This window comes from Falco peregrinus, chromosome Z (assembly GCF_023634155.1).
Source record: "Falco peregrinus isolate bFalPer1 chromosome Z, bFalPer1.pri, whole genome shotgun sequence".
NCBI classification, from domain to species: Eukaryota; Metazoa; Chordata; class Aves; order Falconiformes; family Falconidae; genus Falco; species Falco peregrinus.
Genome location: NC_073739.1, coordinates 33,413,944 through 33,558,122, shown reverse-complemented (window position 1 = coordinate 33,558,122; position 144,179 = coordinate 33,413,944). Strand labels below are relative to the sequence as shown.

General features: G+C 42.1%; 1 protein-coding gene across 6 annotated transcripts; it reads right to left on the bottom strand.

Moving 5' to 3' along the window:
* Window positions 1–40,157: 40,157 nt before the first annotated feature.
* Window positions 40,158–134,168, bottom strand: ZNF462 (zinc finger protein 462). 6 transcript variants are annotated; one of them, XM_055790497.1, is made up of 14 exons: window positions 133,341–134,167; window positions 93,872–94,123; window positions 87,796–93,281; window positions 86,750–86,914; window positions 84,835–84,938; window positions 81,575–81,693; window positions 77,237–77,428; window positions 61,713–61,977; window positions 59,471–59,599; window positions 57,425–57,561; window positions 51,791–52,014; window positions 49,256–49,385; window positions 44,096–44,210; window positions 40,158–42,855 (listed from the first exon to the last, which is right to left on the bottom strand). In XM_055790497.1, the coding sequence occupies exons 2-14, from the start codon at window positions 94,089–94,091 to the stop codon at window positions 42,654–42,656; spliced, it is 7,488 nt and encodes a 2,495-aa protein (XP_055646472.1). In that variant the 5' UTR covers window positions 94,092–94,123; window positions 133,341–134,167; the 3' UTR covers window positions 40,158–42,653. The 6 variants fall into 6 exon arrangements, with proteins under 6 accessions (XP_055646472.1, XP_055646470.1, XP_055646471.1 ...); XM_055790495.1 differs by lacking the exon at window positions 133,341–134,167 and adding an exon at window positions 110,975–111,145 and having other exon boundaries at window positions 84,835–85,109; XM_055790496.1 differs by lacking the exon at window positions 59,471–59,599 and having other exon boundaries at window positions 84,835–85,109.
* Window positions 134,169–144,179: the final 10,011 nt, after the last annotated feature.

Below are 144,179 nucleotides of genomic sequence, written 5' to 3'. Positions count from 1 at the left end.
CAGATGTAGCACCTAACCCGTACCTGTATTACCTGTATAGGTTTACACTTCTCCAGCTATGTGCTGTATTACATTGGGAACTGAGAGCACAGTGGAAAGCATCTTTCTGTCGGCCCGTGGAGGTCCGTGCTGTGAAGAAACCTGCAAAACCAGTAAGTGACTGTAATGTAACACACACTGTGTTAACAGGACTGAGAAATCCCGCTTTACATTAAAAGCTTTTCAGGGTAGCACATTTCTCTTTGCTTAGGGGTGTAAAGGGCTCATCCCACTGATCCTGTGGTACTGTTTGGGACCTTCAGGTGATACTGCCATAAAGATAACAGGTGATTTTCATTCTAGGTCTGTCTTGTTCAAACAAACAGCTAGGAAATGGGATGGGGGGTTGGGGGTGTGGATAACTGGAAAAAAAAAGAAAACTGAAAACCCATGTAAATCTGGGCAGCTGTGCTGAAGTAAGGCAAGGATGAAACAGCTCTGTCAGAGCAGAAGCAAGTTCAACTGACATGCTTCTTTTGAGGGTCCCAGAGCTAACCACATGTCCCTTTCCAACTACTGCATGGGCAGACCTTCCCAACCACACAGCTAGGAGAAAGTATGAGACAATCGGCTCTGCCTCTGCTGGATGAGAAAAGCCTGCACACAGAGCAACTTTCCTGCAGAGCAGAGAGGTGGACAGGGTCCAGTATTTCTGGCCACAAATATACGTAAGTTTAACAGCAGATGGAAATCTCTTAGCACAAACATGGAAAGCTTCAGCCTCAGCATCTTTCTTGAGGGTTACCTTCCCTAAAACTCCGTGGAGGTTTTGCATGGACACTTTCAATGACCTTCAGCACAGGCCAATCCTTTAAAATCCAATGCAATATAACACTCCCTGTGTCTTGATTGTCCTTGAATGTACTTCCTTTCTGCTCACTTCTATTTCAATATTTTGTTGCTAATTTATATTCAGTTACAGCATAAGAAGTGGCACTTGGAACGCGCCATGAAAAAAAACAAACAAGATCCTTAAAATGGCAAACCCAACATCAGCATTAAAAATCTCTGTGGATAGAGGTTCTTACTTTTTTTTTTTAATGCAGATTTAATTCAAATTTAATTCAAAAATACTTTAAACACATTTACGTTTAAAAACATAAACCTTTTGCTACTCAAGAAACCAAACTTTGTCTCCTATTATGTACAGATCAGATTTTCTTCCTCTGATATTTGAAGTTACCGTTGTCTCATAACCATCCTGATTAATGCAGTAGCCTACTAGCAGAGTTGTATCAGCCATAATCAAAGCACTTTGAATATCTGTCCTCTCAGCATTTTCACAAAAGACATGGTTAAATTTCAGTTCTTCTTTTTTCTCCTCTTGGCTGAGCCTGTGGTGTGGGTAACCTCTCCTGACTTTTTTGGGTAGAAACATCAGAGGACCAACAGCACAGCCAGTTCCTGTTAAATGTTGCCGTGCTTGAGAGAAGGCAGGCTGAGAGGAAAACAGTGGCATGTAAGTCTGTGATCTGAATACACCTGAAAGTCTGCTGGGGCATCCATTTGACACATGAAGGGCACTGAGTGTGCTGGTCCCTGTTCCCAGCTGACCTTCCCACAGCCTGTGAGGGAGGGTTAAAAGACCTGTGCTTGTTCAATGTGCACACCAGGAGCCCAAAGAGAGCTGGAGAGTAAGTCTTCAGATATTCAGGGGTCTGCTGTGTGTGCAAAGGAATGAACCACTCCCCATGGTCCACCAAAATATAAACAGAAAATGGGTGGGAATTCCAGCAACAGCTTTGGGTATCACAGGATGGGAAGCAAAGGGAGAGAAAGGGCATAAAGCATGGGAACTGATTTTTTTTTAAAAAAAGAATTATGTTAAGTGTGGAGAAGCAGTACGGGGAGATGTGTACTGGGAGCGGTTCTGATCTATTGAATCTGCTGTGGGACAGGGGACCAGAAGGTACCTGCCAGTTCTCCATGGGCCTGTTTTTAGATTTATACAAGCCAATGGAGAGGCTTGTGTTTGTCAGTGCCTATCTGATCTGTATGGCTATGGTAGGGTTACTGCTACCCTAAAAAAGCACCTCAAGACGCCTGGCAAAACAGGAGCACTTCACCTCCCACTGAAGCTAGTTTGAGTCTCAATAGGCTGCTTTGGATGCCTATGTCCTAAAGGAGCGATTGTATATCAGCGTTATAGGGCAGGATTATCGCTTCTGCGCACACATAGTCGGAAGCATGCCTGTAAAAAACACAGAGAGGAACATTTCTGAGCACTGTAGAAGGGAAGCAAGAAAACTCAAATATAGGAATGGCTGTGCACCACAATGCTGTAATGAGTCATCTGTCCCATGAGCAAATGACATGAGGAAACAGTGAAGGCACAGCCAGGCACCAGTCTCCGTCATGACCTCAGCTCTGCAGGCACGTGGGAGTGAGAAGCCGGCAACAGACCTCATGCCAAAGCTTGAATGCAGGAGCTTTGTGGCCAGGGAGGGGAAGTGGCTGAGGTCATACAAATGCTCCAAAAGGGTCATGTAAACATTTTGTTCAAGGTGGCATGCACCTTGCCTGAACCAGAAGGGCTGGGCTTGGCAGGCAGTAACAGCTTCCTACTGTGTCTCTCTCTCTGCAACGATCTAACGTGGTGGGACAGTGGGGAGGCACCATACCTCTGCATCAAGCAATGCAGGAGACACAACAGCCATCCACCAGCAGCATCCAGAGCTCTGTTACTAGTCTGTTCCAAGCCCCATCTCAAAAGAAGCAGGAAAGCAGAAGTTTCTCATGCTGTCCAAGTTGGTCTCTGCACCCTCATCACCACAACTACCTGCTGTGAGACAAAGAATTATGGGGAAGGGCAGGGCAGGGCAGGGCAGGGAGAAGGGCAGGGCAGGGAGAAGGGCAGGGAGAAGGGCAGGGCAGGGAGAAGGGCAGGGAGAAGGGCAGGGAAGGGCAGGGCAGGGCAGGGAGAAGGGCAGGGCAGGGAGAAGGGCAGGGAGAAGGGCAGGGAAGGGCAGGGCAGGGCAGGGCAGGGCAGGGAAGGGCAGGGAAGGGCAGGGCAGGGCAGGGAGAAGGGCAGGGCAGGGCAGGGAAGGGCAGGGAAGGGCAGGGCAGGGAGAAGGGCAGGGAGAAGGGCAGGGAAGGGCAGGGCAGGGCAGGGAAGGGAGAAGGGCGGGGAGAAGGGCAGGGAGAAGGGCAGGGAAGGGCAGGGAAGGGCAGGGAGAAGGGCAGGGAAGGGCAGGGCAGGGCAGGGCAGGGAGAAGGGCGGGGAGAAGGGCAGGGCAGGGAAGGGCAGGGCAGGGCAGGGCAGGGCAGGGCAGGGCAGGGCAGGGCAGGGCAGGGAAGGGCAGGGAAGGGCAGGGAAGGGCAGGGCAGGGAAGGGAAGGGAAGGGAAGGGAAGGGAAGGGAAGGGAAGGGAAGGGAAGGGAAGGGAAGGGAAGGGAAGGGAAGGGAAGGGAAGGGAAGGGAAGGGAAGGGAAGGGAAGGGAAGGGAAGGGAAGGGAAGGGAAGGGAAGGGAAGACTGTGTGCAGTGACAGAGGATATGTAAGACAGCCCCAGTGCTCACCAGCATTTGACCAGGAATCTCGACTTATATCTTGAGAACCACCAGTTGCCAGGGATGGTTCATCTACACCTTCTTGTGTGTAAGAACAGTCTCTCCACAGTGTAAATGCCTGATAAACAAGAGGCCTTTGTGCACAGCACTGAGCCTCCCCTGCTGCAAACTCTGCCATTTTTACTGTGAATTATGAGAACACTGACCCTGAGGTGATGTGCCTAAGGTGATGTGCCTACTTGTGATCAGCTTCATTACCAATCTTTATTGGTAGAGGAAAAGGAAACTTGGAAATTCCTTTGGAAAATGTCCACAAGTCATTAACTGATCCATTCAAAGGGATGTTTTGATCAATCGGTCCAATGATTAGGATGGGAATACATAAGTGGGTACTTAAATGGTTAAAATTCCTGAGATTCACTTACTTGGGAGGCAGCTTAGATAAAAGTGAGTTTGCTCTCCAAACAGTTTTTGCAAGCTTTTATGGCCCACAGGACAAAAAAGGAGTGAGTAGGCTAGGGGGAGTAATGTAGCCTGAGCAGGGTGGAATAAAGAGGTGGAGGCTGGGACACTGCTGCTGAACCACCCCCAGCATCTTCTTCCAGACGTCAAGAGACTTCAGGGGTGGGGACTGGGAAATGTGGCATAACTAACTCTCGGTGTTGGGCCGTCTGGAGCAGCATGGGCTGACCTGAGGGTTTTTAGTCTGAAGCTGAGCAATTGCTCAATTCCCAAAGAGGAAACTCCTGCACAGATGCCAAGTGTACAAGGCTCCTGGTGACACATCACATGAAAAAATCAGAGAAGTGAAGAGAGCAGGGAGTAAACCCAAGCAAGACATTCTCAGTGTCTGAATCACAAGTTTAACATCCAGATCTGCATTAATATTTTGTAAATCTCAGGCAGCAAGCCTTGGCCCAGATGGTGTTCCTCCTCCCAGTCCCATTTGTACACTAAGAGTGAGAGGCTCAGAGAGCAGGGCTGTCCTACTCTCCTCTAGTCTCTGGGACACTGTTCCTACAGCCTCTGGACTGTGTGAGGAGGCCGGGTGACAGACCTGAGGACGTGGTGCATGGAGCCGAGCCAGGGTGAGTCGTGCATGGAGCGGAGCCAGGGTGAGTCTAGGGAAGACAGAGGCGCAGGTGTGGGGCCAGTGCGGAGTGAGAAGGCATGCTGGACAATGGCTCTGGGGACAAATGTGAGAGCCAGCCCTGTGCTTTTGGCACTTCTCCGTTCCAGAACGAGGCAGGGAAACTGCTTCAGGGAAGTGTCTCTCCCATGTGAGATTTCCTCCTACTACTTCTTCTGAGGTGGGATATGATCCTATCCTGTGCTATGATCATCTACACAGATTGAAGAAGAAAGGATGGGCAGGATAGCTTTCAAACAACCACAGAAAATAGTGGTTGAGTTCAGTAAGTGCCCTCTAATTTTGATTCTTTAGAAAAATGGATCTAAAGGATGTAAAGAGCAGATTTTCAAAGGCAATGAGTTTCAGCCTAACTTTGGTCTCACTGAAGTCACCAGGGATTTTGTTCCCGATTAACAATAGGAACAGAAAAACACTGGGGCTGAACAAACCCCACTTTTACTAGGCAGTATTGCTCTTTCCCTCCAGAGCTGAGCAGAGGCATGTTTTCAATAATCAGCAATAAAGCCTGCATTTAATGTCGGCTGAAGGGAGGAAAGTGTTAGAAACCTCATAGGAACCCTGGGATGTACCACCAAAACAGGAGGCTGCACTGAGTGAGGGATGAAAAGATGAATCGGGCAAAGACCGAGTTCACACAGACCCTGACAAAGAAAGATGGAAGGAGGGAGAGATGGAGTAGAAAAGCTTGGGGAACAGAAGGACCCACTCTGTTCTTACCTGAGCTCAAAAAAATCCTGCTGAAGTCTGTGATAACTGAGTGTGTCTGCCAGGGAGCAAATCTGAGGAGAAGGGGAACACATGCCTTTTTTTTTAATCACAGGGGAATGTATACACCTATCAGGTGTTGTAGCTGGACCGCAAAGATCTAGGTGCAGCAAAAAACTGCTCTGTTTCAAAAGGAATACAAAATGAAACCCAAGAATTGCTCTTTACCAAACCGAAAGGATGACATTAGGAACACCAGATTGTATACACCCTAAAAAAAAAGTGACACTTTCTAACTTAACATCTATTACTATGTGTCCACAGCCATGTTACTTTAGATTGTTACTCCAACCCTAACACTGAACAGTAATTAAAAGAAATAAAATCCAGAGAAGAAACTGCATTTCTTGCCTCTTTCTTTTATATTTGTAGTGGTGAATAGACCTCTAGTGGCAACAGTAAAAATATCCTACCAAGAATAACTAAGTCCTTGGGTAAGAAAATACGGTGTAGATAGAAAACATCTGAACAAAGGTGAAAGTGAGGAACAGGTACCTTAAGTAATCAAACAAAAGAGTTTTGCTTGTGAATAGCAACTTCATGAGTATCACTGTGTGCTATTAATTGTCCAGTAGTCTTTACTGGTTTTGTCAGAGCAAATAATAGTGTTAGCTGTGAAAAACAGTGGAAAATTTCCTCCCAATAGCTGTGATTCATTTTGGGCCTCTTAAAATGATTTGGCTTTGGTTTTGTGTGATTTTTTTTTTTTTTGCAATTGCATTGAGATTAGCTGTTGTTCTTGAAGCTGAAATTTATACCTTTGAAATGTGAAAGAGTCTGAAACAGTGCAGAAGATCAGTAAAGATTCAATCCATATTCAAAGCAGTGCGACAGCATTGTAGAATTGCCCACCTGAAAGATTTTGCATATTTTACAAACATGAAGCGGGGAAAGGTTAAGATAGAAATCTAGGTGAAAAAACTTCTACCTCCAACCACTTCTTTTTGCCTATCATTGCAGTAACACATGAGTTTCTCATTAGGAACAGGATTGGCCCATGAATTCATCTCATTTATGGCACTTTGAAGATAGGCAGTTTATGTGTTCTTTCCAAAAGAGAATCAGAGATGTAAAATCCTAAGTCCTTTCATTTTCAGTAAGGCATTAGGTTCCCGGGAGGTTAAGTTAGCTTTGAAAATGACAGTGAAGCACCTAAGATTTTCTATTTAAACCTCCAATTGCCAAAAGTCCCTGTTTTGAAAATAAAGAAGAAACACAAGCGTTAGAAGAGCACTGTTACTGCAAGGACATGTGTGGACTAGGAAGGGGATGAAAATGAAAAGCAAATAGCAAGGAAGGATGGCAAAACACTGACAGAAATTTAAATTCAACTATACATATGTATAAGTGTACTCTAAATAAAGTGTCCTTTTGTGCCCATTTGGCTATACGCCAAAGGATATTGTCTATCATTAATATGCATCACACACCTCTGTTTTGCTTAAAAACAACATTTTAGGGTGGGATTACAAAGTGCCTCACACATAGTCCTGAGGAAAAGCTTATGCACAGGGCGCTCTGACCTGTGGTAGGCTGGTGTCTTCAGAAGTGACTTTAACTGGTCTCCCCACTCTGCTTGTCAATGCTACTGGAGCAGGGTGGAGTAGGGGGGAGCCAGGTCATCGGGGTTTTGTGGACAACAGTGCAGAGGGTTTTGAACCATAGGACAGCCCTCATCAGTGTTCCTCCAGCTTCTTCTCCTCAAGGTCCATAGCTGGGTTTCTGGCGTCTTCTGTTTGGTTACAAAATCTTTGACTGTCAGAGGTTTTATCTCTGGTATTGACCTCAAAAAACAGATCCCCACCTGAAACAATGCTCCTTTGTGCTATCAAAGCAGCAAAAAGCAGACACTGAATAACGTAAAAATAGGCCCAGGTTGTCTTCCTTAGGTTAATAACTGAGATGCTGTGAGGGGTCTTACTGCAGCACGAACAAGTCTTAAAGAAACTGTAATGAGCCCAGCTCTGCATAATACTGCTGTGCCTCCACGGCAGGATATGAATACCTCATGCCTTCAATTTTCCTTTCATTTTCTTTGGGATGGGGTAGTGGTAATATTCTGGTTTTTTTCAGGTGGGGAACTGCTGCACCAAAGGACCAAACAGTGTCATGTGAAACACCCACAGGTGGAGCAGAGAGCTGAGCTGAGGTGTGGAGTTTGCCCCCCATCCTCCAGTGCCAACCACCCTCCTCGACATGCACCCCAGCAGAAGGCAGAGATGCATCAGCCACCTGTGGTGTTTATGCAAGCACCCACAGCTCCTCAAGCCAGTGGATGGCTATTTGACAAACTATTTGCATGCTTCATTTGCAGATATAGGCCTGCACAGTATCCTTTCACAGGAATAGAGCTTTTGTGGTGGTATCTCTGTCCATGCCCAACAAAAGTGCATGAGCTGGATCTCTTCTGACATGGGAACTACCACTGAAAAAGGACAAGCGTCTGCCTTCCTGAGCGCTACTAAATTAGTTCATCTGGCTGTAGACACAAGGAGTCAGTCTACACTTTCTTTCTAGAGAGGCTAGGGTGTCTTTGCAGCTAGAAAGAGCTAGAAGTCTCTCTCCTTAGTTTCTTCCTCACAGGAATATAAACCTAGACAATGTAACCTTAACCTTTAAAATTTCCTCTTTTTTTGTCTTTTCTGCTGGAAGTTAATATTGCACTTGTCATGCTCATTGGTGTCTTCTACCAGGCAATATTTTGGTGGCAGAGCTAGCACTACTGAACAGCACACACCACAGCTCAGCTCCAGTGAGTGATGCAACATGTGCAATGACAGGCTGCCCTTCCTTAGGCATGGTTTTCCGTTTTGTGGCCCCTTTGTGCTACTCACATGGCTCCAAGAGGTGGCAGTGGAGCATGGCTGCCTGGTTAGTGACTCCTGCGGGACAGTGAGGTGTGAGATCACCTGTGTGCCAGGCCCCACGTGTCCCTCCTCCTTGCTGAGGGGTGAGTCAGGGAGGAGGGGGTCTACAATCGTGGGGTAGCCAGAGTTGGCCAGGGCTCTGCTGGCACTTTGACCCCTTTGCATCTCCATCCACCTTTGTACCTCCGCCCAGCCAGGGCAGCTTGCAGCACCTGTTCAGCTGTGCGTCACGTGTATGGAGACTGGCATTTAGCTTAACCCCAGTCCAGTTCTTGAGTCTGGATACTTGTGTTTTATTGTTAGTCTCCAGTCTTGCTTTCCTGCTCAAGTTATGGACCAACAATAGGTCTCCTGTGGAGTGGCTGGAAGAAAACGGGCATATTATGAGCAATCCAGACCAAAAAACTTGGTTGTAATAACAGGCCACAGCTCTAACAAGCTACAGGTGTTGTGAAGAACATATGCAAGGCCAAGGGAGACAAAGAAACTGTATTCACAGAGATGTAAGAGAGTTGGACAGAAAGATGAAAAAAAGAGGATGCCTGCACAAGTTGGGAGCAGCGTGTGGGCACCACACCAGGACCAGTCATAGGGGAGGTGGAAGCGTGTGAACGAGTAGTTTTAACCTGTCACCTTTTACATAACAAAGCATGCGTAGCGTGTGTATTTTTAGCTGTAGAGTACAAATTGCTGTGTATCTCTTAATAAAGTGGCACTAACTTGATCACATTGGTCATATCAGTTGTGTCCAAGCCTTCTGCGTCAACAGTCTCCCTCTGTTCTCATGCCACATTTACTTTATTATCTCCTAGTGAATTACTGAAAGAGAAATAATAGTATATTTAGGCTTAACTTTAGATAAAAGTTCATTCTTTAACTCTGAGGGAGCCACATCACGTGCACAGCTATGCTAGCCAGGCAGCTGCCACACTCTGAAGGCTGCTGTTCTTTGTCTTATTTCTAACTGCATCACTGTTGATTAGAGTGAAGTAGCCTAGATGGTCCTTAAACCAAGAATATGGCCTCACCACACTAGGCCCCACGCAAAGTCCTCTCATTTCCTGAATGATGAGGAATTGAGTTTGGAGCCCAAACCTCAGTATCCTAGTACAGAGCTGACAGCCGCCAGCCTCTCCTTCTAGAAAATAAAGAGAACAGACCAGCTTGGTTGAAAAAGCAGGAGAACAAGCACCTCCCAACATCTTTCAGTAAGTTTCTTCATGCATGGAATAATATTTCAGGAACTAATTCTCTCTACTCTCACCCTGATGCAAATGGGAATGCCATAATGCTGTGGGAGGCAGCGGGGGCACACTGGGAGTGCCCAGATCCAGGTTATGATTAAATGATTCCCATCCATGAATATTTTCAGGATCTTCCTAACATGCATTAAGTGTTGTAAACCTGCTGTCACAGTGGTCATCACCCAAACTCAGCAAAGACTTTGAAGGGGAGGGGCTGAGGGGGGTTATCCACCCAGCCCCAGAAAAGGCTCTTTCTCAGATGGGTTGAGAAACCTGTCTGGGCAGGTTTGAGGAAGCTCACACTACTCCTGCTCTTGCTTTGTGGAGGGGATGGTTTTGGCTAGTTTGAAGGATGTGGTGCAGATTGAATGCTCATTTCTCAGCATCACAATGTGCTCTGGCTGGGTGGAGCTCATCTCTCCCACCCCATCACTGAAAATGCAAAACCTAGTCAACCAAAGCTTTTAGGTTTGCAGCACAGAGCAGCTTAAGATGTAACTTACTAGGAAGGGAATATTTAAGGAGGAGGAGAGTGAGATCAAGCGAAATGAAGCCTATTTTTGATCTACTACTGCCTAAACATCACATTTTGATTTCTTATGTTAAAATGACATCTGTTACCAAAAGTCTTTCTGCTTATTTATTTGCTTTCAAAACACAGCTCTCAGTTGAAAAATGTTTTTGTTCAAGCTTAAAGATCTGGTTGTCTCTAAATGAGTTTTTCCCATTGCTTTTTGTTTTATAAGAGAACAGTCAAATAAAAGAGTTTTAAAAATTGTCACATGCCCAGTAAAACTAAAATAAGCATAAAGATCTATTTTTCACAAAGTTCCAGGCTTGCCAAACTCTAATATAGATAAGACACTGCAAGTTTCAGCATCTCTTGTCCTCTCCCTATCTTTAACCACAAAACTTATTGGCATATGCTAAAATACACGCAGAAGAACTGCAGATTCAACAGTACCAAAGTGATGTAGAAGGATAAAGCCTCATTCAGTGTCAATGGGAGCTCAGAACACCAAAGCCTTCTTCCTCAATTTAAATCTTCAGCTACCTGGCTAAATGCTATTTCTAAACATTATGTGCAGCTCTACACTTCAGAAATGTAGTTGTAACAACATGAGAAAATAATTCCTCCTTTTCACTACATGCTGTCTGTCTTTACAGTATACCTATTATGTGCGTATATAGTCCACATCAAACATCAGTGTAGGGTTGGTGGTGTAAGATACATCACCAGATGTATCTTCAATACCCAAATCAAGCTTCTGAGACCTATTCAGGTTTCCAGCTTCTTCAGAAATGTTATAAAGAAATAAGCAAAGAGGTTACCAACCTTCTCACAGGAAACACCCAGTCTGGTATTTGCTGATAAAAGTTTATTAAAGCCTCTAGTGTTCATAAGCTATTGAAGTCCACGGTTGCACTGTAACCTGAATCTGGCCATGTGTGAACAAATCCTTGTGCAATAATTAATATAGTAGTGACGTTTGCTCCTAGAAACAATTAAGATATACTTGGATGAGTTGATTTAGAAAACGTATGGTTTATTTATAAGGAGGTGGAGGGGGAAGAAGCTGCTACTTTCAACATGGCACAAATTAGAGCATGAGAACAGACTATATTATTGCACTCTAACCGAACAGTTTAACATCTATTTTTAATTTAGTTTTTGTCACAGGGATAAAAATCTCCTAATCATATGATTTCACAGCCTCATTTTTACCTCCACATCTCCTTGTGTGACCAGATGATGCCAACCTCAAATAGATAACAAAGCAAGCCTTGGTTTGTTGCATGCAACATTACCAGCACTACCTTCCTTCTCTTTGTGGCTTCATTTGCATGGGTTGGCTTCTCCTACCACTGAAAGAAATTAATGCAAACTAGAAGTCATCACATGGTCACAGGAGTACACAAACACAAGAGGACTAGAGCTGTTGGAGGTAACTCAAAAGATGCCCTGGGGGCAGCCAGTTACTGGATTACACACTAAGCCTTCTTCCTCTCTGCCCAGCCAATACCTATCTCCAAAATGCTAATGGAAAGAACAGCCTGGGGATTAACCCGCTGTTGTGGGAGACACCCCAGTTCATCTCCTTTGCTATGCTACAGCCATTCCTCCTGACAGAGGGCTGGATTCACTGTTTACATTCTGCAGTGTCTGTTGACTGTAAAGATGACCATGTTAGACTATTAGAAATCCAAAGTTAGGCTAAGATCTGTTTCATCTAGATCCATAATGTGATCTTCTTATTTACAAAATAGAAGGCAAAGTATTTTCCTCTTCCCAGCAGTTTCTGAGATTAAAAAATTGACAGAAAGCTCATAATGTACACAAACTCTAATAGGGGCTGTGAAGACACAAGCAAGAAAAAGGTAGGTAAGGTCTTCAAGATGCCTTAGATAATTTGCTTGAGGATTGCATATATCCTGAAAGGATGAGGAGGTCCAATGAAAACACCTGTCGTTCCAGTACTGGGAGGTGACTGTCACTGTGCAGATACAGTACTAAAACATAGCTGTAGTGTGGAAAGTGCTGGTCTAAATGACCTCCTAGACCTCCTCCCACATATGCTTGGACCTCTTGAACTTAAGCACAGTCTTTTATTTTGGGCTCGGTGGTTACCCAAAATAGGGCAACACCATTAATGCTGTCAGAACAAGTATTTGCAAGAGAACAAACAATCAAACAACATCCCAAATGACACAGTAAGTAATGGTCTAAAAGTTAAAGGTAGCATTCACTGAGAAGAACAAGATGAGTTCAAAACACCTGGAAGAATCTTTATGTTCATGATGGGCGGAAAATAACAGCAATCAAAGAAATTCTCTGCTCTTTGATGTCCTCTCCCCAGTAAGAAAATAAACCAGTACCATAGAAAGTTAAGTTCACACTACTGCTATGGATCAGGTCTGCTGAAACCTGATGGTCTCCACCCCAGTCACTATTGACTGGTTTTTGTCAACAGTGCACAGGGCTGGAAACTACTGGAAGGGGCAAGCTACATTCACACTGTGGCAATTTTGGCTGATTGCTGTCTTCTGATACTGGACTCAGTATCAAAAGACCACCTCTGGTGTGAACAGCAGTGATTTTGCCGTCGAGCACTTCAGCTACTGCTTACTGAATCTAAGGCACCTTTCCCATTGAAAGTAGCACATACTGTCTCAGTCCTTAGTAGAACCTAAACAAGGCTTTGGATTACTGCAAACAAAACATATAGACAGAGCTATTTGTTCTTCACATATTTCTAACCACTTCTGCATGCTGCACTGGGTATGATGCAAGGAGGTTATGAAGAGGTAGAGATTCTGGCACCAAATACTTTTCCCAGGCAACATGAGTTATAGTGCAGTTTTCCAGCCCAGCCCAGATCATTTTAAAGGACAGACATCTTGCCTACACGCTTTCCAAAGGTGGCTATTTACAAGCCCATAGTAGAGAAATTCCAATATACTTAAAAATGGGACTCTTGAAACACTTCTGGATGTTTGCAAGATGCACTTAATTGTGTTACTACCCCACTGGAAATCAGGACTTAATTACTATTGCATCAGGAAAAAAAGCCGTGTTTTTCTGTAATGAAATACATACTTCAGAGCTGAATCAACAACACAATTTCAGACTGCCAAGGCAAAACATCTACAACTTCAGCAATTCTGTTAAAAAAGTGAGATAAACCATAGATACCGCTGCTTAAAGAAGTTCTGAACTTGAGCAAACTAGTTCAAGTCCTGAAAAAATTAGAGGTTTCTTATATAACAAACCATCAGCTAAAAGAATAGGCAATAAATAGGTGTCTTAGGCCATGTCTTTGGCTGGCAGAACAGGCAGACACATCCATTATCACCTTTCCTCTTTTTATATGAGCCCTTCCACCTCTGGCTGTTGCAGTAAGAATGGATTCAAGAATCAAAGGAATTCATAGGAGCAGTGGGGAACATAAAGCCCTGTATTATGCATATGAAATACCTGTAGTAATGGATAGTCTTGGGCAGTCTGTATAATTATTGGTGGATATTATAGGAAGTTTTGGATCACTGTCAAGTAGTTAAAGATAGTGAAGGAATGACACTTCTAAAGTTTTGTCCCTTTTCAATGCTAAGTGAGTCACCGTACTCTGGCAGTCTGTGAAAGTCACATTCCTGGTTGTATTGCTTGGTGAGAAAGAGATTTCTAATGTCTTTAGCGAGTTTGGTAAGACCGAAAGCCAGGGTGAAACTTCAGCTGTAAACCAGGTCTGTGTCTAAACTCTGCCTCCTTTTCTTAAACAAATCTCTGTTCCTATGATGCCTATCTGAAATTGACATTTTCCTCTATGAGGCAAAACTGAGATATCTTTGTGTGCTTCCTTTTAGGGAGATGTTATTCAGTGAAATAGAGATTATCCTGGCATAATAAAAAGTCAATTTGCAACAATGTTCAGATAAAGGCTGTGTTCAGCATTTTACTATTCAATATTTTTATTGATTAGAGGACTTGAAAGTACGTTCATCAGTTTGTAGATGGTAAATGAGAGGTCCTTTGGGCTTTGAAAATAGGCTGAGAATTCCAACCGATCTTGACAAAATAGAAAAGTAATCTGGAAAAGGATTTAAAAAACAACTTAATTGTCTTTTAAAATAATAAATAAAATAATGTAAAAATAATCAGTAGTGCAAATGTAGGATAAAAATTCCTGGGGATTATATCTGGTCACAAACTAAGTGTAACCCAAGAATGATACAGACAATACATGCCTGGAATATGGTTGTGATGTCTAAGGCATCTGAAGCCATCCCTCCCCCTCTTCACAGTGGTAAGGCTTTACATGTATTTACTCATTTGGGCATTCTGGGGTACCAAATGTCAAGAAAAATGTGAATCTATTGCAGTAAGTGCAGAGGAGAGTGACAGGTGACTGAAAGGCACAAAAGGAAATTAAGACTGCAAAGACAGACTGAAAGCATTGGTGGTTGTTCAGCTAGAGGAAAGCGAAAGGAGGTATGAGAGCAATCCTCAGCTATGTCCCAGGCTGCTCTGAGGGAAGAGTGGAATAACTTGCTTTCCATTTCCATTGCAGATGGGATACAAAATTATGATGTGAATTGCAAGGAAAGGCCTTTAGCTCCAGCTTCTGAGAACATTCAAAGAGCAGGACTAGGTGAGTCCTAGGGTATACATATCACACCTCCACCACTGGAAAGACAGAAAAAGAGGTTAGACAAGCATCCATCTTGGATAACCTGGGCAAGGCTGAACCAGCCTCGAGGCACAGCGACGGAGTAGATACCTTGTCCAGGCTTCTATTCTGTGTTTTCCTGTTTACAAATTGACTTCTTAAATAAATCGCCCTCATCAGAAGATTATTTTACTCTTTTCTGTATGAATGGGTCACCGATGCTTAGATTCACTTCCTTTGTTTTTCTCAGGCTTGTTTGTGGATTTCACATCGCAGACAACCTGACAGCAGACTTTCGTGTTTGAAGACTGATACAGCCGAAGATGGTAGCTTCAGAGCACCAGAGACAAGATATGCAGGGTGGAGGAATCCTGAAGTTTCCAAGATCAATCACATAGTGATATTACTTCTGCTTAATGAGTTCCTTAGTGTCAGCCTAGTCCACAACAAAACCAAAAGTGAAGGAAGAGATCTGCTGTGAGGAGTCTGAGATGGGCAGCCTGACCCCTCTGCTGGAACAAGCCAAGTGTTCTCAGCCATGAATGACCACAGCTCAGCTGGTACAAGGCATCTCCACAAGCCATGGTTGGTCAAGTGCTTGAGTTCCAGCTATCCTGACATTACCTCCCCAACTCTATTTACTCATGAAGAGCTTGAAAACCTTGGAGCAGCTGTGTTTGGAAAGATCATACCCCTCCCGACACTTTGGTGCCAGAGGTCTAAGTGGAGGTAACTCTAAATTTCACTTATATTTGCTAGAGATTAATTTCTAATTAATGAACCTTTACTCCCCTCCCTAAATATCCTCACATAACTCAACTCCTACTCCCAGCTCTTGTGAGTCTAGTAACTGGGAGTGCCCAACATGGAAATTACATGCTTGCTTGCCAACTGCAGGGAAATCAGTGTGAAATCAACAGTTTGAAGCCCTGTGGATTGTGTTCTGCAACAGATCATTTCCCCTGTGCTGGATGTTCAGATACAAGATCACACACACTAATTTAGATAAGAAGGAACTTTGCAGCAGGGCTGTGTGATCAGAGAATCCAGAAACCAGTGCTGAGGGGATGAGAACAGTCAGAAGAAGGAAGGGGTAGGAGGAATTTCCTGTTGAGCACACACACACACACACACAGAGAAGAAACAGAGTGGCAGCCAGAAACCCACAAAACATATGGCTTACCCCAAAGCTGATATTCACTTTCATAATTCCTTAAACGACAGGAGAGAGGGATGCATACATTGTATGGAAGGATGGCAGACCATCACCCTATCCAAAGCCATTGCTGTTAATGGAAAAACATCTATCTGCATCAGTAGTCATAGTGTTTTTAAGGGCTTTATCTGATTTGTGGCAATTGTTGGATAGGAAAACTTCTGTTCCATCCATCAGTCTGGGTGGATAAGGGCCCACATCCTTAGTTGTCCAAAAGCAGAACAGCTCATGATCGTCTGTACAGATATGCTTTCCCAACACAAAGCTTAGCTGCCTGCCAGTGAAGTCCCCTCACTCTAATTTTGGACTAGAGATAGGAGAAACGTTCCCAGCAGTGTTGCTGCAGCACTTGGATCAAAATGAGTGTTATCAGGGGAAGGTGGAGGAGGAATTGGACAGCTTTTTTCCTAACATCTCTTCTTTACCTTCATCTTTTTGTCTCACAGCCTGAAAAGTTGTAGCTAGAATATGGTTTGGGCTTTTTTTTAAAGGAAAAAATAAGCAGCAGACAAAAACTCCAAAACACTAGCTCAGAAAGCACAGAAAACTTTCTGTGTTGGGATTTTCTTCAGAAAAATGTCTGGAGGAAATCACCTTTTTCAGTCCAAAAAAGCATCCAGCAACCCCTCTCTCCCTCCAAATACAGCATTTCTCATGGTCGATTCTTGTCATGTTTAAAGCAACTTGATAAATACAGCAACTATCAAGAACTACCCCAACAGTGTTATTTCTTAAGAATTTCAAAGCTTTGAAGTTCTTCTTACACCGCATTTGATACTTTATTTCTTCTTAAGAATTCCAAAGCTTTGAAGTTCTTCTTACACCACATTTGATACTATCACTATTATTCATTTCTCTGGCAATAGCACCTAGCAACCTCAATCATTTTGGCAGATGTTATGCAAACATATAGGTCCATTTACACTTTTCTGCATGTCAGCCACTGAGCTCCTCTTTTATTGTGGGGAGTTATTTGCATAGCTGGTTAGTGTTACTATGCTACCTGCTCTTCAGACACCCTTGTCTCAGTCAGATGTCTTGGAGAGCTTCTCTAAGTATAAGCAAGCCAAGACTTAGTTGAATCTCTCTTATAACTGTATCTTTTATATATATATATATATATATATATATATATATATATATATATATATATATATGAATGTCTCTTATAACTATAAACTGTCATATTCTCTGAGACAGGGTTTTTCTGCCTTTGGGCTGCCTTTTTTTCAAAATGGATGCATCCGTGCAGATAGAAGAGCCCAATGCTTTTTAAGTGCTTGCTGGGTAGTATGTCATTTATATTCCCCTCTCTTTTAGAAACCCTTCTCAGGGCTTTGTTTGCTTTTCAACTGCTGCCAAACATTGTCCAGATGGTCATAATGTCACATCACTGTAGGTCTTTTATTTTCTAGTCTGTGCTCTGTTTTGTCCTTCCTTCTAAGCTAATGTCTCTAGGACTATTTTTGGCCCCTTACTTCATTTCCTCTCCCTTCTGTACATCAAGCTGGGTGAGTCACACTCATCCATCCAGGAAACCTCATCTATTACCCCAATTGTTTAGGACTAAAAGGAGGAGAAGAGCAGTCATCTTCAGACAACATAGTCTGTGCCACCCCGAAGTGTCTCACCAAGGGCTTAGATACTTTACACCAACTAGTTACTCTTCACACACACAAGGCTGACCTGGCGTGTGTAACAGCACTGACCGCACCTCCAGGAATGTGCTTTGGAAAGGGAGTATCTTGCCAGGACCCTGTGATTATCACATGCTGCTTCATTTTTTCATAGTATCAGGAGATCCAATTCTCACCTGTACGTGCATGCAGAAGGTACCCTTGTATGCCAACAGAAGACAGTATACAAATGTTCAAGTGCAAGTTCAGCTGAGATTGCTCCACATGCAAAGTAGGTAAAGAAACATGCACACAGTCCTTGGATCCTGAATTCAGTCAAGTAGGCACTTCAGCATTTTCCTTATCAACATGATCATTAGAAACCTTAATTTCCCTCCTTCTTGGTTTCTCTCCTGTATTACAATGAACTATCCACTTTAGAAGAAAATGTTTATGTCTTCTATCACTTCCTTCCATATTCTGAGATACCATTTTTCCAAGCCTATTGCTTTCATCATTGTCTTTAGTTTTGATGCTGTCCTGCCTGCTCAGTTTTAAAACCAAACGCTATCTAAATATCACATTCCTCCAGAACAGACATCTCATTCTCTGGGATGTTACCATTAATATCGGCAAACAAGAAGGGAAAGAAATTAAATAACAAGACTCAAGGAACAGCTACTCCCACTCTTCAATGGTGGAGCAGAGGAGACTTGTGGGCTTTGGAAACAAGGCTGTGCATGATGGCAGCCTGAAGTTGTATACCCATTTGCAACCCTTGGTTTAACGACCCTGATTCATGAGGGCAGTGGGAAAGATTTCTGATTTTGAAAAAAATGTCTGTGTTCTGCCTCTCTGTTGAGGAAGGACAAGGTCAGGTAGGTCTCTCACCTGTTTGCTATCAGGTTCTGAGTAAACAGTGCCACAGCCTACCACAGCCTCTAGTATTTGAAGTGTCAGGTGCAATGACTGGTGCTCATCATATGGACTTGTTGCGACTCCATAAATCCATTTATTGAGACAAAATGGCAGAAGGCTGATGCAGCACTTCATTCAGTACAATACAATAATTCAATTTAGTGTGAAACAACATCAGCACCTCAAGCTGTGAATGCCTTGTTGTATTTCGATAGATGGGGTGAACCGGTGTACCTTGGTGGAAATCTAACGCTCTGCAAATTTAACCACTGGGAAGATGGAGCCCATTGTGCAACTGGGTCCAAACCTGTCATTCCTCTTGCTGTTAGCTGGCCTATTGCACTGTAACCGGTTGTGTGAGAGATAACAGGTTTACTGAATTGCACATTTGGGTTTCATTCAGAGATTAACCGAACATTCAGAGGTGTTCAAACCAGTGCCAGCCAGTCTCACTCTGGCATTGGAATAACCCCATCAGTGTCATACCCCAGCTAACACAATTAAGGGAGACAAAAACATTTTGTACATAAAAGAGCTGACTGATAGCACTTCAGGAATCTCCTTCTCGTGTTCACAATTGCCATCAGGCCTCATAAGACACAGAGCCAAATTCTCACGTTGCTCACCTACCATTGTAGATAAAATCCCCTCTAATGCCAGAGAAATTACTTTGGGGCCACATATTGCCATGCTAGACAGTTCCCAAGACGAGAACTCGGTGGTTTTTCCCTCACCCAGTTCCAGAATTAAAAAAAAAAAACCAGCTCAACAGGCTGCAAAACTTTCAGTGGGGAAACTGCCTTTGTGTGCTTACCAACTTAAAACATGGCAGCAAAAGCTTCTGGAGCAGGCAAGGTAACAAAGTAGCAAGATGCTGAGAATCTCAAACCCTGCATACAGATTAATTCTGTTAAGGAAGTTTTATCCTTCCAATCAAAAAAACCCAAAGTGAAATCTACTTCACTGGAAACCCAGGCTGAACTGATTTTTCTGAACTCACCAGTTCCCATAAATCAAAGGCACCTGTAGTCATTCAACACCTCTGTGAAATCAGGACAAATCTTGGGCTTTTCTGATTTCCAGGAGTAATATAAAACACTAAATACAAACCAAAAGATCCATCCCAACCTGCCTAGTAATCTCCTGACACCCATCCCATACATCCAAACACAATGCTGTCAGTTGGCTGATGGGATCAAATAGCATCCAGGTTGAAACCAGTGCAATCCAGAGAACAATGGTTTCAGACTCAGTGGGCTGGTAAATGGAAGGTATGGTGTTGTGGTTTTTTGGTTTGGTTTGGTTTTGTACCTACACAATGTGACCATAAAGCATATTTTTCATGTTGAGAAAATGAGAATGAAACTCTAAAAGGTCATGCAGCACCCTGTCCGCCCACCAAGATGAAGATTTAGGATCTAAAATCCTGAACCACAGAGATGGCCACAGGAGTTCATCAAAGCTATATTTAAAGCAGAGATATATTTTACAAAATTGAAATTAAATGCAAAAATATATACAATTATTTATTATTTTTTAAAAAAATCTTTCTAATCCCACCCCCATTTCTCAACAGGTTGTGAGTGTTGGGTGAATACAGTGATATAGGCTTGGAACTGCAGAAACCAAAATCCTCAGGCACAAAAACTGGCTTTGGACTTACCACTCCCTCTCTCTGTAACACAGCTTTTATTTCTAGAAAGCAGACACTATGATCCTGACAACTTGGTAAAATCCTTAAACTCTAGAAATTGTACTGTGTTGTATTGTTTGGCAAGTGAAGCCTGGTTCAGGGTCCTGGATCCAACCATCCTGGTTTCTGTGCCAAGGTTGCAGACAGCCTCTCCTGCTGAAAGCATCAGTATCAGTGCAGGTATTCAACATGAAAAAGGCACATATAGATGGGGAAGAGCACGGAGAAAATAAAGCCATTGGTCAGCATAAGTCAGCCAGTGATCTTAGCGTAACAGAAACCCGAGCATTCTGAAGGGGGTTTTAGAGGACTCTGTGGCAAAAGAGTCTTAAGGAAAGATTTGGAGGAGGAGAGAGAGCAGCTTTGCAGGCAATACAGCAAGTGGGGAAGGTATGGGAGAAGGCATCAAGGTGGCTGTTTAGAAGCCTCCCAAGCAGGAGCATGGGCTGAATGGGATGTTCTGCAGAACCTGAGAGCCATGGGAAGCAGCAGGCTTGTATCTAATGCTGGGAAGAAAAAGCAGCTAATGAAAAGGTGCAAAGACAGTTAAACAGCTGAACAGTTGCTGCCACAATGGTCTAGAAAGAAATGAGTATGGTGAAGTAGTGTTTGTTAAGGTCAGATAAATGTTTTGGTAGTAACTGACATGCAAGAGATTTATTTGCATGGGTGGGTACAAAAGGCTGATTTTTGAGGTGTTACGCAGACTGAATAGGCAAAGTCAGAGCATGGCTGAACACACAAATCTGATAAGAATCCCAAATCAAAAATACTTATGAGTGGTTTTCCCCTACCTTTATTATTATTACTGTTATTGTTGTTGTTGTTATTGTTTCATCAGTTCTGATGGTTACATTTATTCTCCATCTGTCAGGCAGTTGCTGCAGAGTAGAGGTCCTCTGTATATATACAGCTACTTTGGTGCCCCAAGTAATTATAGAAGTACTTCATAGCTTTTTTTCTTCCATAGGCACCACACAGATGACATCGCTGAGACAGCAGGATACAGGTTTGGTTTGTGACTGGATAGTCACTAAATTGTTTCCTGAGTTCCTTGAATGGGAAGCAGTTTTCTTCTCAGATCTGTTGCTTACAGAGGAGGATGAACACATATCACGTGGTCTTAGCACTTGAGGTAGAGCACACAAGCCTGGCAGGTGAGAAATAAGGGGCATGTCATTGCATGTTGAGGCCTGGAGGATGGGGAGGTCACCAGCAAACTGAGCAGACAACTCCACAGCACACTTCTCCAGGCAATTCTGAGACCAGAGCTGTACTTTGACATGGCAAGGCTGAGGACATCACTTTGTAAGGTCGGGGACATCACTTTGTAAAGAAGTACGCATTTCTCGTTTTCATATCAGCTAGAAGCAGAACAATGCAAGTGCTACCATTGTCCTACCATGCATTGAATCCTGTGTGTCAAGTTGCACTCAACCTCAGAAGGCAATGCTCAGACATATTTGAGCCCACACTACTCATTCCGCTTCACATACAGATGCTTAGCACTATGACTTGGGGCCACTTAGCATAGCAGAAGCTCCAGCAGTACTCTGTGCTTTTGAAACTATGTATGCAGCAAGCTCCTTAAAGATCCTTAGTTTTTTGCACTCCAGGTACTAGGAGCAACGACTCACAGACCTTCGCAGATTCATGAGCCATAATTCCCTTCACTGCAATTACTGTTAGAGACATTAAAGAGCTAGACCTATCTAAGTATTTATAAAGCAACATCTGAGCACCTTCTGAATCACTGAAAAAGCTACAGACTGACTCATTTTGTCACTGGAACCAAAGGATGGAATTTTAAAGTACCTGACCATGCAAATCTGCACTTCTGCATACCTGACAGGGCAGCAAAGAGTGGTGCATGCTTCTGGTCAGATTCTTGGGGAACACAAAGGGAAGTAAGCGCCTCAGAGTCAACAGAGAGGTGCTGATTTATGCCAGTGAAAGAATCAATGCCTTGGGGGAACTTAAATGCTTTAGTCACACATTCCAGTTAATCAGGAAATTTCTCCTGCAGAGACACTGCAAGATGCATGTGTGTTCATGTGTGAAGCTAATAAAGCCTTTTTTTTTTTTTTTTTCTCCACTCTGCCTCTAGGTTGGAATAGCTTTACCCAGACTGCTTATGGACTCAATGACAGCTATTCAAACACTAGGTCTTCTTCCACCTTCTAATTGCATTCTATGGAGTCCCCACCTTTCCACATTCATGACCCTACTAAGCCTGTACTTGCTGGGACCTCACCTTTCTCATTTTTCCCTGCCCAATACATCTTCTTAATGTTGTGTCCTGCACTACCTACATGCCACACCTGTCATGCAGCACTTGTCCTAGTCATGCCTCAGGCACCGCAGAACACAATGTGTAACAAAAATGTAGTGCCACAGTTTCTCACATCAGAGATCACCAGCTATACTGTCACAGGTTGGGAAATGCCTTCAGGTGTCCTCCCACTGCATTATTTTCTTTCTTTTTGCAAAACCCTTTTAATAGTGCTTAAGATTTTATTGTATTTGTTCAGTCTTCACAGAGATAATTTGACAGAATTCAACATCCCTCGTTTTCTTCACCAGCACGAAGTGTTAGAGATGCAAAAGCTGACCATTGTGGGTGAGGAAGGAGATGCTGAAAAAAACTTCTGGGTATTTTAGTGGTCTCCTTCACTGAGAGAAGGCCACAGCCATGCAGTTGAGCAAGGTAGGTGTCATTGTAAGGGAGTATTACTGGTCTAGGTATTACGTGATCTTCAGCCTTCCCTGAACTAAGGAAAACTCTGTGTAACAAGAAAGAATATTGAAGAAGAGCAAGGTCATTGACAGTTGAAAACTGTTTATTGCCCTTGGTTGTATCTCTGGCAAGACATAGAGAGAGGAAAAGGCTCCAGTTTTCAGGTAGCAGCTGGTGGTAGGAGGCAATAGGGAAAGGATACAGCTATTGTGGGATGCTTGCATGTCTCACAGCATGCTCCAGCTCCCTAGACACATTGGTATGTTTCAGCAGGATAATGTGAAGTGTATGCATTTCTTCAGGATCCACAGTTCCTGTGAATCGCTGGTATGCCTCCTGGGCTTCAGAAGGTGAGGAAACAAGCCTAGTGAGGTCATGGAAAAACACCAGGGAAACATTGCCTGGCATGCTCTGTCTTTCCTCAGCCTGTGCTGTTTCTGTAATCCTGACCTCATCCTTTTCCCTGGTGTCCAGCCTGGATCCAGAGATGGTAACGGAAGCTTGTTATCTCAGTTGCCTGCCACTTTACCAAGCTTCAGTCGGTATGAAGGCACTGATGCCTCGCCTCTGCTGCTGCTGTGGCTGAGATGAGATCAACCTTTAAAGCCCACTTCTCCCTGCACCTCCACTCCAGGTCCACAGGGATGAGATAACACAGCTTTAATCCCTCCTGTCTGCTCTACTCCCATTAGATACCCCTGCCCCCTGCACTACCTTTAATAGAAATTGGAGAACATGGATTCCTACCACCGAGTATCCGTTTCACTTTAATTAAGTCTGCAGTTGTTAAAGGGTATTGAGTGTCCCCTGCACCAAGACAGGCAGATTTGTAGGACCCGATGAAACAGGAATGCACAAAACCAAACTGGCCTGTTTGGTTGGGGGTAGGTAAGAGTATCACCACCAAGCAGGGACAGTGAGGGGACCTGCTCAGATGAGGCTGCCTGCTCCCCTGGACAGGACACACCTGCAGGGCAGCTTCAATGAGAGGAGGCACAGACTTTTGTGTCACATTTATCACAGGTACAGGACCAGACCCTGCCAGCCCATGGTGACCCTTCCCAGTGCTCCCCAAGGAGGGTACTGGAGGCTTCTGGCATGACCCACAGCAGGCAGTGGGAAGGAGAAACTGGGGTCCCCAGCCAAGCTGAGAGCAAGTGCCAAGTCCCAGGAAAAAAGCAGCACCAGCTCTGTAACAGGTCTGAGCAGCTGGCTCTTTCCAGCCAAGGACCCTGCCAATGGCTGCACACATGGCCGGTGTGCAGGCAGGGGTGACATGCCACACATCCACAGAGTGAATCTTTGGAACCACTCTTTATCCTCTGCCACCTTGAGATGAAGCCTCAGCTCCTCACATGTGCTGATGAACAGCTGCAGCCAGGGAAAAGGTGATGGGGTCCCTTCCAAACAGGAGAAAGGAAACAGAGTGTTTTAATCAAAATTAAAATCTTCCATTTCAAGTTGAACTTTTAGCAGCATATTGCCTCTAACCATAGGCCATCCCTTTCAGGACTTCAAACAATTGAAACCAATTGTTTTGATTCTCAAGGAGATTCCAGCCAAAGCAATGCTCTTGCATGGCAGGTTTTGCATTCGTTGAATCAGCACCTCCCAACAGAAAGCCTGGCAGCTGGAAAGTTTCCAACCACTTCTGCTTTGGAAACAGTGCTTAGGGCAAATCACACTGCCACATCAACACTGAATCATAATTCAGATGGAGATAGAAATCTAGAGGATTTCCAGAGCACGTTGTTAAACCACACCCTTCATAAAAATATTTTTTCCACTTCCAGTTCTTGCAAAGGGCAATGAGCACTGTTACAAGTATTTGTATTGTTGCTTTCTGCCAAATTAACATGACCACCCTCACCACTATAGGAGCTTCCAGGTAAGGTTAATTACTTGCAAGAAACAATTTTAGAAGCACTAAAAGCAGACAGGATAAATGGTTATATTTAGCTATAACCCCAATGAAAAACTTTAACCAACAAGCTGAAATTGTAAATTTTGTGAAAATGCCAGAATATCAGGTGCTTCCTAGTTTTGTAAAAGCAAATTGCTTTGAGCACATACTTTGTTGCTCTTCACCCTTTCACACATTGTTCCACAGTCACTGTTTTACCAGAAGGTAGGTAGCAAGAAGTAAGAAAAGAACCACATAAAATACCAGTCCACTTTGTGAACCAAGTTTACACAGACCGATTGATGTTACATGCTTTTCAAAAGTTACCCTTTGCCTGCCTTGAATCTTCTAAGGAATTTTCTTCCACCGTATTTCTATTATAGGATAGTATTGTCCCCACTGACTAACAAATCATGATGTGGTGCAGAAGACGGAACACAGTTCATCTGAGCCTTACATAGAATGGTTTGGGTTGGAAGGTACATTAAATGTCATCTAGTTCCCTGCCATGGGCAGGGACACCTTCCACTAGACCAGGTTGCTCAAAGCCCCATCCAGCCTGGCCTTGAACACTCCCAGGGATGGGGCATCCACAGCTTCTCTGGGCAACCTGTTCCGGTGTTTCACCACGCTCAGAGTGAAGAATTTCTTCCTTGTATCTAATCTAAATCTACCTTCTTCCAGTTTAAAGCCATTAACTCTTGTCCTATCACTACAAGCCCTTGTAAAAAGTCCTTCTCCTGCTACCCTGTAGCCCCCCTTTAGGTACTAGAAAGCTGGTGTAAGGTCTCCCTGGAGCCTTCTCTTATCCAGGCTGAACAACCCCAACTCTCTTAGCCTCTCCTCACAGAGGAGGTGCTCCAGCACCCTGATCATCTTCGTGGCCCTTCTCTGGACCCGCTCCAACAGGTCCATGTCCTTGTTGTGTTGGGGGCCCCAGAGCTGAATGCAGTGCTCCAGGTGGGGTCTCACCAGAGTCGAATAGAGAGGGAGGATCACCTCCTTCAGCCTGCTGGTCACACTTCTTTTGATGCAGCCCAGGATACGGTTGGCATTCTGGGCTGCAAGTGCACATTGCTGGGTCATGTTGAGATTCTCATCCATTAACACCCCCAGGTCTTTCTCCTCAGGCTGCTCTCAATCCATTCCCTGTGCAGCCTCTGCTTGTGCTTGGACTTGCCCTGACCCACAGGCAGCACCTTGCACTTGGCCTTGTTGAACTTCATGGTGTTCACACAGGCCCACCTCTCAAGCCTATCCAGATCCCTGTGGATGGCACCCCTTCCCTCCAGCATGTCAACTGCACGCGCAGCTTGGTGTTGTCGGCAGACGTGCTGAGGTTGCCCTCAATGCCACTGTCCATGTCACCAACAAAGATGTTAAACAGTGCCAGTCCCAGTACTGAGCCCTGAGGAAGGCCACTGATCACCTGGACATTGAGCCTTGACCCCCAAGGATTTACCCCCAAGCCTGACCTTTAAGACTATTTTCTGTCTTTCAGTTGTATGAGGCAAGTCTCTGTACTTCATCATCAGTGGGAAATATGTAACTGCATCAAAGGAGGAAAATAAATGGGAGACATGTAATAACAGACAATGCAGAACTGCCAGAACCATGGCAGCTGCTGAGGGCAACTTCTTACGGTTTGACATTATGTACACCCAGACAAATTATCATTTTTATCTGCGTCTTCCTTTGGGTGCAAGAACTAGCACAAACATACAAGAAAATTTTATTATTATTATCACTTGGTGGAGAAAGTATTGAAAACTCCATTTCGCCAGTGACTCTTTGTGGAAGGGGAAGAAAACTGGTGGAGTCCCTCCCAGACTCTCTAAAGTGGGTTAAATGAAGACAATCCTTCAAAACTTTTACATCTGTGATGATAATACAGGGAATTACACAACCCCTTAGCCTGCCAGAACGTCTATTAAATTAGCTTTTCCAAACTTTTCTGAAAGCTTCTATTGGCTTTCAACAACAACAGAAGCCTAAATGCTGTAAACAAAGTATTTTTTCCATGCTGAACAGTTTAAGGGAAAAAAAAGCAACAAAAAAGAGACAGAATGGGAAAAGCAGTAGAGCACCAAGGCTCTCCTCATTTCTGTGGTGGCAGCTTCTAACACTTGTTCTGAGTGCCACATGGCTTCAGCAAAACTTCGGATCAAGCCCTGAACTTTGTCAGACAGGTTCTTGGCCGGTCTCAGCCCATGCTTCTTCATTAAGTCTTCAGCACCCTGTAGGTGAAAACACTTTCCCTACTACTGTGTGCTGACTTCCTACAGCTTAGCCCCAAGACTCTGCTGAAGTACGCAGTGTTGCCCAAAGGACCAAGCTTCCCAAGTCTCATTAAGATCAATGTCTCAATATCTTCCAGGCAGCCTGGAAAGTTTTGGCTAAGCTTCATCAGCAAGATAGGATGAAATATGTTATCTTGTAGTGGAAATATTGATTAGTTACTGTTTCCGAAGTGTATTGAACATGAAAATCTTTCATGTTGTTGTATGCCTGTCTTTTCTTATCAGCAATACGGGCTTTCTGGCTCCCCTGTCTGCTCCAACCAACATCTTACATAAACCTGGAGTGCAAAGCCTGCACTGGCAGAGGATGAACCAAATGATGATCATTCAAATATTTATTTCATAAGAAGTTAGAACATCTTGCACTTTCTTCCACAAGTTTTTCAAAAGCAGCTCATTTCTTCTTGATGGAAGAGTGCCCATTGTTCATTTAACATTAAAGACAGGGCTTTGCTGTTTTCTTTTAAGTCAGTGATTGGAGGGTGGAGAGCGAAGAGGGAGTTAAGCTTTATTATGCTGCCTTGTCAAACAGATACAACATTATTCAAAAGGAGTGATGTGGAATAAAAAATTGCTTTCTTTCCCATGCACTCTCCTTCACTGCCATACAGATTTCAAACTATATACTTCCTTTGCTTTGCCTGGCAGATTGGATTTCAGATGGCTGTCAATTAAATGGCAGGCACTTTGCAGACCTTGTTGCTTCAGCCATTTCTGAAGCAGCAGTTTTCTGCTGCCCTCAGAATTTCCAAATTAATGGGGCAGGAGGGTGGTGCTGTTTGCCTGATTTTAAATCTATCCTAAATATGCATTTGATCTCCTTATTGTTGGAGCCTGTAGTCTGGAATGAACAATATTCCCTCAGAGTAAAGATAGGCAGTGTTACTTACATCCACAGAAGGGTAAGTGGGGCACAGAGGCTCTAAGTGATTTGCCTGAGGTCACACTGAGATTGCATGGAGAAGCAGGGACTCAGGCTTACAGCTTCCTATCTTTGAACTGGAAGCAAACAGAGAGGGACTGTGTGATCTACCAAGAGAAAAGAGGACAGCCAGTTGCTTTCTTCTGTGGCTTCACAGGATAAACCAGAAAACAGCGAATGATGCCCCTCCTGATTTGTTTTTCTAACAGTGTGTCCCTGCCTCCTAGCTGTTCACCTCACTGCAGCATGCTGTGCAGTGGAGGGTCTAGAGAACAAGTGTGATGAGGACCGGCTGGGGGAACTGGGGTTGTTTAGGCTGGGGAAAAGGAAGGACAAGGTGGGTGTCAGTCTCTTCTCCCAAGTAACAAGTGGTAAGACAAGCTGAAACATCCTGAAGTTGCGCCAGAGGAGGTTTAGATTAGATATTAGGGAAAATGTCTTCACTGAAAGGGTGGTCAAGCATTGGAAGAGGTTGCCCAGGAAAATGGTTGAGTCACCATCCCCGGAGGTATTTTAAAAGATGTGTAGATGTGGCACTTAGGGACATAGTTTAGTGGTGGATTGAAAGTGCTATGTTGATGGTTGGATTTGATGATCTTAAAAGTCTTTTCCAACTGAAATGATTGATTCTATGATAGCCAATGAAGTGTTTCTTCATGCGTGTTCATCATACTTGAAAGTGGAATCCCTCATGGCTGAATGTAGCTCACACAGTGGGGAACACATGGCAGACTCCCAGCAAATTCCAGTGTTGAACGTGATTAGCTTCCCTGTACCTCTGAGGAATAGTACCAGGAAATTGCTAACGCTGTAAATTGTCTCAAATATGCACTTACTAAAGTCTTTAAAGAGCAATTACTGTGTGTTAACCGAACACCCATCAACTGTAAAAACAGCAGTTATGTGGGTTTAATAGGTATATAAAGGAGAAAATCTCACCACCCTGAAATTAATTTTAAATCACATAAAAGTTGTAACTTGTACACTTATTGCTTATTAATACATAAAACATGTACAGCATGTTAAAACATTTAATTAGCATTTACATAACAGGCTAAAAGTTAAGTATCAAATTATCACTAAAATACTGTTGAGCTCTTCATTAACCATGTGAAACAACCCTCTAACCTGCAGCGCTCAGGTCGTTCTAGCCATTAGGTCCTTTCAGCTACTGTTCAGTGATTTTGTATTAGCTGTGTCCCATGCTCTGTTGGGAGCTATGGTATATTGTCCAGTGTCAATGTCTCCAGAATCACCTTTTTTACAATGCAGGATGTTCCCAAGAAAGCCAGAAGGCAAAGAAGGGACAGCAGGAAGAGGCACTCCTGAGCAAGGTCTTTAGCTCTCACCTCCACGAAGCTGTGTTTAAAAACCCGGCCAGTAAAAGGTATGTTAACAGTGATTCACAACATGGAGAACTTCATCAGTAGCTATAAGCACATCAGGAGAGACAGGTGAGTAAATATGTAGTGAAGGTCTGCACATGGAAGAGGAGAAGATTAGTGGTAAGTGACACCAGCAGGCGGGTTTGTGGCAGAGCCCAGGGGAGAGGGGAGCTGAAACCAGAGAGCTGGAGACCTCCAGCATTGCCAGAAGGAAAATGAGTGGCTAGATATCACAACAGGAGTTTGAAAGAGTAGAAAAAGGAAGGGGGGAGGGGCACCTCAGACTTGACTTGCAGTCAAGATGAATGCTTACTAGGGATCCCAGAGGGAAGGAAAATAATAGCCAATATATGCCATTGGGAACTTCATCCAATCATGCAGTCTGTTGACAGAAGGAAACCACAACGTAGAATTACCCTTTGTTTAGTCTAAATCAGCTGCCAGTATGCACATACACCACATGAAAGGCGAAACCTGAACACGTTCCCAGAATGTCTTCCTGAAAAAGCCATCTGCTGCCCAAGCTAATGTTACTATCCTCCCCATCACAATGAGTTTTGAAAAGATGAATTCCATTTTCCAGGCAAGATAACATCTCATTTCATACTTACAGCCTAAGAATGCCAAATCAAGTCAAGAAACTGGTTTCTTCACAGAGGCTCTCAGCTACTGCATGCAGACTTACCGAAGAGGCACAGGTCTAGAAGGGGTTTGCACACAGCCAGCACAGCCCATCACTCTTGTGGGCTTGTGAAGGACAGTGGACTTGCACCACCACTTCAGAGAAAAGGAGGGATTGCTAAACAGTCAGCACAGAGGAAGGCAGAGCTTCTGACAAGCTGGATGGGTTATTGGAGGGACACTTGTACTGTGTTTCTCCGCTTGCAGAAGGAGGTAGTAGAGCAAAGACATCCAACCAGGCCCCTGATTTTTGTAGGGCAGGTGTGAAAGTGCCTGGTCAAGGTGAAGGTCCAAAAAGAGAGGGCCATCTTTGGCCCCAGACACACAGATGCATGGTTGCTTCTCACCCGAGTGGGTAGAAAAGCCTCCCTTTCCTCAGAAGCATCATTTAACAGACCCCAAAGAGATCAGCGGATCTGTTCCCCCTCAGAAGAAGAGCATCCACTCACTAATTTTGCCTAAATTCTTTGATTATATTTGATTGCATTTTTTCTCATCTTGATAGCAAATCTGAAATTATGGTATGCCACCAGCTTTAAAGATATGTCATACAAAAAATAATTGTGTGCCTTTCATGTACAAAGGTTAAATTTAAAGCATATATTTAACTTAAAGCATTTTCTCTTTTGAGGTAACTATATCAGTGCATCTACCAAGAGGACAGGTTTAAATATGAGCAGTTGTGGGACCAAGAGATGGATAGCTCCTTGTGGTAGGTTGACCTTGGCTGGCTGCCAGGTGCTGACCAAGTGGCTCCATCACCCCCTCTTCTCAACAGGACAGGGAAACAAAATATATCAAAAAGCTCGTAGGTCGAGATGAGGACAGGCAGATCACTTACCACTTACCATCATGGGCAGGACAGACTCAGCTTGGGAAAATTAATTTAATTTATTACCATTCAGACAGAGTAGGGTAATGAGAAACAAGAACAAAACTAAAACCATCTGCCCCTGACCCCTCCCTTCTTTCAGGCTCCACTTCACCCCCACTTTCTCTACCTCCTCCCCACAAGCAGTGCAGGGGGACAGGGAATGGGGATTGTGGTCAGTTCATCATGCATTACTTCTGCTGCTCCTTCCTCCTCACACTCTTCCCCTGCTCCAGTGTGGGGTCCCATCCATGGGAGACAGACATCCATGAACTTCTCCAGTGTGCGTCCTTCCCATGGGGTGCAGTCCTTCAGGAACAAACTGCTCCAGCACGCGTCCCCCACAAGGTCACAGGTCCTGCCAGAAAAACTCTTTCCGTGGGCCTCAGTTCCTGCCAGGATCTTGCTCCAGCATGGGCTTTCCATGGGCTGAAGCTTCCTTCAAGGCATATCCCTCTGACTCAGCAAGGCCTTTTCCACAAGCCGCAGCAGGACAGCCTGCATCATCATGGCCTTCTCCGTGGGCTGCAGGGGAATCTCTGCTCTGGTGCCTGGAACACCTCCTATCCCTCCTGCACTGGCCTGGGTGTCTGCAGGGCTGCTTCTCTCTCATTTTCTCACTCCTCTCTTACAGCTGCTGTTGTGCAGTGTTTCTTACCCTGTCTGATACATGTTATCACAGAGGCACTACCACCATCACTGACGGGCTCAGCTTGAGCTAGTTCTGTCTGACATGGCGGCAGCTACTGGTGTCTTCTCACAAAAGCTAGCCCTGTAGCCCCCCACCACTACCAAAACCTTGCCACATAAACCAAAGACAGTCCCAATCCCTGGAAACGGATCCCTATCTTCAATAATCATCAGCACAGCAACCGTACCAGCAATCCTGATATCATCTAACCTGTAAAGTAACTAATTTGGACAACATGAAGCTGCTCAAAAGAAACAAATAGTTTGTGAAAAAAACATACTTCTCCTCTCTCCTGGACCTGAACATGTATTGGAAATCATTGGAGAAAAGTGAATCTTTTTACTCTATGACACAGCATGTCAGGTCTGTGTTCTTTGTTCAGGGGTGTTTATTCTTGGCCTGGTATTTGTTGCCTGGTTCTGAGGTGTGTTTAAGTGTCCCATGAACAGGAGCAGATGTTCAGTGGATTTTTCAGGGCTGAACAGTTTTATGGTTAGCTTAGTTTGGCAGGATCCACCTCTGTGGTGCAGACAGTCCCTTCAGGTACTACATTTTTATTCTGGTAAAAGAGAAGGGAAGGTCTTCAGGCCAAGGCCATGGACAAGGACCCAACATACCGGAATTTATTCTGTGGTTATGACAGACTTCCCCAAGACAACATCATTTCCTCTACTTCCTACACCAGTTCTCCATCTAGCAAATGGAGATATTAAAAACTCCTTCTGCTCCAACAGTAAGCCGTGACTTGTTTGTCCTTTAGATGGTAAGATTTTTTGGTGAAGGGTTTGTGCCTTGGTCATACTACAGCAAGCACTACAAAAATACTTGTGTCCCATGACTTCTCTATGTATTGTCATGTACAAAAAGATGAGTGCCTTGTTCAATTTTTTATTCCATCTTCTAACTATAAATTACTCTCTTTGAGAGAGCATTAGTGAGAAAGGATAACAGCATGGAATACTAACAGGCTTTTGCTCAAATGATGACTACCTTAGTGGAAAGGAACATGAGAATTAATCAAAATACTTCATTAATAACAGAAGGCTCCCCAGCGCTATGGATCCTCCATGAGGGGGACCTTGAAATGGTGATAGGAGATACTGATAAATATTTTTAAGCCTTTGCCTGTCACTGGAATATAAACAGGAATTAAGGTTTAGGAATTTTGAATGCAAGTTTGTATAATTCTTCCCGCTTTGCAAGGGCTCAAAGTCTAAATATTACAGATTTAGTGAATGCTACACATGACACAGGGAAGTTAGTCAAGAGAGGTCTATCAGTACCTTTAAAAGAAAGAAATCCCAGCCTGAAATAGGACACAATCTGGACTAACTAACTAAGTAAAGTTAGTTTCTGCTGGAAACCTGCTGTTGAATAAGAAGACAAGATTCCTTACTTCTCACAGACAACTAAAGATGTCTGGGAGACCTTGTGTGGAGCAAAGCAATGCAGCAATGAAACACCTGCACAGAGAGGTTATTTAGGAACCATCAATTCAGATGTTTGGATTACAGATGAATCTAAGCCATGAAGTTTTGATCAGGATTCATATCTGCTGTAAGTAAGTTTTCAGTCTGACCTATCATGGGGACTGGGCAGTATTCAGCTCCCAACTCCTCCAAAGCTTGTGCACAGTTTGGATCTGAGAGGATAGCTTGTACCCAGCTCCAGCTCCAAGACATCGAACACCTCAGTGCTGAAAAGAAGTAGTACTTGCCTTGTACCTCACTTCATCCCCTGCTTTGACATCTGTGAAGAAAAGCACCATGTCAACATGGATGGTAGTTACAGCTAACCCCATGGACAGAAAAAAAATTAGGAAGCGAGCTTGTATGATGACTCTCTGGTTTTGCATTTTCCCTTTTCTATCATTAGCTTTTAGATGACATTAGACATCTGGAAAATATAAGCATAATGGTCAGGTTTGAGATACATCTTGTTAAAAAAGCAAACCAGCTATATTTGCATAAGAACCAACCATGAAATGAAGTTTTTATTATTTGCAGGAAGTATGACTAAAACACTGAATCAGTCAGCAAACTCTCAGAGAGCAGAAACTCACCTGAGTGTTGGAGAAGCACTCATCTATATGACACTCACATTATTTCATCTACAGCCTCTGCTAGTTTCATATCAGGATGGGGCTCTCTGAAATCAAATCTGAACATTTTAACTGAGAAATCGTGGAGAGTCATCTTATTCAAGGTTTCCCTTTTGTGTGAAAATGAGAATGATCACTTCTTCCCTGTAGAGATTAACCATCTATGAGCAGAGCACTTTTCCAGTGCTAACTGATGGTGGTACCTGATCATGCTTCTACTTGAATGCAGAGTGTGTCATCAGAGAGTTTGCTCTCAAGGATGACACTGAGGGTAAGGTCTACTTTTTTTCCCCAAGGCAAAGACCAAAATTGCTGCAGCAGGTAACTGAAGTCCTCTGCTCCAGGTGAATGGAGACTCCCCACGAAAGTGACTTTTCCATGTCTGCACTCAGGAAGAAGTGCCAGGAGATCCTGTTGGTCACCTATAATACAAACGCCAGCACTAAGTCCTTAACTCACACCTCCTGCATTGGAAAATATGATTTTCAAATATTTTCAAAACCATTCAGATGTCAAAGGATGCCAACAGGCCCCCCAAGACTTCTGAAAATCTCATTCTGCCATTACGAATGTTGAAAGGCAAGGAGGCTGCCAAGGAAGAAATACATTTGCTTACTATTTCCACCATGTGTGTAACCAGCATATTGGTTTGGAGATCTTTATCCTTTGTTCCTCTTTTCCAGCTCACTCTGAGCTCCCTTAGACTGAACAGTGTCCCTGAGAACAGCCCACTCATGCAGGGACATCATCCATTTGACACAAATTAATGGGAAAACATCTCCTTGTCAGCTTTCCAATTAGATTACATGGAAAGAAATCTAAGTTACAGCATGAATCCCTGCAGAATGAGGTCCTAATTGCTTAACATGTATGTTAAATGGATTAAATAACAACATACATTTAATCTGATAACAAGAATATAATTATGCTTTGTTGCTGCTGTTAGTTAATTACAATGGGTATGATATCTACATCTGATCACCTGTTCCTCCTGCTTTTGATGAATAAGACAGAAGACCAACCAGTTCCTCAGAGAAAGTTCAGGCACATCTATATTCATTCACCCCAAGAAAGCTTTTTTCTGTGACTGAGCCAAAAAAGCACATATCCTGTTTGCACCTGCCCTCCAGAACAGATCATAAGGACTGATGAAGGCAGGCACAAAGACACTTGTTTGATCACCAGATGGATTATGTCTGGCTCTAACTGACAGACAGCTTTGTTATCTTGCCTTGCTCTCTGTATAGTCTCATTCTTGCATGCACAGGAGCCCGGGGTGCCTCTAGCACCAACAACCACAATAGTGTTCTCAGTATCCTAAATACAATAGCCTGACTCCTACCAGCTCCAGCATGGCCAGAGTTTGTTGTCTGGTTACTAGGAGAAATCCTGCAAAAGAAGGTGGAAGAGGTGATTACAGGAGCAGCTGAGGAATGGGGGAAGCAAACATCATTTTCTAACCCAGGGGTCCTCACACTTTTTAACCAGGGGCCGGCACGGATGCAGTGGCAGGCAGCCATCTGCGGCTGCTTGGTTCCCCCCCCAGCCACCGGCGGGGGGGGGGGGGGGGGGGGGGGGGGGGCGGCGGGGGTGCGGGGTGTGTCTGTAAATACCGGGGGCCGGATTGAGGACCCTGGGGGGCCGTATCCAGCCCGCGGGCCGTAGTTTGAGGACCCCTGTTCTAACCTGTTTTCCAGGAGGAGACTCCTATAGTAATGGCAAAAAATACCATGCAGCTGCAGCAAGATGGCTCAAAACCCTCACTTCTTTCTGCAGGCAACAAGCTTTTAGTGCTGCATATTACGATGAACCAATTCTTTTCTATTTCTGAATGACTACTTTACTTGAATCATGTGGTTTCAACAATCACATACCTGAGGTCCTGAAGAGTCTAAGCAGAGGAAAACATTTTATCTGGAAATAACACATCCAAGACTCATTGCTTTATGGATCTTGCTTTCTAATTATCTACTGGTTATCTAACTACCTACATGAAGACCAAAACTACCACTCCTTCTACTGCAACATGACTGCTAGAAATCTTGAGTGACTTTAGCATAAATGACTCCACAAAAACTTGAATCATTTGGCCCAGCAGTTTAATACGATTTCCTTCAGTTACAGGAGAAAAGTCAAAGTTTCAGTTCAACACAAGCTAAATTAATTTGAGGCATAGCTGGTTAATATATTTCTTTCTTTAAACACTACTGAGAGCACAACAGAACAGCTGCAAAGAGACACATTTCACTTAGATTTGGAAGTCATGCATATACAGTTGGCTAGACTGAGCTAAGCTCCTCATTAATAGAAGTGTAAACTCAATAGATAATTCAAGAATCAAGCTGAGGCATATTTGCTTTTACAGCAACTATTCAAAGAGGCAAATTATTTGAGGAGAAGTGTGTCTCTTCTCATTCCAGCAGCTGACTTCATTTTTTCCTAAGCATCTTAGCTGAAATGAATCAGTTGGAATTCTTGACAGATTATTTTATGTACACGAGGAATACATTTTGTGAACTACATAAGAATAACGGAGATCTCACAGCTAACTTTAGGAAACCTTTTATTTTAGGATAATAAAATACATTAACACAAAAAATTTTTACCTGTCAGTTCTCATCAGAGAAACCAAGAGTTCAGTAAAACTTAAAATGGAATTGGTAGCAAAAGTACTTGAACTTCTGTATACTATAACATAAAATGAAAGTGAAAGAGGTAGGACTCCTTCTGTTTCTGTGCACAAAGCTATTATCAAAACAGATTAAGATGAGACTTTCATTAGGGACAGATTATTCCCTTCCTGCTCACCCTCATTGGATTTCTTGCTTTTTTCCTTCAGGAGTCAAGACGCTGAATTAGACAGGGAACAGAACTGATCTGATCAATTCTCACATTCTGCTACGAAAAAATAGAACTCAAATGCAGAGAGAAAAGTCAATAGTGCTACCTGACACTTAGCTGCACATTCCAACTGTTGCTACACAATGGAGTGCACTGCATGAGAAGTTATTATCTTTTGCTTATTTTTCGTGCTGTTTTCCTCCTTTTTTTCCAAGTTGACAGAACTTTGGATTGGATTCCTCCAGCTGTAACAAGCAAGAATACTGGATCAACCACAAAAGCAAAGGAGAAAGAACCCCACCACACTGACACTATTTTATTGGGTATTTTACTTGATTTGTGGTATATGGTGGGAATGCTGGAGAAAAGGAACTGTAGGATTCAAGTCAGAACTAATTAAATAGTTTGGGCCAAGGTGAAATACAGAAATACAAATCAATAACTTCTCCTACATGATGGCCATTTTCTATGTCTAAGAGCTGTGTGGTGCTGTTCCCTGCTAATGATGCATATAAACCCACAGAGAAAATCTGATAAAATTTGCTTTGATTCTGCTATGAGATCATTTCCTTAGGTACATTATATGTCACTGAGCATACATTTAGATGGAAGGCATGCCTTTTTGTCAAAAATTATTGGACATAGGACAGGCAGAAATGCTGAATAGAGAAAAGTCCATGAGTCAGTGAGCACATCCTTGAAGTAGTTCACACTTCACCAAAAACATGGGCTTACAAAAAGTCAAGAGACAAGCTAGAGAAATCAAAGGTTAACAGAACACTGAAGAAATACGAAAATGTGAAATTGAAGTGGAAAACAGAGCTGGGAGGGAGTTTTGGAGGCCATTGGCTCAACCTCTTGCCAAAAGCACGTTTATTGCTGACATTTGACCACGTCAGTCATGGCTTTGTAGGAGTCCAAAACCAGCACCAACAGTGAAGATACCACATGCTTATGGGTTGACCTGCCCCAGCGCTGCCCCACTGTCCCAAAGGAAAAAATAATCCTGTTTTCCTGCCTAAATGTCTTCTTCCTTTATAGCCAGACACACATAGGACCTGCATGTCTGATGAATCAGGCTTCCTTCTTACCGTCTACCATTGCAAAATGCACACTGTATTTCCACACACAGGTAAGTAACTGCAAATGCAGCAGGAAAGACTATGCCTTCAGCTAAGCTCTCCAAACATCAGTTGACCCAGAGGCAGCATCAACCTTCTCTGCCAAGGCTTTGGCCAGGATGCTTGTGCTTTGACTTAAGCCACCCAGCCCCACCTGTTGTTCACATCATGTTTGCACCTACCCATTTATCTGAGGACAGTTTCCTACATAATGAGAAGACAATGAAAAGTTTACAAGCTGCATCCTGGAAGGACTGCAGGCTGCAAGGCTAAACTTTGTACTCCAGACTGCCCAAACTGAAATCACCTTCTCCAGCAGTGGCTGGTGTGGGGGATGTGGAATTAACTATGCTGTAAACAAAGAAAGGTTATTCCAACATCTTAAGCCTATCTTGGACTAAAACTTTCCCTTTTCCATAATCTTACCCAGAATCATTTCCTGTTCAGTAATCTTGCTGCTTTGGAGACAGACAGCTGGCTTTAATGGTGGAAAAGCCCTGTGTTATCAGAAAAATACTGAAGAAAGACTTCAGTGTGAGGAAGGGTGGAGAAACTTGGGGCAGTTTTCATTGAAATGTACTGAACCTCTGCAATTGTATTTAGATACTTTCTTGGAGCCTGGAGACTGACTTGTGCTGTTTAAGTTCACATGAAGTCTTCTGTGCAACACCAGTTTCCAAGATAACTGTGCCACAAGTATCAATGACCCTATCACTTCACAAAGAGCGACTTTCCACTGGAAACCCTACATTTCCAGACCTACAATCCTTACTTAGAATGGGCCTGCCAATCCTCTGTGTTGGTCCCTGAATCACAGGGTAACCTCAACTGCTCAACTCCGCTCCAGGGAGGCTGCGTGTTTGCAAGGGGGGGAGATAGCAGTCTGTCTTCCCATAGCAACTCCTGCAAAGCCTTTGCACTGGTGTGAATACAAAGGCAAGATCTTTGCACGGAGGCCATTCAGGCACTGTACCTCTAGACCAAAAGAAAATGCCAGCAGTCAGCTAGCAATAACATGGCAAACATTTACCCAGACTCCTTAAGAAAAGGAAGAACAATGAGCCTGGGAATGCAGTGTGCACCAAACACCAGTTATCCTGTGGCACTAATGCTCCTTATGAAGCCCAGGGCTCCCAGTTATAAGTCAGTGAATTGACTGGCAAGGCAGAGAAGTAACATCAGTCAAGGATCAAGTTAGTAACTATTTCATTTGCCTTCTTCCTCCCACCCCCTTGTTGTATTTCAGTGCAGCACAGGAATCTCAAGGAAGGTGATCCAGTCATGTTCAGCCAGAAACCTAACGCTGGGGAGATTGAGGGCTTTGTTTCAAACTCACACAATCCTGCTGCTGAGGTGAACGGGATAATGCAACAATAATACTCTAGAAATCATCCCAAGGTCATTGGCTATGCAGTTCTTATTAGTGGTGTAACATTGAGCAACCCTTTTTCTTTTTAAATTTGTGGAAGTGCAGATTAGCTCTGGGCTAGAGCACACAACATGCAAATTACTGGTAGGTGTCCCTCATGAGCAAACGTCTCCAGAGACCACTGCAAAAAGGCAGTCTAAGGCCTAAAAGGCATCCATATTTTTTTTCTCCTTTTCCTCTGTAAACATAGGATAAGGACGTAAGTATTTCAAGAGAATTATTTTGACTCCTAGGGAGAAAGGCGGAAGCATGTAAAGCTATCAGGTGATCAAAGCTTTCATAGTGTTTAACATCATACACATTCAGTTGAGATCCAGTTCCAGTGCAATCAAAAAGCAACTTAAAACTGGAAACAGGACCCAATTAAAACACACTCAGAAAAAAAACCCTGACATCTTCTGAGTGTGCATTTAAAAGTCTTTATTTAGCAAAGAAAGATTCCACGACACTACCACAAGCATCATTTTAAGTTTCCAGTGGTGAAAGGGGAAAAACTAATGGCTCTTGCTCCATCTTACTGGGTGTATATTCAACTCCAGTTAAGCACAGCCTCAATGCTGGAACCGGCAGGTCATCAGAGGCTGGAGCATACAGTATTCTGTAGTTGATAAAAAGACTGAGTTGCTAATCCAGATACCAGCCCATCTCCATCTACTTTGATCTTTCAAGACAGCCTGCAAAATTCCTTCATTTCTATGTTTGGGTTCAGGAGTCAGCAGACCTTGGCAGTGTGCCCTTGACCTCTAATGTATGTTGGGCTGGTGGATATTCAAGGCATTCTTCAGGGATGTGGTAGACCCTAGACCTGTGTGAGCAAGGAGTAGTCACTCCTCCTGCCTGTAGGTCCAAAATTCTCTGTGAAACAGGGAAGGAAAGGGTAGAGAGGGGAAAATGGTGCTCCCTCCCACAGCTGCCAATGGCAGAACCAGTCACTTGTGCAGACCTATCATCAGAGTAGCCAATAAAAAAGTACACACACACACAAGCAGACACTCTTAAAAAGTTTTTATTAATTTTCATTGTTTTTTTTTTTAAAAAAAAACAAACCCGTCAGTGCAACAGTTCAGTATCCCCTTCCTATCCCCCATCAGTAAGCAGTAATTTTAAAATCAGGAAATACCGAGTGCTGAAGCCAATGGGTTAGCATTTTGCTATTATTTCCTTCTGTCAAACTCTGAAAAAGTCCTCTGTATAAATTAAACAATGAAAAAAATGTTATTTTCAATTCTATGTCATTACAGTCAACAGAACCATAATAATGCATCTAAAATGTGTGTCCACAATATATCAGGTATACATTTTTGGGAAAAGAAAAAAAAGGAAAAAAAATATGACATTCTAGGCTTGTTAAAAGGATAATGGTCCCATATTTTTTATTAACAGGTTAGCAAAACAAAATCCAATGGATTACAATATTTACATGTTATTTGAAAAATTAAGTAGTGATAAAAGCATGTCACAATCATTTTTTTTTTTTCTTTTTCATTTTTGGTAACCATTACAAACACCCAATCCAGGTATGGAACTGTTTAAATACATTTGAAATGAGGCCAATTAAAAAACAAATACAGACACAAAATGTGTATTTATACTTGTCCCTCCAATGTGTTTTTCCATGTTCCCTCCCTACTTCAAAAAACAAAACAAAAAATCCCCAACAAAAAAAATCATAAGAATCGCCCTAACACACAATTGATGAATCCCCAAAAGCAAAACACCATGCTTCTCAAGTAGCACTTATTCCACAAATGCAACATTTTTGCCATCAATTTCATGTGAAGCTCTCTAGAACACCGTTTCCTCAGCAGCTTCCTATTTTCCCCCCTCCCCCTCCCACAGATCCCCCCCAAAACAAAAAAAACAAACGAAGACACATGCATTTCTAAAACTAGGTTTCAGTCAAGTACTTTCTACTTTTTGGAAAGAAACTCTTTTTTTTTTGTTCACAATCAGAACATACCATGGGCACCAGATCCTGTATTCATTGCTCAGGCAAAACTCCTGTTCAGTTTGGTAGGCTTTCCACCCAAGAAGTAGTGCAGGATCAGCCACTTAGGTACGCAGGTTTCCTATTCATTCTACACTGCTCCCCTCATGCTAAAAGCTAAGGAGGAGGGGAAAAACTTAGCAACTCCACCTTGAATCGAGTAAAAGTAGTTCTCCAGGCTCAATGTCGTATGTAACTATTTCACCTCCGCTTGCAAAAAGATGTGTTAACAGACACCCCTCCCTCCCACCACACCAAAACAAAAAGAAAACATGCACACCACAGACGGAAGAAAAAAAGGCAGCCAATCTTAACAAAAAGTTACTGGTGTGAGACTGATAGATGTTAATATGACAAGCAACAGAACGGTTATGAGGACCTATGTGTTTGGCCCGCGAGCTGCATAGCTGTGCCGTAAGTTTGGTTCTTTAGTTTTTTAAAAAAAAGTTAAAACTTCTTTGTTATTTCCATATGTTTAAAATTAACAACAACAACAAAAAGTTCTATTCACAAGTTCTAGTCTCCTTTCCCTGTCCCCCCCTCGAAAAGAAATACTCATCTTACATGAGAAACTTAATTGTGCTGTATTTGTAACACCTCAAGCTGATAGAAAATAAACATGTGGCAAACAAAACCGCACAATCAGTCACATGAAATCTACCAAATCCTAAAATTATAACTGAATACTAACAAACAGCTTACCTGGAATAAAGGATGACAATTCACAAACAGTTATCTAGGAATTAAAGTCTCTCTCTCTTTTTTTTGTTTTTTTTTTTACTAAAATAATTAAAAAAATCACAGTATTTTAAGAAATAAAACCCACACTGGGATTTTAAGCACAATTTGTTTTCCTTTCTTTAAAACTTTTTTTCTTCCTCCATTCACCACCTTGCTCAGCAGTCTCTCTACATTTAACCACAACAACAACAGGTAGTACTGACAAATGCAGAGATCTCCCTTGGTTAATTCTGAGGTACTAGGAAACAGGTGACTGTTTTAAGCAAAGCAGTTTCTGTTTTGTTTTTGTTTTCCTTTTTTTTTTTTTTTCTCTTTTTTTTTCTTTTCTAAAGCAGTTGCATTCAGTCTGGAAAAGCATTACGTATTAAAACTAGAAAAACGCACACAAATTTGTGCGTTGAAAAGTTGTCCCCCCCACTTCTTCCATGCTCACGACGCTTCCATTCACAGACAATCGAAGTCTCCACTGCAAAGCACGATGTGTAATGTAGGAATACCGGGAGTTGTTTCATTAGTCCAAGATGAACGTAACTTCCCATTGTCAAGATCCAGAAGAAAAGATGCAGTGATGTAATGGAGCCACTTATTCCATCACTTAAATAACTTTAATATACACACACTCACACAGGTACCAGTGCTTTGAAAATAGATCATTCAGTCCTAAAAGCAGCTTTATTTCTTCCTTCTGCCCACCCCACCCACCCACCCCACCCCGTTCATCACTGTTCAAGTACGTTGACTAGAATCACATCAAATGCTTATTCGGTTTTGGCCTCCGAGTTGTCTTGGAGAGGTTTGTCAGCAACTACCACGCTGACTGCTGTTTCACTGTTGTGGGAATAGTCCACCACCATTTTCTCAATGCCTTCTTTTTCTTCTGGCAGTGTGCTAACAGTTTCTTCTATGTCCTCCTTTGGCTGGCTGTCCTCACTGCTCCTGTGCTTGCTTTCATTCAGTGCCCTGGGAAAGCCAAGCAGCAGAAAGCAGAAACACTTACAGTCGATACAGAGAACAGCAAAGCCAATCTGTGCATGTGACACGACGGAGAAACAAACAGATCACTTTCTAAAAAGGTGGACCTAAACAGCCACACCATTGCCACCTCATGTGCAAAAGGAGAGGCAGTGGAATGAAACTACCAGTGGGACCCATAATATTCTAGCTTTGAAACCAAATTTTTATTTGCTCTACACGGGGACAGATATGGGAGAAGAGGGAAGAACCCCAACTGTGAGCTTGAAATTTTATTCCCATTTTCCCAGTACCTGGTAAACAAGACTTTGAGGCACCAAACAAAGGCACAGGAAAAGAGTACTTTTCCCAAAGTTATTGAACCAATAAAACTTTTTATAGCTTGCAGCTTTTTGAGTACTCATATTTAGGCAGACAAGATTAAGAGCAACAGAACTAATATTTCTCTTCCCATCACAGCTAATCTACAATATTGTATTCAAATGTCTTCTGCACGTCAGCAACCTTGAATGAAATCGACGACTCTGGTCACCAAAGACATCTCTACTACCACTAAGATCTTAATCAAAATAAGTGAAATTATTGTTCAAGAGACGCCTATCTTATCTGTGACGCGTATCAACTCACAGTGTGCAAACAGCTAATGAAAGGCAAGGATCTTCACTGTGAACTAGTGAACTTCACTGTACACATTTTAGGAGAAGTTCATTCAAATTGATTTTACTTCCCTTGAAGGTCTTGACATTTTTCTGTACATAATTCTTTGCACTGCTATGCAAGTTTAGCTGTAACCATGTGAAAGAGATATAACAATGAAGGGGGGGAAACCCCAGCAGTTCCTTCCCTGAACATTCTGTAGTAATTTTCTCCCATTTTTATGCTTCTCTGCTGGCAGGCAAAATCAACAGTACAGTCAGGTAACGTTAATCCTGGCCAAGTGGTATTCACCTTGGGACAATCTCAAGTTTTAGAATCACAGTTAAACTTTACAGTCTACAGCCACTCTGTGCAGCAGAGTCAAAAAGGATGAACAGGAACTTCACATGCAGAGACATTGCATGACTTATTATCCACACTTATGATAGACAGAATTATTCTTCAGAGAACTGCAGTTGCCTTCATCACAGGGTTTTTCAGGAGCTGAGGAATGGGATGGGGGTGGGCGATGGATGAATAGAAATCTACTGTTACCTGTGGCTGTTTGGCAAAGTAATGTAAACCAACTTACATGCCATGTCTCAGCACGTGTCGCTCCCACTCAGAGCCTTCTGTAAATGATCGGCCACAGAACTCACACGGGAAGCGTTTCTCTGGAGCGCCGCTGTCAGGAAACATCATGGGAACTGGGAAAAGACAGCACAGCCCATGAATTCAGAAGTACCAGGGCAAGAAAGGCCCGCTGTGATCCCACTCTGATCCCCTCTGTTGCACCTTCTAATCCCTGAGAAGCAAAAGGACTTACCAATCAAATAACTGTTTGTGAAAATTTAACTCCCCCAAAGCAAAGTGGCACTGTAAGCCACAAACGTCAACCCAAGTCTTAAAGCTCCTCTGCAAATAAGGGTAATGAGTTACTACTCCCTGTTCCTGTATTCCAATAAATGAAGAGACTGTGTAGTTTAAGTCAAAACCAAAACCAAGAAGTTTAGGGCTGAAAGGGCTTGAAAGCAAAATCAAAAACCCACTGAAGCCCACCTAGATTTCTTGTATTGGTAGTACAGATTTCAGGAAACAAAGACTTGGTATATTTAACATGTGATCCTCATAATAAATGGATATCCCTTCATCATGAAGTCTCATGGGTTAAGTTCTGCATCTTAGGTGTTTCATCCCATCCTGATCTTTTATACAAAGTGCTAGGGGCCTATTTTGCAGAAGTGTCAAGCACCTAGTAATACGAATGAAGCCACTGGCAGCTCAGGGAGCTGTATTTCTGAAAGCCAAGCTCCATGTGAACACAGCAAGCTTTAACAAAAGATGAAACATTTTCTCACAAATTAAGATGATCACCACACAAGCCATTAAAAACAATTGCATGGACTATCTCACTTGATTCTTTTGCTGGAAATGAGACAGCACCATCTGCTCAGAGCATTAATTCCTTAGCAGGGATTATCTTAAGCAAGAAATCAACAGAATGTCTTTCTGACTCCTCCCAAAAGACATAATAAAAGAAAAGGGATTTTGTTTCATTCTGGTTCTGATCCCTGCTCACTTGGATTTCTTCACTCTCAGATTTCTCTGTTCAAGATCAGCCTATGAACTTAAAATTGCCCACACATTCCCTACTATCTGTATGTAAGTCCTGTAAATGTATTTTTGTGACACATTTCTCACTAGTTAGCCTTTACTAAAGTTCTACACGAATGGCTCTTAACATCATTTTTTGCTTTATGTCCCTGAAAGAAAAAAACCCACTCTGTATTTCTTACTGTCAGTGATTTATTAAGTGGTTAAATATCACAAAGCAAGGTGCTGTGTCAAGAAGAACACCAGAAAGTCAATCAATGCCATTAGTTGAGTTTACATCTGGATTTTAGTACCTTATGTGTGGTCCAAATTTATGAACACACCATAACACACAGCCTAGTCACAGTACAGGGAAGGTAAAAGTTTTAGAGGCAAATGCTGCTGTTCTGTGCGAGAACTTACCTAGCATATAATACACAATAGGAAGTTTATTCTTGGCCTCCGCAGAGAGGAGATAATGCAACACAGAGGCCGTTTTGCTCAAATAGAGAGGACTTGGGGTTGTTCAGCCTGGAGAACAGAAGCCTCTGGGGAGACCTTGTTGTGGCCTTTCAATTCTTAAAGGGGTCTTATAAGAAAGATGGACAGAGATATTTTACTAAGGCAGTAGTGGCAGGACAAGGGTAATGGTTTTAAACAGGAAAAGCATAAGTTTAGGTTGAACATAAGGAAGAAATTTTTTAAGATGAGGGTGTTGAGACACTGGAACAGGTTACCCAGAGAAGGTGTGGTGCCATCATTAGAAGTGTTCAAGGCCAGGCTGGATAGGGCTTTAAGCAACCTGATCTAGTGGAAGATGTCCCTGCCCGTGGCTGGGGTGCTGGACTATAATCTTTAAAGGTCCCTTCCAACCCAAACCAGTCCATGATTTACACTTGCAACTTCCACTAAGATTAGCAAGTGCTACTCCAGTAAATCCATCACTTCTTCAGGAAACACTGTCTTGTTCACCCTACTTCCTGATGAGTTTTGCTTCTAGGGCTGTGAATTTGGGCTGCTTTCTTGGATGAGTATCAGAAGGTTCTCTTCTTTGGGCCTGAAGAAGAGAGGGAACAGACTGCACAGACACCCAACATCTCTGCAGTTTCCTGCATCACATGTACAGCTACTCATGGACATTTATTTTAATCTACTGTGGAAAAATACCTCTCAATTCCAGTTTCTGCTAAGACCAAGACATAAAGGTCAGTAAAGACAAACAGTCCTTCTGGGATGCAGTCCCTACCAGGGGGAGGCTGTTCTTTCCATGGTGTACGCCACACACCTTCTTTTTCTCTGCCTCACCTTCTTTGTCCCAGGTCAATATATTTTCTACTATCTTTCACAAGCAGCTGACGACTACCCTTTCTTTCATGTCCAAGACAGCAGTTTAGTTCTGCTGAGCTCTGCTGCCCAGCTTGGTCTGTTCAAATGGGCAGCATCTCTTCTTTGGTCCACTGTCCAACAGCTCATTTGGAGAAGAAACCCACGTTTCTTTGCACCTTCAGTACTGCACACACCAGCCTGAAGGCAAAGTGGTAAATCTAGCAGCTGTTTGACTCATGGGAAGAAATCCTCGTTCTGCCAAAGCCACAGATTTCAGAAGTTCAGACAGCATTTGCTTCCAGATACTCTGAGCACACAGAGGCACTCTCAGCAAATCCCACTTCCTGCTAATGCCACAAAGGCTAGAATTGTCAAAAGCAGCCAACTGGCATACTGGATTACGCAGGCTGATGTGGTTTGAAAGCTGTGACAGCATCAGCCACTGTGACAGTTGATATTTAAAATCATAGATCTGGTCCTCTGGTAACAGGGCAAACCATTTCTGTGTTAGACCTATCTTCTGTAAATCACAGGGAGATGTCAGCATGCAACTCTGCTTCCAACCATGCCTTCAGTTCCTGTCTCACTGGGACATTTCCTGAAAGTGTACCTTGCATCTTGTACCTTATAGTGGTAATTCACAACTTGTCTAGAAAAATATAGTTGATACAACTGGATCTTTTCTAAATACCCTTGCTGTGGTAGCCATACGGTTCTGCTGAATTTTCTACCTATTTTAGTATAATGTATTACAAATAATAATAGATTAAAAAGGAATAAAAATAACAATGGTGAAACATTGACCCTACAGACCAGTCAGGACACAATAGCTGCAAAACTTGGAAATATGCACAATTTTTTTAGACTGGTCATCTGGAAAAGCATGAAGAAATCATTTTAGTCTGTAAGAGATTAAAAATCCATAGATATATGTGAAAAAAGTACAAAATAAAAATTGTAAGTATTAAGACGCTATCCCTTACTTAACCATTGATTGAGTGATGCATGGGGATAACATTTATTACTCCTGCAAATTTAAATCTCCGGCACAGAAGGTGATACTTTTGCATTTTCACAGTGGAACCTAAAGCCAGTTTAAACAATGAACTTCACCTTAGTCTGTTCCCCTTCCAAATGTGCATTTACAGGGTTTTGTAAGGTTTGGCAGATAGCACCTTCTTATCCTTGGTCCAGATACCATGGCTTCAAAGGTCACTTCAGCACCTGTGCTTGTATGTAATATTAATGTAATCCTCACAAGGACAGCATGACTCTCTTCATCCCCTGCTAGCTGTGGGTCTATACAAAACATTAATCAGCCTGCTACATCTGCAGCTACGGTGAGCTGGTCCTTCAGTCAAATCATTACAAAATCGTTGCTCCAGCCATGAGGCGCCGAGGGTCGAAGACGTCCCTGAACGGACACCCAAGGATGTTTCCACCATGCGTTACTAATGTTGAACTTCAAAACATATATAGAACAAATACTCCTTTAAGTCCTCCTCTGAGTTTTCTTCTGCTCTGAGATACTGTGTTGAATATTTTTCATTAAAAACATAAATGGTTTCCTATCCAACTCACTTCATTTCTCATCTAAATAAAAGCTATCACTAAACCACTTGAAGTGAAGTGCTGGTGAAAAGCACAGACTTAATTTATGCTGCGGGGACACTAGATAAAAGCCAAGACACTGAGATCTTTCTACTAAAAGGTAAGAAGCATGATATGAACCCCTCCTGTTTCATAAACAACCTATGAATCCAGAAACTGGAATTTTTCAGCATCTGAAAAGGTGTAGGAAGACACATTTTCTTTTGTGAACAACTGCAGAGTGAGTTTGAAAGCTGAAAATGTAAAGAAAAAGGTAAACATGGTGCAGTGCCTTTAGTTAAAGTACATGGAACTTGGCTAACTGTGGTCGTCAGCATCAAGAAGATGACTGACCCCAGGACCCTGACATTCAGACATCACAGGGCTAAAGATGTTCAAGAGTTGCGAACATAATGCATTGGACTGATGAACTGTGCACCACAGCAGACTAGACAACACACCGTTTACAACAGATACTGCCATAACCTGGTTTTCATGGGGGAAGGTTGTTGAAAAGGAACAACAAGAAACCCTTAGTTCAATTTGTAGAGAACTTTTTCTCTGCTGATCTAACTTTGACCAACCCAAAAGCATTAGCAAGCATGTAGCCTAGCCTTGCTGAAGTTGGTGGGATTAGTCTCAAATATGAATGTAGGTACATATTTAAATATACAATGGTACAGGTGGAGCATGGTACCTACCCTGGCTCCAGAGCTGCCAACTGCAGATTGCCAATTGCAACAGGACTGACCCACTCTGTCAAGGAATGCTGGGCACAGTTAATAACAGCCCGTAAAAAAGTTTGGCCAAACCCCTTCATCCCTCACTTGAGCAATGCCAAGTGAAAAGTTGAAAGCTGGTTGCCAAAACTGAAAATCTGACAGACCACTAAACCACTCCACGTACTCACACAGTCTGCCAAGCCCTTATCTGTTAAGGGCAGATATCTGTTCTGGGCAGATAAGTCACAGATGTTATCTGTGTTTTCTCATAGTATGTATTTTATTAACAGACAGAAAACTTGCAACAAGGATTAGAAACACAAGATTCCTCCTGGAGCAGTGTCTTCACAAAAGCCCTGTTCTGCTCCTGCTGCCATGCCAGCCTGGCTTTATAGGAATGTGTTGTAGAGTCAACAGCTAACCTTGCTTGGTGGGACTGGTGGGGTATGTTGCAGTGCCAAAGAGTAAAATAAATAAATAAAATAAATAAATAAATAAAATGAAAAGAGTGCTGCACTAACCTCCGTCTTCAGTCTTGGGGCTTAACTCTTCTTTTTCTTCTTCATCACTGCTGGAGCTCTCTGTTTTCCCCTTCATTTGTTCCAACTGGTCCAAGTTAACCCGTCCAACCAGCTCAAAATTACGACTCACCTTTGAAAGAAACACTTTGTCAGCAATCAGCACAATCATCAGCTCATCAGAAAAATTGTCACTTATGCAAAACAAAATCCAGTGCACCCCAAAGCCTGCTCAGCTAGAGGTGATATGCAGTTACCTAATTAAATTAACATAGATTTCTTTTCAATTATGATTCTTCTTTTGCTGTTTATTCTGCATTTCTCATTTTTGCTTTTCAAAAAATAATGACATCCAGTAAACCCCTCTCATTTCTGCCTGGTTTTGATGTATCAAAAAAGAAAAAAACAAACTTCCAAGAAATGCAAAACACTTTAAGTTGTATCCTCCTCTTACAGCACCATTCAACTGCTGTGATCAAATACTGCTATTGCACATCCACACTGCAGAAAAATTCTTTGTGACTGGTTCATTCAGCTTCATTCATGAAAGTATGGGTCTTTTACTATGCACATGGCTGCTGTGTGCCACATACACTTTCACGCACTAATAACAGATTAATTTCCATTATGAAGGGCTGCAAAGTGCTTTGCAAACTGATACACAGACTATAATGGGAACACTTCACCCAGCAGCCAAATTCAGCTAACCCCAGGGTGAAACGCACTAGCTACTTCACAGCTCACAGCAGCAGAAAGGAGCAGCTTAGGGCACAGAAGTCAGGAACTCCACCACATCCAACAGAAACAGCAGAGGAAAAGTCCAGATTTACACTAGAGGCAGAAAGTGTGAAGCATGACCAGGACACTAGGGCTAATACTTGTTGGATGACAAACGCCCTCTGAGCTCATTGATCACTGCTGGGAAGGATTTTGGATTAATCTTTCATGCAAAGAGACAGCCCTCCAGCAGCACAGGCACTGAGCCACAGAGGCAGACAGAGTGGAGATGGGGGAATGAGCACAGTACACCACCTCCTGCAAGATGCTGAATGAAATATCAACAACCACTATTTTTATTTTTCATCCCTCCGTGGGAAAGGGAATGTGAATGAACCTAAGGAGCATGTGAATTAGACTGTAGTATATCTCCAAGCAGCAAACTATCCTAAATGCAGTGGTGTGCAGACTCCTAGCGCTACTCCATACAGACAGCTGTGATGAGGTCCTCTGACTTAACACATTATCTACTGAGATTTAAACAAACAAGATCACATGCAGGGCACTTAATTCAACTCAGCTCATGCACAGGAACTCATTAAGGAGCAACATATGACTTGGGTATCTAAGCCCAGAACTTGGACACAAATTAGCAAGATATAAGCTACCAAGGAGAAATGGCGAAAAGATACCCTAAACTACCGGCACCATCACTGCAGGTCCAGATTGGAAAGGTAAGTAAGAAGGGAAGGTAGAGGGGATAATCTTCCAAACCTGATGCACTGTGTCAAAAGAATGAGGAGTAATGCCTCCTGGATACACCAAGGACTTTGCTGGGGTGACTAGGAGGTGTGGAGCATCTCACATACTATTTGAACTGCAGAAGACTCCCCAGGAGTAACAGAGAAGAGGGCAGATAAGTATAGCAGACCAACTTAATTTTACAGTTTGTTTTTTGTAAGACAGCCAAATACTTGTTAATCATGGAAAGTTCTGTTGGGACTTTTCTGCTGCATAAATGTTTATGACTGTAAGGAAAGTGTCATTCAGTCAATGAAGTAAGAGTTTTTAGTGAGGACCTGGGCAGCTCAGCTCCAACAGGTGGAGGCATACAGCTGCCTCCCCTGGAAACACGACAAGGAAGGACTCTAACAAAATACTCCAAAACACATCTCAGTCCTACAACTAAAGTGTCTCTCAGCTACACACTTAATGGTTACAGAAATTCAAAGCTAACAGTCCGTGGAAAGCCTCTAATGACTGCTCAAAGATTGAATCAGGTCTGCACTGCATAAAAACTCCACAGTAGTCTTAACTTAGGACCTGGTTATACTTGCTATTTATCTTTGCCTTGTTAAATGTAAACAGGGATGTATTACCCTCTTTGTTATTAAAATATGCATGGCATGTCACACTGCTAAAGTTGCCAGAGCAATCTTATGTTTGGAATCTCCCGCCTTTTAGAAAGGCTGAATCACATCGCCATAATATTGTTTCACAACCCTTTTTTCCCCCTCCTTTTTAAATAAACCTAGCATACACAAGAGCCTTTTCCAGATAATCATGTCTGCATACAACAGTCTACCAATTCTTATCAATATGAACAGCTTTAGAAACCCTTGATTATGAGTTCCTAAAGAAAAAACAGAAGTGAGAGAAAATGGAGGAAGTTAAGAACAGCATGGGATTAGATTCCAGATTTGGGGAGGGAGGGATAAAAACCCCAATGGCAAGTTGGCTACTCAGAGTTGACATGCAAGTAAACTAATAAAGCATTTGCAAAGAGTAGATTGCTACAACTTAAAACTATTAGGATGTTACCTTGTGCTCATCTCGAAGGTGAGCGTCCAGCTCCTCTGTGTGTTTGGTCTCATAGTAGCAGAGTTGGCATTTGTAAGGTTTCAGTTCATTGTGCTTCTCTATGTGCTGCTGCAAGCTCTCATCACTGGAGCATGTAAAGGTACACTTATCACAGCGGAAAACAACTCCCTGCAAGTACTTTGACAGTTTGGAACGGCAGACTTCAATGGGAACGACCCGCTCTTCTGTAGGGACAGGACAACATTCACTTAACAAATTTTATGAAATACCAGGCCCACGTGTCAACAGTTTGGGCACTACCACCCACACAAGGAATAGGAATGCTACATGGGTAGGCAGTCCACCTATAAAGGAATGGGAGCTAAGCTGGGCTGACAAAAAAAGCACAAGACCAAGTCTATAAATGCAGGTGCCCTCATGAACTGCTTGTTGGGTGAAGAGGATGGGAATGGAGGTTTTGGGGCAAATGAGACCCCCATCTCTGAGTCAGAGTAGCAGAGCCTGGGAATACAAACCCAGCCATAAATCAGCCAGTGCAAAAGTCCACTTTGGTTCAGTACTTGAGAGCAGCCAGGAACAGCTGCTAGAAATGTAATAAACAGGGAAGCTGCAGGGCGCTTCCCAATGCATCATGCTGCTGGCTTTATAAAAATTGGAGCTGGTATCCTCATGACCACATTTAATAGCTACTCTCTGGGGACTGAGAGGATAAGCAAGGCAGCACCTTTTCCTGGAAGAGGCTGTGCAGTTCAGCCAGGGGCAGAAACTTCCCAATATACCCACAGCTTTCAGAAAGCTCAGATTCAAAATCCACAAGCATGATTCTTGCTGTTCTTGCTGAGTTTTTAAACCCTCCACTTCTCAAACAAAGCACTGACATTTAATAGAGCGGCAATTAATTTCAATCATTTGACAGACCCAGAATCCAAGGTGCGTAACATTCATCCACTGTGGTTCCCTGACCTGTACACACGAGAGAAACCCCAACTTTGACCTTTCAGCTGAGGGTCAGCAGCAGATCCTCATTATGGGCTTTTGTTACTCAACTGGCCTTTTGAACTAGAACACTGAAATTTAGTACTGTTACTCCTTATGGACTGCAGATTAAAGGAGGAGTTTGATCCTCTTCATGCAGGTTCATCCCTAACAACAGATTAAAACAAGCGAACAAAAAAACCAGGCCTGAATCTCAGATGGTAGACATGAAGGCCAGGAGAATGTGAGATGTGGCAATCCACATTCAGATCTGAGCCAATGGGCCCTTTTCTCTAGTGAGGAGGGTAACATCGCATCCAAAGACAACTACAGATATACCAGCTCCCTTAGGGTTTTTCACTGACTTTTGGCCAACCCATATGCCACTGTGCTCACAAGGTATTTTCTAGAACCCAACAAAATACTCCATCCTGTTCAGCTTCTCCCTGAACACAAGTGTTATTTTATCTCATAACTTCCTCTCTGGCCACTTCAAAAAGTGGAAGTTTTCCCCTAAACTATACCTTAAACAAAACCCCTGTGGACATGTAATTCTTTTCTACACCGAAAATACCTTCTGTAGCTATGAAGACAGTGAGTTGTGGCCATTCAGGGTGGGAAACAAGAGAGGGATAAATAGGGTCTAGGAGACAACAGAATTTAAAGCTGTGGTTCTGGGGTCATAAGATGACTTTTTACAAGGTTGTTGCAACTGTGTGCTTTTGAACGCACTGAAGCAAGTCATGCAGCTGGTTTCAAAAGTGAAAAAGTGAAGTTTTAAAAAAGAGAAATACTAATTACAATATTTGAAAATTCACTTTTCCTCTAGCACCTGGCACAGATTTAAAAAGCTAAAATATGGGACGATATAAAACTTTTTATCTACCAGTCTGGAGTAATGCAGCATTCCCTAATTCACATTAGCAAAACGTATTATCTCACAATCACACACATGCTCCCCAAATCACAGGCAGCACAATAACAAGAGAAAAGTAAAATAAACATGTCAATTCTAGTCTGAAGGATTTCACTTTCAGGGGATGATTTAAAAATTTTACATGATGTATTCATGTCAGTGAGCTTCCTACAATCAACGATTTTAGAACTTACAGGGTTATTTCGATCCAGAACCTCACATTTTGCAAGGTGATGCACTCATCTCCAGCTTGCTCCTAGAAAGCCCTGTTTATTTAATTACTCATTTAGAATGCTTATCATATCTGTGCAACTGACAAAATGACAGCAAACCGTAAAGTTCAATACATCAGTTGAAAAAGGCTGCTTCTTTATGCATGTGTAGACTTCTTCAAAGTTCAGCAGTTGTCTAAACGAAGAGTACTGTATATGCCTGACAAACAGGTGTCCTGAATTGTTGAACAATGTAGCAAGAGGTGTAATTAAAAAACAACAACAAAACAAACACCTACAAAGCATCATCTTGGTTTAAGAAATCCAACTCTTCCATTAGACTGAAGTATTTAGGCTAACTGTAATGCAGATCAGATATTAAATTGAAAGGCCGTTAACATACTAGGTATTGGCAGTACAGCAACTCAAAGCAGATAATACATTTTTTTTGCCGAAGGCATAAAAGAACCCATGAGTCTACCAGTCCTTATTTTGTAAGGAAAAGTCTTTACTCAGCAAAACACCACAGCATATACAAGTTATTTCCTTCCCTTAAAGGTAAACCAAGTACAAACAAAACAGTCCTACTACCTTGACACACACCAATTATTTGGTCATGCCGGGTTTTTGAAAACATGCATTTTTGCCTGCAAATCCAAGCTACAGTCACAGAACATTTAGCATTTGCATTCCAGTAGCCAAAAGCAAGCACAGCACAAGGATTCTGCATGTATCAACAAAGCTGTGTGCACAAGGAATAATGCCAGTAACAACCACATGCAAGGGATCAGGCTATGTAGCAATGAAGCCTTTGGGAAGGTAGATGAATTTGAAAATTCGACTTTTTTATCTTGAAGTTACCATTCAAGAGAAACAGGTGTGTTTTCTAATAAATGGAACAATGAAATCACTATTTGTACCAGAAGAGAATAAAATGATCACTAAAAGAAGAAAAAATTATGCCCCAAGAATTTTAAAGTAGACCCAATAGTATTCTTGGTAAGTTGCATTCAGCCCTGGAAAATACCAACATGTTTCAAAACGTGTGACAGGAATGCTACCGGAAGGGATAATGAAAACTAATTGCATTGTCTGGACTAAATTAAAGGCCAGCACCTCTGCTGGACACAGAACAAGAGTTCACTGTCCCCTCTGTGCTTCCTCTCACCAGGCTTGCCTGCCACAAAGGCCAGGAAGAACGTGAGAGCCAAACCTCTTCATCTACCTGCGTACTAGCCTCTAGCTGCGAAAGTCCCCTGCTACAGGCCACCCATAATGAGTCTGTGGTTCATCTGTACCCACAGAAGGGATGGTGAACCACTTTTATACTGATGAGGAATAAGTGATAAATGGAAGAAGGCTCTTGGAAGATTCCTGTTTGCCCTCACTCTTAATAGGAAGCAAATTCCTTGCCTGATTTTTTCTCACTAGGCATTCAGCCCTATAAAATGCAGCTTCCATAGCCACTCATTAAGCGGCAAATACACTCTCCATTTCAAGCACATGCTGTTTCACCAAGGATTAGGGGTGAAGCAACTTGGAAGTAATGTAATAGTCACATATCTGTAAACATGTCTTTTTACACAGAAGGAACATTAACTATGAATGGATCAAATCCTTCTCACCCTTGATTTTACACACTGCACTACTCCATCTACCTCAAAACTAATTTTCCTGGACCACAGCTCAGGGCTATGCCCTTGTTTTATAAATGCAATCATTATAAAAAGGAAAGTCATCTCAGGCTACATTCACCAACCCTCAGTCTTTCACTGCATATTAAAAGTTGTCAAAATTGTCTGCTTCAGCTGCCACACAAATAAACACAATGGTAGAGGGTTTTTTAGCTGGATATGTGCACCAGAAAGCACTTTAAGGAAGGACCCTACTTTATTACCTGGATGCTTGATGCTAGGAGACTCTTGCCCCTCCCTCAGTGGCCTCTGAGATTCTCTATCAGCTATAATCCCATTTACATTAAAACTTCTTTTACTTTGTTTTACCTCTCCCAGTGCTCTAGTAGGTATACCGTGACGTCCTTTGCTATCAGCTTTGTTTCAGCAGCACAAAGGCTCGAGGCTGGTTTGTGCAACTGAAGCAACAGCTCTACAAATATGTTTCCATTACCCAGGAGGTAACCACCTCCTTGCAACTGGCCAGAAATAGCTCTGTACAGGTAGTGCAGCTGCTTCAGCTCATTAAGTACTCATCCAATTCTGCAGCTGGACGTTCCCAGTGTCAATTCTATGCATGATGAAAAGTACCCTAACTAAGCCCTAACAGTTATCCCTGTTTATCTGTATTTTAAAGGGTTGGCAGTGTTCACTGGAGCCCTGGCACAGCCACAAAACAGAACACAACTCGGCAGCACTTGGAAAAACATGGTCTCCTGCAAGGGGTTAACTAAACCCTCCTCTCCTCTAAAGTGAGCTAATTCTGGAGTATACCCTGAAGCTGGGCAAAATCCAACACAGCAACACCTTCAAAGACAGGAAGTAAAACCTAAAGCATCTGCCAAACTCTTACAACCAAATAAGGCAGCTTTGTAATGTGCTTTCTGAATCACTGACAGGTCATTTTCCCCAGATGTTCCCTCGGAACAGCCCTGCTACCAGACAGAAATTTGTATGAACTCTGCCAACCTCACTGCTTTGGTATAAGAAGGACTTCAAGCTACTAACACTTAAAAGTGGTATGTTACAAGGAATTATGATAGCGCTTGTCACACCAGGATCTCCTCCAGGAAAAAGATGGCATGCAAAACTTGTGTTTGCTCACCACCAATACCCTACTGTGAAACTCTGCCCAACCTGCAAGCAGGCAGAGTGCCATCCCAACACATGGGTTTGGATTTCGGCAGCCAACAGACCATCTACAAGCACCAAGTGTGATAGCTATGGGCAGGAATCCCAGCCCAGAGAGCCCAAACAGCTGTCTCTTCTGAGCTAGTAAGCCCGCAGTTAATAGAATATAGAAATCCCTAATCCTGCTTTTAGCTATTTTTAAAAAAGAAGGGAGAGGTGGAAATAGGAGTCTTAAAGAAAAACAAAAATACGATAATTCTTGTTTTGATCCTAAGAACAGTAAAGAGAAAAAAAATCAAGAAAGTAATCAAGGGCTATTTTGGAGCCTCTATGGTTAGTTGATATACCTTGTCACAGATTTTATGACAGTAGGGCTTTTATTATAACAAGGACATAAGCAGGAAACAAATCTGGCCTAAATGAGATCTGTAAATTATGCAACTCTTGCTAAACAGGTGTTTGATGACTGATAACCCCTCTACAGGAAAAGCTTAAAAAACATTATATATCTACCCTGTTTCAGGACTGGCTAACTTTGAATTTTACAGGAAATAAATAAGATGCATAATTTAGAAATGAAACAAAAGATATTCAAAGGCTGATGACTAATTCAACATGCTTGCCCTCATGTACAGAAATAGGAAAATGTATTGAAACCAGTCTGAAAGGTAAGGGCATGGCTCAGCATTCTCCTCATAGATACAGACACATATAGGGATATTGTTACCTCTGTGAAGAACTATATGGTCAATCATGTTGCGTTTATATTTGGTGTGATATAGGCAAAGAGGACAGCGAAGGTCTTTGGGTCCTTCCTCAGGAACTGCTGAATGCCCAGCTTCCACGTGCATAGTAAAAGCAGATCTGTGAAACGGGAGGGAGAGATGGAAGCAGTCAGAAGAGGTGTGCAGGGAATGGTGAAGTGTCACAGCTCTATAAGGGATGTGTCATGTAAAATAGTACAGAAACCACTCAGCCTTGTCTTCACAGTACCACATGGCATTTCAGTGGGGCTACTCACATGAGTAACACATGAGCAGAGGTATTTGCAGGCTTGTACCCTCAAGTAACAAACACTCATTCTAACTCTTTTGCATGGGTTGCTCTAAAGTCACATTGCTATAGTTAAGATAGCAAAAGAATTCCCATCTTTCATGCTTGTTGTCTTCAGGCTGAAACATTCAGTGTACTTTCTCTGGCAAAGATTAAATTTTTAGCAAGTTGAACAAAATCTATCAACCATTCTGGACTTGCAGAGGTGAGGACAGAATTATTTCTGCAGGCAAATAACATCCTTAACCATCTCTGTATTTGTAGTATAAGCCCAAAACCAGCTAAAAAGTTTAGATTCAGGATACAAAACAGCCTTCTGTTCACAGTGAGTTTGGCACCAAGCAGTTAAGTTTTAAAGTGTCAGCTATCAAGATCTGAAAACCCATGCCTAAGAATACTCTATTTATTAATGTGGAGGAATAAGCGAATACTCCACAGTACTTTTCAACAAAAAAAAATCATGCTGGCATTACATTGGCTACATACTCAAACATTGCAAGAGACATGCATACAGAGGAAATAAACTGTACACCTATGAAACCACAAGCTCAGCTACTGAAATGAGAAATGTCTCTAAACTTGGGGCATTTGGTTATTTTCTTCCTAAAGCAGTGGTAAAGCTAAGGAGCTTGCCACATTGACCTAAACTCAGAAGCCTCTGAAGTCTTCAAGACTGTTAGCTTGAACACAAAGCAACTTACTAACACAACTGGATACAGGCCCAATCCAGTGATCACTGAATTCTACAGGTGTATTTCTGTCAACTTCAGTGAGAGTTTTCACAGGTTTAAGTTTCTGAATTGAAGGGGGGATTGGTATGGGGGTTTTTGCCCCCCTCCCTCTGCCCTCCTTTTTCTTTTAAAGACAGAAAACATGCTGTGCTTCTAAAAGAAGCAAGACTTAATCCCTGAATGAGACACCACATGAAAGAACACTACTCCCTTATGCAACTATGAATGTGTTTAAATGCTGCTTGATTTAAGATGATTTCATTTCATCCAGGTGGAAGAAAATGGCACTTGCAAGATATGAACATATTGAACGGACCTGGCAATTTCTGGTAATCTTACAGACAGATAGCAATCAGGATATAAAGCAAAAGCAGCAAATTTTACCACAGAGGCAGCTAGGGGCTCAAGCAAGAGGTTAGACACCTGTAACTAGAAGTTGCTTTTTTGTGGATTCTCTCAGGTTTGTACTCCACATTTTTCTTCAACAAAACTCTCCTTTATCCAGTCATACTGTTTACAGTCATCAGTCTCCTAAGAACTTAAGTCTGAGACATCAAATGTCAGATGAGGGAGTTATGCTTGAGGGGCCAGCATATCAGGAAGAAATGATGAATAGCACAGGTGCACAGGCTCTTTTTTTCCTTATGGAACAGTAGCTAAAAGCACACATACACACAAACAAACAAACACAGCACCAAATTTTTAAATTTTGCACATCTAATTGGATTTTCTGAGGTGCCTCTATATGTTATCAGGGATGCTAAAGAATACTTTCAATTTCAGCTAGATAGACGGTGGGAGAAATAAAATTACATGAGAGAGGTTTCCTACAGCAAGGTGATAGAGATTCTCCTGTCACCCTAGGACACTTGATTGTCCCATGCTTCATGCTGGTTATACCAAGAAATTACCTTATTTTTGTAGAGAACATTTTCAGACTTGGCGATAAGGAGAACCCTCTAATTGCCTATGCTGAGGAAAGCTACTACCTGTACTGTTTCCTCTGGCAAGTAAACTGACGTCCCGTCCTGCTGGACCTATTGTTCTTGGCAAACACAGAAGGAGTTGGGGGTGATGTGATGGCTGGAACCTGGCTGAGCAGGGAGCTTTGGCTGGAACTCAGGGGAAAAAAGGAGAGACTATGAGCTTTGGAAGAAGGGGGCAGGCCACTCAGGAGGACTACAAGGGTGTCATGAGGTTATGCAGGGAGAAAATTAGAAGGGCCAAAGCCCAACTTAATCTGGCTGCTGCTGCAAAACACAATAAAGAACATTTCTATAAATGCATCAGCAACAAAAGTAGAACTAAGAAGAATCTCCATCCTTCGCTGGATGAAACATGGAAAAACATAGTGACAAAGGATGAGGAAAAGGCTGGGGTATCTAATGCTTTCTTTGTTTCAGTCTTCAATAGTAAGACCATTTGTTGCTGGGGTACCCAGCCCCCTGAGCTGGAGGACAAGGACAAGGAGCAGAATGAAGCCCCCATAATGCAAGGGGAAACAGTCATGACCTTTGGACACAGACACCAGTCTATGGGGCCACATGGGATCCACCCAGGTGTGCAGTCTGGCAGAAGTGCTCATCATGCCACTTTCCACCATTTATCAGCAGTCATGGCTAACTGGGGAGGTCCCAAAGAAGAAGGGGAGGTTAGCAAATGTGACACCCATCTACAAAAAGGGCAGGAAAGAGGATCTGGGGAACTGCAAGCTTGTCACAGCCTGACGTTGGTGCTGGGGAAGGTTATGGAGCAGATCATCCTGAGTGCCAACACAGATCACATACAGTACAACCAGGTGATCAGGCCCAGTCAGCATGACTTTATGAAGATAGGTCCTACTTGACTAACCCACTTAGTGGCTGAGGGAAAGGCTGTGGATGTTGTGTACCTGGACTTTAGTAAAGCCTTTCACACCATTTCCCACGCATTCTCCTGGAGAAACTGGCTGCTCATGGCTCAGATGGGTGTACTCTCTGCTGGGTAAAAAACTGGCTCGATGGCCAAGCCCAACAAGTGGTGGTGAATGGAGTTAAATCCGGTTGGTTGTTGGTTCTGTTGGTACCTTTATCAATGATCTAGACGAGGGGATTGAGTGTACCATCATTAAGTTTGCAGATGACAACAAATTGGGTGGCAGTGCTGATCTGCCTGAGGCTAGGAAGGATCTGCAGAGGGATCTGTACAGGCTGGATCAATGGGTCAAGACCAATTTTATGAGGTTCAACAAGGCTTAAATGCTGGGTCCTGCACTTGGGTCACAACAACCCACGCAATACTACAGGCTCGGGGAACAGTGGCTGGAAAGTGCCCGGTGGGAAAGGACCTGGGGGTGCTGGCTAACACCCAGCTGAACATGAGCCAGCAGTGTGCCCAGGTGGCCAAGAAGGCCAATAGCATCCTGGCTTGTACCAGAAACAGTGTGGCCAATAAGGCTGGCAAAATTATTGTCCCCCTATAGTCAGCACTGGTGAGGCTGCACCTCAAATACTGTTCACTTTTGGGCCCCTCACTACAAGACAGACATTGAGGTGCTGGAGTGTGTCTAGAGAAGGGCAACAAAGCTGGTGAAGGGTCTAGAGAACAAGTCTTATGAGAAGCTGCTGAAGGATCTGGGGTTGTTTAGCCTGGAGAAAAGGAGGCTCAGGGGAGACCTTATTCCTCTATACAACTACCTGAAAGGAGGCTGTAGCAAGGTGGGTGTCAGTCTTTTCTCCCAAGTTACAAGCAATGGCACAAGAGGAAATGGCCTCAACTTGTGCCAAGGGAGGTTTAGATTGGGTATTAGGAAAAAGGTCTTCACCAAAACGCTTGTCAAGCATTGGAAGAGGTTGCCCAGGGAAGTGGTTGAGCCACCATCCCTAGAGGTATTTAAAAGATGTGTGGATGTGGCACTTAGTGACATGGTTTAATGGTGGTGCTAGATTAACAGTTGGACTCTATGATCTTAAAGGTCTTTCCTAACCTAAACAATTCTATGATTCTAAAACCTGCTGCAAGGACTTATGGTGCTTTCGTCTGCAGCAGATGGTACCGGCTGTTGTGGGAGAGAGGAAAATGGATTACATGGATGCTGCTGTGATCTGGCATGGCATTTCCTAGGTTCCACTCCCTGGTCAGCAGTGGCCATGTTTCTGTTAGCTACAGCCAGCTCTCAAAGATCTCAGAAGTCTTTTCAAGTGCTAAAAATCCCCTTATGAGTTCAGTTTATCTGTTTTGCACAGTACTTACTTAAAGCCTGTATAAAAGGAACAATCTTTGCACTTGAAGAGTTTTTTTCCTCCGTGCTTGTCACGGTAGTGACGCCGAATGCTCTGTATGTAACCCGAGGAGAATTCACAAAATTCACAGTTAAGGATGGCTTCCATTTTTTCCATTCCTGCAGCACTCCCAGAAAGTGGGACTGGGCTGATGTTGTTGTTGTTCCTGGCCAAAGCTGCAGACTGGTAGTGGTTCAACTGCTGCTGAACATCAGGAGGCTCAGAGTATGAAGAGTCTGTGGAGAAACAGGGAGAAGTTGTTATTCCAGGTGCATAAACAGATCTGAAAAGGTTTGAGGCATGCTCCAGAAGCTATTGGCTCTTAAAGGGAGTTGATCGAGATGTTGGTTATGAAATCCGCCGACAGCTTTCTGAAGGGATTAAGAAAAACAGGTGTAGCACTTCTTAATCTAATCTAAACTAATCTAATATGTATTCTACAATTTAAAAGGTGATCAATATAAATTCTGCTTTTTAGATCTGATTTAGGTAGGAAAGAGGTGACAGATTTCTATGATTCTATGATTTGAGTTAAAATTAGTCTAAAAAGAAGTCTGGTTTTAAGACACGTAATTTGTGAAGGTAAACACATGAATCATACTGCCAAGTGTTTATGTGTTTGGTGCATAAACCAGATCAGATCCTCTCAAATGTCTTATGCCAGTTTACACCAGATGAAGATCTGGCACAGGATACATGTAAATAGCCTATCTAAAAGTGGGGGTGGGGGGTGGAAATATGAAAGGGAAAATAAATGGATACCCTTCCCTTCTTATTCAATGAAGAAACGCACATCAGAAGTTCACTTCAGCGAAATGATGCAATGTAACTTTGTCACATTTGAAGCAGTCTTCACGAAAGGTAATTCCAAGTTCCCTCAGCAGATGATATTTGAAATTAAGTCATCATTAGAAAAAAAGGTATTTAATGATAAATTCCACTAAAGCAAACTTCTAAACCACATTTCCTTAGAAGCTGCAAGTTTGCTGCACTGAGAAAGAGACCTCTTTGTATAGATATGTCTGTATAGATGTATCCCTTCTACAACCCAGCAGAACTCTGTGACACCATTTTAATGGTATGTGGAGAAACACAGCCCGGAGATGTCTCAGTACTGAAACTGAAAGCTATAATACTTTAGTTGGACCCAAAAAAACACAAGAGGGGGAGGGTGGTGTTCAACCTTTCCCAGCACATTGCTTGAATGTGGAGGTTAGGAATTCATCTGCTTTGTCCTATATAACCCACAGCTGCCCATGAATGGCACAAATGAAAGCGGATGAATAAAGCACAGATGAATTTCAGTGTAACTTTCCTGAAAAGAAGACAAAAGCCTCTTTTCTTAAGCTTTCTGGAAGAAGGGGGAAAAAAGCTAGGGGGGAGGGAAGTTGGGATACAAACTGTACCAGCTACCTCCTGCTTTGATGGGTACTTCATTTTCCAAAGCTTAATTTCCCGAAGCTAGATATGTAGGAATTCTCCAACAGACATACTTGTGGGAACTTAGCACCATGCATTCTAACCAATTAGTATGTAGAAACAAAAGGCAAACAGGCCTAATACAGCATTCAGTGTGGGGACTTCTCCACCTGTCTCCAAAAGAGTAAAAGGCCTGCTTTCTTTTCTCACTACCACAGAAGGGGGTTATACATGCCAGAGAAATGAAAAACAAACTAACAACATCAAAAAAACCCAAAACACAAGCAGGAGATAAATGTCTCCAGGCTCCCCTGGCTTCAATACCAGGTGTACAGTAAAGGCAAAGGCAGAGACATAAAAGATACTGGTAAATTGAATGAAATACTTTTTGTTTTTCCTACCCAAGCCTCATGAACTGAGGCTGGATTACAATGCAGTATTTATCATCTCTTGTTTCCACCACTTCTACAGCAGGTTTGCTCACCATGAGTGCTCACAGTGAGCTCCACCTGTTCAAATGTCAAGGCTTTCTTCTCCCTTGTGTTTGAAACAGACTCCTCACTTCATTTACTTTGGCACAGGCCAGGCCTGAGGAGCTGCAAACCTCTGCACAAGTCTCTTCTCCCTCAAAAGCAGCAATTGTGCACTCACCCTGTTTTGGAACCAGACCTTGAGGCCCAGAACAATGCATAGTTCAGAGCAGATCTGCTGACTTGCATATCTGCAGCCTGGTGTCTGGGCTACGGGGTTCAATGCTTCTAAAAGCTTAAAACACAGTTAAGACAATTTCCTGACAAGGATATGACTGCCTGAAAAAAGTTAATCACACTGGAAAGTGTCCTTTTTGTACATGTACTAGCCAAACTACTTGTAGAGTACTGACTGAAGTCTAGTTTATAGCTTACTGTTCCCTTCCTCAGGAGGAAAGGATCAAAAATTTCCATCACATCATCAAGGTTCCTAGCAAAAGTTTCAGTGACGTCCATTGCTAAAAACATTACAGGTTTAAAAATTATTATTTTCAGAACAAGGAAGTATTTGGAAGATCTACTATACTTCAGATGTTTCCACTTCCCTTGTCATCTGGTGTCTATTATTCCAGCTTTCATACTTCCAATCTGATACTTACCTACTTCCGTGGAATCTGGTATATGAAAACTGCAAAAGAACATGTCTATTCCCACAGAAAAAAAAGTACACAAAGTAGCTTTCCTTGTCATCAGGAACAGCCAAAAGCAAATTCTACCTTTAAAAATTTGAATTCTTACTGTCTTTCAACCAGAATTCATGCTGGCCACCTTGCAATTTTTAGTGTATTGCTCTGTTACAATTAAGATAGTTATGATATTTACAGAAAAAAAGCCACCTAAAGAGCTTATACGGAAAGTTTACACATAAACAATGTTATCATGCATGTCCCTAGTTCTGCCTGTGTATTCTTCTCCTTTTCCCTTGTCAAATGCTTTCATTATTTTGCAATCCTTCTGGAGTGCAAGATTTAGCGCTTCCTGAAGAAACCCACCCAGGATTAACACATGTATAGGGCTTCTGTTAAGTTTCTGAGAATCAGCTTGCCAGACAACTACCCTAGCATACAGGTGCAAACCAGCTCCATCAGGAACACTGTGGTCAGAGTCTGAAGCCAACTAAAGGCATGGGATGGGAGGCTTTCCACCAGCTTGACTGAACCACACTTTTTGATGCCCACTCCAAAACCAGTGAAGGCAGTGGAAAGACAGCAACTGACTCGAGTTTGCTTCCAAACATGCAGTTTAGCACACAGCACATAATGAACTGCCAGCAAATAAGAAACATGATGGAGTCAAGGGTTTGGATTTTTTTATTTATTTTTCAAAAGCAGTACCTGAGAGAAGGACGAGAGGAGGGAGGCAAATCCCCTCAGTCAAGGATCAAGCACTGCCTTAAACTGGCAGAGCACTTCTACACAGGCACCACCTCCGTTCTGCTGGAAGAACAGACTGGTGTTCCAAACAGCTCTGCATGTACTTCAGTGCTGGGCTAACTTAAGATGTTGACGAAGTGCAAGCCTTAGCATTTACACAAGTCTCAAGCTGCTGGACACCTTTTGGTGGTGTTGCTGCAACAACACAGGATGCCTGAATGTTAAGAATAGAGAATGAAGGAGGAAGACAAGAAAACGTTCCCCTCAGAACTGACCAATAATTCAGTCCCAGCTGTAAACAATGCAAATTCCACCTCAGACTTTTTCCTGCACCCCAAGCACAAACGGTTGGGGGCACTCCAGCAAAGTGTTAACAGCTTTGACCTGGAGCAGGGAAGAGGGTCTAGCCATCCGTGTCTGAAAAAAGTAAAATGGCCTTAGAAGCCTACATCAAAGTCAGAAAGCAGAAGAAAGACATTAAAATAAGAAAAGGGAAGAGTTAAGAGAATTTGTATTAAATAATGTAAAGCATAAATGCAAAGAGAAAACATGAAGGGGAAGACAATAAAGAAAAATTAAACATCAGGAAGTACTGATCACATGTTAAGGAAAAAAAGGCATTTTTTTCTATGAACAGCCTTGACACAGCAGAAGAAAATAAAGTATGTTCATATATGCAATGCAAGGAAAGAAAACTGAATACTTAGCTATGACTGATTTTAAAACGTCAAACAAAAAAAAGCCCACACCAAAAACACTGAGATCCATTTTTAAAAGTAATCTTATCCAAAATGAATGGAAGGACTTCACCATACCACTCCAAAAGCAAAGTAACAGCATGGGACAATCTGACGTAAAAGGAAGGACACCTACAATCATGTTAAGAGTCAAAAATTATCAGTATTGATGTAGTCAGAATGGAAGAACAGCAGTGATGCTGCAAATCCCAATTTTGAGATTTCACATATCACATCTACCCTACAGACTACCTGCACAAGAAGAATAACAAGTCTAGCAAGTAGTGTAATCCCTGCCAGCACCTATGGATCTAAAAGACTACAGAATCTACCCTCAGGATACAACAGCATTCTCATATCCAAGTGCAGAAATGACTAGTTGAAAGGAAAGCAGTAGAAATTATTGTCCACATGGTGACTCATCAACACAGCCGTATCTAAATTACTACTGTGTGCTGGTAATAACACGTAAGTTAAGTTTCATTGTGTCTCTGCATGGGGTGAAGAGAGACAGCTTTCCAGAGTACCTAAACCACTTAAATTCCCAGTAAGTGATGCTGCCACTCTGAAAACTTTTATTCAGAGTAAGATACAAAGACTGGCATAATGAGTCTGTCAACGGTACTGGAAGTTACTACAGTGCAATGCAATGCAATGCAATTGTGAAAATGCAGCTTGATACACATCTGCATACCCTGGGGAAAAATATACAATGAAAACCTACCACAGAAACAAAATGAAAACCCGAGTTTTCATGGATCCACTGCAGCATACAACATGTTTTCAGATACCTAAAAAAAACCCACACTTGAGATCTTTTCAGAAGAAAAAAGTAACTAAATATTCTGATCCAGACACATAAATTTACTCAAAAATTAAATGGTGTTTTAGTACCTCATAGGTATTTTCAGAGCTATCAATGAACATATGCACACACTAAAAACAAGACATCTAAACCAAACAACAGACCAGAAATACACCTGGACATGTCTAAGTAAGAGTGACTGAGCAGCAGTTGAGAAACCAGAGGAAGAAGTTCCTATTAAAGGAAAGAAATCAAACTCTTCCTTCATCCTTTTAGGGTTAAAAGAACTAGACACATCTACTACAAGTATTTATATGCCTGTACAATGAGGGGTAGGGATGGAGGAAGAAACAATGTTCAGGAAAAGCAGCCATTTGAGCACACTGGAAAGCAAGTTTATTGCATTTGCAAACTACTAATAATTCAATAGCTCAATGACCAGAAGGAGACAGTGGGAGACAACAACGAAGATACCAAGCTTTCCTGATACATCCACACAGAAACATCAACCAAAGTCAAGAGATCAGCATTTTTACGACAAAATGAAACTGGGGAAGGGGATGTTTGGCTCCTGGGATAAGAAAAGAACTGAAGACAATGTATAAATAACAAAAAGTGCTTAAAAATGCTTTGGGGGGCAAAAGGGAATTAGTAATAATACAGGCCTAGAACATTATAGAAAAAGTCCTAAAGAGACTAGAAGGAAAATATTTGGAAAGCTCTTTAATTTTCTCTGAATTCATTCATATAGAGAAGATTTCTGTGAAGAATGACAAAAAAAATCCAAAGAATAAAGAAAAGCAGCAGACAAATGGTTTCCTCCAGGTAGAAATGTATTTGTGTAACCAAATCAAGATGCAATACTATACCAAAAAACATGAACAAACAAAATACATGGTCAAAAGCACAGGGGATTGAACTAATAATAATTATTATTTTAAAAGGCATAAGATAAGTCTAAGAGTGGAATTTACAAGATTTAGGAACACAATCCTTTCCAAAATTCATTTGGACTCAAAATTACCAGCTCACTGAGCAGTAAGATAGCATACAGTCATGAATGGCAACAGCTTGAAAAGTGGGAAGGTGGCAAAGCAGGGTGTCATATAAAGATTGTCAAGACTACACACATTTGTTCACTTTATGCCATGCAGCACTGACCTGGAAGGAAGAATATGTGGGAGGGTGAAATGAGCTGGCAATAAATTAAGCTGAGGAGAAGGGAAGACAGAGAGACTAAGACTCAGAGGGATGCAAGAAAACATTCATGAAGGAGCTTAGGGAACCATTTTTTTGGTTTTTTTCACAAATTTTATTCACTGCATGTTTAAAAACAGAATATGAACCTACTCCTCTAGCTAAATTCTGAATTCTACTAAAGAACTTCTACATTGCTAGGATGTTGTGAACAAGAAGTTACAGAAACAAATGTTGTGTCCTTGTTCACACAATGCAAAAGACAAAAGAAAAGAGTAACCAGAGAGGAACTGCAAGTTAAAGGATTTACACACACACAAAAAAAACCTAAACGCAAATCCAAAACAACCAAAACCAAGCCACCAAAACCCAAAAACCTTGCTGGGAGGAATTTATTTCTGCATTATCTGTAAAGGACATTTTTTGCATCATTTTGGACCAGCTTTTGTGAGGAAGGTATTATACATACATCTAAGGCTCATAAGTGGGCAACCATAAAGATACATGGCCTATGCGATCTTATTTATTCAAAACAGGTGAGAAACTATATCCATATTATTTCTTTGTAACTTTGAATCTCCTTAAGTCATGTGCACACCTATCTCTGAATAGAACTGGATATATGCTATGCAGCTTCTTGTGCTAATATCAAAGGGACATAAATTTAATCTAAGAAGAAAAAAATAATAATTTTATCATCTGAATTAATTTACAAAGAGAGTCTCATACTGCTGCCTGCTGAAGAACCTTGGCATTTCATAGTTGAGATCAAGGAAAGAATGTATAATATATATAAATTATAAAAAAAAAAATAGTCTGTATAAGATGATACAAAGGAAATCAGCAGGAATTACGTAAGACTTAGGAAGCAGTAAGGTAGTTGATGAAATAAGTTATATCCTATTACTTCCATCAGAAGAGAAGGATCAGTCCAAGAGCTTCCCATGCCATTCTGTTTTTGAGTACGCAATACTACCAGGGATTCCTATTAGCATTAGCTTTCAAGACAGGCACAACATGGTCATGAATACTGCCTGAATCATTACCCAGCTCTGTTAATGCTTTGATTTGGAAGGATCAGTTTGAGTGGTCAGAAAACACTTAATCATAAAGCCATTTAATTTCTAGTTATCCCTTCTTTTCACCTGTCCTCCCCACAACAAAACTTCCTTCCTGGCTTCAACTCAGTTTAACTTTTCTGCAGTTCTTTAGGTGACTTGGCCACTTACTAGCCACCTTTAGGCTGCACACAACCCTCTCATAAACTAGGTTCTTTGAGTAGCTGCTCCACCACTTGCAACCTTTGCAACATCAGTGCCAAGCCACTACAGCTTTCTAAGCACACCAATTGCTTTGCCCATTGCCATTTTCACTTACAACACAGAGATGATGCATGGGGAGTGCATTGTGTTCCCCTTCCTCCAGCATTCATGTTGTTTTACCTGTGTTTATCCACTGTGTTCCGTTTAAAGAATATTGCAGGCTGAGAATCTGCTGCCACTGGCTTATAACAGGTGAAGAGTTTGATCTGTTTGTCATGTTTTAAACCTATATTCTTATAATTTGTTATTCAAGGAAATTCTATTGTCCAAATACAGGATGGCACTTGAAACAAGAATTCTGTAACATGTCAAACATTGGGATCTCCATGTGCTTACCTATTTCCATAAAATGCATAGAACACAAAGTTGCCTAGCTATTCCTTATTCTGTGAGCTAAACTCAAACCCCATAAATGGAAGCATCTTACAGAAAAGAGGAACACAAACAGATCTGGAAATAGCTCTAGCAAGATGCTCATTTAACTGTTCTGCCAAAAGGACTTAATGGTAACAGGTTTGCTTCTGAATTTACAAAGATTTCCTACTTTGATTGATTCTTCATTCAGACAATAATCCACTGAGCCACTTTTGGGGGCATTGGTAACGGAACCATCCTCATGCTGTTACGCTCCATTATTTCCTTCTCACCTTTAAGGGCAATTCATCAGATATTTTTCAGGAGCACTCCACATTTCCTTCTTTATTACTCTGACCCTTTATGTATTTGTATTAATAAAAACATACAGCCACAAACACACATGCTGCTGTCACCTAAATGCTCACTGGCCTCTAAGCTGGAAATAAAGAGGGGAAAGAAATACAGCTTTATGAAGTGCTACATTTTTGCATCCTGCTTTAAAACTGGCCCTAAAATTACAGTGACAGTATATGGGTACTGAGGATCCATCCTAATCATAGAGCTCAGTAACCTGAAATTTGTTTTGGAGACCTCCAGCATACACCTTGACATCATTATTATCATTATTACCAGCAACAGAAAAGCCTCATCTCTATCACCAGCTCTGAGCTCAGATCACTTCAGGCAGTATTTTCAAGGACTGGTACCAAAATGTACCAACAGTGTCCCTTAAAGAAGAAATAAACCCAGCTACTTAAACATCAAACTTTGGGCCATCAACTATGGTGATGACATATGTCCACTTCACCAGAGCTAAAATAAGCAAAGGAGTTTTACTCTCTGTCAAGCACCAAATCCCTCTAGCAGCATTTAGATCAATAGAAAGTAACTGAAGTCTCAGGAGACAGGGAGAGCATCAGTTATCTTACACAAGAAGGCTACTAACACGTGGGAACAACAGCCTACAGAAATGCTCTCTTGCACAGCACCGGTCAAGTTATACCACACATACTTTGACAGCAATAGCATCCTTTTTACACTGTACAGAGTGATCACAAATTCCAGGGACAGCAGTAGCACTTGACAGCTAAGAAAGCATCACCTACCACTTCATCCCCTATCCTAAACATAAACATCAGAGAAAAAAAAAGTTCGCAAAAAAACCCCAGGAAAAAACCAACCAGAGTATAGATATGCCTCTTTCTTTCTTTCCCCTGTGGGTGCAATCACATCACTTCTGTTTGCCCAGAAGGAATCCAGAAGATGTTTCTTCTTTCATTTATTAATTCATCCACCTAAACAACTTAACTCTGTCTTCTTTCTACCTTAGACAAGTCTTCCAGTATCACACCAATCCCATTGCAGCAGGCCAGCCAAATCCATAAAGACTGACAGCAAACTTCTCCCAACTGCATGAGTTCCTGTCTCCATCCTGTTGAGTCTCAATTTTGCCTTTACCCATTCAGTTCCAGCACAAAAAGCTCAGGACCAGAAAAAAGTACAATGAACAGCAAGTTGACACCTCGCTGAGCACAGCCAATGACAGAATAAACATCTCCCTCCATTCCACTAGCCAAAAACTATTCTCAACATGCTGTAGGAAAAGGCCAAACCTCAAACAACTACATGCCAGTGGAAGAGAGCTGCAGAGAACAAGGTCATCCTCAGTGCCCTAGGTCCTTGAAATGGTGAGGAGTTTTGTTCAGTAAACTTGGAGGTGAACAAACCCTGCACTTTTTCCACCAGTCCCTGCCAATCTGATGCTGGAGAAAAGTTCCCATCTGATTCAACATCTGGTAATTAGTTTAATGCTGACCACAAGAAGTAGGACACAACAGCAAGTACCAGGGATTTTTAACAAGCATTGGCAGGCGATGCGGCCACTGTGGGAAAGAAAGAAAGGCGACATCTGAGGGAAAAGTAGAAACTTGCTCTAGGTTAGAGAAAGAAGGAACACAGCCAGGGGAAAAAGCAGCCTGCAAGGAAGATGAGTTAATCTGATACTTCAGAGTAAGCATGCAACATCACCCCTATGGGGCACAAAAGGAGGGAAACAGGCAGAACAAGTACACAGCTCTTTGCAGCCTGCCTGCAACTACCAAAGCAGAGGCACCTTCTGTTTTGCAGCATGCAAATCACCACCTTGCATCCTTAACATGGATGCTACCCTTCCAACTCACCTTGCAATTAAAGCCATTAGGTATTGAAGACTTGCCTGAATTTTCCCTGTAGTTACTACAGGCTCGCTGCCTCCTCAGTCAAACAATAGGGTCTCAAACTTCAAAAGAGTGGGGTCCAAACCCCCTTCCCCCCCTCAAAAAAAAACCCAAAACAAACCAAAAGAAAACCCAACAAAAAAACAAACTCCAAACTGTGAGCAGGCTATTCTGTTCCAACGTAAGTTTTCCAGGCTGTGAGGACTCTGACCATTGTGGTCTTCCCCAAACAGCAGCCGATAAGACACAAGAGCAACAATGAGAGAAACAGCACCCACAATAGCAACAATGAGAGAAACAGCACCAAAGGCGAAGAGGACAACCTTAGGAATGCTCTGCCCTGATTGGAAGGTTAGAAAAATATCCCTTATCAAGAGCAACAGTGCCCACAAATAGAAATAAACAAATCAGCCACAAACTATGATATGGATTTGAAAAGAAAAATTAAAATCAGGGGTAGTGTATCTGAGCATATGGAGTGTTTGCCTTTTTTTCTGAAAGGTGGAAGGAAGAGGGAGATGTGTGGTTCTAGGGCTGAGTGGATCACTGTAACAAACCTGCCTCATTGGCACCAGCTAAGACATTTTTGTTGAAAAGTCTCCTTGCTTTTCACTATTCTCTCTTATTCTGGTAGTACATGAAATTGCTTTAGCAAACCTGCTAAAGGCCCTCTGCACCACTCAGGATTTCATCTGTCAAGTGGCATGGAAGACACACACCCTGATTATACATTATCCACTTTGAAAAAGTGTACAGAAATGGGAAGGGATTTACAGTTCTTAAACAACAGTCCCAGAAACAGGACTTAGTCAAGCAGTTTTGTACCCAGCCTAGCTCTGGCAAAGCAAGCGAATGTATTTATATTACAGTCTCTATCTGAAGCAAAGTTCTGTTCCACTGGCAAGGACTAAAGTTCAGGAAAAAGCTGGAACAGGGGACGGGGTGTTTCACTTAGCAGTTTTCATCGCATTCGCTGCTGCAAGTTATTAAATTTAATGAAGATGTTGACATACCATGTACTGGGAAACTCGAAAAATCTTCTCGTTCTGACCCTGCATGTGTTTTGTGATGTATGTTGGTATTAATGATAGATCCCATTTTGTTTGCACAACAGTGAAAAGCACGGTTGTTAACCTTCAAGGGCACAAATACAGTGTGCTGTTTTCTACATTCCAAAAACTGGTCACCACTAAAATGGAATGATCTTGTACAACAGCAGCATGACTGAGAAGACATTAGAAACCACATCCAGGTCTGTCTAGTCCATCACTTGCACTTCACTTTTATTTTGACAATTCAATATTCTTAATCAGTAAAATTAAAAAGCCTATTAGTTTTAATTACTGCATACAGTTATGATACTAACAAATTCATGAGGCTCCAAATCTGCTAGCCATACGAATAAAGAGTAGTACTTTGCTCTACAACAGAGTTAGGCCAAAGGGGTTATCCTCACAAAATAAACAGCTGTTCAAAAAAGCAGTAGTACTAGCCAGGCAATTTAGGGCAAGTATTTTCCATCTCCCAAGACGCTTTTGTGTGAAGTCATAACACGAAACCGTTTATCTGGACTCATTCTACTTTATGGGCTTTATGACAGTAGGTTGCACTAATGGATTTCCCCTGTTTATAAGAGGAAGGCAGTCCACCACCTCCACAGCCCTTGAATACAATCCAACATGCATAACACCAGTGCTTAGACAAACAGCATCTGTTGCCATGTGCTTTACCCTTAGCTGATGATTACTTTGCATATAACACCTGTTGCTATTGTTCCTATTCCTGTTCTCTAGCGTTCAGTCACACAATTTTTGTCTCTGCCTTGCTTCCGACTCTTTCTTATTGAAAGAGACTATAGTCTTCTGATGTCACACCTTCACAATGCAGATCCTTGCACTCAAGTCAACAGGAATGGAGCTGACCCTGCACAGTGCAGCACTGGAAACCCTTATCAGTGACACATACTGCCTCATAGGATGACAGTATCATCAATAAATGCATACAACCCTTCTTGGCAGAACTTAACATGAATAGAATTTCTGATTCTCACAAGACTACGCAAGAACACAGCAACAGATCTTGTCAGGGGATTCACCCAATCCTCCTAGTAGTCTGTAATATTTCAATTTACACTGAATTTCTACCACATAAGTTCTCAAAAGTGTTAAGGGAAGTAAGTAAACCCAAACAAACAAAAAGCCAACTACTCAAATGCAAATAAACACCACCATTTCCTTCTTGTGAAAGGAAAAATACCTGTAAGCCATCAGGAGAGCAAAAGGACATTCTACCACAATGGCTACCTTGTCATTTCAACAAGAGTTGGACACAACAAACTAGTCAGTGTTCCCATGCTATGCAAAACAGAAAAGTTGCACTGGTGATCAACATTTGCTGGAGGTTTTGTGGTTGTTTGTAAGAAAAACACCCTCAAAACAAAACATCATCACCCCACTCCTGCCAAAAAACCAGGAGTGCTTTACCTCTAGTTAGGTTAGGACACAATGAAAACAGGTTCCTTGCATATCAAAATATTGTCCAACATGCAAAGAGAGGTAGGATACAAAAAGCTGCATCTTCCAATGATGTCTCTGTAAGAAAGCCCTCTCTACTGGCTTGCCAAGACTGATGCAATCACCTTCTTACACCACTGCCTTAAGAGAGGCATGCAAGAACAGGGTGGTTGTTATGCTTTCTATGACAATGTAGTTGCCAGGGTTGGGCCCACCTAAAACATTCAGCATCTACTCCACTTTAACTTCACTTCCTCAAAAAGTATACCAAGGATATATATCAAACCATCTCCAGGATATACAGTGGAACACTTCAGATACACTTGCTGCTACCAAACAGTACTAAAAGAGATGAGTCACAGAAATTTAAATACATGCACATCTTTTAATGAATGGATCAATCTAAAAGAACAAAAGAAATGTTCTATGAAAGGTCCCTCAGGGAACAATTTCTGCAGGGAAAAAAAGCATCAAGCAGAAGTTTCACTGGGCTGTTGTCCCAAAACAGTTCTATTCAGACACGCGCTCTGCTATTACAATTCACTACCCTTTTCCCTTTTCTCTATTTTTACAGGGCTCAACAACTGACAAAATTAGTTCTACTAGCTCCTCAAATCTCCCCAAGTCATCCTGCTCTATTTCCTATTCCAACCACAATATTCATCCAAGAAAAGACCCTTTCTGCAACCATTTCAATTACACTAGCCTGCTGCATACCTACCAACCTACAAAGCAAGTTCATAACCATGTGACACAACCTTTTGTCTGCCTTTCACCCCAGCCCTAATTCAATTTTGCATCCCCAGTGAATTAACTTGATCACAGCCCACACTGTAGGTTATTTATACACACTAACACAGGCACGATCCAACTACACTACACTACACCATGGAGCTCCACTTAACATTGGCTCCAGCTGGACATAACAGTGCCTGTCAGACAGACCTACATTTCTTACTACTGGGAGCAGTTTTTTATCTAGTACCACATATCACCTGCAACTTGCAGGCCTAGGCCACAGACACATTGTTTTATTTCCTTCTAAAAACCAAAAATAAACTTGATCTGCAGCCAACTTACTAATGTAAAAAAATTACTTAAAACAGGTTATTCCTTCCTCAAGCAATGCTGAAAATGTTAACACGACTACTATAACACCTGTACGCTTCTGACTAGCTCCCCAGTGGGTGGTTTCTATTATTGTCAAAGTGACTTAACCATTAACCCTGTTTAAAGTTGATCAAGCTAACTGGGACAAATTCTGCCTTGGTTTTAGGCTGCAATACAGGTCTAGGTAACGTAGTCAACTTCATGAAATGGTTTTGTTAACAGAGTCATCATTTTGTCTATTTTGAATTAAAGTCCCTAGAAGCTGTAAAATTATCTTCTACAGAGATCTGCACTTGAATTTTAACTTCACTAACCACGACTTTTAGCTCCTGGGATAAGCAAAAAAAGGAGTTCCCCAAATTCAAATACCATCCTTCTGTATCTCCCAACACTTCATTGCTACCAAAAGATGGCTAACACACAGGAAAGACTAGGAGAGCCACTGAAAATTATTCTCTACTTCTTAGTCAGTAAAGGAACTTTTTTTTTTAAAAAGCAATAAAAAGGCAGCAGAATAGATCACAAGATGTACTCTGCTTGTTGGATTAGTTTAAACTAGCATTATCAAAAATAAAAGCTCAGTTAGTAAGTCTTCATTGCACTGTTCCAGACAACCCTTTGACAAAAGGTAGTCTTGAGGGCAGCTGGTCAAAATCTTCTGGTAAGATTCTGATTCTGACCCCAGAAATGACATGCTAAACCACAAAAATTATTATTCATGTCTCTCTTGTTCCTCAATAAAATATTTATATGGTGATTACTTTTTTCTTCAAATTCATTTGTGACATTTTCTGAACTAATTTCTTATTTTTCAGCCTCATTTCACGCTCTTTTCTGGTGAGAAAGGAAAGAAGGAAAGATGGAAGACCAAAAATGCTATAAAGTGATTACTGATAATATTTACCTACCATCCTTAGTTTGCCCATAACCCAAGAAAAACAGTAACAACAAAAAAACCCCCTAAGAACCTCTCACACTTCTTGAAAAAAGCTATTTCTTCCCCCTCTTCTAATACACTCTCCATCCATCCCAGTTATTTGAACATCTGCAGGTCTAACCTTTTATTTATAGTCACATACATTCTCCTCCCATGTCAATGCAACTCATTCAGGAATTAAGATTTTTTCCCCCAAGTCCACCTCTTTTCTTAACTGGCAGGAAGTGATACCCAGGTCTTTTCTTATTTGGCAGGAAGCCACACCCAAAATGTGCTTCATAAGTTACCACTTAAAAAGCCTTAATGCTTGCTGTGAAACCACACATCTTCTATGAGTCTGAATTTTCCCTGCTAACAGTGTCCTCTCCTCTACTTCTTTCTAAATATATCTTCTGCATACTCCTTCAGTACAAGGGGATTAACAGCTTTCAAAGAAAGCATGGAAAAGAAAACAGTTCTCAGATTCTCCTTCCTGCAGATGCAGCTTAATATCTGAAGGTACATTTGGTGTCCTCTGTAGCAAGGACAAGAAGAATAATTACTTTTATTATCATTACAGGTTCACATTTTAAGCTTAACCATGTGGTTTCATTGAAGTGCTCTGCTAACAAGATAAAGGGGTGTTTTTCAGGAGCATGGACAGAATTAGATGATCCCTTTCCCACTGGCTATCAATAGAAGCTCTGCCTTTGAAAATTTTCTACAATTTAAATCTCTGCTAAGAAGTAAAGCCAGCACTGACATACTCCAAAATCAACTGGCGACAGGATTAAGCTAATGTTGTGTGAACTGGTGAGGATCTAAAGCAGGTCACTTCCTACAACACCATGTTTATGATTTGGTTTTGATGCAACTTCTGGTTTTTTGTTAATGATCAAATGAAGCTGCTTTTTGGGCAAGCTGCCTGATGTAGTTTTTTGTAATAAAAATATTAAGTGGCACCTTAGACAATTAATTCTTGCTCTGAGGCACCTCTTACCATTAGAGTCCTCCACTTCTTCAGCAGGAGTGTGGTTCTTGGAGGTGTGGTGGGCGTGTGAGGCTGCAAGGTTGACAATGCGGGGTCTTGGTAGTGTCAGTGCTTTCCCATGCACTTTCAAGGAGTGCTCTTTCAGCTGGCTGATTGTCATGGTGGAAAATGAGCAGAAGGAACATTTGTAGGCATGTTCACCTGGGTGAGCGAAATACAGGCAAGTCATCAGCTCACAAAAGAAACAAAATGGGGCCCCCATACTTCTCCTACTGAACTTGGCAGTAAAATTCCCATGGACTCTTCAGCGAAAAACTGATCCCAAACAAGCTATGTGCATCTCCTCGTTGGAGCAGTCTGGAGTCCATGGTACAGACACCTGCTTTGGACCGAAGTATCACTTTCTGACAACTGCAGATCCTTGTAAAGTGACCGATGCCAAAAAACAGAGACCAAACTCTTAGCATGCCTATGTTGCATGGTATGAGAAGAAAACAGACTCTGGGATGAAAATGGAATCACTTAACTGTAACACTTCCAAATTTCTTTGGGAGCATAGCAACTATAGAGGGTGAAGTCATCTTTTTCTGCATGCAGCACATCCAACATCATTATTAATGAAGCAAGTAGGCCACTACAAAATGCTAACAAAGACCTCTCAAAAAAAAACCCCAAAACCAACAAACCTCGGGGGGGGTGGTGGGGGGTGGAATTTACATTTGGGGGAGGTTGCATTTTCCTTATGAAAAACTTGCTATTAGCAGGAATAATCTTCATAGAACTGTTAACCAAGTCAAGGTCGGTTTACTACAAGAAGTGAACATGGCAATACCAAGAACAGTGCATATCTATAAGGCTATGTGAATGTGTGTTATGAAAAAGCACTAAAAGAAGTGAAAGAACAGAGGTAATGAACAGTAGTGAATTTAATTTTGAATACATTCCGAGCCAGAGAGACAGCAAACAAGGGGAAACAAATCCTGAGACAAGATTTGTTTTGCATTAAGCATGGAGGCAACTGGAACACAAAGTGAAACTGTCCCAACACAAAGAATGTGATATTATACAGGTGCCAAGTTATTGTTTTGGAAGTGCCACTTCCATGTACAAGAGTAACACTGGCCATATATGAGTTGTACATAAAGTGCCAAAACTAATATACGAGAGATATATTAATGAATAGTAACAGCAGAACAAGAGTTCTGGTAATGAACGAAGCAGAACACGTTTTCCATCTCTCAACAAATTTAGCAAATGAGGTTCCCAAACAGCATTGTTTCCAACACAGGAAATAAGTGAACCGAAAGAGAATGTGAAAACACACGTATTGCAGCAAGTCAGAGTAAGCACATCTGAAAAGACTAGCAACCATCCTACATAAAAATAACTCCCACCCCTCTCTTCCAGAAAAACTATGCTAATCCTGGGGACAAAATAAAAACTCTTAAAAAGCCTCTTTGGGTGCATCTGGAAATGAACAGATCACTTAAGAGTCTGAAATGGTGAAACAAGAAATTGTCCCATGTTTTTTCAAATGGTAATCCTCACCTGTATATTACATCAGTCATACATTACATTTTTAGCAATAGAAAGAAAACATTTTTTGTATAATACATACAACAAGTTGTTCAATGGAACAGGATAATAAAAGGACAAAGGAAACTTCAAGGTGCAAGATACCAGTGAGATACAGATATAGACCTTCATGGTTTGTTAACATAAGAGATTCCTGGACAACAACAGGCACCAACTGTTAACTTAAAAGCACCACAAGACATTAAACGAAATAAAGGATGATTGCATATTAAGCAGTCTAGACACAACTAATAAATATACCCACTATTCAACCATAACAGGGTATGAAAGGATGTGTTTGATTGCAGAGGAAAAACTACAGTCTGGTTCAAAAGAAACCTTCTGCACTTTTTTGACCACTAGTTTTGCATTTCATAAAATTATTGTATTAACAAACACACAAATAAATACATCTCAAAATTTATGTAGTGCGTCTCAACACTCAACTCTAAGCATTATGTTCCAGATTGCACAGAAATTGAGCAGGGCCAATACTCTCTTACAATCATCCATTTGGGCACACAGCACATCTGGTGTCATTACTAATGAAGCAAAGACACTAGAAAATGCTAACAAAAGCGCCTCAAAAAAATAAGAAAAAAAAAGAACAGGTGAAAAAGTTCAGTTGAAAACAACAGACAGCCAATTTAGAGATACTGCAAACTATTCTGCTCCATGCAAAAGGAGATAGCACATACTGGATTAAAAACAAACGCCTGAAACACTGACTGGTACCAGCTCTTAGGCAACAACACATTTTGTATTCCACTGAAATCTGACCCATGCCCAGAAAATGAGGGAGAAGGAGACTGAGTAGAAGACTTCAGGATTTTACTGAATTTTAAAGATCCCTGGGACACTTCAGATAAATTCAGGGGGACTGAAGTTTCCACTTCTAAACAATCTGATAATGAGATGATTAACAAAAAATTGGCATCAAAACAGTTTCAGAGAACCACCATGTTACTGCAAAAATGGGGAGTCTGAGGAAAAGTCATCATAACAGGTTTATTCAGTAGTACATACTTCTGAGAGATTGACTCAAAACACAAAAAAGCAAAGCTCTGACTGAAAAACATACCAAGCAATTTTTCTGTGATGCAAAATTTATTTGCTTGGTAGAAATGGACTGAGGTAGAAACAGACCATAAACCTTTACCAATCCTATTACACAAGTAATGGAAACACTATCTAGGCAGCCATGAAATTGTGTTCCTGTATGATGCAAAACATGGTCCTTTGTGGCGTGTCCACTAATCAAGGTCTAGAGCATGAATTCATGATAAATAAATCAGTGGCTTACATGAAGAGGAGTGTGAAGTAAATACTAGTTGCATGCTAACTTTGGCTCTAAAAATCTGGCAGGCTCAAACAAGGTAACACAATGTAGCCCAACTGTAAAACAGCATAAACAAAACATTATTTTACGGTTGGCGAAGATAAAGAACCATGTCACCTCTGTACCAGATGTGGGACTCTGTGAACTGAAACTGCTGCATACAGTTGGATTTCCATGAAAGGTCAGAATGCCACGGTCTCATACAACAGGAGGTTGGCAAAAATTAAGCTAATCCACAATACCCAGTCAAGTACAGAAAAGGGTCCTGGCACAAGCTCTGTGAAATCCGAAATCAATACAGAAAACGCAGTGCAAGTGACCATCAATCCCTCCTATATTTTTGTAGATGAAAAGTACCTTTGGATCAATGGTGACAATTACCTTTTTTCATCAGCAGACAGCTATAAATTCCTTCAACCTTTTCTCCCTATTCTCCCATCTTCCTCCTCCACCTCAACCTGACTATATGACATAGTGCAAACAAGTAATAAATGAGCATACTTCTAGCCCTTTTATCATCTGTTCCAGGAGTTTCTACTTGCCAGTTTTTAACAACTGGGCTAGTGTGCAGTTTTTTTGATTGGTCGGTATTCTGTTATTTCCACCAGAATGCATGTTTGGACTGTGATTTGAGGGTTGATTTTTTTGTCCTTTTAATAACAAAGATGCAACTGTAACCAATGGAGCCAGTGGTTTTTGACTCCAGTATTCTGATAAGCTTTCAATGCATGATGTGTGACGGTGCCAAGAGTCTAGGGCCAAGGAATAAAGATGAGGAAATTCTGAGTCTTGCACTTCTCAACAAGCAAAGGTACAACACCTTGAGGTGACCTATCTTGTATGATGCAACTCCTTCCCTGTTCTTGTTCTTCAGAAGCATGTCTGCCTGCTTGCTGGCTTGTACAGATTCCACACTGCAATACAGAGATCTGCAAGACAACTTCCCATGTACAATAATGGAATCGTGCCATTCTCAGTCTGCTACACAGACTTTACTCCCAAAGTTTGCAGTGTTTCATTTGTGTAATCCACAGTCCTTTTCCCAGAGTCACCTAAAGCACGTACATAAATACAAACATAGCAGAGCAAAGCTCACTACCAATCCATTAAAACACTGATGGTGTAAGTGGACTTACTGAGTTCTGTTGGAAACAAGCAGATATAACAATAATAAGAATCATTCATATAAAAGAAAATAGAAGAAAATTAAGACATTCTTGAAGTACCCCGTCCTTTCTTGTCCTTCTAAAAACATTATCCAAACTCCCACAGATTCCAACAGGCGTGTAGGCTGGACAATCCTGACTTGCCTTTGAAAATCTTACCCACCTCTGGTGACAAAACACGTGGTTCAAACCAGCATCTCTGATCAGCAACAAGAATACACGGGCCATTTCAGCTGCTGCACTGCAAAACTGAGAGAGAAAACTTACCAGCATGAGCCTTGAGTATATGGGTTTTCAGGCGGCTATTGTAAGAGGACTTGAATGGGCACAGTTTGCAACGGAATGGCTTATGGTGTCCGTGATGGGTCTGCATATGTCGATCCAGACTTGAAAAGAGAAAGACAGAAAAAGGAAACACAAAAGAGTCAATCATTTCAACTATTCCCTCAGATGCAAAGCAAAACACTTCATAGCAACCATAAATAAGAGGCAGAGCAGGCTCAACTATCCATTCTCATACTCTCTCTTAAAATTCAATAGGTCTGCTTACAGAATAAAGTAGAATCTAATCTGAGGAAAAGGAGCAGAGCTGACACCAATTCTGTTATGGAGAAAGCAAGCCACTTAAATAAACTTACAGGGCAAGATCAGTATAAATTAAATTATACCTGATTCAGACTTAAAGGACCAGTTGAAGAAACAAGAAACAGACAAGAATAGTAAAAATTACCATTACAGAATTTTTCTCCTGGGAAACATTTTTCTGAAAATATGCCCCCTTTTGTTCTGTTGATCGGGGAAGCAGGGGCAGGGGTGTGGGGAAGAAGTATTTTTGACCAGCTTTACTGAGGAAGCCGCCTTTTGGTTACAGCAGCAAAAGCAGATTAGAGATCCTGCTCTGGGGAGGGTGCCAGCAGGCTAGAGTTGATGAGTTCCAGGATTAAAAGGCAGCAGAGCTTCAGAAGTAAGTGTGGCAGATTCTGCCTGAAGCTCACCAAGAGAAGACGGGGTGCTAAAGTCCAGCCTCTACTTTCTTGAGGAAAACTGGAAGCTACCAACAGTCTCAATACTGGAGAGTGATCAGTGCTCTCTCTCCCAAGTTCTTTATAACAGCTCAGTAAATTTTGGAAGGGAGTAAAAGGATGTTTTCCACACGTTCTAACAGAAGATCAAATTCATTTTGAGTGAGTCCTGCAGAGCTCTGCAGCTCCTACACTGTGGCTGACAGCTATGAATTCAGAGTCTCCAGGTGGCAGGCAGGTAGTTTCAGCTTGGATTGTAAACATTTCAAGTACAGCTTCTTCTTTGGACACATTCATGCTTTGTGATCTAATCTTAAGTTTGAGTCGTCTTATACATGGTGATGGAACAACAGGACAGATACAGCACACTGGAGGAGTGGCAATTTGCCAAAACTATCCCCCTCCTGCCACCTTAATTCCAGATGTATTTCAGGCATATTTTCTTTTATTATTCCTAAATTGTCCTGTTCTTTTTTTACTGAGTATCAACACAGAGATCAAGTGGAAGTTGTTCCAGCCCTTACAGACTACACAACATTGTCATGGGATCTTTAGTCCCACATTGACAAGAGCTTGAGCCAGAAAATATGTTTATGAGAGCTAACACTGAAGCCTGTGTATTCAAAGATCTGATGATAGCAAAAAAACCCAAAAAACGAACTTCTGTCTCCTCTCAGGGCCATTTCACATAAATACAATTTGATAGAAATATGAGATGGAGTTTGTACCAAGATAAAATGGACAGTTTTTCCAAAGAAATGGGAAAAAAGTCTCCTAAATGAGCAAGACATTAAACACTTGCAGTGAATACTTCATAGAACAAAATTTGTTTTAAACAGCTGACAGGGAATGAACTTACTTAACAATTAAAGCAGGCTGCCAAAGTTGTATATAATACATATCAAGCTATTCTAAATATATACTCTACAGTATTCTACATAGTAATAATTAAAAATATATTCACAACCACGTATTTTGCCAGCAAAATTCTTCTGAAGGCAGGTTTTAAAGTTTTGATCAGAACTGGGATAACAGTGGGCTGTTTAAATAGCTGGTTTGGTTTCTTTTACAGACTTCATCTCCCAAGAGAGTAATTGCACCAGAAACAAAATAAAAGATGAAGACCAATTCAACAACAGTGACAACCCTTATTAGGGTGAGGTGATACCTGCAAAATTCTTAGCTGCCATCCACCACTTTCTGGCTTACCTGTCCTTCCACTTGTAGGACAGTACTTTATTCACTTCCTAGGTAGGAAACAATGACTAGAGACCAAACTCAAAGTCTGATTTTAGAGGCAAACCAGTTTACTAGGCAAATAACAGGTTATATGAGCTATTTGAGGTAGGGTTGTACCCCACTGTCAGCCTTGCCAAAGCAGGGTGGGATACACCCAGTAGTACCCATCCTTCTCCCAGTCCCTTTCTTACTGTTGGCTGCTCAATCCTATAGACCTTTACAACAAAGCGGAAGAAACTGTGGAATCAATTTGCATTGCTGTGACAGTAGCAGAAATGTTGCTTTGTAACATATGGAGTTAAAAAATGCTTTTTATCATGCTTTCTCTGCTACATGCATTTGATTGCAAAACAGCACCCTCAAATTTAAGAGTGCTACTGACAGTGCTATGAATACATCAAATGAGCACCTGGATCTCACTTATTTTGTTAAAACAATAAATAAGCAGCTCTTTCCCCAGAAATTAAAGAAAACATGCACCTGTGAGTCAGTCCAAGATGACAGTGGAAAAAATCCCACAAACCCCATTGTTGGGGGCCATGCTATATATATGTATACACACACATATATATATATGTAAAATGACAAAAAAGTAATTTTAAAAACTACCCAGCTTAAGGCAAAGTCGACCTTAGGGAAACAAATCATAAGAAACGTGACTATTAATGAAGACTACGTATTTTTTACATGCTACATCAAAGAAACAGGCTGAGGGAGTCACTAGTATACCACACTAGTGTGAACTTGAAATATTTGTAGACTGACATTTCATATCATAACTAATAAAAAAATTTTAAGGTAAGTTATTTAACATTAGAAATGAAATCTCAATCATCAAGAAGTTGTAGTAATTATAAACAAGGTAGTTATATGCAGCAGAAGTTCCTTATGTATGAAAGATTAAGAAAGCAAATACTTTTCTCTCCTCTTCTTGGCTTGTTAAGTCTCATGCATTTGAGAAGGTTGCATAAGTGGTGGCCTTCTCTGTTTGCCTACTGAAAGAAGTCCTATTCTTTTGCTTGCATGCTTCTCCCCTACACGTCAAAAAACATAGGGCTTAAATAAATTCAAGAAGATATAAAGATGCAACCTTTTATAAATAGCCACTTATAATGGCCAAACATTTTGCAGCATGGAAAATACCTAAATACTGAGAAATGTGTTGCTCAAGAAGACGTTGAGTGCAGACTTCTTCAATGTCAACCTACAAAACAGTAGTGCTAGTTTGTGTCTCTTTTGAAAAGAAAAATAAAAGTCACAACTTACTTGTGCCTGAAAGCAGAGACAAAGGAGCAATACTGGCAGCTGTACTTGTCTTCCCGGGTAAACATGGCCAGAGCCAAGTGACTCCTCTCGTGAGATCGCAGACCCTGCATAGACATCAAAACCCGGTCACACTGGCTGCAGTGGTAGCCCCCAGGCCTGGTTTCATCTTCCAAGGATGCTCCAGATTCAGCTTCTGTAAATTCCATAATGCCAGGGTCTTTGGCTCCCTCAAAACCCTCCATCAAAGTTGTGTTTGAAGGATCTTCAGCTTCCTGCTAAAAAACACATATCCCCCCAAAGCCATCAATTCTCTCTCCCTTCTGCCCTATGTCTTTCCCACGTGTTCATTATAATGCCTAGGTTTCCCACTGCATTGTTTTTCTAAATATATCCCTACACAAACTCCACATCAATGGCTTTCTGAAGAAAAGGCCTTCTCTTGGGAGGGAAAAATGTAATTGTATCTATCATATCAAACATGCATATGTAAAAAAAGAATCTCACTCCTTCATCAAATTTGTGTCAGATAATACAAAAAGACAAGAAATCGAATCAACTGTCTTTCAATGGTCTTGATCTGAATCTTCTAAACTTGATCAGATAAATACTATTAAGGTACAGAGCAAGTTAATTTTATTTTATTTTGCTCTAGCTTACAGTGTAGCTACTCTGCAGACTAATACAGTAGTCTAGGCTATAGTAGACTTTGTCCATCAGTGTCAAATTCACAAGAAAGCAGCCAGTACTCTAAGACCCTAGAATTCTCTTTAAAAATAAAAGCAAAAGTAATTTTTTTTATCTCCTCTCCTCTCATCTCCTCTCCTCTCCTCTCTCCTCTCTCTCCTCTCTCTCTTCTAACCAGAGAATGCATTTTTGCAGCAACTTCAAGAACCTGTAAGAGTTTTTCCATGCCATTCTTTTGGCCATAATTTCAGCTTTTGTTCCATGCTGCAAAATTTCTATTTACTCAAAAGAAAGCACTGACCCTACATGAACTTCACTTGAGAAGCAAGGAGAAAAGGAAATGGTCTGCTAGGAGGGAAGCATCTGAATCTGTCAGTAGTACCAGGTAAGGTAAAGGATGGTCAGTGGCAGGGCAATGAAAGTTCTCTCAGGTAGCATGAGCTAGGCTATGAAGGACTCGGCTTCCTCACAACAAGCAGATGATGTCACAAAAGAAGCACCCTTGGTTAGGCAGCAGAAGTCTTCCCCATGAGCTCACCACAGGACGAGAAAGATTACAGCTAGTTCCCACAGCATTGTTGCACTTCCACTGCCCCTGCCAATATCCTGGAAATCAGGCTGTAGAGCAGGCCCTATCCTTGGGTATGTCCTAGAAGGCATCCCCTTTCACAGGGAGAAAGGAATAACACATTTTTACCTATTCACCTGAATGGGACCACTGGCTTATATGGCCACTGAATGTTTTGTTTGGAGAGAGTATGCAAATATCATGTGAAAAGGTGTACCACAAGCAACTTCACACATTTCGCATGTGCAAACTTCCTCTTCTTTAAAAAAAAAAACAAAAACAAAACCAAAAAGAAAACAAGCAGCCCTTTTAGGGTTTAACTAAGCAGAGATGTAGCCCAGAATAGCTGAAAGAAGTCTCCTGCTCATAAAACAAGCCGTTCGGTCATCAACGACATCAACTCCTTTGTGGCTGAGAAGAAATGAGAATTAAATAGTCTTCATGTCCCTAGATCAAGAGTGGAAAAAAGTTAAAACATCTTAAAATAAACAAAATGCACTTCAGAAACGTTAGTGTTAAATTAAAACATCATACTGAACTGGAATATACAGTTCAAAAACCATTCAACTTCACAAGAGTCCTCCATAAGTTTTCAATGAGTCCTTTATTTTAAACAATGCAAGAAATGGCAATCACCTTCAGTTGTCTTTTTAAAATTCTTACCTTTACTGTAGCTGACACAGAAGAGACATTCCCATACTGGACATGTTTGCGGAGGTGATTACAGATGGCTCGAAGTGTTGGATGGACTTCCACGCAAAACTTGCATTTGTAGCCAACCACCTTCCTCTCCTTAAGTTTTGAAACATCTTCCAAGTGTCCAAAAGCCTGTTTGAGTACACAATCATATATCAGTGAAGTATGCTTTATTATCTCATTTTTAGGAACACAGACCACATTTTACACCAGAAAGGAGATTACACTTGATGTACACATATCCTGTTTTGTAGAACTGCTAGGCTGATTTTTGTAGACATCTATTAATGCCTCCAGAGTAAGTGGACAAGACATTTGTGCAGGAGAAACCTTCAGATTCTGTGTAACAGTGGCCCTTTAGAAGACCATTCAGTTTGGCCTGACACTATGCTCTCCCATGACACTATGACTTCCCCAACAGCTGTGTGGAGCTTTTCCACAGCAAGTATATTTCAAACTGAAGCAGAAGGAAGGGGGTAAGTGGGCAAGGAAAGGAGCACAATTTGGTCTTCTGCTTATGAGGCACTTGCCTAGAGCTTCAGTTACCAGACAGACTGCGCTCATGTTAATACGGAATCCTTAATCAGAGGAAGTCCTGAGACAGTCAGAAGGCTGAGAAGGAAACTGATGTGTTTATTCAGAGGTACACTGAAGAGGGTAATGGGACATTTTGTAAAGAATCTGCAACAAAGTACATGGCAGCCCTGCCACAAAGGAACAAGTAACTGTCTGATAGAGAAGGCCTTCCACAAGGGTGGGAGGAAGGAAAGCAGAGAAGAGAAAATACTGAAGGAAGGAGTAGGAAGGAGCAAGGCTTCCTACAGAACCTAGAGAGATGTGAAAGATGGATGAGGAAATTAAAGCAGAATGTGTAACTGACTTATGGAGCTCACTGCCATGCTGAGTCATTCATTAGCCTCTGGTCATTTGGCTGTCAAAGACAACATGCAAGTGGGCATTAGTGGGCTCCCTGGCAGGGAGCAGGGAGGGAGACCAGAAACACAAATCCTTACCCTCTCTTGTTTGAAATCTGCAAAAGCACCATCTGCATATTTCTGCTTGCTCAAAAGCTGCTTCCTCCTCTCCTGACGTTTGGCACGCTTCTGGAATTCCTCATTGTGACCATTCAAGTGTGCAGTCAGCTCTGCAGTGCTATGCAATTTCGTATCACAGTGCTTGCACTGGTAGACAGGGTTCTGAGAGCGGGTGCCACTTCCCAGTATAGTAAAGTCCCTCTTCAAATCCTTGCTGTGGTGGTCTGTGTAATGCATGCACAGCAGCTCTGCTGTGCTGAAGGACAGCTTGAAACATTTTATGCACCTGAAGGGAAGCCACTCAATTTCCTGAGCTTCCGTCTCCACCTCAGGTTTTTCATAGTCATTTCTCTCCTCCGCTGGAGTTGGCTTTTCATGCTCATCAGCATACACTGCAGTGAAGTAACCCCCCAGTTTGCTTGCATGCTGCTTCTTAGGGAAAACACCAGGGTGACGCTTCATGTAGTGGGACACAATACCCTTTTTGCTGAAGGACTGGAAGGAACAGAGCGAGCATTTCTTCTTCTCTACAGCCCTCCTCAGCTCCTCACTTAACTGAGGAGTGTCATCCTTGGGAGGAGATGGAATAATCACTTTATTGGGTTTGTCGCTTACCGTCCTGGAGGCTGCTAAGCAGTGAGTGTAGTAAGCATCAATGTCATGTCTTTTCTGGTAGTGTGCCGCAAGCCCTTTGCGGATAGGGTTGGTGTATGAACACAATGCACATTTGAAGAGGTTGTTCTTTCCCTCTGGCTGTGCCCGGACATTGTTATGTTTAATGCGGTAGTGCCTCGCTATCCCCTTCCGGGTAGAGCAGAAGTATTTGCAGAGCTGACACCGGAAAACTGTGTGAGACACTAAATGAGAACTGGAGAAATGAGGTGCTGGCACAGAGACTTCCCCAACATCCTCAACAGTGATTTCTGGCGAAGCCTTGATTTCAGTCACCATGTCTGGCTCCACTGAGGCAGACATCTTTGGTGGTGACTGGGCAAAAACATCAAATTCAGGTTGATTGTGGTATTTTTCATAGTGAATTTTCAGCTTCTCAAGCGTTCCATGGGTGTATGGGCAGAGTTTGCACCGATAAGCACCATAGCCTTGCTTGAAAATCCTACTTGTCTCTTCCACGTCATTCTGAGCTATATCATTTGACTGCTCCACATCATGTACAAAGTCTTCAGCAGTGACCTTTATTGATGGGTGTCGTTTCTGGTAGTGTGTGAGAACGCCATGAATACGTGTATTAATGTATGGGCAATGTCTACATTTATATACGGCCCCTGGGTTAATATCTATATCCTGAGCAAAGTCTGCAGCTTTCACTTTCATGCCAGGATGCTTTTTGCCATAATGTGTCAGGAGGCCATGCAAGTTGTTGTACTCAGACTGGCAAACTGTACACTGATACGGAGTGGAGGAGATGGCAGGGTTTGCAGAAGCCAGTTGAACAGTTTTTTCCTGGGAAAGGCTGGGATCCTCTGCACACTCTGCATCCTGATCCACCTGTGATGTTGTTATCTGGTCTTCAGAATCCATCCTTGTCCCAGCTTCATCAGGCTGTGGGATGGACTTCTCAGCAGCATCCTTCTCCTTTATGATATCTAACAACACAGATTCATCTCCATTCATGGCCCAAGGGTGAAATGCTTGGTAGTGATTAGTAATATCCCAAATGGAAGATGCTTCAAAAATGCAGTCTCTGCATTTATAGGTCTTTATCTCTGTTGGCATTACTAGGGCAGGAGGGGAAGGATCAGGACCTGCCCAGAGTTTAGTTGCCATATATGTATAGTCAACATAATGCTCGGGATGTCTCCTTTGGTAATGCACAAGCAAACCACTTGGCTCCGTGTGCGAATAAATGCACCATTCACAGTGATAACCAGCTTCTATCAAGCCATCTAAAAATGCCCATCTCAGAATGGATGTGACCGTGGCCTTCAGATTTGGGTGGTCTTTCTTAATATGCTTCCTCAATGCATAGAAGTAGGGTGATGTGTAGCTACACTGCCTGCATTTGAGGGCTCTCAGCTTTGACTTGTCCCGTTCAGTGCTGGAGGTGTGAGCAGGCACACTGCCAGTCGATTTCTTCTGGCTGCGATCACAAAGGCTTCTAATGGTGGCTGTATGCTGCCTAATCACATCTGCATTAGCTTTGAAGTCACGATGCTTCTTTTGATAATGAATGAGCACGCCTTTCACGGTCCGATTTCCATAATCACAGTGTTGGCAGAAGAACATTTCATTCTCGGGAGGATTCACAGAGGTCTCAGATCCACCCCGGCTCAACTGCTGCATTGACACTGGTGGCCTCTGAATACCAGGTGGCAACTCAGCAGCCCTCATCATCGCTGCAGTGGGGGGTGCCTGTCTGATATATTTGGCAGTGACCTTTATCTCTGGGTGCCTTTTCTGGTAGTGGACAAGCACTCCTACAACTGAGCGGTTGCTATATGAACAGTGTTTGCAATAGTAGAGTTCAGTAGCAAGGTCTGGGGGTGGTGGTGGGGGAGGGGGAGGTTGAGAAGTCAAGTTGGACAATTTTGGGGAGACAGGTGTCCCCAACTCAAAAGACATCTGAGCCAGGGCAGAGCCCCTGTCAACAGAGACTACACGCATGGTCTTCTGAATTCTGAAATATGATGCTTTTTCTTCAGGGTGCTTTTTCTGGTAATGCACCAGAACTGAATGCATGTTAGGGCTTGCAAATGAACACACGTCACAGTCATAAACAACCACAGTATTGACTGAAGGTTCCTTCTGATTTTCACATTCAGGACTAAAACTCTTGGCGGCACTTTTGTTAAAAGCAGCTGGCACACCAGCCCCACGAGCCACAGGGGTGGAGGTTGCCATAGTTTTTGGAGCAGAATTCAAGATTTCTCTCAGTGTCTGAGACTCTGTGTTCAGCCCTTCTTGCTGCTCAACAACATAGCTTGAAAATATCATTGCATTGTTAATTTTCACTGTAGGATGCATTCTTTGGTAATGTGGCATCAGGCTTCTAACATTCGGGCTTGTATAAGAGCAGAAGCGGCAGCGGTATATCAGATCAGAATGATCAAAGTTCAGTACATTCATAGCTTCAGGATGATGCTCTCCATAATGCTGCTGCAGGTCTTCAAAATTTGTATAGTCAATGTAACACTCAAGACACCGGTACACAGCGCTGTGATCATTGGGATCCAGGATATACCTAAAGCTGAATTTAATATAAGGATGCATTCGCTGGTAGTGGGTGCTAACACTCCTGGCAGATTTGTTGCTGAAATCACAGTGTTTACAATAGTAAAGCCTGCCAGAGTCATTAAACTCTGAATTCTCATTGTTCTGATCGGTACCATACATGTTTGATTGGCTCCCCAAAACAGAGGCATTGGGGCTCTGATGGTCCTTCATGCTGACAGACGAGTAATAGTCTTCCTCATCTTCAGATAAAGTGAGCTCAATCTCCGCTCCATTGGTGGAACTGTAGTCATGCTGCAAGCTTCTAAAGTTTGTCTCCTTCTGGGAATCATTAGCCTCTCTGCCCCACATTTGCTGGGGTGCATAAGAACTGGAAACCTCTATCATTGGTTCTGTTTGCTCTTCTTCTCTGTCTAACTCCACTTCTATCTCCACCTCATTGTCCTCCTCATCCTCGTCATCATCCTCCACATTAATCACAGCATCTTCTTGCTGTTTGTTTTGGTTGATTTTGCTCTGCAGGTTGCTTGCTATTTCATCAATTCTAGTTCTCTTTTTCACTGGGGAGAGATCTAAAGGGAAATCATTTGACACCTTCCGAGGGGCTTTCGCAACAAAGTTATTTTTAGATGAGAGCCCAAGGATGGAGGTCTGACTCTTCTTCACTGTGCTGGCAGAGGGGTGAGCATCTGCCTCACTCTCTTGTGATGATGGCGGTCCATCATATTTTGGCAAGTTGTCACAGAATGAATGCTTGTGCTGCTGATGAACTCTGAGGCCTTTCAAAGTTGTGGTGGAATAGTTGCACATTGTGCACTTGTATGGATGCTGTGAATGGGGCTGGGGCGACTGCTGTTGTTGCTGTTGCTGCTGTGGCTGCACTGGATCCATCATCCCAGCAGACTTCCTGCCATTTATATTTCCACTCTCATAAGATGCTGTGCTATCATTCAAAGAGGAGGCAATGCTTTCAGTCTGAGAGTTCATAGTGTCCCAGTCTGATGTTGTTCCTGTGTGACATTGCTTGTGGGCACCAAGCTTTAATGAACTCTTGCAGGTGAAAGGGCATTCATCACACTTGTACACAGCTGTCTTCCCAGACAGGTGGATGTTCTCAATGTGACGGGAAATGCTTCGGCGGTGCATCGTCAGGAAAGGGCAAAAAGGACATTGGAACCTGTTCATATACCTTCTAAAGGGAATTCCTTTTGTTTCCAATAGTTTGTTGCCATCAGATCCCATCAGCTGCTCTGCAGACATTCCTGAGGTCTGGTGATCCATGGAGTTCAAGCCATTCTCGCTGTCCATTTCATTTAGCTCTTCATCTGAGCTGGAGTCATTTAGCATACTGCTTGTTTCCAGGTCAGCAGAAGAATTCGTCATATCAGCAATTCCATAGCGGGATCTGTCAGACAAATTAACCATGCTTGAGTTGTGAGGTGACTTAGGCTTCATTTGAGGGTAAGACATAGAAGTAAACTTGGAAGATGTAGAAGAGTTGGGCCTGATAAGGGAATTGCCCATAGAGCTCCTGAAGTTTGAGACATTAGCATTTGACATCTCACGTCCTGTTGTATTCATGGAGATATAATTAGAGTTTGGGGAAGCATTCTGGGCACTCTTACTCTGTACATCAGGTGCACCAGTTCCATCTTGTTGCTGCCTCAGGCTTGACAGTATTTTTACCATGCTACGGTGCTTCTTCATCATGTGGTCACACCAGCGCTCCCTTCGAGGTGTCTGGTAGCTGCACCATTCACAGCAAAAGTTGCCCCTAGACTTTGTCAGGGGCTTGACCATGGATTCCAAAATGCTCCGCTCCACCACCTCTGCAGGCAGCTCCTTGCAGGGTTCCTGCACTGGCACAGAAGCAGATGTTGATTCAGACACAGCAGCAGCAGCAGTAGGAGGAGTTGAACTCTCTTTCAGGTTGTTTTTGTGATACATTTTCTGGTGCTTAATAATCCTTGCACGCCTGGGTGACTTGTAGGTGCAGAACTGGCAACTGAAAACTTTGCCAAACCCTTCATGCATGATGATGTTGTAATTTAGGGAACTAGCAGTTGGTGGCCCCACTGAGCTCCCCCCAGCCTGTGCTCCATGAACCTTGCGCGTGTGCTCTACCAGAAGGTTTTTGGAACGGAAGTAACGGACACAGAACTTGCACTGGAAAAACTTGTTGGTTGGTTTAGGATTTGGAGCCATGTGCTGACTATAGAAAGTCTGGCTCTGGCTGTAGTAACTTCCAGTTCCCATCTGACTTGTTGCATTTTGCCCTAAAACAAGAATTAAGGTGTATATGTAAATAAATAAAATCAAATAAAGAGGCTTTTTTCTCCACCCACCCTGTATGCGTAAGAATGCTATCACATCCTGCATAGATAATAGTCACACAAGGATTCCCTCACTTACTTATGGGGAGATCTACATATCTGGCAATGGTCACAAAAAATTACTGTTATGCATAATTTCTACATATATGTATGACTGTGGTGGACAGTCTGGGATAGATCTTTTCTGAAATAATCTTGCGGAAAAAATAAAGCTAGTACACTAATAATGTTGAAAATTTTGAAGTGGTTCATGGCAGTGGAGAACCACAATGTAAATCTGAAAACCAAAAAAGCAATATGAAGAACTACATGAAAAGCAGGTGGGAAATAAAACCATCCTCCATGTTTGCATTTACAGAAAAAGCTGTGGTCAGAACCAATATGGCTGAAGCTACACATCTGTTTTGCTGACATAGCAATAAAGATAACAGGAGTTTTTTAGATCACATTAAAAGTAGAAACTAAAACACACAGAAATGTCACATGTAAAATAGGGGGTTAGAGTTGAGATCAATCTTACGATTGAGATTTACCTGCTATTTCATCTGCAATTGTAAATTCATCCTTTACAGAAGAAAATTCAACCTCAGTCTGGTTGCTAGCATTTATGGAACCAGACCTTGGCTGGCTAGGACTTTCTTCAGAGACATCAGTTGGCTGCAGAAAAGCAGTGTGAACATCCTGAATGTGAGCTTTCAGGTCTTCATAAGATGGAGCTCGAAAATCGCAGCCATCACACTGCAGCACCTCCATGGTTCAGGGATGACCTTTTACATTAGAAAATTCTGCAAGAAAACAGGGGGAGGAGAGAAGAAAGAGGTATGTTTTTACAGCAATGCCATTGTAACAAATCCTGAAAACAGGCAATACCAAGTTTATGCTGATTCAGTCATTTCCAGAGATTCCACAAAGACACTGGCACAAAACTCAAGCTTTGCTTACCCTATTAAGAGGCATCAATTCAGATTCACATGGAGTCCTACCTAAGTAGCTCACAAATTGCTGACTCAACCCTACAGTCAACTTTCTGACAAGTGACTATTGATTCGATGGGACTCTGTCTCTTAGTTTTTCTATTACACAGGACACGGAAGTTCTTCAGGAGTTTGTCTTGTTCAAAGACCAGAAACTATATGCTCGAGAAACAGCACATTACTCCCAGTCAGGCACTGAAATTTAAAATCAGAAGACAGTGGCTTCTGCCTTCATGAGACCGACTCTAACCCTCCTGGAAGTTGCCAAGTCCTGCCTGATTCACTACTACAGACCAAAAGCCTTCCCAGGAAGAAACATGTCTTTCTCGTCAACATACAGTCTTGATGTTGGTGGAAAACCAAGACATAAATGCATGGTGAGATGCAGCTACATGAACCAAGGTAGAATGTTTTGCTCTGCCCTACTTCCACCAAGCATTGTAGGAGCATCTCCATTCTTTGTTAAAATGATTAGTTTCATTTCAGTCTATTTTGGGCACATGACCTTTGCATATTAGCAGTCTGGGGGATGGAGAGGGCTGGAGGAAGAAAAGGGCAGCAACAGGAATAGGAATACTAAAAAAGTACAATGAAAACAGGAGTTACGACTCAAGAGACAGGCTTCCTTGATTTATCCAAAAGCCCCGCACATATGTTGAAGTACAAGCAATATAAGATACAGTAACATGAAGTATGGTGGTTCAGCTTGTGACCAGTTAATCCTGCAACAGAGACCTGTACGCTTCTGCACCACCATGAAGGAGATACAAAGCACAAGCAAAACAAAAAAAATTAGACACTCTTACCCTGTCCAGTACTTAAGCACAAGAGCAATCTTCCTGTATTAATACAGGAATTAGTTCTTTAAGCTTCCATTCATTGCACTGGATAAAAATGATAAACTGAGTTTTTCAGAGGTCCAAGACACAAGGGCAGCCCAAAGCACTGAAAATTCCATGTGTTTATTGTAGGTGGCGTATGAAGCTATTTCCACAGCAAGGAGAAAGCTCCAAAACACTAAGGCACAGAGAGGGTACTGCATCAAGATTTTATGTGAAAGAATGCTTCTTCTGATAGACTGCTAAAATAAACTTCTAGCAAGTCAAATTCTGGACAGTCTGAGCACATAGGCTCTCCACATATTTACCTACATTACTCAGCAGGCTGCACCGTGTCCTTTCTCTCCCCCCTACTCCCTCCCACCACCAATAAAGAAAATGAACGCTGCACCAACTTCTTTTCAGCTAACAAAGTTACAACAATCGAGATACTCAAGCTTTTATGTGCAAGCACCAGACCAAATTGTGTGGAAGAGGTTGCTATCTGCTCTGGATCAAATTACAGCAGTGAGGGAAGCCCCACCCCACGTCTCCTTTAGCACAGTCCATTAGACCTGAAAACAAATTTTTCCATGGAGCAGACGACTCCTGCATTTAGAGCACTTCACAGAAAAGCGGATCATCCAGTTTTCACTACCCATCCCCCAAGCTTAGTCCTTTCATCTCAGCCAAACAAGCCACAGCTCTGCTGAATGTGTTTATCACACTTTCAAGAGATATGAGCCCCTGCGTCACTGAAGCTTTAAGACTCACTAAGCTGCCCTAGTCCTCTGAGCTTTGGGAGCAGCCATTTTAGCTCAGACAACTCCTGCACTCAGAGGCTCAGAGCTTCTCGCCTGTGCACAACATGGCCTCACTTATCTCAGCTTCATCTCAAGCACACCAGGCTTTTCCTTTTTTCTCCTCTTTTTTTCCTCCACCTCCTTGGGCAACGCTTGAAAAATCAGCATTCCCAGAACACATTTCCCCATCTCCTGCATGACTTGCCCCCCAAATCATGTTGCTACTGTCCCCCTGTGCTGCCCAAGCAGCACCTTCTTCACCTAAGCAGATCGCCCGCAACCATCTCCAAGGATTGGTTCCCCTATCCCGTGGATGACAAATGTGACGGTTCATTCCAGAAACAGAACATTACAGCATCAAGACCCTGGTCCAAGCTGTCCTACAGGCAGAAGCAATACACAGCTGAGCCCCACTAGGAGGAGGTGGGGGGGAGGCAGGTGGGGGGCCTCCAGCCTGCCCTGTCCCTGGGGAGTACTCCTGCTTGGCGCAGAAGACACACCACCCCATTTCCCTGCCAGATTCCAAAGTCTAATGACCTTTGTTAATCGCCAGCCAGCCTGTCTGCATCAGCAAACCCTGCCAGCAGACACACCCTTCACACAAAGGCTGTAGCTATGCCTTTTAAGAGAGGTTCTCTGAAAGCTCCATTGTATACAAGAGAGGAAAAACAACACACACACAAATCTGGCTCTCTCCCCTCACGCCCCCCCACCCCACCCCACCCCCTACCCCTGGAAAACTTCAGACCCTTTAGAAACACCACCACAAAACGCTGTCAGCTCTGTCTCTCTTGGAAACTTCAGGCCAGATTACAAAATAGAAAACCAGAAGTGAGAGCAAACCTGAGCTTCCAAATAAAGATCATCCTGGCAGCTTCAAGAGGTAAACAACCACCACCATCCCCATCATCTCCAGCAGTCACGACACTGACACTTGGAGAAGGTATCCTCAAGGATGCTGGATGCCGTCTAGACAATCTTAAACTAACAGTACCCTTCTGCTACAAAGGAGAAGGAACAGTTGAGAGATCGTTAATAGCTGCCGACTGCAAAAACTGATGGAGACTTTCTAATAGGTTCCAGCTTGAACCTCAGCAGGGTCTGTATCACAAAGGCACCAAGTCAGAGAAGAGGTTTACCTTACTGCGGCTATGAGGAACAAACATCAGGTACAGCTGAATGGACTTAAATTTGATGTTTTTACCATGCATCACACTGAAAGCAGGATGAAGCATTTTTGTAAGGAATTCTCTACCATTTCTGCATTTTTCTTTAAAATTCAGGCACTGCACAAAGGCAAAGAAAAACACAAACTGCTAGTTTGAGCTCATATATCAAAAGAAACTGAAACACATCTTTATGTCTTTTGTCTGCATGGGATATGAAACAGACCGACCGACCTACCCACCAGCAAAGAGCACTTTCAAGTGCAGATGTTAGCACACTGGCAAGACACACACCCCAAGCAAAAGAGACAAAGATTTGCACGTTTCCATCAAGCTAAGACAACTCATTCAATAATCCTTTACATTTTCAAACAGCACGGTAGGAAAATTTAGAGGGGAATGGAGGTGGAGTGAGAGAGGTGTTACCAAATCCACTAACTCAACAGCAGAAAAGGAAGTCTGGAGAAGAAAAACCCAAACCAACAAAACACAACCAGCATGAAACAAACCCATAAATTCCACATGCCCTCTAACATATTCACAACCAATCTCTAAGACCTACAGACAATGTGACTTCTAAGATACCCTTACTAATGCAATGCTAACATCACCAAACAATTATTAAAATACCACTGTCTGACTAATTTGCATTTACAACCTCTTATATTTACAGCTTTAGTGCTTAATATGGAGGTATTCTCATTTTTTCTTAAAAGTGGAAAGCTTCCAGAAGTTTGGGCAAATGAGACTCTCAAAGCCACAGTTTTAAAGACCCAAGGTGATGTCTCAATTGTCTTCGTCAACATTCTCTACACCCATAGATGCATGAGAATATCAGAGGCATAGTTGCACTAGATTCCTAGGTTTTAAAAAACCCAAAACAAAAGATAATTGTGCTTGTTGAACAACAGTCATTACAGAATTTGGCAGCAGCCAAAGTAGTACAAATCATTATGTTTAAGTTTGGTTTTAAAGCTTCAAAATACAAAATTAATTGTGAAGCCCAAGGCACTGACCTCAAAATTGAGCTTCTGTGGTTTGACTACCCATCCGTTGTATTTTGAGATGGAGTCAGCAGAGCTTCTAAAAGTTAATATGCACATGCACAACCACAACTGAAAAGGTCAGTCAGACCGCACACACTAAGTGAACTTCCAGCTCAGTATTAGTAATACTGCATGTATAACAAAGAAACCTCCAGTTCTCCAAGCCTTCCCCTGCTCAGATCATCAGTGGTACCATCATCCCAACCTCATACATGCAGGTTGCACACACAACTTTCATTTTACCTTGTGCCAAGGTGGAGCTGACAGAAATTTCTTCACCAAAAGGGCTGTCAGCACTGGAAGAAGCTGCCCAGGAAAGTGCTTGAGTCACCATCCCTGGAGGTATTTAAAAGGCATGTAGATGTGGTGCTTAGGGACATGGTTTAGCAGTGGACTTAGCAGTGTTAGGTTTAGTGTTGGTCTAATGACCTTAAAGATCTCTTCCAACCTAAATGATTCTGTGATTCTACAATTCATTACACACCCCGTTAAACCACCAGAAACACTGCCAAACCCCTTTCAACTGGACAAAATCCACCTAGAGATGCAGTGTGCATCAGGCTCCTGAGGCTCTCAGGCCTTGCTCTTCTGAGACAGTCCTCCTGGGGCTCCTTGATGGCCCAGGACCCTTTTTCACAACTTGGCACCATCAGCCCCTGCCCCAGCAATGCCACCCGGCCAAGCCAGGCCCACTCACAGGCCTAGCCTGGCCCCAGGGAGGTCAGCAATGCCCAGGACTACCCCTCAGCCTGCCCTGCTCCCCGCTGTGGCAGTGGGACAGGCCCAGGCCGCCAGGCCCTGACCTGAATCTCCGTGGGGAGCCACGGTGGCTCCTGCACAGCACACTGGGTCAAAGCCTGTCAGCACGGACAAAATGTCTTAGCAGAGGCTGAAGTCATGCCCCAGAGACATCTTTTTTCCTTCAAAACACGCAGAAAGCTTCAGTGTTGGTCTGATCTCCCCCACTACCTTTTTCTTGCTGTTGGAGATCAACCTTCAAGAAATAAACTATCAAACATTCTGGCAATGCAATTCAGAAGCCACTAATTACAGACATGACAAGTTTTCAAAATTGCCATGAGTAGCACTGCAGGCCTTCTTCCCTGTCATAGAAGCCTGAGTTTTACAAGGCACCCGTGCCTACAGCTGCAGTGAGGACCTTCCAGCCGTGCCACCTGGGCTGCTGGCCAGGTTCAGCTCATGGACAACAGGCTGCTCCTCTGGTGTCCTTGGGTTTGGGGTTGTTTTGCCACTCCTCCCTCCCCCCCTTTTTTTTTTCTTAAACACTTTTTCTAAGATCACAGCAAGGAAAATTAAGTCTAACCAAATAAAATCACAGGAGCAGTGCAAAAATTTATACATTTGAGAAACAGGGAACCTGAAGGCTATCCTAACTGTAGGAAGCCAGCCTCATCTTTCATTTAGGAAAAATCCCAAAACCTAATTAATGAGGAATTCAAAGAATAAATTCAACTTTCAGATACAGCCAGGCAAACCTACTCAACTCATGGTTCTTTTCAATAACCAAATTCCAGTCAAGCTTCTGGGATTCTTGGTCCTTTGAGGGTTGTCTTTGGAGTTACTCCTCCAAGCTGGTACCAAAATAAATTAAATTGAAAGACCATTTCTTTTTCCACATTCACTGATGTCTGATTTGGGGTTGTTTATTACATTTTGAATAGTTATACCCATGAGAGAAATACATTAGCTGATAACTGTGGTCCTGTCAACCATTTCTACCAGTAAGTACCTGTGTTGACCTACATGGAAATACATATTACAATGTAAGATATTTTCCGGAAAGAACTTCTATTAGAGATGTAGTACAACTCAACAGTAACAACAATGATCTAAGCTGAGCAAAGGCAGACTCATTGTCTTCCTAAAATATACTTATGCAGCCACCTGGAAGACTGTTTAAACCTGAGGTGGGCTCCAGGTCCAATTCCACAAGAGGTGGTCTTCCTACTACACATTCATTGTACAGTATATTCTAAACTTTTCAGAAATCTCCTAGTCACAGAAAACAGGATGATCAACTTTGTTCATACCTATACAGTTACTATTTACTTATGTTCCTGAATACATGCATTCATTTAACATACCTGATGCCACACTATGCATCACTGTAAAGCTACCACATAGCTTGCAAAATCTCCTACATTTTAAAGGAAGTATAAACCACATTATTCTTAAAGCTTGTGGAAAAGAGGCCACACAGTACTTGGAGCTGTCTGAGGCACAGATGGGTTTTTCAGTTCAAAAGGACAACAAAAAATCACAGAACCTCTCATTACTTTTCTTTTGGGGAACTCAATACAAAACCACATAAATAACCTGTAATGGGTTCAAATGATGGATATATTATCCGCTCAACTGATTCTCCAAGACTATGACTTTTCAAAAAATGGGGGGGGAGAGACCCAAACCAAATAAATAAACAAAAACTGACAAAATACAAACAGGAAAACAGGTTTACTGAACATTAACGCATATTAGCCATCTCAGTGAAAGACCCTAGCAGAATAAAGGCACACTATGGATTTTGCAGGGAGGTATGAAAGAAAAGAGAATCACAGGAGCACGATGACAGCTTCTTTGAGGTGTCTTGAGAAAAAACTGCAGACCCCAGCCTCAAGCAGACACAGCAAACCAATAGCTATCTCACTGTGGAAAACACAAACTCCACTAGCAAGGAAGACAAAAGTCCAAGATGGAATACTTGATCTTATACCCATGTGTTACTTGCAAGGAAATCAAATCAATAAAGACAATTATAAGTAACCAAAGTACAAAAAGCATCAGGCTGGGGCTATACTCATTCAAGCTACCTAAATGCTGATCACTCGTTTTCCATTTTTCAGAAATAATGTCTCATCTCCTTCTTTCTTTGGGCTCCTGGAATCTGTATGAATATTCTTAAAAAAATACATGAAGAAGCCATCTAAATGCCTGAAGAATAACTTCAAACTTCAAATATTTTTTTTTAAAAAGCAGATTGCAAATAAAATGCCACAACTTAATTATAAGACAAATTAAGAGTGTCATGCAGAGTATGATTCTTAACATTTTTTTTGTGTTTTCCTCCTGAAGGTTAGCTGTGAGGCATTACATGGTACAGAACATGGGCAGCTAAGTCTTAGGATGAAGATCTTTACATATGAGAAGGCTCTCTAATATTAAATGCCTTTTGCTCCAAACAAGACCAAGTTGGGGTTTTCTGATCTTCCGAATTACATTCCAGGCAAATTATTAATCCCTACAGAAATCAAAGACTCTAAATATATGTGAGAATCTGAACAACTAAATGGCCAGAGTAGGACTTCTTCCCCTTATTAAGTATGGCAGGTACTTAATTTACTGCACAAAAGTAGTTGTGAAGGTGCAAATAGAGAGACAGACAGTTTTGTCAAGTTTTCCTGTGGTTCCCCGGAGTCAATAAACAGGATACTGCTTTGGCCCTGTGTTACAAGAAGATGCAACAACAATTTTACTAGGAAGGGGAGAATTTTGATCAGATAGGCTCCTTTTTTTTAAGAACAAACTTTGTTTCTTTTCCTGCCAGAAGGTGAAGAAGAGGAAGAAAATGAAAACACACAAAAAAAGCATTAAACCATTCTTCTAGACTAACCTTACAAAACTCCAGAGTAGAAATGCAGTCTGCCATTGGTTCCCATTCTGAATTCTCTCAGGAAACAAGCCAAGTCCACCTCACCGACACAACCCAACCAGTGCCCTTCTGCATAGACATACTTGTTCAAGAGGCAAGTGGGCTGTCCCAGTCTAGGTAAAGAGATACCAGAGCCAAACAACTTGGCTTTTGTACCCTGCTCATTAGTGCTCCCATATGGCATAAGGCAACTCAAAGCAGTGGGTCTGGGGTTTCTAATTTCCAGCCAAAAGTGTACTGTTAATTACCTCAAGAAATCCAGTTCCTGCGAGTTAAGCGAGGTGCGCTCCCCCTATACGTGGACTTGGGAGAGGAAGATGTCAGTAGGTGGTGCTGAAGAACAGGGCAGCACTCTGCCTGGGTACTCCATAAACAACCTAATTCCTTCTCATGCATTGCAAATAACATCTCCAAGGTCTTTACACAAAAGATGCATTACCAGCCTCATCCTGGAAGGAGCAGGGGGAGGAGCAGGCTCCTCAGTTTGGCATGATCCCAGCAAAGACCTCTTTCTTGCCAAGAAAAGCCAGAGCTGTTATAAAGAGGGTCCTGCCAGTAGCAAATCGGGTATGACAAACTCAACCACATGCCCGGCTAGACCATGAGCTGAAGTGGGAAACAGAAAAACTGTGACTGAATACAGAAAAGATTATCTCCTGATGGCCATCTGCCCTTAAATGAACCCTAAAACAGAGTTGCACAGCCTGTAGTGCCTTTAGAAGTAATCCTGCCACTCACACCAAACTACACACTCCATTCCACGGTCATATACAGTACTGTAGCTGGTGAGATAAAAGCATGCTTTAGAGAGGCCAATGTTAGTTTGCAAGGAGCACAGTGTTTCTACAGAGGCTAAACACAGCTTATAAACCGGTGACAGAGCTAAACCATGCGAACACATGAACTGCTGGATTATTTTAGGGGCCACAGAATTTTAATCTTGGAGATCTGAGATTAGACCAGCCAACACAGCTGGTTTGAATCACAAGCAGGCACTCTCAGCGCAGTCACTGAGGTGGAAATCAAGTCACTAGCACTCAGAAACCACAAAGGTCAAGGGCAAAGCTCTGCTTTGGGACTGCTACTGAAAAATGTCTTCAAGAAGGCAAAATAAAGAGATATTATCACCATCTTGAAAGACGGATGTGAAAAGATGCTTTGTTGGACACATGTTCCTCCTTTAACTGCAGAGACTGGACCTAGGTTGTAGCAGCAGTGACAGAGACTGACATCAGCTGGTGACAGGAGTAATCTTTCAGCCAGAGATCACTTCCATAATGCAGAAGCCAGTATGGTAGATACGCAAGACTCTAAAGTAAGAGAAAACCACAGAGCAGCTGGGAACCAAAGAAACGCATGGATCAGATTCAAGAGAGGCAAAGCCCACTGCCCGTCTTTCATCACCATTAAGAGCTCACCTTAGTAAGGACCCTGGGGATGATGCAGCCCTCTCCCTCAGTCCATCCTGAGATCTTCCATGCTCCAGAAGTACTCCTTTAAAGAGTGAACCCTGTGCAGAGACCATGTGGAGAGGATGAAAAAGGGCATTCACAGGAATGGGTTTAACCCTATAAAGCCAAAGCACCAGAAGTCATGTTCTGTATCAGCAGACAAAGCTAAGAAAGAACAGCAGATCACCTCCTGCAGACCCAAACCCACCTATTGTGCAACTTTAATTATACATGGATGGAAGCCTACTGGAGGACAAGAAAACACTGATTAAGAACATCTAAAGATTGTTCTGCTTTCCCAGTCTACTCCTCAGAAACACTCATTTGTTTGAGGAGATCCACTGACATCCTAGCTATTTTAACACCGTCTTTGTCTCCAGCTATCCCTCCCCCTCCCCCCAAGCTTCCTGCTACATTTGACATTTGCTGGACTGTAAGCAGAAGCTTCTCTGTCAGCCAGTGCATTTCCTCAGGTAATACAAATCCATCACTGACCTATTTATAATGCCAGACAGAATACACAGTTTTATTTGTCTACTGACTTACTTGCAGTATGGCAGCCAGCATCTCTGCCCTAGGTAGAACAATATATACTTTTCCAGTATTTGACACATATCAGACTAGTGTTTATCACTAGGCTGCCACCCCTCTCCCTGCCAACCCTCCCACAAGATCTTTTCCACCAGTGTAAGTGAAGATCCTCTGTCTGTTTGGGATGGTGGCTGCAAGATGCTGGTCTTATCACTAATGACTGAAAAGTGGTACTGCTGAAAAGGAGAAACAGTAAGTTGCAGCCAACACTTATGTTGTGCAAAATAGTTTACTTGGTCCCAAATAACTTTACATATACACATATACTCCATTGGATTACATGTCAGAATGTAACTACTACATTGGATACATGCTGGAATGCAGTATCCTGTGTCCGAATGAGAACCTTCCCCTTCAATCCCCACCTCCACCCACCCCGTCCTTCCAAGGAAACCAGTTTTTGTAGTTGGTGTAATATACGAAGCCCAAATATAAAAGATTTAAAATAGCATACTGGTTCAGTCATCATCATTATGTGGTACACAGAGAGTAGACAGTCTCTAGAAGAAACTAAGTTGAACATCTACAATGCACTTCAAAGGGTGTGGGTTGGGGAAGAGGAAATCAGAGTGATCCTAGGATTATGGATCACCGTATCTATAAATTGACGAAGTTTAACGGAAGTTCTCCAACCAGAAAGTGTTTGGATCGAAGAGGCATTAGAAACTATTACATTAAAAACAGAAAAAAGCTGCTATTCCCCATCTATAAAAGAAGCATACTCTGTTATGCAGGTAATAATTAAGAATTATATCCCTCACAAAAAGTAAAAAAAAAACCAAACAAAAAACAACTTCTTGTTAACCTTACTTCTCATCTTTCCAATAATAAACAGTCCTTTCCCCTGACTACTCTGGACATAATCAAGTTAAGGAGAAAACTATTATTAAAGCTGAGTTGTATCAAAAGTAGTAAGCATGTTGAAGCTCCTGATGGATTTCTTCTGTCCTAGTTTAATCCTTTTTGCTTTAAATAAGCTGTTTGAGGGTCAGCCACTAAGATCCAATTTCTTTTTCTTCCTCCTAAGAAATACCCAAACAGGAAATGAACCATGAAGAAGAAAAAATAACTAAGACCTTCTTTGTAATAAGGCACAAGGCTAAGAAGGGCTGAAATTATAACCAACTGCATCCTTCAAAAGCTACAATCCATGCAAGTATGTAGACACAACAGAACTACTGCAGCTTTTTTCATTTCTGCCAGTCTATTACTCAACACCTTGGTTTCTTCTGCTGTTGTCAATGCTTTACATTTAACCATTTAAAGCTGAAGTATTTTTAAGCATTTTAAATAACCAGAAAGGTAACAAAATCCAATTTTAGAACAAAACAATCGGTTCCCATTTGTCATAACATTACTCTCGTTTTGAAGAAAGTGGAACCATTCTCACTTTACCCAAAAGGTATAGGATGAAATCTGATAAGAGAAACTGGTTGCCAAAACCTTATCGCAGAATACCTAAACAATTGCCAAACAATATATAAAGAAAATAATGTCTCTTCTCCTAAGGAAAGTTCAGTTCAAGAGTAGTTCATCAACATAAAAAGTTATCTTAAAAAAAAAATATTAACAGGAGACCATGAATACCATGTTCTTCTATTTTCCAGCCACCATCCTATTGTTCTATTTAACCCATTGAATTAAACTAACAACTTCTCGTAATTTACAAGTAATTCATTAAAGATCTTAGCTACCTAAGGTCATCACCAATTTGAAAACTGGCCATCATGTTTTATTCAAACATTCTGAAAGAAGGCAGCGTATCTTCATTATGAAGAAAAAAAAAAGCATAGTACAGTCCAGAGAAAGTATCTGGATAAATTAAGTTTCCTTAACCTTTGGGAATCTGTGTAACCTGGAAACTGAACCTAAATGCTTGATTTTTGTAAAAGGCAGGACGTAGAAAATTCAACAGAGGTTCCCAAAGAGCACACTGTCTAAAGCAAGGTGAAGGCTGGAAGAAGTATTCTGCCTTTGTCTACAACCAGAAGCCATTTATGCTTGGCTCTAGGAAAGCAAGTCCGGGCAGCAGTTCTCCTCTCTCCCTAGTGGTACACTAGCCACTGCTTTAGCTGCAAAGAGAGTAACTACTCCAGGGATATTCTCTGTCCAAAAAGGAGGGGACAGAACATCCTGACTGCCAACAGCTACACAACCAAAACACAGAGATATAATGAGGTCATTGTGTATCTGCATATGGAGCAGGTCCATCTTGTTCTGAAGGATCCACTTTGTGTTACTATTCTCACTAGAAGCCCTCTGCAACTGACCTTGGCATGTCTTCCAACAAATGCTTTCATCAAGCTTCCAGGTCATCCTGAATATCGCACCAAGCCATGTGTGTTAGAAGGACCTGAAGTGAGGTTGTACCCAAACTTGGACATGCTTTTGGACTTAACAGGGGTTATTTGAAACTGCAATAGCTCTAAATAACTCCATGGGTACATAAACCTTGACATTTAGTGTGCACGCAAAGTAGACAGAAGTGGATAAGATATGTTTTGAGCTAACAAACAGAGCAAAACCATCTTTAAAAATACCCTAAAGAACCCAGAAGATTCAAGCCCTGTGATGGTTTAAACACCAAACAGAACTTTCAACCTGGTGAGATACAAACAAATTTATGCCATATAATGTGCCTTTCAATTAGTCTGAATACTTCAGAAGTAATGTTCTGTAAGCAAAGGAAGGGTAGTCTTGCTCACAGTGTTTTCAACAAAGAGGAAGAATATTCACCTACATTAATGACAAAGACACACATGCTGTGTTCTACAGTTCCAAAGCAAAGGGCACATAATTGAAATCGGATTTACTGATGATTGTAGAACCACTTAAAAAAAGGAACCAAAGTTTGATTTAAAGGGAAGACTTACAAACTTCCCAACTAACTGCTCTTCCAAGAGGTACACATAAATGCTTTAGGTAGATCATTGAATCCTCCAGCTTTTTAAAGAGATTTTAAAATAAGGCAGGATTACTTCAAAGCAGAACTATATAAAGAAATGCTTCTTCTGCTTCTTCTTACTGAAGGAACAAGAATGAAAACAAGCAAGTGAGGAAAAAAAACCACCCTAAACCACAAAGACCATAGACTCAACTGTTATAACATTGTATGTCCACAGATTTATGCTGGTTGGAAGGGTCAGGATGCATCTTCTTAACCGCAAATGGAGACGAGACATCGGCAATCAGAGTGATAACACATGTATCTCATCAACAAGAGTTGAGCTAAGTGAACAGCATTCAGCAATACTGCTTGCCAGTCAGGTGAATTTCTTCCTTTTTTTTCATCCCAGAAAAGGCATACATGCACCTTATGACACCAAAATACATACAAAGAGTATTTTGAGGCACTTAATTTATGTTAGCTAACATCATTTAACACTACGGAAAAGATGAAGCAAGAATGTAATGAGGTTTGTAGTCCATTCTAGACTTTTTCCCCTTTAAAACTCATTTGAATAAAAGCCATTTTTACTTGTTTCTTGCAATAATTCAATTGTTTCATGCAACACTCCATTCAAGCGTGTGTTCTTCTTTGCAGGAATGTGTGCAGAGTGGAAGTTGTCACATTAATTTAGGACCTCATTGACAGTCAGTCCTTAAGAAATTTCATTTTTCATTCTGCTGTTTATGGAACACCAAAGCAAGACAAAAGACAATATCCTATGTTTCAGATTTCCATTCATTTATCACAAAAAAGTCACATAAGTCAGCAGAAGTAACTTGCTCTCAGAGAGAGAAAAGACTGAAGTATTACCCTGGTTTACCTGCTGAAAATTATCAAACAAAATCTGAAGACTAACAACCTGTAGGTAACATGTAAGGAATAAAAAGGCAGAATAAAATTTATCAAGTAGCAATACTGCCACTGTATTCCATACAGTTACTATGTATTTATTTGACTGATGCAGCTTCAGGCCATGCTGGGGTAGGCTTGCTCTGTGTAAAAAGCAAGGTGAGTGAGCCTGCACCACGAAGAAACTTCTTCCTTTACCTGGTAATGGAGAAGCACATGTAGCTTCTGTAGCCTGGCTCCAGGTCACAGAGCTGGTCTGTGACACAGCCAGCAGCAGAAAGTGGGTTTCCAGACTCTGACCCTTCCCCATTATGCCACGCTACCTTTCTGTGCCATTATTCCTCAAATCCCAGCACTGACTTCCCACAACAACTACAAATGAAAGGTTCTCCAGCACAGAAGTTAGAATTTTATGAGCAGGGGTAAATCATACACCACACACAAAGATGGAACTGATGTTCTTTATTTATCTTTGCATTTACTTCTTAACTGGAGTTGCCATTTCCAGCTTTCTGCAGAGAATCCAGGCCTTTTGTTGAAGAATTTAGGTCACCTCAGCAAACTGTCTGCAGAGCTGATGAGAAGAATACTAGGGGAGACAGAGTTTAGAGATGGTGAACATGGTCTAACCTCCATATTACTTGAGATCACAGTGGAAGAAGGTACATGGAAAACAGGATGGCCATCCAAAAAGGGAGCTTTATATGGGGGTGAGGAAGGATATTTATTTTGAAGGACTGACAGCTAGAGAAACTGAAATTCTTATATGGTCCGAGAGGCTTTTCTTTTAATACAGTTCTGTCCAAACTACTCCATCCTTCTACTCTCTTCCCGTACTCTTCTAAATAATGGGCAACATGTTAATAATTCTTCTCTTCTAGCAACCATCAAACCTAACTAGAAGTCATCACAGGGACTTTTCTTTATAGCACCTTTATAAAAATGCCTGTACAAGGAACACTTTAGGTCTTCCTCAGTGTCATCTGTAAGAAGGAGATATTCATGACCAAAGAAGAGGAAGTTTGATTTAATCAGACCTCTATTTCATACATGCTTGCTGGAGCCGCAAAGTGTGTGCACACTTCCACTCCACCCTGGCTAACAAAATTTATGAGAACAAAGCAGGCAATTAGTTTTCACATGCTGACAGTTGCACCCACCCTTGTTAGGACATCACAACAAACAAGATGCACATATTTTATGGATTTTTCAAAAGTGTTCACACTGTAAGAGAATCAAGTCCTACAAAATGTTTAGGCTACAGCATCACCTTCAGTTTATGTTCAACTAGCATGTAAAGCTATTATGTCCTTTCTGAAAAACTTCAATAAAACAACTGTTCCAGTTCGAAGCCTGGATGTCTAAGAAAATACAACTTTCCAAAAAAGGTGATTAGGGTGTGCTCAGAGCCTAACAAGGACTCCTGATCCTGTTTAATGTGAACCCAAACTCTTCAGAAGGAGCCCACAGACACAGAACAAGTCTCTGTAGTAATCCGAGACACTAGCTGACATTCCTGTTGAAGGAAGCATACTGAGCATACTTCATCCTACCTCTGCAGAGCATAACCAGCCTGAGCTCTGCCAAAAGCCAAGTGTGTCATGGGCATCTGTGACCGTAACTTTGCCTAGGCAGAGACACAAAGTGGTAACACCTTTTCTTTGGGTTTTTCTTCCCCCTGTAGCTCTCTAGCTGTCAACTGAGATACACAAATATGCTTGCTGCAGCTGGAAAAAGCCTAGCTAAAAATCCAGTTTGCATTTACTGTGAGGTGCATCTGGGGATCGGGGTTTTTTTCTGGAAACTGCATCTGTCCACTCCATGCAGTCAAAAATGTAGGCTCCAATCTTTAGCACACCAGCTTGAGGCAGCATACAGGCAGATAAGAATGTGCACAGCTGCTACCTGCACACAGTTTCTGTTATGTCAGAAGCACATGTCTGAGAAGCACACTCCCTGCTGCTTCACACTGAGCCACTGGAGGAACCCTGACTTCCCACCCTTGTCAGCCCAGCTCACAATTATCAAGCAAAGTCTGAAAGTTGATATGACATCAGCATTCTGGGGAAGCAGGCAAAAAAAGGGTTAAATCTTTCACCTTCTTCATCCCTGTCTACCTTCGTAAGTGATCAAGAATTGTATCTTCCGATTTTCTTAGACCGAGTAGTGTCACCTTTTCTTTCAAAAGATCATTCCCTTCCAACATAACTTACCTCACCTTCCAAGCTGTATTCTTGACATTAATCCTTAGATTTCTGCTCTTCTGTCATAAATAGCTCTTCCTGGTCTACCTACTACCTCCTCTTTAGGCCCCTCCTTCTCCAGGTCTTCTAGAAAAATGCAAACTGATCATCTGCTGTTTCCACCACCCAACAGAGAATGATGCTGGTGTTGTGTTATCTGTAAGGTATCTCTGAAGTCAAAGGAGCTGGACTTCCATTTCTTCTGATGACGTTTGTACAGCATACCGAGTGCTGGTTACTCAGCATTCAGTATGAAATAAAAGCCACTTCTTTTAAGGAGCACATTTTCAAAAAAGACTGTTCTGCCTAGAACCATTACTCAGTAGAGCAGAGAAAATGAGGGAGGGAAAAGGGAGGGCTAGGAAGGAGTACAGCAGACACCACCAGGAATGAATGACAGTCATCTGGTCTTACTGTCTGTGAACGCTGCTGCTGCTGAGGGGCCTCCCATGCATTCTAGAAACTGCTGTCTGAGGCTGTAGAGTCTTACATTTCTTCCTCTTTCTTTTTGAGGAACAAGACTCCCTCTTTGGTTCTCATTGTCCGTTGCTCTGAACTCAGTAACTGATATAACTGTGGTAAGTCAAGATATTGCGCATGTGTGTGCGTGTGTGTATGCTATGTCTGGATCCTCAGGAAGGCAGACTGGTATTTTATTTTTAAACTTTGGCTCCTGTTGCACAGCCCCACATATAATGGCTCCACTCCTGAAGGTTGGATAGTCTTCTGCTATCGGTTTTCAAAGAAAAACAAAGCCATGCAAGCCAATACCACCAAAAGAACAAGAGCAAAGTTCTCTCCTAAAGATTTTCATCCCCTCATAAAAAAACAAGAGAACACAGAAATATTAAGCCATCAGTGTCATTCCAACTTCCTGCTGCTGTATGCTTACAAGCTACAGAATATTGTGCAAGTCCCAGTAACTGCTGTGCTTTTAGAGATTTCTCCTGGGTTTTTATTTCTAGAAATTTGCTGGAGTCCTGCCAATTTTCCCCAACTGAGGACCAGACCTTTATGTGGGTACAGCCTTTTATTATGAAGTGGAGGGTCAAAATAGGAATAAGATTCTCCTTACCTGAAAGCAGAACCTGCAATGGATCTTCAAGGTCTCAGAAGCTGAAGGAGGAAGAACCAGACTTCCTAATCATAGGAGTGGTGCTACAGTTCACCCTTCCTGAAGAGCCTGCCCTTCAGATGTGTTCCAAAGCTGACAAACTAACTTGTATCATATACCTCTAGCCACCTGCAGTACAAGATCATTTTAGCAGTGAAGCTTCACTGTCAAAAAAAAAAAAAAAAAGTGGTTTCCTTTTCAGCTGAGCACACAGGGGCTGTATCTGTAGGCTTGATTACTAGAAGAAAGGAAATGTTTCAAGTTGAAGACAAGAAGGTTCCATTGCACCCATGCCTGGGAGGACAGATTTTACACAGAACATGGGAGACAAGGGAGAAAAGGGAACAGTTTGCTAAGAAGATACCTTCTTATCTTCACTTTACTTGCATTTCATGATGGAAGACAGCCACTAATCTCAGCATCACTTCCAGGTTAAAACAGTCACTCATTTCAAAACCAAGAAACAGAGGAAACAGCTCAGACTTCTTTCTCCTTCTTCACTCCTGAACTCAACTTTGTTCTCCCATTGTCTTCTAACCCCTCCAGTCAGACTACTGCAATGCAGAGTTCTGAATCTTGAAAGCAGTCTTCCAAAACTGAAACTACAAATTAAGAACTGAAAACAATTTGTCAACAATTAGGGAATCAAAACTCTCCTTCATCCAGCTGTAGTAATTGGTTTATGAAGTTAAATAGAAAAGCATTTACAGTGATGCCTCTACTGCAGCATGACCTTCAAAACCAAGCTAATGTACTATTCTTCCCAGAAACTGACTTGTGCATCACGTATCAAAAAGAGAGGATGTAATGATCATGCTTATTGTTAAGTTAATGTCTTTGGTTAGCACAGAAGACAAAAAGATTCTCTAAGTTTCCTAGATTTATCCTTTTTGATAGTCCAAAGTCTAGTATTTTGAGAGGTGTCTAACAGAAAACTGAAACAGATTACTACTGAAAGGGTTGAGACCCTTGAATTCACTGAAATGCTTTTATAGTATAATTGGTGGGATCTCTCTAGTAGAAAGATAGGTTACTCTAAGAAACTGACATTTTGACAAATTCTGACTGGGTTTTTATGCCACAACTGCCTCTGTGGTGACTGCACGACCAAAGTCTCTAGTTTCTCTCTGTAAAACCAGGACTAAAGCTCTGGGTGACCAAAGTGCTGGGTTGTAGAGCCCAGAGGAAACCAGAGGTCTTCTGTCTGGGGGTTTTACTGATCCTTTAGAAACCACAATGCGAACGTCTATAGCACCTCTGTCAGAACTACAGTAACCTTGTTCTATTTCTTCTTTTCCTCTATTGAGACAACAGAAGAATACACCTAATTTTTAAGAAGAGGGCAGCTTCCACCAACGTTGTGCACAGATTCCACTTTGAAAACAACGTGCAGATCACTTCTCCATAGCTTTAAGCCTATGACAGGGAAATGGAGGAAAGCCCACTACAGATAATCAACCCTAAACTATTAACTACAAACCTGCAGTCAGCCTTATAATTTAATTTAACTTGGTTATTTGCTTCCCTCCTCTTTGCCACGTGAGAAAAAGTCTTCATGCACATCCTGGTAAAACTCAATCACCTCTTCAGACTTCCTACACCTCCAAGTTGCAGTGTTCCCATCAGCTGGTTTTTAAGACAACTAATCCCTGACCCAGCAAGAGATAACAGCAGTGGGAGTCATCTTGCTGAAAGTTCACCTTCTGCACCTAGACAGCTGTCCAAGTCCAACTCAATGGTAACAGTTTAAAGCCTGTCTCCCACCACATATGAAGAGAAACTACACTTAGGCTTGGCACCTTAGGACTTTGTTACAGAGTCCATTAGTTATTCCAATAGCTCTTAATCTTATTCCACTATTAAATTAGAAATAAAGAATTGCTATTTATATAGCAAACATTTTCTAGTTTTAGATTCCAGCCACTGCATCCTGTTACAGCTTGGTACAGATTCCAGATTCCTATAATATTGGACAAAGGCTGGCAAATTAACTGTTTTTAGTCTTCTACATCTCGCTTCTGAAAACCTCTGAAAGGGAGGAATGGACTACCTGAAAGCTTTCACTGGGAAGCACAATTTTCCAGACTTCAAATCATTACTATCCCCAGCATTTCCACACTCATTTTTACAGACATGCCAGCTTCAGGAATGGGTTTAGTATCCCAAGAGCAATACTTGCACAGATCAGCAGAGGGATGATGACAGTATCTCCTGTGTTTATATATTTTAATGCTGTACTAGTCCACTTAGCTATTGTAACCATTTTGAATTATACCTACTACTTCGCAGGATCACTGTTTTCTGATTTAAAAGAAGGACAGGACCCTTAAAAGTCCATATAGGCTACAAAGCCAAGTCATTTGAGTAACTCACAGAGCATTTTCTGTTCCACATTTTCTATCCATTACAGATATAAAGTGAATGAGGAGCTTTTAGGTCTGGTATATTTTTACATATAAATTACTGGTGCCGAGAACAGAAGGAAAAAGGAAAAATCTCTTTAAATCCTGTCAGATACCCTTCTTGTCTGACCTGTGGGATGCTTTTGTTTGCAATGGAATGGGTCCAAAATGAAAAGGAAAAGCCTTGCTTTTCACTTCGGGATCAAGGGCTTTCAAAGGCACAACACTGGTGTTATTTGTTTGATCTATCAAAGCAAGGTCATTATTTACTTTGGTCATGAAAAGACCCAAAAGTCTTTTCTGATACACCAGAAAAGCCAATGGCCAATGAGACCTATGATTCCTCTGCACTCTCTGAGGTTTTCTTCTCCCACAGTCCCCTTCTCCTGGAGCTGTGAAAGCAGGTGCCTTCATCTGGATGATCCCTGAGGCTGACCCTATTCTCAGTCCCTTTTACTTGCAAATAATAAAGCACAAAAGGCATTAGACTTAGATCTAAAGACTATACTAATACATGTTCTGATGATTCCCTTCTTCAGCTCAACTCCGTTGTGAACATTTCATAACCGCCCAAAAATTTGCTGTTGTCTTTTTAAGTACACTAGGTGAATTCCAAAATTCAACATTCAGCCACAGGAACTTCAGACATCCACCTAGCTTGACCTGATGGATGACTGAGAAGCCAAGCACATTGCTCCTGTTCAAAGTTTCATGCAAGCCAACCCTTCATGGTTCCTCTTTTATCTAGGCCACAATGTAGTCTTTTTTTATGAAAACATTATCTGCTTTCTGATTGGCATAGTGCTCTGACTTTTCAAAAAACAGTGATTGGTCCAACTGTCTTCTATCTTAAGTGGTTCTATTATTAAGAAAGTAATAAAAACATCCCACAAAACAAAGATAAGATCTGCTTAATATGAAGCTAGGAAACATTAACAATTTCAAAGGATGCTTTTCTGAAGATCTCCAAAATTAGCCAAGATCCTCTGCTGTGCCTCTTGCTTCCTGAAGAGGTGGCTAAGCAGAAGATAAAACATTCTTTTGCAGCCTTCACCAATACTCAATGTTGTATCTTTTTATCTTTGCTTAGCAGCAGGCTGATAGGATTCTTTCAGAAAGCCCTCACTTTCAGACTCAAAGCTTTATTACTTGGGAGAATGCTCCTTGGTTTATTTGTGAGATTTGTGGCCACCCTGGAGATTTTTCCTCTTGTCCTCACACCCAAATATTGTTTGAAAGCTCACTAAACGCTTTTCCATTAGATATTTTTGGAATAAATGCATTTTTTGGCACCCTGTCTATATAACACCAATTTAATTTTGATATGGTGTAACCATGGTTGAATAAAGGAGGCAAAGTAACTAGTATCATTATTTCCTCTCCCAACAGTACTTCCACTAGATCAAAGCAGCTGGAAACACATACTGGAGGTTCTCTTGGGTCAAATCCAGCATGGCACATCTTTGGGGATGGAGTTTAGCTGTCTCCTAAGAATAAACAGTGAATTTTCACAATTGCTTTTGGAAACTAAACATGCTGATCATGGCAGCCCAATCATTACACATTTGAAAGTTTCAACACAGGCTTCCAGTGGAGTCTGATGACTTTCTGATGTGCTTTTATAAGCAGGCTCCTAAAGCAGCATCTTTATCCCCACTGCACACTAGTGATGGACTCTATGTCAGCATCCTGGGGAACTAAATACTTCTCTTTTGAACTGACATAACCTTCTAGACAGTATATGGGAGAACAAAGGATGGAAGGGATCTCATGGATCACCAAGACTGGTTCTGTTATCACAAACACAAATCTAATCCCCATTAACTTAAAGAAAGAAAAATAGCATCCTTGCTAAAGAAATTACAGCTATGGGTCCCTGAGCCAAGAAAAGCTTGATTTGAAAGAAAACTGGTACCATATTGAAGTCTCCTGATCATCAGAAACCTAACTGCTAGCAATTTCTAGTCCCAGTGACCATGCAAAAAGGTAATATACAGAAATCTAACCAGCTGTGATACTGATAGAACTTCTACACCCCTCCCTCTAAAGGATTAATTTTTTCAGCTGAAAGTGCCCTTGAGTCTGGAAGCTCAAGTATTATAGCTCCGGAATGTGAAGTAACCCGCAATTCTGCCCAACTTATCAAAAGTCCCTGACCTCCTCCCTCTCTTCTCACACTTCCTTGGCCTCATCACGCCTTTAAAAGGGGAGACGCTACTAAAAGCCCACTTGGGTTAATTGGGCTATGACAGCTTGACAGCTGGAGCAAGAGAAAAAGAAGGATTCTCCCAAGCAGAAGATGATTCTGACTGTCCCAGTAATTTGATTAGCCCAGCTCTCCCTACATAAAAATTGCATCAGGAACACAACTGAAAGGTACCCCAGAACACACAGGTGTTATTCAGGGGAGACAGAAACAGAAGAAGATAAAAATGAAGACAATGAAGAAGATTAAGACCAAGAAATAGAAGGAGAAGGAGGAAGAGAAGGAAAAAGAGGAGAAACAGAAGGAGAAAAGAGGAAGAGGAGAAAAAGGGGGTGGGGGTCGGGGGGAAATCTGAATCTCCTCATATACGGAAGTCTTAAACCATTCTTTACTAGGAGGTTAACATTAATTGGATTTCTACACCCACTCAGCTTCCTTCAAGGTAGGCTTGGTCCCATATTACAGGCCTGGAACATTTCATCAGCTTCCTAATGACAGTTAAGATTTTCTAGGCAGGCTACAGAAGAGAAAGTACTCATTCAATACCAGTAGTCCATTGCCACACTTTCCTATTACAGGCTTGTCGGCCTGCCAATGCAGAGAACTTCTAGGACTCCTGCTTGCTCTCTTCCCTCAGAACACAGAGCAGCATATTCCTTCAGAAGCTCTATTCAACCTCCCTTTCGTCTCTACGAGCCTGCATCTTTGAGACAATGGATAAGAGGAGGTGGACCACTTCCTCCATTCATTTGCTCAGCCTGCTGAAACGTCAGATCTGTCTGATCTTGCAGCAGAAGCATTATCCTTTGTTCTGATCAGGTTGCACAAATAGCTGTGCTTGTCTCAGTCCCTAGAGCAGAGATTTTTTTTCATGACCAGTATGATTACTGCTCACACAACACATTGTGTCCTCCTAAAAACGCTGCAGTTTGTTTTCCACCAGATCCAGGAGTTCTCTTACAAAAATACCATTCAGTGTTACGTACGAAGGAAGAAGGGGAAACTGTGTAATGCTGTCACTACATGTATCCTAGCCATATAAGCCAAAACATTCATAGCCTCACCAAATGACCCCAGAGTCGTAAGAAGCACACCATGGGCCTCGAGTTGAAGGAGCTACAGGGGTAACAAGATAGATATGACTCGCAAGACATCCCACCACTTCTCTGCAGGTTAGGCACTGCCCATGCTGATCCCCAACAGCTGCCTGTACAGGTCCCAACAGCTTACTTCATCCCACACAGACAAATTGGGCTGGCCCCAGCCATCCCTACCACTGTGGTGACATACCTTTGCCCAGAATTCACACCTGGACTGCTTGCAAGCCATCTGCAACTGAAGAGACATATGTTAGCCACTGCCAAGTTATATGAATATGCAAAGCAGTATGTCTGGTAAGCAGTTCAGTCTCCCACACCGACAGAATAATAATAAATCACCACATCTACTGATAAGAGTCAGGAGCTCTCAAAAGGTTAAGAAGGATGGCTTTAATTTTCCCTTCCCCCTGTTCTACCATAATGGACATTACCTATGAAAACAATTGTTACTGCACACCCTTCCTTTTCCTACGGCAGAAAATCAAACTAACTAGAAAACACAGCTTACAGGTTCTCCAGAACTTCAGCCTGTCAGAAAGTACTGATTCAGGCTGGAGGTTGAACTTCATGTAGTACCTCCAAATTTCTTATATTTTTGTCTAAGTGTAAGTATGCATGCTGTGTCATCTCTGATAGCAGGTAAAAGCTTGAATCCTCATTTCTGGCTTCTAGCCAGGATTTAAAGAGGGAAAAAAATTTGCTAATCCATGGTTTGCAATGAAAAAAACACCTATCATGGGGAAAAATCCTCCTCCCTTTAGCCAAATCTAATCTAATCTTTCCTTACAGCTATAACAGCACTCTGAGTGCTTAACTCCCTAACTTTAGCTTCACATATGGAGCACGGAGAATTAATGATACAACCCCTTTGTACAAGGGCAGTTATAAAATACATAAATGGGTCTGATTAACACTCCTCAGTTTGCAATCAGAATCAATAGTTTCATGAAGATATTGCCATTTTTAGTAACCACAATACCTTCCAAAATGCAACAGCATTATATGATTTCTGTTTCATAAAGGCTTTGAGTTTCCTTCTATTATCCCAGTCTTGCTTTAGCACATATTTTATATTAGAATGTGTTCCAGGAGGCATATGGCAATAGAACTAGGTCAACCATTAACCAAATAACAGGAAGCTGCTCTGCAGAGCACAGCCTTCAAAGCTTGCTTAATGAACTAGCTCTTCAGAATGTGTCCTTCCGTAAGGTTGAAACTAACAGTTCCACAGGATTTTCTTTAAAGCCACAAGGTCACTCAAGTTAGGCGACTTCTGGACATGACAGACTCTGAACAGCCATCCCAGCATGTAAAGGCATGTAGGTCAGCTGTTAAGAGATGAAGAACACTCCACAATCATGCATGGGTCATTGAACATCAGGAACCGGTTCCAAATATTTCTTCATCTAATCTGTGAGCAGAACCCATCCCATCATTAATCTACTTCCACAATTTCAACAAAGAACCCAGGAATTTGCCTTTGTAGAGCTTGTGGGGATACCATCACTAGATAAGAGCTGCCATCCCTCTGCCTCCTTGCATGCTTTCCTTTCAGAGGATGGCAAATTACTTCCCATGTGATAGTCAACTCCATGTTGACTCAAACATTTGTAAGGTTTGAGAAAAGGACTGATATTAAGGCTTGCAAGTCAGTGTCTGACTAAATTCATCTCCAATTTTCCCCTCGGTCTTGTTGAGATATGTATATGATTTAACACGACCTGTCATACCAGGGAGAAAAAAAAAAACTAAAATCATTGTTGATAACTTCACTTGTTCCATCTCAATCTTAACAATTGCTTCCACTAAATACCACACTTCATACTTTTAAGCAGCCATAGATGCTCAGGCTCAAAATAAAAGTTGTTAGGACTCTGAGAAGCATCAGGCACCAAGGAATAGAATCCACGAGTTAACACCGAGGTTAGAAACATTTGATTCATATTATACTGTTAACAAAGCAGTAGAGGTAGCCTGATCAAATTGTTTCTAAACAAATAAAACACAAACATTTGAAAAGAAGTTTGCAATCAACAGTCACTGATACCCATCACACAACTGTTGCAATAACATGGTAACTCAACAGCCACGTACCACAAACCATTATCAACTTTCCAAACTCAGAAAAATCACCATATGACTACAGTCAAATCTTGGCACTAAGCATACATGGGTATTAATATTAGGTTTCTAATACCCTCAGAAAAATGGGTACAGCCTCTTACCTCTTTATCACAGTCCTTCTCTTGGACAATATTTCTACAAAACAAAATATTCAGAGATCTTGAAGTCATTATTTACCCAAACAAAGTCAACACCAAAAAATCCTCTGTACACCATTGCCAGTGGTAGGCTTATGTTTCTCCACTATTTCTAATAGGAAAGTGTGCTGTTTCCCTAGTATCTCAGGTCTATCCTTGAGACATCAAAAATAAAACAAACAAAACACCCCCAAAAAATATCCACAACCATGTCCAACAGACATTCTCCCACTAGTGCCTCCATAACTGAGAACTTCTCTGTAGCCTGATATTTATGAGACAGGAACTGAAGTCCATCTTTCTGGTGCTAGATCCTGCTGGTCTACCAGATAATAATTCCAGTTCGTAATTATCAGACACAGGAAATTATGAGGCATCCATGATGACAGAGAAAACAGTCAGTGTGTGTGATCATATGTCCCTGCAGATTGCTTTGTATCTTAAGCGACAGCTCCTCGCTGAAACAGGCTAACTCAGTGGAAGACTGCCAAGCATGCTGTGGTGAGATTATCATCTTAGTAGTTATTTATAATAAACTATCTTCAGCAAGTAGCACCTTTTTCGGTATGAAAAAGTCAAGGACAATGTATTTTCTTGGCTGTATAAAGATGTTCTATAAGAAAAGGTGCAGACAAAATCTAGAAGCATTATTCATTTGCGTATGAATGAACACTTCTCATCAATGTTCTCCAGTGAGTTCTAAACAATGTTCAACACCACCAGAAAGCCCACAAAATTACCAGCTACTAGAAAATTAAACCTACAAAGGTAATTACATGGATGGACACAACAGAGCAACCATACCTTAGAAAAAGCCTCTTGATTTGCCTGCATCTTTAATACTTCTCATGCTGAAATAGCTACCGAAACATGGAGTTACCTATGGAACCTAGAAAAAGTTCTGCCGTGAGAGATGGTGTTCAAGTTTCATTTAATTCCTCAGTACCATTTCTTTTCGAGTGCCCTATGTAGAAGTACCAGCCAAAAAATGTCCTGAGTGGGGCCAATGGAGCAAGGAGGACCGTGCAAGGGTGAAGTTACTGCAGAACAGAAAAAACAGTCTTCACACACAAGCCACTTTTATATGCATCCCCTTCTCCCGTCAACAAATTGCAACTGGGAAAACATACCTGTGGGTTGAGTACTCCCAATCCAGTTCTTGGGAACATACGAAGAAAGTCATACCTTTGCAGGGCTACCACAGAACAGCATGTAAGACAAGGATTCATTCAAGTGGAGACGTAATATTCTTTGAAAATCCCACTGAACAGGCAATAGAAACCATGAGAGCTCTGATTATGAAGTTTAGCTCTCCCCTGCCCATCAGGAAGCGAACTGGTATTCTAGAGCTCAGGCTGCAGCTACAGGAAGATATCTCCAAATGTTTTGGGGGAAAAAAAACCAAGAAGAAAAAAACCCAAACCAGTTGACCAGTCTGAGACTGAGCTGACAGAAGACTTATTACAAGATTTTGGAGTCCACAGAATGCTTAGCAAGCTTATTTAGAAATTATTTTTATGCAGATTTAGACAATCATATAACAGTATTTGGCTCTTTAAAAGTGATGTCACAGTAATTTACCACTAGCTTTAACCAAATACAAAAAAGAAATTCTAATAGGACATACCTGCTAAAAAGAAAGCAGAAACAATTACAGTAGCTTTCTACAGTTTCTTAGTAATTACAGTTTCAAAGTCTACACAGTATCACTTGCAGTATTTCATACCTTTCTGCATTTCGCAGCTGCAGTACAATGTTCTCAAATGGTTACAGCTTTTGAACAAACTGTCTCTGCACTAAAGCCAAAAGGATCTACAATGAAACTTCATCTGAAGCTCAGGACTTTCACATGACTGAACTCTTCTCTTTCTCCAGATCTGCTTAGCCCTTCAGCCTCCCCCCAGCCCTTTTTATAATCCATCAGACATGCTTTTGGAGTGCACTTCACTTGTTTAAAAAAAACAAACATGTTCAAAACCAGAAAGAAATTAAACCCTGCTGGGCTGAAGTTTTCAGATGACAAAGCAGAAGGTAATCATTTAATACCAAGTATGAAAGCAGAATAAAAGGGCAAGATGCAGAGAAGGAAAATCTATTTAGGCTTCCCGCACTGGCATGAAATGGCTGCTTTCCTTCTTACTGCCAGCTCCCATGCTTCATGTTGACATTACACATCCTGTACTGTAGATCCACCCCCATGCTGATGCTTGCCCAACAGAATTATCTCCTGCGTCACAGCAGTGGTAACAGAACTGCTGGCTCTGCAGATCTGAAAGCACCATTTCAATGCTTAATACATTCAGCAACTGGACATGCTACCAGATATTCTGGGTTGGTTGTGGCACTCTCAGCACTGCATTACTTGGCCTAACCTTCTGTTAACCAGATGGTCTGTTCTCCCCTTGGGATCAAATCACTAAACTTTATTTTATTAATTTCTACCAAAATTCAGGGCCAGTTTACAGCACTTGTGTCTGGTTTATCTCCAACAGGGTTGCTAAGATGAAAATGACCTAAAAATAACTGGAAATGCTGCTTCACACCAACAGAGAACAAGATCTTTTCGAGTAAATATTTAAATGATCTGCCAGATGAACTACCATAGCAGTATAAACCACATGGATAGCAACTAGTATTATGTACACATATGCAAAGGTACATGCTCCTGTCATCGTAAAAGGGCCTAAGCTGCCATTTCCCTGATCCAGAGGACCTGTCTTGAACAGGCAATTACCATATTAGTGTCTATTCAAACCAATCCCTTAATAATTTTTTTTTAAAAAAGTGTGAAAAACCATGGCTTCTGAAAACACCAGTTAGTAATGGGACTCCAGAATGCATGAACAAAATCTACAAACAGCATAGCAACATGAATGCTCTCACTGGAACACTCAAAACCCCTAAGAAAGCATATTTCAGGGACATCCCAGCATTAATTGAAGTCAAAGTTGAGTATTTATAACATAGATGATCCCCCTGTCAAAAGACAAAGAGAATGAAAAAAAAGAAGCAAATGAATGAAAGTGAAAGAATTATCTAATGCATAAGCTCCCATAGGCTCTTGCCAATCAGCTACAACCATGCCCTCACATGCAACCACAAATGAACATCTCATGTACGTAGGTGGTAGCTGTTGAAAGCAAAGGGCATCTTCTATTCAAGATGTAATTTCCAAACACCTCCTTGAAAACAACACAATGATTAGTCCATGCAGCTAGTAGCTGCAGTAAAATTCGAAATCAGATCACAGTCACTATTCACATGAATAAGCTTTTACACAGTATAAGGGCTTCAGCCTCCATCTTCTATTATCTGCCAAATGTACTGCAGTAACAAGAAAACGCAATGGTATCTGAGGTCTGACCTATTACAAAGCCTTCGTTAAGTTTCCTAACAGTGGCAGTGAGGATTTATTAAACAAAAAAATAAAGCATACATGCCTGCACACAAAACAAAATCCCAGGAATGTATGAAGAATCCTGTAAAAGTTGCAGTTTTACTGCCTTCCAAAGAAAATAGGAAGCCAATTCACATAAAATCTAACCATAATAAATCATTAAAATCTGTTCTTTGTGGCTACCACTACAGTGCAGAGCTTCCAAAGCAAGGCTGGATTCACTGTTCAGACTGGAGCATGCACGCATTTGTCTGAGGCAGTCTTCTCAACCTAAAGCTCCAAATCTCTGCAGGCTGGGGTGTCAAATATGTTTAAATACAACAGCACTACTATTATCCAGCCTTCCACATGTGAAAAACTTCTGATGCGGAAGATCACAAACCATCTTCTTCACACCACATGGGCAACTAAAACATCTTTTGGTCACCCGTTACTAAAATTCTTACTCAGACATGACTAACCCTCCAATCTGGATGTCAACAGATCAGCAGGCATTGCCTTCAGCTCATAAGCAGACTGTTTATTTCACCTGTGAAGAGGATTAGATGTCTTCAGCACATCAAGGAAACAAGCATGAGAACAGACTGTGTGGCATTTTAGCTCCATCTATCTTTAAAAATTCCCCAAACAGCAGCATTTTTTTTATGTCCCACTTAAGTTACTAACTCATCATCATATGACTGGCCTTCACTGCCATGACATACAAAACTTCAGTATATGGTGACAGGCTCCCCAGAAAGTCATTCCACAACCTGAAACATCATCTACCCTTCAAACACACTAAAAATAGATACTTCACCCCCTTGAGGTCTCAGCAGCCCATCTGATATTACAGTACAGTATTAACAAACCTATGTAGACATGAATTCTTAAAATAAATATCTTCAGAGATAAGACCAGAATACCAGCAAGCAAATTATATTCCTCTACACCACTGAAGTAGCATGGGTGAACCTGTGGAAGCACTGAAGAACCACAGAGGGCAACAAGCATTTCATGTTTGTTTTGCTAGAGCACACCACATGCAACCTTTGGTCAACCTGTCTGTCATTTTGCCAAGCAACTTCTAACTCAAGGTTTTTGGTCTGAAAGACATTTTCTGAGTGCAACTTCAGCAGTTTTTATGTGGTTCCTTGGGAAAGCAACATACTGAAAATCTTGTATTTCCCTCTCACCTCTGCTACACAGTGGAAAAAGAGCAACACATTTCTAGAGGGTGTGGAATGGAAAACTCATTGTAGTATGTTATCACCTCTGTAATCGGATCATTTAAAAATAATTCAGGTTTACTCATTTATTCATGCAGCTGAGAGACCCATATATATTGACTCACTCAGCAGCTCCAGTGAGTAATGCAGTTATGGCCTTGGAGCCAGGGATTTCAGAAGGTCTCACACATGCACAGGAGCAATCTGCATGTTCTTGAGAAACAACAGCTTCTTCTGAACCTACCATGGTGAAAACACACCAGGAGCCAGCACCACCAGAGGGTTAAATACACAAATTCTGCAAACCCCAAGCTGAAAGCCATCATATATGCTGATTCACAACATGGCCTTCAGTCACATTTACCTCCAGAAGGCCTGACAAAGCCCTCCTCTCCCCAGGTCCTGGTGCTATCACACACTGGGCTGTTTCACACCATATGCTTGATCACAGACATGAGAACTTGACCTCTACACAACCTGACATAGCTGAAAGCTGATATGCTTTCTCCCCACTGCCCTCCTCTGATGAAGATAAAAGGTCATTTAGACCAAAAGGAATCGGTCCACACTGACTTCACGTTACATGAATTCAACTCCTGGGATGCAAACCTGGCGAGGAACCCAAACCCCTTCTTGCAGGGCTGCACGCCACAGCTATAGAGGGCAGGAACAATTCAGCAGTCAAGAAGCTAATTATCCAGGCCAAGGGCTGTCTGGCTGCTCTGAATTTTCCACCAGCCATTTGTTAACATTTTTACACTTGTCAGGGTATTTAGCTGAGCATGATAGAAGCACAGTTTTGGAGCCCACCAGTGATGGAGGTCCCATATCCTGCAGGCAACCACCCAGACGTAGACAAGAAAGGGAAAAACTGAAATGCAAGATAAGAGGTTCCAGTCAAATAAAGAGAAAAATCATGCCAGATTTGTTCATATTGGTATTTATTTATTTTTATGTCAGTACCACTTGTCACAAAACACACAACAATATGACTCCTTAAGGCCACCGACTTCCAAATTTTGCTGTATTACCAACTAAACTAATTGGATACCACATATATAGTTTGTCTCTTCTTCCATACTCACCACAGGCAGCAACACCTGAGAACACATGATCAGTCAGAATGACAGCAGTGACATAGAAATAAAGTGGCAGGTTAATTCTAGTTCCCATCTTTCAAGATCTTGCCAACAGCAGAGCAAGTCTGCTCCAGTTTCACACCAGAACCACTCCCAAAAGGAGATTTTGCTTTTCTTATCTACTTACTGGTTTGTTTCAACACACAGCAATAGAATCCAGCACCAAGGTCTTAATTTACAATTAATTCCTGTTAAACCCTAATTATGACTATTTTACTGGGTAGTGGGAAGGATGGTTTGAAAGAATCAAAAAAATTAAGAGCAAGATTTCAAGGGCTGGACACTAATTCTTTGGTCTCCTCGGTGTTTGGTCAAAGAAGCTTAAAACCCCATTACAAAGAGCCACATGTCCACAGATCTAGCCAAGTCTGACTGGAATTGAAGAATCTAAGTCTGAGCTAAAATAAATAAATATTTAGGGGCCTCTCTAAATCCTCTCTAGAAGCAGTTTGCTCAACTTAAGAGGTGAACACTCATGCCTGATTCACTGCATCCATGTCAAGACCAGGACTCCTCCAAGCTGTCCCACAGGTTTAGCCCAGACTGGAGTGTCCATGTTGTTTTAATTTTTTTTTTTCTTCTTTAAAAAAAGGAAAGGACGAAGAAGTTGTTAAACAACCAACATCAACATAAGACACCTTCACCAATCCCTCTAGAACTTCTGACCTAGGACCTATTTGAGCTGACAATTTAAGAGGGAGGCAGAAAGGAAAGAAACCACACTTTTCAGCATCAGACAGTTGAATTCTGGCATTCAGACCACAGCAAAGCCTTTATCAATGATCCCTTTCCCAGCTAGACACTAAATTAAAGTCTTCAGGAAGTCAAAGTCATTAGAAGGTAATGCACCACCCTGCATGTCACGCTCATGTTGGGTCAAAATCTTCCAGCACATGTAGTCTTCCCTTAGCTACCCTGTTTATTTGATAAATAAGGAGAAAACTCAAAATATGGGCTGCTGGAGCACAGGTTCTGTGTGTCACATTTACCCGTTCTGCTCTTTTCTTTGTCAGCAATGAGAGGTCTAGGGACAATGTGTGGGAGGAATGTGTTTGCCTGGCTCCAGTGATAAGTATCTGTTGTATTTCGAATACATTTGCATGACAACAGTCCAATCCAATATGACCCATCTTCTTCCCAAAAGGAATATCCTGTGATGCCTTCTTTCCACAACCACTGACACTACCCTGAAGCAGCACTATTTGAACCTTGAGAGTTGCAAGCGGGAAGGAAGAGTTTGCTCATTTGGGCAGTGCAAAGAAGCCCCTATTGTCCTACAAGGCCACGGAAACAGTGACCACATGTACATCAGAAGATTCCATTTTTAGCCTCTTTCAAAACAAAATCTTCTCTTTCACATTATCACGAGTACACTGAATCCTCAGTCTTCCTATACAGTTCTCTGCAATGTCTGCTTTGTTTTGCCTTGAAAAATCATTCTCCTGCCTCTACCCCACGCAACTGCTCTATTAGCAGCAAGTTTCCACTACACATAATTATGGCATGCCTTAGCCTACTTTTCTGTTTGCTGAATAGCTCTGCCTATTTTCTACTTGTGCTGATGCTACCATTTGCTTTTCCTGACACTCTAATCCTTGTATCCTTTGAAGGCCTGACTTCCTCCACCATGATAACAGCTGGGGTTCTCAGGCCTCTTTCCAGAGCTTTTTAATAGCAACAGTAATGCCATCGCTGAACATCTCACTTCTTAATCTTCAGGTCAGCATACAGCATGTACCTGTAGCAAGTTCTGTGAATACACCGTCCAGTGCTGCTGACCACCCATTATCTAAATGACTAGCAAATTACTAATTGCGTATTCCTGGCATTGAGAAGAAAAAACACAGGCACACAATGCAAGCACTCAACTTCTTCTCCCAAAGGCATGAAATAACTCTTCAATTTTCTGCATAATCCAAATTAGACTGGTTTATCTTCCACCATGAAGTAACAAGCAACACAGTTCAACAACTGAATTCTTAATTTTACTAGCTCAAAACTAACAGAGGTAGTCCAGTGAATCAAGTGTTTTCTCAGAATTATTTGTCCTCAACACACTGGCCTTGCAATGATTGCTACCCCGATAAGCTCTCAGTAAGTCCTTCCTAATCACTCACGACATTGATGCTGTGCCTACAGCTCTTTATGCTGACATTATTAAACATCTATTCTTAAAGAGACTGGAATTGACTCCACTCAAGAATAGTGACTGCACACCCTGAGATGTCTCATTTCCATCTTCTCTACATTACCAAATAAATGTAAACTGATTGTTTTTCTTGAGGGACCTTACCATCTTCTACCCAAAAAGCTGCCCAAGCCACAAACCTATTGCATTCCCCCTTGACAGCAGCTGTGGAGGTCCGTAATTATATTGCAAAGACTAGCCAAAACCGAAAAGGCTTTTAGATCAGGGGAAAATAAAAAGTATAGCACTGTTGCTAGGTCTGGGGCTGATGTTCTGATAACCAATGTGTCTCAGAAATGACTACAGAGAAATCACAACCCGTTTTCCAAACACTGCTTAAAGAAAAGTTCCTTCAGGTAGTGATTAGGCAAGGATATTTTGAGTTACTGCAGCAACATGTATTGCCTCAAGCTGAACAAAGCAACTGCACCACGATCTGAAACTCCTGAAGGGAACACAGGAAAAATTAAAATTGTACATAAGACATTAGACACAAAGACCCCTTTCCCATCTCAAACCCCTTCAGAGTTCTGTTTGTACTGCAACATCTGGCACAGCTTCATAAAACTTGAGAGAAGAGGGGCAGACTTTAGATCTTTGGTATTGTTCTTAAAGTTAGAAGAACAAAACGGAACAAACCCCAAAACAATCTCATATGACTTTTTATTTACCCATGTGTTCAACTTCCCAAACACAAGCTGAAAGCAGAATACTTCCAAAACTCAGGACACAAATGAAGACTGCATTCTGTTAAATCTAGTCCCCCCATTTGGAAACTTCTACTAAAGCCTTTTCACTACAACCAACAAGATAATTATCATAAGTTGAGCTATCTCCCTTCCTCCCCCCTTTTCTTCTTTCAGCACTGGCATACAAACCATGCTATTTTAACTTCTTTCCTGTTCTCCCAGTTCTTCTGGAACATTTTATTTTCAACAGTCAACTCATTTGGAGAAGTGCCATGCTGAAGTTCAACCGTTTACAATGTTAACTGTGTCTCTGCCAGCAGCTGAAGACTTGCATCACACCACCTTCTCCAGCACCTCTTGATTAAACAATTTGAGTTCCTCTCTCTGAGAGGTTAGCAGACGCCTAAGCAGCCTTCACTTTCCTCATACTCCTTTTCTTCCCTTCAAAATTATTCTCAGTCTCTGAAGAGCAAGGTGGCATTTCTCATCCCCTCCACAATTAACACTTCACAGATGTCCTGCTCACCTCCTATGGGCCCCTATCACATTTATAACACTACCTGAAAGTTTTCCATTAAACAAACCCTTTTGGACAGATTGCTTGATTACTCTAGAATGAAGCTACTGTTTGAAAAGCAAGCAAGCATTTAGACTGACGAAGTTCAACATTTTTACTGAAACCAGCAATCAGAAGTTTATACTTGATCACATCTCGATCAAGTATGGAAGTTAAGCAAATCATACAGTTACGGCACTAGCAGACCATTCTCATCCAGAACAAGTTCACAAAACATATTATTTCATTTCAAAATAGAGATATACCTGTGAAGAGAGCATTTACATTATTTTTCTACTACAGTGGACTGGAAGTATAACAAAGGATAAGGAAGTAAAGTATGTGAAAAGGCACAAAGACGTATTTGCCTTCATAGACCTTTCCTGATCTGTCAAAACAGGATCTCCTTCCTCTCTCAGTATGCTTCTCCAAATCATTCTTCTCAGTATTTCACTATGGGTTCTTGGATACTACAGGTTTTGTCCCTACGTCTGGTTAGTGATAGCTTCATAACAAGGCAATGTTAGTTAATACTACACTGCTTTTCACCAGTTTCACACTTTCAAGTCCTTTTTTCTGCAGTTTCTTACTACAAAGCTGTATTCTTCTGCTCAATTTAAGAAATTATCCACAACACCATGCAGAGAAAGTGTTACAGCAAACTGGTGCAATCTCAATGTATATTGTAACTGTACCCATGTTGTTTGGCATAACAGGAAAACTCAACAGGAAACACTCAATTTACACTTGTTTCTGTGAGTTCCAAATTTCAAGAGATCTTTGGGCTTTTCTGAAGCAACCTTCATCAAACTGTAAGTTGTACTATTATAAGACTTTAGTTCTTCCCATTTCCTTTTTAAGGCTAAAATTAAACTTGTCCATTCCTTGGGGCCGGCAGCAACATCTGCTAGATGTCCAGGCATCTCTGTTGAACACAGTTCTCCAATACTTATCTACATACCAACTCTCTTTCCAATCATTCATGTCTTCATAAAAATCAATTCTCCTTTAAGTCAAAGTTCACAATACTGAAGAATTTGTTATAAACTTACTAAATTGAAATTATAATCTTTTCTTTCCACTTCTACCTGCAGTTCTTCTACATTTCCAGCATCCAACTATATACTCATACACTTCACAGTCTATGCATACACAACATATTTTTAGTTTTCTCTTGTATCAAAATAATTTTTAAAGATTATGGAAGGAAATTCTAAACATGACATTTTAAACTTCTCAAAAATGTAATCCATTATGAATCTAGTAAAAACATGTAAGGAAATCAAATAATTGTTTAAACATTTTAAAAGCAGTGTTTCATAGGCTATGTCTAACGGGGTTGAGAAAGCAAGTAAAAAAACCAAATTTCTATACGGAAGAATAAGCTGTGAATGCAGTTTCTGTTAGAGCTTGCACCATGAGAAAGCTCTGGGTGCCCACAAACCAGAATCAAATGAAAGCCATTGTCCAAATGAAGAAATTTGTTCTTGATTACAAGAAATATTCAAGTCACCACCATCTCATGAATTAAGATTGTCTTCCTAGAGGTCCTTTAAAACGGCTGTTGTGGGTTTGTTTTGGGATTTTTGGTTTTTTTTTTTAAATTTGTTTTGTTGTTAAAAACAGAAGAAGTCCCTCAGGTAGCATTTTATCAGCAAGGTGAACTTCAGTCTGTCTGGGCAGAACTACAGCAAGAAATATTAATAACAAGAGTATTATCTCTAAAGGGATTTTAGTCTCATAAAACAGATCTCATAGGGAAGACACCCTCCATAGACATAACACTGCTCTCACTCCAGCTCAAACTATTGCAATATTTGGTCTTCTAGGGTGTCTGTCACGACAGGAGAGCGGTAGAAGGCCTTCCCATAAAGATCCTCAGCTTAACTCTCAAACTCATTCTTGGATTGCATATGCCAAATTCAAGAGCAATGTACCTGTACGGCACACTACAGGGCAAGCACTGAGTTGACCTCTTAAGAAGTAGATTCAAAATTCTGAACTATGAAATACAAGCAGAAACTTCAGAAGACTGCGTACAGTTGTCTTATACAGGGAATGGATATTTAGGATCTGACTAAAACAAGCAAAGGCCAGTGGGGGGCTTTGTCAGATTCCTTGGTGGCTGCTGATTTAGACCTATACAGCGACTGCAAAGTGCATGAAAGAACATCACCTCAGGGGAAAAAAAACAGTTAACCTCCCTCTTTACTTTGTAAAGACGTAAGACTAAACATACCTGAAATGGCGTGTTCCATGGCCCACTTCTGAAAGATGGAGACAACCACAGTATCTCAGTAATTTGGGTGACATATCAGTAACCAGAACTTAAGAAATGCGCAGTTGATAATGCAATATCCTTCCCAAGTATATTAGATTACATACTAAATAATTTCTTCCACAGCAAAAATAAAACAAGGGCATGGATTTTAACCTTGTAGAAGCTGGAATTCAAGTTCATCGCTACTCATTGCAATTCACAAATCCTTCTATTCTTTTTGCACATTCTGGGTGTGTGTTCCAATTCAGATTCACTAGCCCCCTATCTGCCACTTACACCTCCCATATGTAACACATTACTTCTTACACTCTTCAGAATAACCTATGCATGAACATTACTGATACCCTTCTATGGAGCTGTGCCTTCAAGCTCAGTAGCACTGCACTCTGGTATCCTCCTCATGCATTTTAGCATGCAGCTTGAATTTTTTGAGGAACTGCATCTACTCTGCAACTGATGTGCAAATTCAGGATGGTGGGAAAAAGAGTGAGGTGCATTTTGAGTCTACTCAAATTATTTCCGATTAAAAGGCAGGTTAAAAACCAGCACACTAATTCCTGTTCAACTGCTATCTCACTTTAAAGATCTTAGGGTTCCATAATTACATTAAAATGACAACACGAATGTTGCCATAGGTTTTCAGAAAAAAAATATTTTATGACACCAAAAAGACAGCTGTGAAAACAGTTTTGTTTTTTCCAAGATAAATTATATAATAGTTATGATGCTCTGAGGAACCTACTAAAAGCTTCCCAGTATCACTTTAATGCAACCTAGTGAGTGGGGAGAAATATTCCATCTTAACTTAAAATACATCCAAAAGAAGGAATGCTCTTGAAAATCAGATGTTAAAAATCCCCAAAATCAGGCATCACCATCATCACCTAGAAAAAAAATGACATTTCATGATGTTCTCTGGAAGAACCTCAGCAGCATCAAGCTGCATGCACTTAGTTCCAAATACTTTAAAAAATCTATAAATATATGCATATATACACTATTTCCTTGGCCAACTGATCAACCTCCTAAATTCTGTGGTCTTTAATCAAAGAAAAATATCTAGAAAGGTGACCTCCACATGAAAGCATAAGAGCAAAAAAGCCTGAGGATGTGTTTCTCTGTGTGAAGGAGAATCTGAGCAATTTCCTCCAATCCTCATTTCCTGATAGCATGAAGTCAGAGAGAAGACCCATCACAATGTTGTACATTCAAAAAACTGAAGGAAACCTTAGGGGGAAAAATCATGATTAAGCCAGCTACTGCCAGCAAAGCTTCAAAACATGGAGAGACATCCACGATGTTAGAAGCACTTCCCATCTCAGCTTTGTCTACTCTCTCTCTCCTCCATTTTCTGGTGGAGCTAGAGAACATGACATGGCTTACCTGACTCAGATCACAGCTCTCTGCCAAACTAGTCACTTCCTCTTAGACATGCAAGCAGCTTCATGAGACAAACAGACCCCCACAGGCACACACACAAAAGCAGCAGCAGAAAGCACTCAAACTTTAAGGTCTTTCTCCTTCCAAACACCAGAAAAACGAAGGAAACTTTTCCTTTTTCTCCCCCAAATGGGGGACGTAAGGGGGGATAAATCCTATCAGATCACAACTACATGAAGCTCCAGGAGGATCTCTCTGTGTGGAGAATAGAAACCACAATGCTAGGAGGAGCGGGGGCGGGGGGGAGAAGAAGGTTACTCCAGAAGACATAAAGAGCCTGTGGACTGTGTGTGTGCATGTGAGAGCGAGGAGAAGCTTTGTGTTGTGGAGCCTGGACTGGAACCAAAGCAGACAGCTTGCAAATGGAGGACAGGGAGATAAAGAAAGGGAAAGAGGGGGAGAGATAGGGAGAAAGCTGGTCCGGGTGGTTGAGAAAGGGGCAGGGAGAAAGCGCCTTCTCCCTCACCTAGTTTAAAGGTAGGGACATCGGGGAACTGAGCAAGAAGTGGGCTCCTTCCCCTTCCTTTCTTCCCTTCTCGCTTTCTCTCAAAGGAGAGCACAAGCGTGTGTAATGGCTCCTGCTCTCCAGCTGAACGCTGTCCTTCTCCAAGCAACCTCCTGTGGGCACCACCAGCCCCCCAGCCCCGACGCCGCCGGGGACCCCCGCATCCCAACTCCTGGAGAGCCGCGGTGGGGGCACCACCACCGGGGTGAGGGACCAGCCTCGCCAGCGGCGAGGAGGAGGGCAGCGAGAGGGGACGAGGAGAAAGAGAAGGAGAGGAAGAGGGGCAGGAGAAAGAAAGAGAAGAAAGAGAAGAAAGAAAGAGAGAAAGAAAGAAGGAAAGAAAGAAAGAGAAAGAAAGAACGAAAGAAAAAGAAAGAAAGAGAGAAAGAAAGAAAGAAAGAAAGAGAAAGACAGACAGGAAGACAGAAAGAAGGGAAGAAAGAGGTCACCCGATTGCCTGGGTCGTGCCAGCACGGAGCTTTTCTCTCCTCCGTGTCTCTCCCGTCTCTGATCCAAGTCCACACGCACAGCACCATCCAGACCTCGCACACACACACATACCCTCTCGGGCACCCCCCACCCCGAAAGCTCGGCTGATATCTCACTTATCTCCCCATATCCCCCCCCCCCCCCCCCAATGCAACAACAAAAAATTAATTAACCGCCTTCCTCCTCCTCCCACCACCACCACCACCACCACCAGCACCTCCTCCTCTTCTCCTCCTCCATGCAAGAGACTTCTCCCTCAAACAAAACACCCCGCTCTCGCTCCCCTCTCTTTTTTTTTCTTCCTTTCTTTCTTCCTCCTTCCTCCGTTGACCGAATGAATGGATTTCAGAGGAAGGCGGTGGAAAGAAAAGAGAGACAGAAAAGACCAAACAATATATACATACACACACGAGAGATGATCCCTCCAATGCCAAACCGGAGATGGGTTTTAATTGCAAGAACTTACAGGAGCGTCCCGGCACTGCTGCTCTTGCTGCTGCCTCCTCTCCTCTTCCTCTCTGCCTAGCTCTTCTTGTTATTGTTGTGGAAGTTGTTTTGTGAGTCTCATGTGCTCTTTGCCAGGTCTCAGCAATGGAGGATCGCCATCTTTCCCTGCTTTCCCCCCCCTCTCTCTCTCTCCCTCTCCCTCTCTCTCTCTCCTTCACTGGTTTGCTGCAGCTGCAGATGACCTGAGATATCCGTCTCTCTCTCTCTCTCTCACTCACCCTCTGTGTCTCTCTCTGAATAATGAGCAACCAGAGGGAGAGAGAGAAAGAAGACAATCTCCTCTCCTACCACACAAAACGCAAGAGCACCAGGGGGTGCAAGAATCCTTTCTAACAACAACAACAACGTGTAGGGGAAGAGGAGGAAAAAAAGGAAAAGAAAGGAAAAGAAAAGAAAAAAAGAAAAGAAGAGAAAAGGCAAGAAGAAAGAGAGGGAGGGAGGTGGAAGAGGGAGGGGGAAAGCAAGCAAACAAGAGAGATCTAGGAGGCAGACAGATGGAGGAGAAGATGGTAGTGATAGAGGAGGAGGTGTTGAAGATTAAGGAGATTAAGAGGAGGAAGGTGGTAACAAAAAGTTAAGGTTTGGGACACTGAATCACTCACAGGCCAGGGAGGAGGAGAAGAAGGGGGAAAGATCTGAAGAGCTTCCCCTTCCAAGCTGTTGCCTTCACAAAGCTTCCTGTGCAGGAGCGCCCAGCAGCTCCTGCAGTGCTCCGGGAGCCGCTCGGATGGAGCGCTCTGCTAGGTCATAGCTCTCTTCCATCCATGACAAAAACGGGTTTCTGCATGCAGATCTGCCCCTGAGGTGATCCCTCAGACACATCCATCTAAAGGCTAATCTTCCCTGAGCAGGGTAAAGAACATAAATGGAGCTGGAGGTTGCAAAGTATAAAACCAGATCTACCACGTGGTTGGTTTTTAATCCCCCTTCCAGCTCGCATTTGATGTGGAGAAAGGACACTCGAATTGTCCATTTCTGGCACGTATTTTGAAGTCTACTCCCACAAATAAAGACAGTCATCTCCAGGTTTTTTATTTCTCATAAGCATTTAGGAGAAAAGAGACCTTGTACTGCTGAGCACCAAAATCACTTACTACATTGGTGAAACGTTTTTGGCTGTAAAATAAAGTAAATAATTCTACTTAAAATAACTTTTATGCCTTCCAACACCTACTTGTCGACTCCTTTGTGAATGATTATTTAAAACCCTGGAAACTAACGATCAAGGATCACAAAGAAAGGTATCTTGGTGATGAAGGCAAGCAGGCGACAAGCTGCTGTAACCTGCATTTTTATTTAGTCTCCTTTCTATTAAGCATTGTGCTAAGCTACTTCTTTTGCTCAACAGCCCCCCTCTCCTCCTCCAATCTTTCTACAGCACCAGGTCAGATTCCTCCTAGTGTTATATCTAGCATCGGGGTGGGGGGTGGGGGGTGGGGTGGGGTGGGGGTGATTAGGGGTTACATGCAGACTCAGTAAATCAATGCACGGGAGTGAGGCAAAATCAATTTGAGCACAAGGGCATGACTGGTATTGGAACATCACTGGGGTTTCCCGAGCCCTCAAGCGCTGCAGTTTGCATGGGTGGAAGAGAGACTAGAACCACAAAGCACCAGTTCGAGTGGAGGGGGAGATCCCTCCCCTGCTCTGAGGAAGTTTTATGCGAGTGGTGAAGCTGAGATTATCTTCTTAAGAGTCCAATTTTACTGGCTCTGGGAGAGGTCAGGCATGTTAGAACTTCATCGCCTGAACTCTCCCAGCTCAGCTGAAGACCAAATGCAGAAATGTTAACAATAGCAATAAAATAAAACAACAAAAATCGGTTGCCCAGGTACTAGTCAAATATTAAACTTATGCACTCTCCAATCTTCCCATCCGCCAGATTGCCATGAGTACAGAGCACAAAGGCAGGATCTCTCCATTAAATCTTCTCTTTCTTTGAGCCCTGCAAGTTAATCACTAAACAGGAGAAAGATCTTCTCCCTCCTCCTCTCCCCTCTTTCCGCTCCCCCCCTCCTCGCCCCAAACAAGTGCTGTGAGAAATAGGAGGAAGAATAATATCTGGGCAGAAGGAGCACTGTTGAATTTAGAGAATCCTTCCTCAGGAAAAGGGGAAAAAACATCAAAACTGGGGATTCCTGCTAAGACTACTGGTTTCATGCAGACAAACGAAGCGGACACCTCCTAAGAAGCTGATAAAAGAACATTAAGGAAAAGGGAGTGACTGTCTTTACGGCTGCCAGAATGTGCATGTGTTCTGCCTGCAATTTTCTATAAATCATCCTCTTCGCAGGAAGAGAGCGCCTGGGCTTTGCAATCTTTGACGTACCATCAACACCGAGGCAGATAATTTACCTCTTTGTCTCTCAGCATTACATTTTAAATTAAAAAAAAAAAAAGGGAAAATAGAGCAACCCCACAACCACAAACCCCCAAACACCTGACTTCTGACCAGCCACCCTCCCCTCCAGGGAAACGACAATCCTGTTTCAAAATGAAGGGTCTTGGGAGGAATGGGCATCAAACCTCCGGGGGGTGTGGGGGGGGGTGGGGGCGGGGGCCGCGGGGGGTGGTAGAAAGAAAGAAAGGAAAGAAAGGAAGAAAAGATAAGCAAGAAAAGGAAAAGAAAGGAATGAAGGAATAAAGAAAGAAAGGAAAAAGATAGGAAGGAAAAAAAAGATAAAAAGAAAAAAGAAAAATAAATAAAGATAAAAAGAAAAAAAAATCTTAATGGAGGTAGCCTGGAAACATTTTCTCGCCCTATCCCCCTGTTCCGTGGTCCGGCGTGGAGTGTGGATGTCTGGGCACCCACCCGGGGTCCCGGGGAGGAGGTCGGGGCGGCCGGGGGGACCCCGGCGCTGGAGGGCAGTGCCATGGGGGGCACGGGGCGAGAGCTTCTCCCTAGGGGTCGGGCGGTCCATAACTTCCTGCGGCAGGCTTTCGGCCATCCCCACGGTGCTCCGAGCGCTGCCGGGGAAAGGCAAGCGACAGCTGGACACGCTGTGCTGGGAGAGCCCCACCAAGAAGCAGCCACGAGGGAAAAGCGAGGGGGAAGTCTCCCCGCAGCCCCCCGTATCCACGGACCGCTGGTTTCGCGCAGAAACCGGAGCTTCTGGCTGCCGAGTCCAGTGGAGGCGAGGGGGGCGAGTCCGGGGGTGCGGGACCCTCCACGGGTGGTGGGCGGGCGGGAGGGCTGTAGCTGGGGTCAGGCACCCTGTCTCGCCCCGCTGCCGTGCCCAGCAATGAAGAGGTTAACCCTGCGGACAGCCCCCTGGCCGGAATTACCCCGGCGGGTTAACAGTGCCATTAAGGGGAGTCAAGACAGCTTGCACCACTCGGGGTGCGGGCTTTCGGGGCGCCGGGGTGTTGACAAAGGCGCCGGTGTCCCCTCAGCCAGGCGGCCCGGCCGCGGGACGACAGTGGGGCAGCCGGGACGGAGCCCGCGGCGGGGCGGGGGGCGGGGGGGCGAGACGGGATTTCAACTTCTGTTCGTCAGCAGGGGTTGTGTTCCAGCGCCGTGTTGGCTGAAGCCGTAGGAAGGGGATGTTCTTGGTTATAAATGAAAAATTAAATGCTCCCTTACCGACCTGGGTTAGATGGGCGATGTTCTACCATGTATCCAGGGGACAGGGGCCTGGAGTGGGGGGAAAAAACATTTTCCAGCCTCTCCACCTGGTTACATCTTTCCTCAACCAGAAGATCTGACCAACCTGGGCCCGAGCACTTCATCCACAGGCCTGGACTCTACTGGTGTGCAGTGATTCAGGTTTGCATGGCCCTGGCTGACACCTGCATCCCACTCCTGCAGCCACTGGAAGCCCATGGGGACTGCATAGTGAGCCTCGTGGTGGCAAGGCCACAGGCAGAGGAGTGAACCGACAGCAGAAAGCTCAAGATGGTGCTATTCTGCCTTCCCATTTTTTATTTCCATTTTTTTTCCGACAAAACCATTTCTCCCTGGGCTGTAATTAGCTCCTCAGGTTGGGAAACTGGTACTCTTAGCACCAACAGTGAACACAGCCTTGGTGAGCAGGAGACAGGAGGAAAGCAATGTGGAAAGAAAGACACGGAAAGCACACTTTACATAATCAACAGTGAGGCAGTGTTGTTAATGATGTGCCTTCACAGAACTGAAAGTGGCTTGTCTTTGTCCTCCCCAGACTCGGAAGTTTCTTCCTTTTCCTGAAACAAGTTTGGATGAACTTCCTATTTATTCTACACTTTTTCATGGCTATTTTATCCTACCTAAGAGCAAGGTTTTGATGTGTTTATGCAGGAGGCAAGTATTGTATCAGCTCACTGAAGAACTGAATATCACTCTCTCTCTCTAGAACATTATGTTCTGCAGCTATTGAGAGAATTTCACTGTCCTGTCTAAAGAAAATTAGAAATGTGCTGACCTTTACCCTAGCAACGTACTTCTTTAACCTCCAAGGATTTCCTTATTATGAAGGACATTGAGGAGAAACTGGTTGGCTGGAAGCAGAGAAATGCTACTCCAATCCATGAAAGACAAGGGATATCTGATCAGCAACATTTTATTTTAGCAAATACAGTGGATTCAAGAGGGTTTACATGTAAATAGTCCAAACCTAGGTTCTTAAGAACCATTCAGAAAATTCTTCTAATAAACTCTATAACTTTTAACCTGCTAATAAAATTTGAAAAGTTTCATTTCTAGCAGAGCTCAGACTGAAATCACGAAGACCAAGCTCTTTGCTGTAAGATCACTTTGTTATCTGCGAGGACATTTCAGAATGTCATGCACATGTTGCAGACCCTTAGAAAGATACATTTTAATGTTGCTGGGGGTGTTTAAGAGAATTATACTGGTGAGTACCAGGTTGGTTATTGGAAGTCACTTCCTTAACTGGCAGATGTATAGGTCACAACTGTTAGAAATACAGTTTTTGCTTCTTTCAGAAGACTGAATCTTCAGCAGCCAGATGTTTGGGTAAACTCATGGTTATATTTCATACCTGTCCCCAAGGTTCCTCAGAAACTGTACACCAGGACTGAGAGTCCAGAAGTCAATTTATAAAGAAAACCATCCCACCTTTTAATTTAGGCATGAGTCAAGAATAATGAGTATATGGTGTTGGAAGGCTATGGTAGACTTCAGGTTGGATTTGGTGAGTCCCACAGGTCATCACTTCTCCAGCCTAACATGTCTAAAGTGCAGGGAGCAGAAAACCTTGTGTTTAGAGCCCAGTCAAACTCCCAAGAACAGTTAATGAAAAAAAATCCTTCAGTGTTAAAATGAACTGAGTTGGAATTTGAGCACATCCTTAGTAACTGAAACGTGAATTACAAATGGCTCTAGATCTCCAGTAAGTAATTCATCAGTATATATACTCTTTTCAATGAATAATTTGATTTAGTAAAAGAATAAAATGCAGTCTAGTTGAAAGAGTGATTTATCCATCACCAGAAGACAGGCAGCAAACTGATTTTGGGGAAATCCGTATTTACCATGACAAGGGTTTGCTAAGCAACTAAAGGCAAATCTTGACTTCACTTTTTACTGTTAAAAAATAGTGACCATGAAGCTTAATTAAATTCACTTTGCACTTTTGAAATCTTTAGAAGCAAAATATTCTTTGCTCTAAGTGCAAATTAAGTTTTATGAAATTCAGTCCTAAAGACACAGCTGGATTTCATTTAACCTCAGTGTGGTTTTAGATAGAGTCAATGAGATTGAAACTGCAGTCACTTTACAACATCTGCCCTTCTGGATCATGACAACTGCTAGTGAGTATAGGAACATTATATCCCAACATTATATTGTACTCGCTACTAAGAAGACTTCAAGAGAGAAGCAGGTTGATTTTGTCTTCAGAAGAGATGGGTACTGAGTGATTTGTGAAATGGTTTTGAATTTATTGGTTAGATACAAATGCTTTCTGGCTATATTTACTGGTCATTTTTCAGTCCCCCACCCTGCATATTTTACTAGATTTATGCAATTCAATACAAAGCTATTCTTGCTTACATACCCTTGAAAAATGCATTTCCCCCTTTTTTCTTTTTCTTTTTTTAAGATATAAATGCAACACTTGCATCTTTTGAGCTGTCTCTATAGCACTCCACTATTTTTAAAACTTAAGCTATCAAATGCCAGTCAAATAATTTTTGTCTGTATGTCCTAATCAACCTGTATAATATACAGCCTCTGATACATTTGAGTTCCACTTCCTAGTCAGTGTTTGCGATACCTAATTTTTCTAGACCCACCATAAAATTGAACAAGGCCATCTCTGGCTTTCTAGGGAAGTGCCTGGTACTGCTGAATAATCTGTCTCCTATATGCAGTTTGATGACATTTTTATTGATACATTACAAATTTAGCCCAAGTTTCATTTTTTGAAGCAACTCCAGTAGGTGTTTTCATTTCCCATGGAAACATTTCAGGCATAGTTGATTTCCCACCTTGCATGTCTTTGAAGATATAAAAAGGAAACAATGCATTTTATCTCCTACTTTTGAACTACCTCAGTATATAGTTTATTTCCTAATGAAGTTTTTCTTCTTCAGCTTTTGCTGAAGACCCGGTTGTACATATGGGTCATTTCCAGGTAATTTTCTCTTTGAGCACAGGGATGGACACTGCAGAAAGTTGATGCTGAAGTGCAAGCTAAAACACTATTCTTCAAATAATGTCATTTGGTTTGGGCACACCTTTCCTATCTGTGAGCTTGTTGCTGCTACTGCTAATCTACTACATGTTTCAACAAATGCCATTAAACTTTTCTAATGATTTGTGACAACATAAAATGAAGGTCTTCCTCATCCATCTCCTGTCCATTTATCTCTTCTCTGTTAAAAGATTTTTTTTTCCTACCCCTATGTATTTATGGCACTTTTTTTTTCTGTTCCACATCTCCATATGACCCGCCAAATCCTCAGCTGATATAATTTGGCTGGCTTCATTGACTTCAATGGATATACTGCTAATTTAAACCTTCTGCTTGGCTCATTCTTGCATCTAATTGGGTTAATAATCTTTACCAATTATTTTCAGTAGTTTAGATATTTCTTTTTTTACATGTAGGTGTTATGTATTTGAATCACATGTTTTTCTCTGTTGATATTTTCACTACGATACATTGATATCTCATAAAGTGTTAATTCTGTGTTTAAAATTTAGAATTCTTCTCTGCTTCCCTTTCTGATCTCTCCACAGTTCTTCAGTTTCCTAATGCCCACCTTGACTTTCTGCATTTTAAACTGTAGCATTTTGCTGAGTTTCTCTCTGTGTTAATGTATTTTAATATGCTATATTTCAAAGGAGCCTTTCTTCTGTAATATCTCATCGATGCTAGTGTTGTGCCATTTATGAAGACATTGTTTCTGGTTTTCATCTTTACAGCTAGCAGTTGTGTTCTCTAGAACTGAAGAGACACCATTTGTAATGTGAATTAATATTTTCAATGCCCATTAAATACACATCTACTGAGAGGAGGGTAGTCATATTAACGTGAAAGATAACCGCATATAGAATCATGGAATAGTTTGGAAGGGCCCATAGAGATCATCTAGTTCCAGCCCTCCTGCCATGGGCAGGGACACCTTCCACTAGACCAGACTGCTCAAAGGCCCCATGCAACCTGAGCCTGAACACTCCCAGGGATGGGGCATCCACAGCTTCTCTGGGCAGCCTGTTCCGGTGTCTCACCACCCTCAGAGTGAAGAATTTCTTCCTTGTATCTAATCTAAATCTACCTTCTTCCAGTTTAAAGCCATTAACTCTTGTCCTATCACTACAAGCCCTTGTAAAAAGTCCTTCTCCTGCTACCCTGTAGCCCCCCTTTAGGTACTAGAAAGCTGGTGTAAGGTCTCCCTGGAGCCTTCTCTTATCCAGGCTGAACAACCCCAACTCTCTTAGCCTCTCCTCACAGAGGAGGTGCTCCAGCACCCTGATCATCTTCGTGGCCCTTCTCTGGACCCGCTCCAACAGGTCCATGTCCTTGTTGTGTTGGGGGCCCCAGAGCTGAATGCAGTGCTCCAGGTGGGGTCTCACCAGAGTCGAATAGAGAGGGAGGATCACCTCCTTCAGCCTGCTGGTCACACTTCTTTTGATGCAGCCCAGGATACGGTTGGCATTCTGGGCTGCAAGTGCACATTGCTGGGTCATGTTGAGATTCTCATCCATTAACACCCCCAGGTCTTTCTCCTCAGGCTGCTCTCAATCCATTCCCTGTGCAGCCTCTGCTTGTGCTTGGACTTGCCCTGACCCACAGGCAGCACCTTGCACTTGGCCTTGTTGAACTTCATGGTGTTCACACAGGCCCACCTCTCAAGCCTATCCAGATCCCTGTGGATGGCACCCCTTCCCTCCAGCATGTCAACTGCACGTGCAGCTTGGTGTTGTCGGCAGACTTGCTGAGGTTGCCCTCAATGCCACTGTCCATGTCACCAACAAAGATGTTAAACAGTGCCAGTCCCAGTACTGAGCCCTGAGGAAGGCCACTGATCACTGGTCTCCACTTGGACGTTGAGCCAAAAAGGGGGAGACGGGTGCTATCACATAGATTTCAAAATATATTTCATAACCTATGATCATTCTTTCCTGTCTTGAGATTGCCCGTAATAAAGTTTCTACACTAACATGTAGAAATGGTTTGGCGTGTTTTGCTTCCTTTTTGGCAGCACCATCTTGGTATTAGAATTTGCAAACTCTTACGGAAACCCAGGCTGCATTTCAGCATTCAAGGTGACTGGGTGGATCCTGTTAGTAGGGAGAAGGCAGGACAAAAGAAAGATGAAAAGAACACTAAAGGCAGTCCGTAAATAGTACCAGTACACTTGGAAAAAATCCTCACCTATAATTACAAAAACATTTCAGCATCCCATTCTGTCTTCAGAAAGGTAACAATTATTTATACATATCAGTCTCTATGTAAATGCCACCTGTCCAATCAATACATTAATATTTGAATTAATTTCAAAAGAAGATGGCAGAAAAAAAGCCATCATTTCCTCAGTAATGAACTAATTTATCTGAAAATCTGACAACTGCAAGTGGGTGGTACTCTTTTCTGTGTAGTCTTACAAAAGATATTGCTGCAATCAAGCTGGTACTTACTGTTCTAATAGTAAAACATGCCGAGCATCAAAACTTGACGTGAAATGTAATGAGAAGTGATATGATTGAACAGAGATTTAGCAGATATGTTAGTTATGTTATGTGAGCAAGACTTTTGCTCTGAGTCTTGAAATCTTCGCGCACACACGTGTATACACACACATACTTGATGAGTGAGACAGTTTCTTGTGGAAAGTACATCAAGGTAGGTCTTGGAAGAGAAAAGAAAGGAAATATGGATGAAGTAGGGGGGATGCTCTGATTTTAAATAGCCAAATAGAAGAGGTGCTTATGACATATGTACTGCCTGGTTCAACAGGATCCAGTTCCTTTCCTGGTCCTTCTGGTAATGTACTACAAGAAACAGGGAGTTTAGTCATGTCTAGTCTGTAAAATTAAGGAAGGAATAGGGGGAAACCATATATCTGCCAAAGAAAAGCAAGGTGGTCTTTAAAGGGGGAGGGGGAGGGGGAGAGGGAGGGGGAGGGGGAAGGTGAGGGGAAGGGAAGGTGAGAGGAAGGGAAGGTGAGGGGAAGGTGAGGGGAAGGGAAGGTGAGGGGAAGGGAAGGGAAAAATAAGAAAGAAAAAGAAGAAAAGTTCAGATTTTACATGACTGTAAGCAGTAACCAGAGAAGGGGATTTAGGAGAGCACTGAGAATGACAGGCTGATATTTGTCAGTAGTATTTGTGACAGATTGAATGGGACATAGTGGGTACCAGGAAATTCAGCAGAACAGTGATTGTAGCAAAGGTAATCAAGCCAAATTTGTGGAACAGCCACAAAGAAATTAATAGCTTCAGGGCAGACAGTAAGGATTCATATTTTGGAGAAAGAACTTGAGGGCAACAGGAAATGTGAAGCTCTTCAGAAAGAAACTTAGGTGAATTATATATGCAGAGGATATCATCAGGTCTATACTGCAGCTGGTTAGATCCAGTTCAGCTGAATTTGCACTGAAAATTGCTCCCTGACTCTGGACTGGATTATCGTAGTTGTCTCTCCTTACCTGTTCTGTTCTCAGGGAGTGATTTTTGCTGCAGGTGCTGTTGCCTGTGGAAGCTTCTCCCTGATGCCTGGTTGTTCTCTAAGGTCCAAGTGCGCATGTCGTGTAATGTGTTTCTAGTCATTGTGGCTGCAGAGGAAATTCTGATAAATGTACCTCAAACACCAGCTGATGGAGATACTTCTGAGTCTGCAGAGAGCCTGGAGCAATAGCTCCAAGAGGTTTGAAGTTTCTCATTCATCTCAATGTGTTCTTAAATTGTCATTCTTCACCTTCTAACTTAATCATCAGCATTAAAGTTGGCCCCACATTTTTAACTGTTTCTCTTTTGATCATTTCACAGAAGCCTTCTGAAGTTTTTATACCCTAATTTCAAAGTGCTTCTTGTGCCCTCCAGGTGAGAAAGTCTAGGGCTGCAATGATATCTATTTTCCCTCTTGACAACTTTCAAGCTGCAGATGGGAATTGCCAGTGCAAGAACCCATGGCATACTAGAAAAAACATAGGGACTCCAATAAATTAAATGGTTTGCCTACCTACTTAATTGTCCCTGCGATTAATGTACTGAATGATTAATTGCCTTCATAGCTAGTTAATCACGGATTTCAATATCTTCAGTGTAAAATCATACTGCCATGTAATTTCATGGCAACAAGAATCCTTTAGCATACCAGCTCAGGTGTGGTTTGCTGGTGAGGAGGCATGGAGC

Excerpts from the sequence above, each read along its gene's own strand:
- ZNF462 (XM_055790495.1), bottom strand. The coding sequence starts at position 94,091 with ATGGAGGTGCTGCAGTGTGATGGCTGCGATTTTCGAGCTCCATCTTAT. Across the intron at positions 61,978-77,236 it reads AGAAGTGGAGGACTCTAATG|ACTCTTCATACTCTGAGCCT; the intron begins GTAAGAGGTGCC and ends GTTTCTCCACAG. Across the intron at positions 44,211-49,255 it reads CCCCAAGACTGAAGACGGAG|TTCCCATGATGTTTCCTGAC; the intron begins GTTAGTGCAGCA and ends GTCTTTTCCCAG.